This window comes from Mauremys mutica, chromosome 1 (assembly GCF_020497125.1).
Source record: "Mauremys mutica isolate MM-2020 ecotype Southern chromosome 1, ASM2049712v1, whole genome shotgun sequence".
NCBI lineage: Eukaryota > Metazoa > Chordata > Testudines > Geoemydidae > Mauremys > Mauremys mutica.
In genome coordinates this window covers 200,247,257-200,391,435 of record NC_059072.1, presented here as the reverse complement: position 1 = coordinate 200,391,435, position 144,179 = coordinate 200,247,257, and the positions used below count along the sequence as shown (strand labels likewise).

The window sequence follows — 144,179 nt, the reverse complement described above, 5'->3', positions numbered from 1 at the left end:
GAAACATTCCTTAAATAATTATGAACAGTAAACAAATTTCTAAAAAACAAAAAACAAACAAAAAAACCCCTCAAAGTCTGTTCATGAACAATTTGTGAATGGGGAAGAAGTGACAGTCGATGTGATAAATTTTGTCCTTGTTTGCCCAGCCCTGGTCTGTAGAATGTTTTAATTAGTTAGTAAATGAAAATCCTGTGAAAAGAAGCTTGTTTGTTTCTTAATGGGATAGTGTAAAGATCAGTTGGCCCAAAATGTAACATTGGGCCTGATACTGCTACCAATGAAGACAAATTCCTATTGAATTCAGTAAAATGGGACTGGCCCCCTTTGCAAAGTGCGTGCCATCATTCCACATGTCTATTTTCCTCAAGCCAAATACTTCATCTTCATCTTCTCCTCCCGCTCCTCCTCCCCACCCAATCAATGCCAGAAGCCTACCAGTCACGCATAACTCTGTAACAACAAATTGACACGTTCACAAAGTAAAGAATCAGATTCCATTTTCAAGCTTCCAGGAAGTCATTTAAGCAACCGTGCAAGAAACCAATGATTTCTAAAACTATGAAAGTATCACGCCTGAAAGTAGCACACAGCGGCTTGCAGAAAATGGTTTTAACATGGCAGAGAATTTGGTGGGGGGAAGGTATTATTTTTGCATTGTGGATTTTTTTTTTTTTAAGTAAAAGTTTTGGAAATTATTTGGACCAATTAATGCCTTCATATGGGTCTGACCAGCTTCCACTAAAGTCAATGGGAATCCTGGGGGAATGTCCCAGGGTGGAATTTGCCCCCCTGTAATTCAATGAGAATATCTTAAGTCATGGGACTTGCTTGACATGACACTGAGCTGGGCTTTTTCCTGCAATGTAACAGTCAGATGGATCCATTCTGGTTTTCTATGACAAAATGCTCTCTTCCTTTACTATACTCACTGGCTAATTTACGTGTTCCTCTTTAGTTTGCTCTTGTTTTTGGTGGCCCTGAGCACTAGACCGTGCCCAGACAAGCACTGGAGTTAGAAGAGGCCCCTTTACGGCTATACAGTGCTATGTTTTCTACAGCAAAGGAGGTTGGCAACTAACAGAAAAGGTCCTGAAGGGAAGACTGGGGAGAAAGGGGTCATAGATGGAGGAAATAGAGGTTCTTGTAATGCGGAGGGAAGGTTACCGGTCTGATATAAGAGGGGAGTGAAGAGACAATGGGAGGAGGACGCCTTGAGCGGTGGAGATTAAAATATGTGAAAAGAAGGAGTGGTGCAGGTGTAGGTTGGAGTGGGTTGGGGGTGAGAGAAGGAAAGAGACAGCCAGACATACAACAGTTCTGAGGAAATATTTTGGAAGCTTCAGACTAAAATCAGCGGTGCAACCTCTGGCCCCAATGAAGGGATAAGACACAACAAACTTTGAATCAACTTAAAATATTTGGTTTTTAAATCAGAATAATATTTCTTATGGTGGTTTCACAAGCCTTGACATTAACTAGAACAAAGGTATAATTCCAACCACACAGCACAAACGTGTTAATGCAATGCAAACCCACCTCACTTTGGCACAAAGAGACCTATACCTAAGGACAGCAGGGACAGCTTCCACTGAACTCACCTCTGATAAAAAGTGATGGTACCTACATGTCACATTATTTTCTGAAAATAACTTAATTACATTCTACATTGGGGTCAAATGGCTTTGATGTCTGTGAAATGAAGACAAAAAAATTCTACTTTACATGTCTTCCCCACTGCTAGTTTTAGGCATGTGTTCAATACCGATGGTTTTTAATAACCTGAGATACTGATTGCTGTTCAACTGGCCAGGAAAAGGGGATTCCCTGCTCCCCCCTCCAAAAAAAATAAAAATGAAAATTTTATTTATCAATAATTTTCATATTTCTGTAAAAAATAAAAAATTAAACCCCCCCAAAACAAACATTTTTCCATTTTCAGCAACCAAAATACAAATAAATTTAGCCAGTTGGTCAAAAATATTCAGTTTTACTGAAAAATTTTGCCAAGAAAGCCAAATTCTTTTAGGTTTTGGTTGTTGAAAAAACATAGTTCTCAAATTCAATTAGTTCTGAAAAATTCCATTGAGAACAGACATTTCTCATGGAAATTTCTATTTTGACCAAAAAAAAAAAAAAGAAATTTTTCACTGAAAAAACATTTTTAACAAAACACTTCAACCAGCTCTGATTGCTACATATATGTTGATATGTCATTCTGGTGTAATTTATGTTGTGGAAGCTCTGAAAGCTACCTCTTCGAAATTAACCTTGTAATTAGCATCACATACACTATCATAGGAACTCAGAAAACATAGGCATTGGTGCAGTATAAATACCTAGACTAGAGAGGATAGAAATAGAGACTTTGATTCAACAAAGTACATATGCATGTACATAACAAAGTATAGGAGTACTGTAGAACCTCAGAGTTACAAACACCTCAGTAATGGAGGTTGTTTTTTAAATGTCTGAAATGTTCGTAACTCTGAACAAAATGCTATGGTTGTTCTTTCAAAAGTTTACAACTGAGCCTTGACTTAATTCAGCTTTGAAACTTTACTATGCAGAAGAAAAATGCTGCTTTCAACCATCTTAATTTAAATGAAACAAGCACGGAAACAGTTTCCTTACCTTGTCAAATCTTTTTTTTTTAAACTTGCCTTTTCTTTTTTTAGTAGTTTATGTTCAACACAGTACTGTGCTGTATTTGCTTTTTTTATTTGGTCTCTGCAGCTGCCTGGTTGTGTACTTCCAGTTCCACAGGAGGTGTGTGGTTCACTGGTTAGTTCGTAACTCTGGTGTTCTACTGTAGTTCCATTAAGTCCATGGGACTACTCATATGCTTTTCGTAACCCATGTACTCAAGTTCCTTGCTTTTTCAGGGCTAGAGAAAAAAGTAAATATTTTTGTCACCTAACTGACACACTTTCTTCAGACACATAATTCTCCTTAGTTAATGGATAGGGTTGAATATATGTCAAGAGTGCAATATATAGAGACCTAATATTTTGGAATACAGTAAGAAGGTAGTTTCATTTGTTTACAATGACAGTTGATAGTTGCACTGTTTTTGAGAAAAGAATTATACTCCCAAGAGGACAAATATCAAACTCTACACATGAGAGTAACTCACTTGATCTTCATCAGAAATTATATTTTTTCCTCTAAGCAGAGATTTTCTGTAGCTAGTAGGAACATCGTGTGCACATGAGAACGCAAAGATCCAGCAGATGAGAAAGCAAAGTTCCAACAGATTCCAGTGTTTGTTCTGGAATAATAAAAGCTGATGTATTACTTGGTTGAAGGTATTTTTTTAAAACATCTGTTAGCACCATCATTCTGTGCTCTGCTGTATGTTACTTGCTCTACTGTATGCAAAAATAGTTTGCATTAATATATTGTACAATGACAATATAAAAGGGCTGAAAATATTTCAAAACTGGCCAAAGATGCTAAAGTCACCGCCACTTTCCAAATCTTATACAGATGGGGTGTACTGCAGTAATTGTTTGGTTGTTATGTTTTCTTTCATCCTACACGCACTGTAATCTATTTCTATTAGACATTAACATTATATTGGGAATTAAGATACAGTTAAAGCTGTGAACATATGACAATCAAGTTGGATATTTTAATGTAATTGATGTCTGCTTACAACCTTATACTTTATACAAATTCTGGTACCAGGAAATTCCCTAATTTGTTTTTTCTTAGATGTGATTTATTTACATTGAGTGCGGCAAACTTGTTGTAGATTGTTTTGTTTTGTTTTTGATAGAGATGATATGCAAAATTACCAAATTTGGGCCCCTAAAGTTTGGTTCCTAAGTAAGTGGCCTGATGTTGAGTCACTCAACACCCACAACTCTCACTGAAAATGCAGCATGTCTGAAAAATCAGGATACTGACTGTTGGCCACATTTTTAGAGGTAATTTAGGCACCTACCTTCCATTTATTTCAATGGGAGTTGGACACCTAAATACCTTTAATAATTTGTCCCCCTTTATTTCTCAATATGAACTGAAGTGCCTAGTTTTAGATATCCATATTTGAAAAGTTTGGTCTATAACTTACTATAATTATAGATGTGATCTAAAGAGAACATATGGGTTACGGTAAAACACAGACATCTAGTAATCAGTTCACAAATTCTGCCAGCAGAGTTTGCAACTTCCTTGAATTGGAGTAATTAAGCAAGATCAAGTAAGTAAGATCACCCTTGAATCCCAGTGGTTCATCCGGTGGGGAATAACACACTCTGCCAAACCTTGGACAAGTATATATATATTTGAAGTCAAATGTTCTAAGGTTCAAAACATCCACAAATGTTCACCCTGCCTTCTGAAAAATAGTTTTTATGTACGAAGGCCCATATTTAAAGATATTTAGGTGTTGTGGTGCTCAGTACTGCAACACCTAACTGGTTTAGGAGTCTAAACCTCATTTTCAAAAGGGGCTATAGGTACTTGGGAGCCTGAATCCTATTGACAGTCAATGGGATTTAGGCTTTTAAATGCCTAAATCCCATTTGAAAATGAAATTTAGGCTCCTAAATCAGCTAGGCATTACTCCTTGAACTGGAGCATTTAACCAATGAAAATCAGCCTTGAACCCAAGTGGTTCATCCAGTGGAGAATTACAAACTTGCCCAAAGCCAACTATATGGCAGAGACAAATCATCCAAACTCTTCCAGTAATAAAGATCGAAAATATCCCACCCTTCCCAAATGCTCCACCAAAAAGACAAGTTGAAGGACTGCAAATTTCAGACCAGTGGAGGAAGTTGATGACAAAGTTTAGGGGCCCTCCTGGAGAACATCCCACCAACAGCTCCCTCCCTTTCAGCATAAACCAAAGATTAAGATCCTTTTTCACTGACACCATAGCTGCTTGAAAGACAATTACAGGCAAAACCTGGAATTTAACATCTCAGCCCTTCATTTATGCCACTGATTTAAATTCTCCTTCTTTCAGCTCCTCTTACTCGCTATCACAAATATCAGGAGACACTCAAACCTTCACAATTGTATGTCTCCCTCAGGAATCTCTATATCTCCAGTATTTGTCAGTGTTGTTCTACTCTTTACGCCATCTTGGGCTGCAGAGAGGCTTAAGAAATGTGGTGATTTACTGCCGGGGAAATTCTGTCCCACTGCGCACACACAGAATTCATGTCTCCCCTAGAATTTTTTTTCTCTGCGGAAAATACATTCCGCTGGAGAGGTGCTGCAGTTATGACTTTCACCCACCAGGGGCTGCTGTGCCACCAGAACAGATGGCAGCCACTCCCAGTAAGGAGCCGCCAGCCACAGAGAGGGGAGAAGAGGTTGCATTCCTCACAGTGCCCTGCCTGTGAGGCCAGGTCAGGAGGCATGGGATATAAGGGGGGTGGAAAGCATGGGGCACTTGGAGCTGCTGAGAGGTCACAGACTGGGGTTCAGAAGGGCTAGTGGGGGGACAGACTGAATGGGAGTGGGGGTGCAGGGCTACATGGGGACAGGGGAGGGGGCTGAATGGGAGTGGGGGTGCAGGGACACATGAGGATGGGGGAAGGGGGTGATTGAAGGGGGGTGCAGGGACACATGGGCACTGGAGAAGATGTGCCAGACTGAATGAGGGAGGCTAAGGGTCAGCAAGGGCCTAGTAAGGAATCTATTTGTCAAAAAACATTTCCTGAATCTTTTTGGTTGTCTGTATTGTTACAGACACACTTGCTGACTGATATTTTGAAATAAATGACCAAAAATAATTGAAACTGACATGATTATATTGTGTTATTTTGACAAATAAAATATGCCAAATTTTAAAATATTGTGCACAGCATTCTTACTTTTTTGGTAGAGAATTCCCCTAGAAATAGTGACTGTGTCTGTGATTACTCCACCTTTTAAACCCAGAACATTCAGAGTTCAAAATCCTTGATCAGTTGGGAGCAGTTGCAGCCAAGAATGGCTGGTGGCCATTGGTTACAAGAGCCCACTCACTCACTGTGCTAAATTAATTCATTTTGTTGTTACATTATGTTTCTTGTTGACCCAATTCATGTCACTTTAGTTAATTAAAGAGGCATCATTGGCTTATTTGGGTCTTAGAACATAAAACCTTTCACAAACACAAAAATCCACTTTGTAAAAACACATCCCCTTCTTAACTATTTTGATGAAATGAAAACACACTGTTCATGTCCAATGATTTCAACTTGTCAATTACTATTCTTTAAAAAAAACAAACACTATGCTTCAGATATCATTTGATAAAAAATAGTTTGCTTGGGTTTGTTTTTTTATTCCCCTTCTGCAGAACTTGGAGCTTACGGGTTAACATACAATAGGAGGCTCTGAGATGAACCAGGATAACTGGATGTAAGAGTATTATGACATGAACATTTAGCTCTGGTTCTCATCTAAGAAGCTTTTAGAAGTTTTTGCAGATATTACTGCAGAGGGGAAGGAAAATGACTTCTAAATCTAATCAATAGAGAAGCATGATCATGCCCCATGACACTAGACAGATGAACAGAAAAGCCATAATTAGGTGTCCTTAGTCTCTTTGAACATCATGTAGCTTTTATAAGTTCTTTTTTTGATGGTGTGGACCCAACTCTGTACTTCCTCATTCTGAATTTCAGACAGTACAGGAGAAATTATCACTGATCTATAAGGTAAAAAATCATCAGGCCCTCCCAATTAAAGTACTAGTTTTTTCCATACTGCAGGCCCCGTGATAGCCATGCAAATTAGATTAACTATTGTATGTGCCTTTAGCAGCCAAGGAAGCTATGTCAAAAAAGGGAAATAAACAACAACAATCCCAGATTCCACACTTGAAAACAGTTTATCATCTAGTAGTTTAGTTCCTGCTCCTGCTCCCATTGAAGTCGATGGCAAATCTCTGATTTCTGTGGCATGGGATCATCAGACCCTTAGGATTCAGGACACATTAGTGTTCACCATATCTGATATTTGTGATGTAGACCAGAGCTCTGAAAGGGATAAGTTCAGAAGAATAAACTCATGTTCAGACATGACTTGTTCTGGATTGAATTCAGATGCCCTTCTTTTTATTTAAAGCAACATGATGCACAACACCTGAAGGAGTAGCCAATTAAGTGGTAAAACCTTCTCCGCCTTGCTCCCGCTGATGGCAGTGCAACTAGGGGAGAATTCTACTGTAGACACAACTGCAGTGTAAATAGATGTGCTGCTGCCCCCGGTCAACACAGCCTTGCAAAAAAACTGCCTCCAACCAAACAACAGCAACAAAAGTGGGGACTCATAGCTCCCTGACCCGCGCACATCAGTGATTTATGAACTGCAGGGCATAATTGAAACCATTTCAATACTAACTTCATTAAGTACAAACAATATCTCTTCTTTTAAAAAAAAAAAAGCAAAGCAAAAAAGCACATTAATAGAATATGAGTTGCACAGTTAAAATGACAAAAAAAAGTCAGGCACTATAGAAAATTCCAACAGCAGCATTAACTTGGCTGCATTGTGCAGAGAATACCTAATGTCTTCGATTGATACATTACTGCTTAGGTTATAATGTGCATTATAAGACACACAGACTATGCAACATGGCCTAGTTAATGTAGCTACTGGAGCCTTAGCTTTTTCCTTGAAATCTGTGGTTTTAACTGTGCAGCTTCACTGTGCACTAATACAGAGCTCAGTCTTACCTTTAAGACACCACCTCTTCTGGAGTTCCCAGATGAACATGGAAGGCACACAGATTGCAGCGTCAGGGTTGTGCAGCCACTTTCCCCACGTGCATCCATGCCATTCTCCCTCCTCCCTAACCCCTGTGATGCACAAGGCCAATCCTCAGCTTAAAGACTGCAATTGTGAGCCAGGCAGGTATGGGGGGAAGCTCCTTGCACCATCTTTCCACTCTGCCCATAAGCACAAAGATCAATCACAATGTAGCCTGAAGTTTTGGCATTTAATGCAATCAAAAGCATGTCATTAGTATACAATGTCGCCTCCTGCTATGCCATACTTCAAAACTACAGCATTTCTTTTCAATGTAGGACTCATGAAAGGTACCAGACTAATTGTCCTGCAGTCTTCCATGTAGCCCCAGAGCAGACCAAGAGCACAGCTGTGGTTAGTTCAAGCTTCTATGAAATTTCAGCCTGATCCCAAACTCCTTACTCTAGCGTCAAGGGGAGTTTTTCCTGAGACATGCCCTTTGATCCAGGTAAAAGTGCAGTGCTGTGAGAGGACTCCTCCTTACTTCATCTTTTCCTTACCATTGAAGAAACACTGTGTTTACAAGTGAGCTACAGAAGATGAATGACCTAGTTCTCATTTACACGAAAGCCCCTTTACCCTATTCTGGCAGCATAAAGGGGCTGTTAAATAGGCCTAAATTATATCATTGGAGATGTAATTTCTGCTCACTTTGAGGCCAGAGCAGGGTAAAAGGGATTTAATGTAAATAAGAGGCAGGCTCCAAAGACACTTTTTTTTTTCATTGCAAACTGTAAAACCAATATTCTAATGTTTGTTTCTAGGGCTATATTTTAAATAGATACGGCAGCAGTAAATGTAGTGATTGGAGATCTAGCAAATTCACTGTTTGTGGTTACTGACCAAGTTCAAAACCAGTCCTAGCAATTAATTTGCTCAGAATTATTGCTGTTCCATATATTTAATTAGGTACTAATCCACCTCCAAGAAATCAGAGAGCTATACTAGAGAACAATTACCTAAAAACATGGTTATAAATCAGGCAATTGAAATTCACTTATTGATACAAGCCACATGGCAGCCTTCCAGAACAAACAACCCCTTGGGTTTAATCTTAAAATCTATAATGAAAAATCTCTTCTCCTTAGCACTGAGACTTCCCTTTCTCTCCCCAGAAGAGAGAAATCTTCTTCAAAGATCCTCCTTTGTGGCACTTAATTGTCAAAGGGACCCTTTCTGTTACTGTTACATTGCAAAGCTAACAAATTTACTCTGCTCACTGAAGTCAAAATTGTTTTTGAGAAAGATGGACTAATAGGCCACTTCCACCTTAACTGAATTGGTTCGTTAGCACTGACCCCTCACTTGGTAAGGCAACTCCCATCTTTTCATATGTTGTGTATTTATACCTCCCTACTGTATGTTCCACTCCATGTATCTGATGAGGTGGGTTTTAGCCCACGAAAGCTTATGCCCAAATAAATATGTTAGTCTCTAAGGTGCCACAAGGACTCCTCGTTTTTGAACTACAGCGATAGACTGATGGTCCAGCAATATACTCCAGAAGACTCGCCTCCCATAAGAGCATGCATCACTGAGCAGTTATTGGTCATCTCCAGTGAAAGTACATCTTGTCATTAGTTAAAGAGAGACTGGCAATGTTATGAAAATGTTTATGGATAGAAAACCTGCTTCTGGCCCAGCACTGAATCCTGCCTGCCCCAGCACTCAGGCAGGAATGCTTTGGAGAAGTTCCCCTTTTGGTGGAGAAGGAGCTAATATTCCTCTGGCAAGTGGATTTTTTTCCCCTGTAGCTGCTCAGAGGTTTGAAATGTTAGAATAAGTCTTCAGAGCGGGCTAGCAAGCCCAGTAACTACCCAGGGCCCACCACCTGTGCTGAAGCCCATGCTGTACTGTCTTCACTGCTAACATTACCCACACTAGCTGAATTCCAGCTAGCTCAGGTAGACCAGCTTTTGCTCTGTGGACATACCCTGAGAAGTGCCAAAGGCAGCCCAGCCCTGTGCTGTTTTCCTCAGTCAGGAAGATGGTGGTCATGAGGTGGGGGCTTCACAGTAACAGAGGTGTAAAATGGGGGAGGGGCTAGACAGATCTTCTGTGCCTGAAAGAGGACTGGGGTGGGCAAGGGGAATTTCACAATTGATTGTATTTAGTTTTCAAATGAGGTGTTGAGCCATACAGCCTAGCTTATGGCTTATTTAAGTGTCCTGTAACCCACTGAAAAATAGGAACAGTCACGTGAATAAGGGTTTCAGGACTGAGTCTTTACCTTGTTTCTCAAAGAGGAGAAATTGAAGATTAACCAGAAAATCCGCCTTTCAGGTCCATGAAGGCCATTTCCTTCCCCGCTTTCCTTTCCACAACAGTAATAAATTAAAAACACTGAATAAGTACAGAAGAATAGTCTGGTTTGTTACTATATCTATAGCAAAGTGTGCATGAGCGGGGTAAATCAGATACAACATGTGTAGCAGTTCAAGGAGAGAAGAACCACATCGTTTTTGTATAATTGTCCCTCTTTAGCCAAGCTTTGCTATAGAAATATAAACAAAGCCGACCTTCAACCACTAACAAGATATAAAGATGCAACCCTGTGGGCCTGGGAACATTCACAACAGCTTCAGAATGTGGCTTATGATGCATTATCTCATTGGAACTGTAATTTAAGAGTACAGACTAAAACGGGGGTGGGGGGGGAATGTTTGAGGCACAATCTGAATATATTGAAAGTTAATGGACAGCATGATGTTGTCATTGCTAATCAAAGGCCACATTTTAGTCATGTGGTGAAAGGTTTCTTCCATACATGATTGTGTTCAATTTAAACAGGAAGCTCAGGCATTCATGTCTCATCTTATAGCAAGGTGTGTTTTCTGATGAGGAAATTTGTAATGCACTTCAAAGCAGTCAGGAGCCAGAGTACAGCTGTCTTAAATAAAAGGATTATTGCATGTGATGAGCCTTAAAAATGAGGATTGGTTGTGATTTCACACTGAAATAATTAAAAAGAAAAAAGCCTGTTTGGAACCACAGTTAATTGTACATAGTGAAATAGAAGAGATTCTTATGGAAATAATTTATGCCCTACTTCAGAAACTTTAACCAGAGAGCCAGCATGGTCTAAGGCACTGAGCTAGGAGCCAGGAACTCCCAAGTTCTCATTTAATTAGAGGCAAAGGTTGGTCTTGTGCGTGATTATTATTCGTTATTATTTCTATTGTGGTAGCACCTAGGAGCACTCGTCATCAGGGAGCAAAACTTCAGTATGCTTAAGTCTGCAAAATGGGAGTAGCAAAGTTCCATTGTCTGTCCATTCAGAGGATAAGCTCTTCGGGGAAGAACCTATCTCTTCCAATGGGGCCTGCTGGGCCTGGCACAGTGAGGCCCAGACCTCTAGGCACTACTGCAGTACAAATAATAATAATCAAATTGTTCCAGGGCTTTGCTGTGTGGCTTTGGGCTAGCCCCTGGTTAATTATCTGTGACTCAGTCTCCCCATCTCTACAAATACTTACTTCCCTACCTCAGGATCCAATATCCCTTCTGGAATAATTTAATTATGTTTGTATTTTAGAAAACTTCGGAAATGTACCATGCTATGACAGCCTGTTATCACTGTGGTTCTGGTGCTTCTCACACAGCTCATGAGCAGCTTGCCATTAACTTTAATGTGAGTGTGATCAGTCCCCAAATGTAAAAAAATGTACACAGATGTAAAAGGAAACCTTAAAGGACTGACCACTGTCTTCTTTTTAGTGCAGGTGGATACTACACAGTGGAAGTTATTTTCTGTTAACAGTAGAGAGCAAAGACGGTGCAGTGGGTTATACAGTAGCCCTGCACTTTGGACTTCCAAAGACCTGACATTAAATAAATGATGGTTTAGTTAATTTACAGGAGTTTTCTGCTATTAGCTAAGCTCCTTTTGAGTACCTTGCACAGCTGTTTTTACTTTTTGCATTACAGTAGCAGCTAGAGACCACAACTGAGATAAGGAACCCATTGAGCTAGGCACCATACATGCACATACTGAGAGACAGGTTTCAGAGTAGCAGCCATATTAGTCTGTATCCGCAAAAAGAACAGGAGTACTTGTGGCACCTTAGAGACTAACAAATGTATTTGAGCATAAGCTTTTGTGGGCTATAGCCCACTTCATCGGATGCATAGACTGGAACATATAGTGAGGAAATATATATACATACAGAGAGCATGAAAAGGTGGGAGTTGCCCTACCAACTCTAAGAGGCTAATTAATTAAGATGAGCTATTATCAGGAGGAGAAAAAAAAACTTTTGTAATGATAATCAAGATGGCCCATTTCAGACAGTTGACAAGGTGTGAGGATACTTAACCTGGGGAAATAGATTCAATCTGAGTAATGACTCAGCCCTTACCAGTCTCTATTCAAGCACAAGTTGATGGTATCTAGTTTGCAAATTAATTCAAGTTCAGCACTCTCACTCTCACAGACCTTGGGAGACAGGCCAGTCCTCACTTACAGACAGCCCCCCAACCTGAAGCAAATACTCACCAGCAACCGCACACCAAACAACATAAACACTAACCCAGGAACCTATCCTTACAACAAAGCCTGATGCCAACTCTGTCCACGTATCTATTCAAGTGACACCATCATAGGACCTAATCACATCAGCCACGCCATCAGGGGCTCATTCACGTGCACATCTACCCATGTGATATATGCCATCATGTGCCAGCAATGCCCCTCTGCCATGTACAGTGGCCAAATCGCACAGTCTCTACGCAAAAGAATAAATGGACACAAATCTGACATCAGAAATCATAACATTCAAAAACCAGTAGGAGAGAGAACACTTCAACCTCTCTGGTCACTCAGTAACAGACTTAAAGGTGGCAATTTTGCAACAGAAAACCTTCAAAAACAGATTCCAAGGAGAAACTGCTGAACTTGAATTAATTTGCAAACTACCATTAACTTGTGCTTGAATAGAGACTGGTAAGGGCTGAGCCATCACACACATGGAATCTATTTCCCCAGGTTAAGTATCCTCACACCTTCTTGTCAACTGTCTGAAATGGGCCATCTTGATTATCACTACAAAAGTTTTTTTTCTCCTGCTGATAATAGCTCATCTTAATTAATTAGCATCTTAGAGTTGGTAGGGCTACTTCCACTTTTTCATGTTCTCTGTATGTATATATATCTTCATACTATATGTTCCATTCTATGCATCTGATTAAATGGGCTGTAGCCCATGAAAGCTCATGCTGAAATAAATTTGTTAGTCTCTAAGGTGTCACAAGTACTCCTGTTCTTTATACTGAGAGACAGTCGCTGTCCTGAAGAGTTTACAGTCTAACTAGACAAGAAGCCAAGGGGAAAATGAAGCACAGAGAGGCAAAGTGGTTTACCCAAGGCCATGCAGCACCTTAATGGCAGAGACAGGAACAGACTCCAAGTTTTCTGATTCAGTATCTAGTGCCCTACCTACCAGGCAGTGCTTCTTCTTCCCTCTTCTGCCTCATACTTTTCATTGTTGTATGCGGTGTTGTTATAGCTATGTCGGTCCCAGGGTATTAGAGAGACAAGGTGGGTGAGGTAATATCTTTTCTTGGACCTTGTCTCTCTCACCAACAGAAGTTGGTCCAATAAAAGATATTAGCTCACCCAACTTTTCTCACTTTTCAGTCACTCTTTAAGAGCAGACCAAGAGGACGAAACTACCAGTGGGGAGAGGCTTAAACGTGAAGACTGAGGTACAGTGCATAGAGCTATGTGTAGGAAACATACACAGTGCCATGTATACCTACAGTATATCAAAAGTATTAATAACAATGCCTTGTTCTCACTGTGCCTGATTTTTTAAACCAATACCATTTGTCTCTTGCTTTCCTAAATTCTAAATTAAGTCACAAACTTCTTGGGGGTACAAAATATTTGAACCCTTTTAAAAAAAACAAAACAAAGGAGTAGATGTTTGATTAGCAGCAAGATACATTTCTAGTGATAAATAATTTAATACACACTCATGATTGGATTTGGGCTAACGTTATTACTCTCCTTCACTCTTCTCTCTGTTGCATTATTTACGAGCTACATTTTTTCAAGCATCTTAATAATAATAATAATTAATAATAACTAATAGTACCTAGCGCTTTGCATGTTCAAAGCACCAAAGTGGACTAATTTATCCCACAAAAGGCAGGTGATGTGAAGAAAGTGAAGCTATTTTCTGTTAACTGCGGACAACAGAAAAGGACAGACTGCACAGTGGGTCACACAGTAGCCTTTAGCATTGCACCACTGGAGACCTGACACCAAATGATGGTCATATGTCCATTGTACAATTGGAAAAACTGGGGCAGAAAAGGGAAGTGACTTATCCAAGACCACCTACCAAACAAGTGGGAAAGCCAGGTTGAGAAGTCAGTACTTCCAGATTCCCAATGCTATACTTAGTCCATGCTGCCTGGGTCTGGGCTGTGGGGGGTTGCTTGTAATCAGCCTGTGGATAAAGATCTCTTTATTCCATTGGAAAGGATAGTTACTTGTTATTTCTATAGTGCCATAGGTGAGGATGGTGATTTAGAAATATATAAATACAGTGGATACAGCTTAATAGCAACCCTGATATTAACAACTTCTGGTTAACAACAACATTTTGCCAGGAGCCAATCCCATCCCATTGACTTTATTGTTAATAGAATTTGGATATTAGCACGAACTAAAAGGAACCAGTTCATGTTAACGTGGTCCATTTCAAACTGGACTAGGCTAACACAAACTAGGTACCTTTTAGCTTGCACTACCACAGTCTACATGGGGCAACTACAGTGCAAAACTTCAGGGTGCACTACATATCACATCCCAGTAGTCCACATTGCAGGAACATATAGACAAGCTCTTGGGCTCATTGAAAGTCTATGGGAATTAGACTCCTAATGGACTTTTGAAAATGGCAGTTAGGCTTCTAAGTCTCTTAGGTGCTTTTGAAAATGTTGCCCAAAATCTTGGTTTGCTTACATTTTCAGGGGATTGGAAGTGCAAAGCTGTTTCCTGTGTTTAGAGCTGCTCAACAGCAGTGGGGAGGCTCAAGAGAGCAGAAGAAAACTCTCACCCCTACAGCAAGAGCTAATCAGACTGCAACTAGAGAGTTGGACAGGAGTTGGCAAATGTATTTTAGGTGACATTCTATTGCTTTGGAATTGGGATTTCAAAGCGTAATTTGGCTTTTTGTGAGTCTGCGTCTTATGGTAATCATTGCAAAGACAATAGTTAACATTGTCTCTGAACTATTTCTTTTTGGGGATAGCCTGGAGGTAGGAAAGAGAGGGATTAAATATCAATGGAATACAGAATTCCTACACACACACCCTCACACACATTTAGCATCAAGATCAGTGGGGTACTTCCAAGAATCCTTGTAGGAAGAACAAAAACAAGCTTTGCAATTGCTATTTTCAAAAACAAAAAGATTTGATGAGACTATTAGGAATAACATTAGAATGGGAAATGATTCAGTGGCAAGGAAAACATAACAAAAAACATTTCCATCTTTTCAAAATCACAAATAACTTCAAAAGCTGGCTAAGAACAATGGAAAACCCAAAATTATTCAGTTTATCAGCAGAGCTCACAAATAAACTAAATGAATCCTGCAGAGAGAGGATGTGGGAGAGCTAAGAAAATTACTGAATTCCACATAGGCTGAAGGAAAAAAACACACATACTCACAGAGTGTGGTGGTTGGTCAGTAACACTTGGTTCCACCAACGCAGAAATCCAAGCTATAAAACTTGTAAGTATATAAAGCATCTCATCCTCATAGTTGCAAGGAGAAAAGCTAGAATGTGTAACCACATGTAGCTAATTATAGGCAGGGCTGGTAGCACTTATTAAGGTTGCCTGATACATCCCATTTGAACATCCTGTTTGCAGTTGTTTATAACTTTGCTAACTGTTATAATTGTTTGGGCTGAAATTTTCCATACTGGGTGTCTGCCTCAGGCTGATTATATATATTATATATAAATTTAATTTCAGCCAAAATAGAAGATGTGCCAAAAGGGGTCAAGTTTCAGGGCAACAGGGTCTGTGACTAGCACAGCACTCTCCCCTCCAGAGCCTGGGATGGAACCCAAGATTCCTGAGTCTCGCCTTTCCTCTGCTGTTAGCAAATTTTTGTGAAACCCGCTGACAAAATGTATGTCTCATCCCCATCTAATGCTGGTCCATCTAAAGAGAGACAACCTACTATTGCTATCAGTTATTCCATTAGTTCAAGCGGTAGAGGTCTGTGTGATGGACCTAAAGTTTCCAGCCCTGCTGATGATTGATATGGGTATCATTCAATATGATGTCACGTGATGGAATTCCTTTTTCAAAACCTAGGGAATTACACACACAGCTACTACTCTAAAAGAACATTAAAGTTGCAAAGTCAAGCGCTCGAAAGTAAAGAAAGGCCAGAATTAAGGTAGCCTGTGCAACCTTAATTCATCCCTCTTTACGGGTCTGCATTACAATACAGTCTATAATTACATGATCACATACTATTTTTCCACAGGATCCCTGCCTCATTCAGCACCCTCCGAATATTTTGTTTTCTCCTTGTTATTCAATGTTTGGGCTTAAGTCTAATTTACCGCACACTATTCAAACCCTGCCCTAAAGACAGAGTTATTAATTTCCTCATTGAGTTTTCTATGGTGGACATCACTACAGTACCCAACGGCCAGATTTACAAAGATATTTAAGTGCCTAAAACACAGATAGGGATTTTCAAAAGTGATAAATCATGGCTAGATGCCTAACTCCGATTGACACCAATGGGAGTTAGGCGTCTAACCTTCTTAAGTGCTTTTGTAAACCTACTGGGCACCTATCTGCATTTTTAGATACCTAAATACATTTGAAAATTTGCCCCTCAGTGTTTCACAAACAAATTATTTTTTCATAACACCTTCATGAGATCATGGGGTAGTATTATCCTCCATTATACAGATGGGGAACTGAGGCACTCAGAGACTAAAGTCAACAGTATCTGCCAATAGACGATGCTCAATTTGAGATGCCTACAACCTGATTTTTCAGAGTACTTAGCATTATATAGGAATGTATTGACTTCAATTGCAGGTGTGAGTGCTCAGAACTTCTTCAAATCAGACCCCATGGTCTCAAGTCAGGCACTCAGAAAAAATGAGAAATATAAAATTAATCATCTGTGAAAAAGTTTGATATAAGTGACTTGCCCAGTATCACATAGGAATGGTGTGGCCAGGTTGGGGATAGAAGCCAACTCTGTCTTAACCATGAGAACTTCCTTTATCTTCCTGAAGTTCCTACTTCATTCACTGCACACCTTCCAACTCTGCAACAAATGAAGGACGGGTCCTACAGACAACAGTCTCCTTCACTCCACAACTCTCATCATCCCCAGAGCCTAGTCCATCTTGGGCATTGAATGAGGCAGCGGTACTGTGGAAAAAGTAGTAGGTCATCATGTAATTAAAGACTGCATCATAATGCATACACACAAGAGGGCCACATTAATGTTGCCTGGGCAACCTTAATTGTAGCATTTCGTAACTTTTGAATGCTTGGACTTTGCAACCTAAATAACATTTTTAATGTAGTTATATTTAGTATGAAATATATCTATGTATATATATCTATGTACATAGATAATGCCATCACCTGACGCCAGGACCTGGCATTCTACACACATCTAGTGTGCTTATACCTTAATCGAAACCTGGATGTAATTAACATGTCAGAGACAAAAGGGTGGGATTGGAGCAGGAAAAGCATCCAACAGCTGGGAATAAAAGGGTATAAGATAAGTCTGTGGTTCCTTAAATTACACCTACTCACACCCACTTACTGACCTGAAACTTAAAACATCACTTAAGTCACCTCAATATTTTATCTACAGCCAGTGGGGAAGTTATATGCACAAGTGTACTAAATTTCAAGAAATCTTTTCTACATAATTATTTTGTGAAGCATATCCAAGTCAACAAGTCTGGTGTAGGAGGGAGGCAGAGTGCATTATTTTAGCTGATAAAGAACTGGCTTGAAGACTAAACACACTGTAGACACATGACCCTTCAGATTTCCAACCATTAGCTGTGGTGCCCTTTGGATTCTGTGCTGTCTCCAATTAAATAAAAAAAAATAATAATTTTGCTTTGGGTCAGCTTACTGAATTGCAAAGCACCTGGGGACAGTTTGCCCATTGAGAACAACAGTTTTCACCGTGTTGTATTATTAGCGAGAACTCAAAAAGGGATTCACTGCCAGTTTAAAAATCAAATATAATTCAGTCACAGACTTCCATTGTAATATTTTGTTTGAAGATTGCAGCACAAGTATAAATAAATATGTACAATGACGCGACTACACTTTAGATGGTAAACTAATGTATTACTTTCTCTGCAGAAAACTAGATAAAAACTATATTATAAAAAAATCCTGGCTGATGAGGTTTAAGGGAAGGATTACAAAACATTAAAAAAGCCTCAATGCAATTGGAGAGAAAATAATTCACTACTACACAGATTTGTATTTTGCTACTGCCGAGAAGAATTAATATTAATACCCTTGTTACCCAGCTCCCATAATACTGGACGAGAACAAGCACACACTTGATGAAATTAAAGGGCAGTAAATTTGGAACCAGTAAAAGGAAATAGTTTTCAAAGCAGCACAGAATCAGTCTAAGGAATGTGCTGCCACCATGACAGATAATATGGCTGTCTTTTTTAAAAGTACAGGATCATTTTATTAACATAAAGCACATTTGCAGCTATGCTAGCTCAGATAAGGACAGTTAGGAAGGAATTCTGTTTCCACACTCCCCCATCTATAGCATTATTTCTTCAGCCTCTTCTCTGGTCTTTTATAGGAGGATGACATACTAGACTAAATGGACCAGTGACCAGTCTCATGATCTATTGGGTTGACTCATATGTTTGTGTCTTCAAATAGCCCCACTTCTAAGATCCCATTGCCATATCTTGCCACAGTTAGGCCGAGAGGAGGGTTTGGAATTCTAGCTTTAGGTCAGGAATGTTTGTGTAGTCTAAGCTGGATTCAGTGGTATCCAAATCTCATGACCTGTTCTTGGGAGATATCAGTTAAAATGATAGAAAGCTCATGAGATCACCTTTCTCATCAATCTGATGTTATCTTGGGCCAGATTCTTGTGACAATAGCTTTGAAACAGAACCAATTTGGATTTGATCCAAACCAAAAGGGGCAGGTTTGGATCCAGGAATGGTTATCTGAATCTACCAATACCACGGACATTTGAAGGGGTTCAGATCACAGGGTTTGCATTTGGCCTCTCTCTATTTGCATACTGAGAATAGAACCAACAAGCTCTGCCTGTTCCCTAAGTTCTAATGACTTCATTGGTTAGAACAGAAAGGAGAGGGAAAAGTGAAGACTAGTAAAGGGTCATTTGTGTAGATTTACCTCAGCACTATAAATGATTATTGTAACAAATCTCTGATCACCTAAGATTTGTCATCACTATACTATGCCTCACCCACTCAGACCTTCCCAGTTAATAGTAAGGATAGATTCAGCAATTCCTCCCCCCACAACACAGGCCCTCCCTCTAGTGCTAATGGAGAATCTTTTACCGCTATAGGATTTTGACACACAGCTGAACTGTTCTGATTCCATCCAGTAGAGGGATATCATACACACAGACACACAGTGGTCAATTTTACAGAGCATAGTTGCTAGTACCATAGCACTGATGTATACAGGAGTGAGTGCCAAGTAGACTCTGAGCCACCCTAGTAAATGCACTTCCATTCCAGAGAGAAGTTCAGTCATGTTGCAGATAGATAGATTCCAATAACCCTTTTATGGAAAAATTTTTTGCTTAATAGCATGTGGCTACCTACCCTCCTCATAACAGAATGTCTGCAGCCGTGCTTGACTATTTTTGACTAGAATGTTGTTTTGCATTTTGGGCTAGAATTGTTCATCTACTCCCAATTCCACCTTCTCTCTGCAGTGCTTTCCCTTTGCATAATCTTTCTTGTGTTTGCCATGAAGCAGACATGAGAAAAGAGGGAGAAGGTGGCTCAAACCCATAGAATTTCTACACTTCTCTGGAGAGTAGACCTCTTCCTCCATGCTCCCAGTAAAGGAATTTAAATGTTGAACATCAAATCTTAAAATAAGATTACACGTACACTGGCTGGCCTAGCCAAAAAATTCTCCCTGGCTTAGTAGCAGCACAGATAAACTGGCACAGATTGACAGCAATATGCTGGTTGATGCACAGAGCATAATAGATGTTTGTGTTGTCTGTGTGTTCCATCAGTAGTGAGCACCAGTATAAGGTACCATAAATGTACATGTCACTCTGTGAAAAAAGAACAGGTCCAATTCTCCACTGTGTTACATCAATTTTATGGCAGTGTAGCTCCACGGATATCAATGGAATTATGCCAGCATAGAACTGATAGAATACAATGGAGAATCAGACCCAGTGTCCATCTAAGGCCTCAACTCAAGGGCACCGGAACCTTTGTAGAAGTGGGAGACACCAGGCCAAAGTGGTGGGGGAATTCAAATATTAAATATCCCACAGAGTACAACTGTAACGTAAGTAACCAGAATACATAATGTAGCCATATCATAATATTTAAAGTATAGTTACAGTATGAACAAACAAACAAAAATTAGATAAATTGGAAGTATTCAAGTCAGCAGTGTCTGATTAAGTTCACCCTAGGGTACTTAAGGAACTAGCTGAAGCAATCTCAGAACCATTTGCAATTATCTTTGAGAACTCATGGAGGATGGGTGAGGTGCAAGAGGACTGGAGAAGATCAAATATAGTACCTATCTTCAATAGGGGGGGAAAAGGAAGACCTGGGAAATTACAGACAAGTCAAACTAACTTTGATACCTGGAAAGATGCCGGAAAAAAATTATTAAACAATCAATCTGTAAGCATCTACAGCAGGGCCGGGCAAACTTTTTGGCCTGAGGGACACATCGGGTTTCAGAAATTGTATGGAGGGCCGGTTAGGGGAGACTGTGAATCCCCAAACAGCAAGGTGTGGCCTGGCCCTGCCCCCTTTCTGACCCCCCCTGCTTCTCGCCCCCTGACAGCCCCCGCCCCCAGACTCCTGCCCCATGAACCCCCGCCCACTCCCTGACAATCCTCCCAACACCTCTGCCCCATCCAACCACCCCTTCTCCCTGTCCCCTGACTGCCCCCGGAACCTCTGCCTCTGACTGCCCCCCACCCCTTCATCCAATCCCCCCTCTCATTCCTGCCTGCCCCCCAGGACCCCTGCCGCCATTCAACTCCTGTTCCCCACCCTCTGACCACCCTGACCTCTATCCACACCCCTGCCCCCTGACCACCACCCCGAACTCCTCTGCCCTCTCTCTAACCCCCCTGCTCCCAGCCACACCACCACACAGCACAGAGCACTGGGTCAGGCTGGGCTCTGCAACTGCATTGCCCCAGGAGCTCGCAGCCCTGCTGCCCAGAGTATTGCGCCGGCGGCGCAGTGAACTGAGGCTGTGGGGAAGGGGGAATAGCGGGGGAGGGGCCGGGGGCAAGCCTCCTGGGCCAGGAGCTCAGGGGCTGGGCAGGAGGGTCCCGTGGGCCAGATATGGCCCGCGGGCCATAGTTTGCCCCCCTGTGATCTACAGGATAATCAGGTTATAAGTAACAGCCAGCATAGATTTGTCAAGAACTAATCATGCCAAATCAACCTAAATTCCTCCTTTGACAGGATTACTGGCCTAATAGGTGGTAGGAAGTTGTAGCTCTGATTTAGTAAGACTTTTGACACAGCTTCACATGACAATCTCATAAGCAAACTTGGGAAATGTGGTCTAGATGAAATTACTATACGGTGGGTGCAAAACTGGTTGAAAGACTGTATTCAATGAGTTATCAATGGCTTGCTGTCAAACTGGAGGGACATATCTACTGGGGTGCCTTAGGGGGGTCAGTCCTGGGAACAGTACTATTCATTATTTTCATTAATGACTTGGATAATGGATAGGAGAGTATGCTTATAAAATATGTGGCTGACACCAAGCTGGGAGGGGTTTCTAGCACTTCGGAGGACAGGCTTAGAATTCAAAACAATCTTGATGAATTGGAGAATTGGTCGGAAATCAACAGGATGAAATTCAGTAAAGAAAAGTGAGAAGTACTGCACTTTGGAAGGAAAAATCAAATGCACAAATACAAAGGGGGAATAAATGACTAGGCAACAGTACTGCTGAAAAGGAGCTGGGGGTGATAGTGGATCACAAATTGAATATAAGCCAACAACATGATGAAATTGCAAAAAAAGGGTAATATAATTCTGAGGTGTAATAACAGAAGTGTCTTATGTAAGACGAGGGAGGTTATTGTCCCACTCAGCATCGGTGAGGCCTCAGCTGGAGAAAAATTCTGGCACCACTGTGGAGGAAAGACAATTGGAGAACACACAAAGGAGAGCAACAAAAATGATCAAAGGTTTAGAAAACCTGACCTATGAGCAAAGGTTAAAAAACTGGGTATGTTTTTTTTTTGAGAAAAGAAGACAGAAAGGGGACCTTATAACAGTCTTCAAATATGTTCAGAGCTGTTATAAAGAGGATGGTGATCAATTGTTCTCCATGTCCACTTAAGGTAGGATAAGAAGTATCTGTTTAATCTGCCACAAGGGAGATCTGGGTTAGGTATTAGGAACAACTTTCTAACTATAAGGGTAGTTACGCTCTGGAACAGGCTTCCAAGGGAGGTTGTGGAATCCCTGTCACTGGAGAGTTTAAATAACAGGGTACACAAACACCTGTCAAGGATGGTCTAGATTTACTTGGTCCTGCCTCGGTACACGAGGTCCCTTCCAGCCCTACATTTCTATGATTTTATGAAAATGTTCCCAACAGAGGATCTAGGTCGGGGAAGCCAAAATGAACTGATCAAAATAATTATGTCCCCTTTAATAAGGCTTCAGGGAAGGAACAATTACAACAAACAGTTCATAATGTCTTTACTTCGGGACCTGGTTCAGGGACCCCAAACTTGAGGTCCTCAAACAAAGTCTCTGAACTTGGTGAGGCTCATCTTCTGGAGCTGGAAAGAGAGATCACCATCTCTTGTAAACTGGATGGTTTCTCATCCATTTTGCTATGCCTCTCTGACTTTGTAGGTTTCCCCAGCTTTTCCCAGATCTTTGAGGCTTCACTGGCCTTTCTTAGGCCTCTCTGGCTTTACAGGCTTTTCCCAGCTTCTTCCATGCCTTTCTGCCATACCTGTTTCTTTCTGAGCTCAGCTTCCTGTTTGTTTAAATACGCCAGCCCCAGGGGAGGGAGGGTCTCTTTGAGTACACTCAGACTGTTCCTGGCCTGGTTCCAGCCTGGCCCTTAAGGGGATAATACTCTCCTACGCAGGACCCAATATTTATAGTTGTGCCCACCCAATTATCATTCCTGTGGCCACAAAGTGGCAATTGCACATCCAAATGGCCAATTCTTTGTATAACTAACTATGCATTTGTGCATACAGTTGTCTATTTGGAGTATGCACATGTGCACATTTTAAAGATCAGGCCTTAAAAGTCTGATAAGCAATGTATGCCTCTTTTGTCCTTATCATACAAATAAATGATACTTGGCCAGAGAAATACCAACACTCCTGCAATTATGTGACTTTGACAGAACTTTCTCTGGCTACAGTAGTTCCCATTAACTGCCGTCTCTAAAGGCATCCTTCGTAAGACTGTGGGACTGTAGATAAAATACAGCTTCAATTTAGGTTCTTTCTATATTAAGGTATAAATACACCAGCCCTGTTTCATCTCCTTGAACGGTTCAGAAAGCCCACGTCACAAAGCCCCACTCATTTCAGCTTCGGAGCAGTGGACAGTAATTGCTCGCTCTCTGTCTTACTTCCAAGCAAATGAGAACGTGGACCTAAGGAACAATGCAGGGAAATATACAATAGAAAAGAAAGTTGTGAAACCAGCATGTTGTAAGTCCTGGCTAATCAGCTATGAAAAATGCATTCATAAACTTTTAATAGCTACATGATATAGTGATACATGATATAGCTACATGATTTGAGGAAATGGGGGAGATATCAGTTTCAGACTCACCAGTTATAGAAATTAGAGATGGAAAAGAAATATTAAGCCATACGGACCAACAGTACATTTACCAGTACACAGAGGGCCTGATAGGCAGGCAGTAAACCAATATAGATAGTGGCAAGGTTCAAGAGGCCTTCTGAGCCTCCAAATCCTTCAGAACTGGGAAATCTGACTTTAATTAAGCCAGTAAACAGGAGTATAAATTACATCAGGAAATAAATGAGAGGGAAATTAGGAAGGCCAATTTCAAAGAGCTAAGATTTACAAACAAACAAGAGTCTTTATGTTTAGCCAAAGCAGGAAGCCTGTGGGGGAGGGGAAAAATCAGTGTGTCCACTGGATTGCCATGAGTTAAAGAGAGCAATCAAGGAGAATAAGGTCATTGCTGAGAACCTAAAAAAATATCTCTTTGCATGACTCGTCAGTGGTGAAGATAATGGGCAGATTCCTACCCAGGACCTGCTCTTTCCTAGTACTAACAATGTGGTACTCTCAAAGACTGAGGTGTCAGAAGCAAAGGTGCCAGAGTAAATTTATAATTTTAAAAACAGTAAGTCGCCAGACTCAAAAGATATACATCCAAGAGTTCTGAAGGAGCTAAGTATGCAGTGGCTGAAATGCTAACAAAAATATGCATCTCTCTTTAAGAACAGCCACTGAGCCAGAGTATTAGAGGGTAGTAAATGTTGTACGCATATTTTAAAAAGGACCTAGGGTGACTTATAGTCTAGTAATCCTCATATCTGTACCTAGCAAATTGGTTAAAAAAATAATTTAAAACAAAATATCAAGATACATGGAAGATCATAATATGATGAAGTCTAACCCGCATGGTTTCTGCAAAGGAAAACCAAGACTCACTAATCTCTTGAATTCTTTGAATGTGTCAATAAAGCAGTGGATAAAGGAGAACCAGATGAAAAAAATGTATTTAGACATCCAAAAGGTCTTTGACCAGGTCCTGCCCAGGAGGCTACTAAAGCATTCATGGGGAGAGAGGCCAAGTATTGACATGGATCAAAAACTAGCTAGGAAACAAAAAGCAAAGAGAAGGAATAAATGGTCAGTTTTCATCGTGGCAAAGGATCAATAGCAGGTGCCTCAAGGTTCTCTACTAGGTCCCATGCTGTTTATTGTATTTATTAATGATCAGGAAAAGGGAGTGAGCAGTGAGGCAACAAAATCTGCAGATGACACAAATTTATTTAGGTTAGACAGGACCAAAGAAGGCTGTAAGGAACGTCGGAGAACTAAACAAGAGATGAACGGGCAACACAATGGCAAATAAAATTCAGTGTTGATAAATGCAAAGTAATGCACGTTAGAGGAAATAATTAAACTATTCAAACTCCTGACATGGGTTCTAAATGAACTGTATTAACTCAAGAAAGGGACAACCCAATGAGAAGCTGCTGTCTAAAAAGCAAACAAGATATTGGGTTGAATGGAATGGAAAACAATAAAGTTTACTGTTGTGTATATAACATATAACATCAACGTAGTGACCTCCTCCAGATATTTTGTGCAGTACTGGCCACCCCATCTCAAAAAAGATATTGCAAAATTATAGGAGGTTCAGAGAAGGGCAATCTAAATGATCAAGGAAGTAGATAAAAATGTGTCTGAAGAAAGTGTGATGGGCTAAATCAGAGACCCTCTTGGGACTATCACCTGACATGCTGAAGTTACCTCTGAGCCCATTTTCCCTGCCAGCTTGGGACTCCAGAACCCTGTCTTGTTGAGCCAGATATGCTAACCTGCTACAACACAGACCCAGGGTCTGGGCCACACCCCAAAGCTGCAGGCTTTAAGTGAAAACAGCTCTGCAGGTTATCTGACTCTAGCACTCCGACACCCAGCTCCCAATGGGATCCAAACCCCAGATAAATCCATTTTACTCTGTATAAAGCTTATTCAAAGTAAACTCATAAATTGTTCGCCCTCTATAATACTGATAGAGAGATATGCACAGCTGTTTGCTCCTCCAGGTATTAATCACTTAGTCTGGATTCATTAATAAACAAAAGTGATTTTATTAAGTATAAAAAGTAGGATTTAAGTGGTTTCAAGTAATAACAGACAGAACAAAGTAAGTCACCAAGCAAAATAAAACAAAACATGCAAGTCTAAGCCTAATACATTAAGAAACTGAACACAGGTAAATCTCACCCTCAGGTCTGGTCCACACTAAGAAGCGGGGTCGAACTAGGGTACGCAAATTCAGCTACGTGAATAGTGTAGCTGAATTTGAAGTACCCTAGTTCGAACTACTCACCCGTCCAGACGCCGCAGAATCGAAGTCCGCGGCTCCAAGGTCGACTCCGCCACCGCCTTTTGCAGTGGTGGAGTACCGGAGTTCGAACTCCGAGAAGTCGAACTCACCGTGTCGACCCGGCTCGTAAGTGTAGACTAGCCCTCAGAGATGTTCCAATAAGCTTCTTTCACAGACTAGACTCCTTCCTAGTCTGGGCCTAGTCCTTTCCCCTGATCCAGTTCTTGTTAGTTCCAGCAGCCATTTTAAGTGAAAAACAGGGGCTCTCTCATGTCTGGCAGCCCCCTTTGTTCTATTTCACCCCCTTTTATAGCTTTGGCACAAAGCAGGAATCTTTTGTCTCTCTGGGTCCTTCTAAATGGAAAAGTACCAGATTTAAGATGGATTTCATTACCAGGTGACATGGTCACATGTCACTGTAAGACCTCATTCTTCATTACCCACAGGCTGGCCCACACATACACAGGAACATCCACAACCAATTGTCCTAGTCAATGGGAGCCATCAAGATTCTAACCACCATTAATGGCCCACACTTTGCATAATTACAATAGGACCTCAGAGTTATACTTCATATTTCTAGCTTCAGATACAAGAATGATACATGCATACAAATAGGATGAACACAGTAGATTATAAGCTTTGTAATGATACCTTACAAGAGCCCTTTTGCATAAATATTCCAGTTATATTATATTCACATTCAAAGTATATTTTCATAAAGCATATGGAATGCAATATCACAGAAAGAATGAAAAGATTGAGATTGTTTAGCTTGGACAGGTACATGATACATAAAAGAATGAATGGTCTAGTGAAGGTCTATTGGGAATATTTGTTCTGCCTGTCTCATAACACAAATACAAGGGGGAATTAAATGAAACTGAAAGATGGGAAGATCAAAACTAATACTTTTTCACACAATGTGTACTTAAACAGTGGAATTTGCTGCCACAGGAAGCTGTTGAGGCCAAGAGCTTAAGAAGATTCACAAAGGGAATGTGCATATATATGGATACCAAAAATAACCAGCATTATTATATTTAACGTTTAAAAAATTGTGGAAGGAATATTCAGTGCTCTGTTTATGGGTTTAAGTCAGTCTCTATCAGAGAACAGGATGAGAACTAATGTGGAATGAAATGGGTAGCTTATCCCACATCTGCCTGCTGTGGGATTCTCACACCTGCCTGCTGTGGGATTCTCACACCTTCCTCTGAAGCATCTGGTGCTAGCTAGTGTCAGGGACAAGATACTGGATAGATGGATCTCGGGGCTGATCCAGTGTGACAATGTCTCTGTTCTTACTGTTTTTATGACACAAATACTGTGACAGATTTAACTGGATTTACTGTAGTGGCTAAGTTTTTATAGCACACATCTTGTGAAGTATGTAACAATTTTCACCAGTGGAAAACAACACCCCTAAAGGATTCAGAAGAGTGAATTGACAGTACACTGTTACAATCTAAAACTGGTTGGTTTTTGATCAGCTGTGCTGGAGTTGTTCCTACTGCTTGCACCCAAATATAATTTTCTGCAGTTAGCCACGGGAACAACAAAATACTGTTGTTGCAATAAGATTATTTTTACATTGATGTGCCCTCTTATTCTATCAAAGTAAAATGCAGGTGATTGGAATATACTGGCTTAAACACAGAGGAATGAAGCTAAGTTATATTTGTGATGCCTTTGACAATCTTAAGGGCCTTATACTCCTGTCTAATTGGCAGCTCGTATCCAGTGTATCTTAGCACACACAAAGAGAGGGGAAGAGATAGCTGTGTAAATCAACACTCTTACGTCAATTACACTACATGTGTCTCTGCCTGTCACACATTCACAAAGCAATTTAAGTTCCCTGGGCACTATGCAAGGAAGGGATGTAGAGATGGAAAGAGGAAAATAAAATAGATGGACCTTGGCCTGTACAGGTTACTCCCATTTTTCCATTCTCGAGGCTCAATGTTTTTGGCCACAAAAGGATTTATAAATTGTAGCCTTTTTTCCTGCCCTGCACATTAACTATCGCTCTCATTCTGAGTCTTATATTTCTTCCATTACCAAACACCAACATGCTTCTATGCCCAAACAATGTTTACGTTTATTTACTTAGGTCCCAAATTGGCAAAACATTTAAGCAGGTGCTTAAATCCATTCCTATTCAGCAAAGCACTCAGGTCCAGGTTTGTAAGGATAAATCTCATTTTCAAAAACAATGTCAATTAGTCTTAGGACCCTAAAACCCATCAACTGTCAATGATTTTTAGCCACCTGAACCAGTTAGGCATTACAACACAGAGCATAACAATGCCCAAATATCTTTTTAAAAATCTGAGTTTTAAGCAGACGCTTATCAGTATGTGTGTTTAAGTGCCACTGACTTTTCAATTGGGACTTAGACATAAGCTTAAAGTTCAGCTTGTGCTCTAGCTGAATAGGTTACTCTGCTGAATCAGGGCTTTAAATACCACCATAAATAAATTGCTACTGTATTAATAAAATCCACATAATTATTTTATGGGAAAACAACCCTCTGTATAAGGCGATTTTTTTTATGAGCATTATTATTTAAAATATTTATATAGTAGCATAACTGTGAATGGTGCTTAACAGAAAAATAAAATGTCATAGAACCAGATTTGAAGCTCAGTTACACCACAGGAGGTCCAGAGTACTACTGGTGTCAGAGTAACTATGGATTTATATCAGGATTCAGCCCACAGGTCCTGCCCCCCCACGACCTCGCAGTCTGAGCACCTGATCCCAAAATGTATTTTAGCATCTCCAGTTCATACCTGAGCACCTTCCACTTCAAGTAAGTTTAATTGGGCTTGAAGACACTTGGCATCTCACAGGATCGTGCTCCAAATGAGACAAATTCAGGAAATGATATCAGATAAAGGAAGGTATAGGGAAAGGAGAGAAGAGTGTTAGAACGAGGAGAGAGAATGTGGTTCAAATTCTGTTTTCTATGAAGCATGTAATTACAGGGCATGGCAAAAAAGGAGGTGCAGATAGCAAAGAGGCAGATAGCAAAGGGAAGAGGTCAATAGTGGAGAACTAGTTGAAAGAAGTATGTTCAGAAGCGAAATTCGAAGAAAGTGGCTGTTGCCCTGAAAGAGGAAGGTTTTTCAAGGTGTACGGATGGTGTGGGATAAATATTAGCATGCAAATGGGACAAGGAGACTGTAGAAGTAACAAAGAATCCTGTGGCACCTTATAGACTAACAGACGTTTTGCAGCATGAGCTTTCGTGGGTGAATACCCACTTCTTCGGATGCAAGCAGTGGAAATTTCCAGGGGCAGGTGTATATATAAGCAAGCAAGAAGCAAGCTAGAGATAACGAGGGTAGATCAATCAGGGAGGATGAGGCCCTGTTCCAGCAGCTGAGGTGTGAAAACCAAGGGAGGAGAAACTGGTTCTGTAATTGGCAAGCCATTCACAGTCTTTGTTTAGTCCTGAGCTGATGGTGTTAAATTTGCAGATGAACTGGAGCTCAGCAGTTTCTCTTTGAAGTCTGGTCCTAAAGTTTTTTTGCTGTAGGATGGCCACCTTAAAATCTGCTATTGTGTGGCCAGGGAGGTTGAAGTGTTCTCCTACAGGTTTTTGTATATTGCCATTCCTAATGTCTGATTTGTGTCCATTTATCCTTTTCCGTAGAGGCCGTCCAGTTTGGCCGATGTACATAGCAGAGGGGCATTGCTGGCATATGATGGCATATATTACATTGGTGGATGTGCAGGTGAATGAACTGGTGATGGTGTGGCTGATCTGGTTAGGTCCTGTGATGGTGTTGCTGGTGTAGATATGTGGGCAGAGTTGGCATCGAGGTTTGTTGCATGGGTTGGTTCCTGAGCTAGAGTTACTATGGTGCGGTGTGCAGTTGCTGGTGAGAATATGCTTCAGGTTGGCAGGTTGTCTGTGGGCGAGGACTGGCCTGCCACCCAAGGCCTGTGAAAGTGTGGGATCAATGTCCAGGATGGGTTGTAGATCCCTGATGATGCGTTGGAGGGGTTTGAGCTGGGGACTGTATGTGATGGCCAGTGGAGTCCTGTTGGTTTCTTTCTTGGGTTTGTCTTGCAGTAGGAGGCTTCTGGGTACACATCTGGCTCTGTTGATCTGTTTCCTTATTTCCTCGTGTGGGTACTGTAGTCTTGAGAATGCTTGGTGGAGATTTTCTAGGTGTTGGTCTCTGTCTGCGGGGTTACAGCAGATACGGTTGTACCTCAGTGCTTGGCTGTAGACAATGGATCTTGTGGTGTGCCCGGGATGGAAGCTGGAGGCATGAAGGTAGGCATAGCGGTCGGTAGGTTTTCGGTATAGGGTGGTGTTAATGTGACCACCACTTATTTGCAGGTCCAAGTCCAGATAACTTGCATCCAAGAGTTTTAAAGGAGCTGGCCGAGGAGCTCACTGAGCCATTAATGTTGATTTTTTTCAATAAGTCTTCAAACACTGGGGAAGTTCCAGAAGAAAGTTAATGTTGTGCCCATTGAAAAAAGGTAAATGAGACGAGCCAGGTAATGAGAGGCCTGTCAGCCTGACATCAATCCCTGGCAAAATAATAAAGCAGCTGATATGGACTTAATTAATAAAGAATTAAATGAATGCCAATCAAGATGGGCTTATGGAAAACAGAAGTTATCAATCTAACTATTTTTAGATTAAAAGTTTGGTTCATAATATAGAATAGAATAGAATATACATGGACCTCTGTAAATCATTTGATCTGGACCTTTTGATACGGTCTCCCACAGTATTCTTGCCAGCAAGTTAAAGAGGTATGGGCTGGATGAATGGACTATAAGGTGGATAGAAAGCTGGCTAGGTTGTCGGGCTCAACGGGTAATGATGAATGACTCCATGTCTAGTTGGCAGCCGGTATCAAGCAGAGTGCCCCAAGGGTCAGTCCTGGGGCCGGTTTTGTTCAATATCTTCATTAACGATATGGAGGATGGCGTGGATTGCACCTTCAGCAAGTTTGCAGATGACAGTAAACTGGGAGGAGTGGTAGATATGCTGGAGGGTAGGGATAGGATACAGAGGGACCTAGACAAATTAGAGGATTGGGCCAAAAGAAATCTAATGAGATTCAACAAGGACAAGTGCAGAGTCCTGCACTTAGGAAGGAAGAATCCCATGCATTGCTACAGACTAGGGACCAAGTGGCTAGGCAGGAGTTCTGCAGAAAAGGACCTAGGGGTTACAGTGGACGAGAAGCTGTATATGAGTCAACAGTGTGCCCTTGTTGCCAAGAAGGCTAATGGCATTTTGGGCTGTATAAGTAGGAGCATTGCCAGCAGATCAAGGGACGTGATGATTCCCCTCTATTCGGCATTGGTGAGGCCTCATCTGGAGTACTGTGTCCAATTTTGGGCCCCACACTACAAGAAAGACATGGAAAAATTGGAAAGAGTCCAGCGGAGGGCAACAAAAATGATTAGGGGGCTGGAGCACATGACTTATGAGGAGAGGCTGAGGGAACTGGGATTGTTTTGTCTGCAGAAGAGAAGAATGAGGGGGGATTTGATAGCTGCTTTCAACTACCTGAAAGGGGGTTCCAAAGAGAATGGATCTAGACTGTTCTCAGTGGTAGCAGATGATAGAACAAGGAGTAATGGCCTCAAGTTGCAGTGTGGGAGGTTTACGATGAATATCAGGAAAACTTTTTCACTAGGAGGGTGGTGAAGCACTGGAATGGGTTACCTAGGGAGGTGGTTGAATCTCCTTCCTTAGAGGTTTTTAAGGTCAGGCTTGACAAAGCCCTGGCTGGGATGATTTAGTTGGTGATTAGATCCTGCTTTGAGCAGGGGGTTGGGCTAGATGACCTCCTGAGGTCCCTTCCAACCCTATGATTCTATGATCTACACAATATTTAGATTAAGAAACTAGAACAACATAAAAATCAACATGACACACATTAAATGGATTTTAAAAACTGGGTAACTGATAGGTCTCAAAATGTAACTGCAAATGGAGAATCATTATCAAGTAAGTCTGTTTCTAGTGAGGTCTTGCAGGGATCAGTTCTCAGGTCTACGCTATTTAACATTTTTAATCAATGATCTCGGAAAAACATAAAATCATTACTGTTAAAGTTTGTAGATGACATACGATTGGGGGAGTGATAAATATTGAAAAGGACAGACCACTGATACAGAGCAGTCTGGATCATTTAGTCTGGATCATTTAGTCTGTAAACTGGGCACAAGCAAATAACGTGTTTTAATACAGCCAAATGTAAAGTCATACATTTAGTAACAAAGAATGCAGGCCATACTTATAAGTTCTGGGAAGCAGTGACTCTGAAAAGGACTTGGAAGTCGTGATGGATAATCAGCTGAACATGAGCTCCCAGTGCTACACTGTGGCCAACAAAGCTAATGTGATCCTTGTATGTGTAAACTGGCAAATACTGAGTAGAAGTAGAGAGGTTATTACCTCTGTATTTGGCACTGTTGTGAGCACTGCTGGAATACTGTGTCCAGTTTTAGTGCCCACAATTCAAGAAGGATGTTGATAAACTAGAGAGGGTTCAGAGAAGAGCAGTGAGAACAATTAAAGGATTAGAAAACATGCCTTATAGTGATAAACTCTAAGAGTTCAATCGTTTTAGCTTAACAGAGAGAAGATTAAGGAGTGACTTGATCACAGTCTATAAGTCCCCCTTACATGGGGAACAGAAATTTGTCTGCTAGACTGAAGAGTGTTCTATATTATCAAATGTATAACAAGATCCAATGGCTGGAAGTTGAAGCTAGACAAATTCAGACGGGAAATAGGGCACACATTTTTAACAGTGAGGGTAACTAACCTTTGGAAAACCTTACCAAGGCTTGTGGTGGATTCTCCATCACTGGACATTTTGAAAATGCAGTGTGGATGTATTTTTCTAAAAGAGATGGTCTAGTTCAAACAGGAATTAATTCAGGGACGTTCTATAGCCTCCGTTATACAGAAGGTCAGACTAGTGGATCGCAGCGGCCCCTTCTGGATTTATAATCTATGAGTCTTCACCATCAAATGAGTTTTACATGATCTGGGGTAAGAACTGTGATGTTGCACTCTATATGATTTTACGAAAATATGCTAATGAGTTTAAATATAATGTAACTGGAATATGCTTCATGCAAAAGGTCTCTTGTAAGGTATCATTACAAAGCTTATAATCTACTGAGTGTGGTCATCCTATTTGTATAAATGTAACACCCTTGTATCTGAAACTAGAAATATGAAATATAACTCAGAAGTTCTATTGTAATTATGCAAAGTGTGGGCCATTAATGGTGATTTGGAATCTTGATGACTCCCATTAACCAGGACAATTGACTGTAGATGGCTCTGTTTTACCTGTAAGTTTTCCTGTATACCTGTGTGCTGGCAAGTGGGCAATGAAGTCTTACAGTGACATGTGATCATGTCACCTGAACTGGAATCCATCTTTAACCTGGTGCTTTTCCATTGAGAAGGTGGGGGGTGGGAACCCAGAGAGGGACAAAGGATTCCCACCTTATGCAAAAGAGATATAAATGGGTGGAACAGAACAAAGGGGAGGAGCCATCATGAGGAATCCCCTAGCTACCACCTGAGCTGGAACAAGGGCAGTATCAGAGGAAAGGACTGTCCCCAGACTAGGAAGGCGTCCGGTCTGTGAAAGAAACTTATGGAAACATCTCTGAGGGTGAGATTTTATCTGTATTCAGTTGTATTACTGTATTAGGCTTAGATTTGCGTGTTTTATTTTATTTTACTTGGTAATTCAGTTTGTTCTGTCTGTTACTACTTGGAACCACTTAAATCCTACTTTCTGTATTTAATAAAATCTCTTTTTACTTATTAATTAACCCAGAGTATGTATTAATATTTGGAGGGGGGAACAGCTGTGCATACCTCTCTATCAGTGTTAGAGAGTGCGAACAATCTATGAGTTTATACAGGGTAAAACGGATTTATTTGGGGTTTAGACCCCATTGGGAGTTGGGCATATGAGTGTTAAAGACAGGAACACTTCTGTAAGCTGCTTTCAGGTTAAGTCGGCAGCTTTGTGGCACGGGTTCAGACCCTGGGTCTGTGTTGGAGCAGACTGGTGTGTCTGACTCAGCAAGACAGGGTGCTGTAGTCCTAAACTGCCAGGGCAGGAAAGCAAAGGCAGAAGTAGTCTTGACACATCACTTGGCAGTTCCCAAGGGGGTTTCTGTGACCCAACCCATCACAAGAACAAATTAAACTTGATTATTTTCATGCTGGCACTTCATATCCTTTCTAAGAATAATAATAGAGAGCTTTCAAGTTTTAACATGCTGATCTTTTTTCCCATTCAGGACTATGAAGTCAGTGATTAGAGTGGATAAATTGTCCATTTTACCTTCATGTTATTTTTACCATTCATATTACTCTGAAGTGGAGTTTTGCAAACACAGAAAGAGAAGAATAGCGTAATCTTACGAAGCTGAATCTGTTTTCACCTTACTGATGCAAGTAATTCTCTTGCAGTTAATGTGATTAGTTCTGCGACTAGAGCAAGCTGGTTTGGCTCTTTAAGTATACTTTTCTTATAAGAAAAGCAAGTGGTGGAACATCTACAGTGCTAATCTCTATCTATAATTCAGTGGTTTGATGGAAGTGGTTATACTTTGGGCCTGCTAAGATGCTTATTTGAAAGAATCTGTTTTTCTAGTGAATGAGCAAATGCTACTTTGGCTGTTACATGACTATGATGTTTTATTTATTTACTTCTTGTAATTTACGAATAAATTATAGACACAATTCAAGAGTAACAGCTACTTTGGGGCAGGGAGCATCTTTTTCTTCTGTGTTTGTACAGTGCCTAGCACAATGGGGTCCTGGTCCAAGAGTGGGACTCCTAGGCACTACAGCAACGCAAATCATATTCCTTCACTCTAAAGTCTTGTTCAATCAGATGCAGGGAAAAATAAAGTCTCCAGTATTCTTTTCTGCATAACTTGCTACACTGAATTTAAAATACAAAGCTAAACTAAATATGGTCATTGGGACCTTAGTGGTTCTTTGTTTTATACTGAAAAATATAGCAATACATATATTGATAAATATATTGTGTGGCAGAGCTCTGACCTTGTCCCCGTGGGTCCCGCGCTTCTAGGCAGTTTATGCCAGCCTCAGTGGCTCACTGCGACCCTCCACGTAGCCCTTCTCTCTCTAGGGCCAGGGATACAGTCTGCTGAGCCCTTTTCATCATAAGCCAGCAAGGAGGTTGGTGAGAGAACTCCCACAGTCTCTGTTGTCCCTGGGGCTTATCTCAGAACAGTTTAGCCTCCTGTCCTGACAGGGGCCTGACTTCCCCTCCCAGGAGATGTTCCTGTAGTGGCAGGCTGGGGGGGAACCCGGGCCCGCCCTCTATTCCAGGTTCCAGCCCAGGGACCCTAATGGTAGCAGCTATTGGAAGCCAACCTTTCACTGCCAGAGCTGCTACATTTCCCTGGGCCACTTCCCCACAGCTCTCCTGCTTCTCCCTTCTTCTCCCTTACCTTAGGGCTCCCTTAACGATGGTTTGAGGGTGTCTTCATTAACTAGCCCTTCAGCCGCACTTCCTCTTCTCTGGCTCCCTGGATCTCCCCTGCCTGACTGGAGTGAGCCCTTTTTATAGTATCAGCGGGGCCTTAATTAGAGTCAGGTGGTCACATTAGCTTAATGGCCTCACCTGACTCTTTGCAGGTTAATTAGAGACAGGTGTTCTCATTAGCCTGGAGCAGCCCCTGCTCTGGTCAGTCAGGGAACAGAAAACTGTTAATCCAGTGGCCATATATCTGCCTTCTGCTATTCTGCTGTACCCAACTGGCCTGGATCTATCACGATTGATATTAATAAATATGCTGATAAATATAGCAATTCTGGAGTGAAAGAAAAGGTTTTGAATGTCATACGTCAACTCCCAATCAAGAATGAAAAGTCATCAAATGCAAACCTATCTAAAAGCATAACAAAGATAAAACTAGAATTTGCCGGTGTGAGGTACAGATGAGCAGAGAGGTCATGGGCTTGAGCGGCATCAGACAGTCTGGACTGGTCTGAATTGGTGACCTCTGAGACTTGTTCCTGAACTGGAGAGGCTGGTGATCATCTATTGATCCGACGCAAGGCTGCCAAGCCAATTAATGCGTCTTCCTCATTGTCGTCCCTAGAATTTAACAAGGGGTTTTCTTCGTCCTTTTCCACAATGAGATGGGAGTATGACGGGGGTTGGGATCGATCTGAGTCTGCTCGGAGAACGGGGTAAAGGGGAGCGCTCAGTCTGGTGGTGGGAGAGGAGGTTTCCAGTAAAGCTTTTAACTTATCATTTGAATCTTTGAGAGAGGTGAGTTTCGATTCTGTCCACCTACGAGTTGCACTGAGGTTACAGAAGGTAAAGGCGCAGCTTCTACAGTTTCAGAGAGTGACACCACCGCCTATTCTGCAAGGAGACGACCTTGGTTGTCTCGAAAACAGGAACCATCAGTAAACAAAACAAGGTCAGAGTTAGGGAGAGGGACATCAGAAAGGTCAGAGTGCAGGACGGTGATAGCAGAGACAGTTGCAAGGCAGTCGTGGGGATCACCGTCATCAGACAAAGGAAGGAGAGTGGCAGGGTTTAACTGAGAACAACGCTTTATGGTGATATACAAAGCTGACAGCAGTAAAAGTTCGGACCTGGTAAGGCGGGCGGAGGAGAGGTGGCTTGTGTTACGTTGTAGCAGGAGAGTTTCCACAGAGTGAGGGACCATAAGGGTAAGAGGAGAGTGGAGGCCAAGGAATTCAGACATTTCGACTAGGCGCGCCACGGCAGCCACGATGCGCAGGCAACAGGGTAAGCCTTGGGCAACAGGGTCCAAAGTGGCAGAGAAATAAGCCACTGGGCGGTTCTTGTCTCCGTGTATCTGAGTGAGAACTCCAAGTGCACACCCAGGTTGTGCATGGCAGAAAAGGGTAAAAGGCATAGAATAGTCAGGCAGACTGGAGGGTTTCGGGGGAACAAGGGATTTTAAATTCCTGCTGTGCAGACACCAGGAAGCAGCTCAGGGCTTCGTTGGGCTGGTAGAAGCCCACAAGGAGAATCTTCTTCATGCTTGGAACCTTGGTGCAGGCCTCGATGTGGTGTTATCTTGTCAAGTTCGCGCCCTTTTATCTGTATAAAATAAGGTAGTGTGGGTCTTGCATGGCGCTCACATTATCTGGGTGTTATTAGCAGAGCGCTGTGCTAATAATCAGAGTGGTCTAACAAATTGTGAGTCCTGAGTCTGACTTTGACAAATGCAGGTTACAAGCTGGAAGCAAAGAGGAAAATGCCAGCATCATGTGGCCAGCAAGCTCTCCATGAGCCAGCTGCAAGTGCACCATGAACCAGCAGCAGCACACAGATTCCAGTCCAATCACTGCAACCCTTTATAATAGCATCAGTGCAATACTTCTTAGTTATCACCGAAGCATATTGTAGCAATTCATTTTTATTTATTTAAAGAAGGAACCAGAAACAGTGTTGGGTACTTTAGCAACCACCAAAAACATCTGATAATTTTCCTTTCTCAAAGATGCTAGAAACCAATTTACATAAACTTAAGGAACTCTGTTAATGAAGATAGGAAAACAGACAAAACTGTTTCATCATGAAAGGAGGTCTCCTGTTGTGCTCAAGATTGGATTTTGAGAACTTGCAGTGGATAACTTCTGCAGTAGCCTGTAAGTATGTAAAAGGGATTAGCTAATGTCAGATTGTGCAAATAAACCCACATCTCCACAGCAGACAAGAAAATTTTTTAAGCTGAAGGATGCAAGATCTGTATCTGAATATTTTATAATTGAACAAATCCATTTGATTAGCACTTGCCTATGCAATGGCATTACTGCAAAAGAATACATTGTTAATTTCATAGAATTTCATTACAGTGTAACAAGACTTACTCTAAGAATATTCCACCATAAACAGAGGAGAGAAGGGTGCATGGTGTTTCACCTATGGACTGACAATGCTTTATGTGAAGGGAATTTTTGACATCTGGTTTCAAAGTAAGTGGTTCTAAGACATGATGTTTCTATAAAGTTTATATTGATGTTAATGACACACATTTATATGGTGACTTTTATCCTAAGTGGATCTCAAAGAGCTTTATAAACTTCACTGGTTCTCCAAACTAATACATATATACACACACAATCTACTTTGCCCATAACTGATGTGTAGCTATCTCTGGGGTGAAATATCACATCTGCTCAGTAGTGTACACCAACACGATAAAACAGTGTAGGGCAAGATGTTATCCAAGGGAAATTACAGAAGAATTTAAGTAGGAAAATATTACTACTAGTCAGTTAAAGAGTAATGTCATTATAGCATTTATTTACCTCAGATACAAGGCCAAAATGAAACAGCACAGGAAATATGAAAGAAAAATTGAGTATATAGAAACTGCAGTGCAAACAGTGTCTAATAAGGCATTGTTCAGACTACTGGAAAACTTGGTTCCACAGGGAGATAACAGTAATCTTAATATGACTTACAAATAAGCATTCTTTTAAACATGGTTTGGCTTCTGCTTCAGAAACTGGCACGAATAATCCTCTAATGAGAGGAGCCTTAAACCTCACTTAGGCCATGTCTATACTTACCGTGATTGATGCAGCAGGGGGTCAATTTAGTGGGTATACACTAGACCGGCTAAAATCGATCATAGATTGCTCTCCCATCGACTCCGGTACTCCACCAGAATGAGAAGAGTTTCTCCCGTCAACGCAGTGCAGTGTAGACACCGCAGTAAGCCGACCTAGCTACGTTGACTCCAGCTACGTTATTCACACAGCTGGAGTAGCGTAACTTAGGTCAACTTACCCCAGTAGTGTAGACAAGGCCTTAGTTGGTAATTTATACCTACCTCCTCCACTTAGTCCACATTCCTGTCTCTGGAGGACATATAGAAAGGTTGAAATATACCACTCTGGAAGGAGTGAGGGGCAGGCTAACAATTAAAGGGAGCGTACCGTCTAGTCAGGTTTTGCATTTAAACATGACTACATTAATAAGATTTAATTTAAAAGACACCAATTGTTTCTATCGTGTCAGCGAGTGGGTAGATTATCAAAAATCTGATTTTTTTTAAAGGCTCATATAATCAAGAAAAGATGCAAGAAACTGGATGTTTTAAAAATTAAATCATCAATATCCATGGCACAAATGCTGTCTCAAACTTACGAATGGGAACAAGTCTCTCAGAAACACATGGAAGATCTATGGGAGCTGGGCAGAAGCAGCATTGTTTATAATTAATGGTGAAGTTGATTAACCATTAGAACAAACTACCAAGGGAAATGGTAGATCCTCCAGCTCTTGATGTCGTCAGATAAAGACTAGATGCCTTTCTGGAAGTGATGCTTTAGTCTTACAAAAGTCATTGGGCTCAGTACAGGAGTAATGGGATGAAATTTTATGGCCTGTGATATACAGGTGATGAGACTAGATGACACTAATGGTCCCTTCTAGCCTTAAACTCTATCAATCTATGAAACCTAAGAAGAATCCAATCTTTAAACAATGTTACAAGAATTTTTCACCACATCTCATCTCCTCCATGTCCTCTATCAAGGAAATTTCGAAAATTTTGGCAACTTTAACATAGTAAGCGGCAACAGCACCGGGACCATAACCCCCCCACACACACACTTTTTAACATGGGTGTAATTTGGGAGGGGGCATTGCCCCCCCTAAACTGCAAGGTCAACGAGCTTGTTGCCCTGCATGCTGTTTAAAACACAGCACCTAAGTTCCCTCTAAGCTGCATGGCCGTGCAGCAGGCTATTAAGGACCATGCAGATGCACAGCCAGGGAGAGGCACCTCTCCCCTGACCGTGGCTACAGTGAAGCTGCCGCAGCCAAGGAGAAGGGCCTCTACCTCAACTCCGGCCCCGCTGGAGCTGCCATGATGGGGAGAGGCACGCTATCCCAGCCCCAAGCTGCTGTGTCAAGAGAGAGCTGGGGGGAATTCTCCCTCCCCGCAGCAGCCCCACAACAGCCTGCACCCCAAGCCCCTCATCCCTGGCTGCACCCCAGAGCCTACATCCCCAGCCAGAGCCCTCACACATACCTCCACACCCCAACCCTCTGCCGTAGCCTGGACCCCCCCCCTCCTGCACCCCAAACCTCTCATCCCTAACCCCACCCCAGAGCCTGCATCCCCAGCCAGAGCTCTCACCCCCCCAGCATCCCAACCCTCTGTCCCAGCTCTGAGCCCCCTCCTGCACCCCAAGCCCCTCAGCCCCACCCCCACCACACATCACCTCCATATTGGTGCACATAACAAAATTCATTTGCACATGGATGTAAAAAATTAGAAGAAACAATGCACAGCACCAAGAGGGGGCATGTTTCCAGTCAAATTACTTCTATAGCCAAAAAAAGAAAATTATTTTTCATAGGACACTTAGTCAGCGGAACTTAATCTGCTTGACATGATGTAGGAGAAGCAAATTTATGGGCCTTCTCTATGTTTAAAAAAAGAGTGATATTTTTAATTTTTTCCTACTGTAGATTAGGCCTGAGGAAGAATCTAATGCCTGAACCAGGAAGGAACTGAGCCCATGAGACATTTTGGTGACATTTTGGGATTTTTTTTTCTTTGTCATTTTTTATTTCCAGTGTTTTTGAAAAAAAAATCAATTACTTTTTATAAAACTTTGGTTAAAACTCATTTATTTAGCAAGAACTTTGTGGCAAAGTCTGATTTCTGAAGCAGGAGAACACCAATTAAGTTGCTGATCCTGCAAATGCTTATATACATGCTTAACTTTATGCAGGAGATCATAAATCAATGGCCAAATCAAATCAAATGCCCTGCTCCCCTAGATCCTAGGAGATCTCAGTGAGTAAAGTTAAATATGTGCATAGATGTTTTCAGGATTGGGATATCTCATGGAATTTTTGGACTTTTTACTTTCTGGCTTCATGAAAATGCCTTAATGCATGTTTACAATACAAATATTTTTGGTAAAACCATTTACCAAAGGCTCCCATTGGTTTCATTGTGAGCAGGATAGTGTCTACCACATTTGCCATGAAAAACGTACAAAGTTTCTGCAGTCTGATCACACAATAGGATGGTCACCATTATAAGTTTAAAAAAATTGCAGTACTTAAGGGCCATGCACTTTAAATCTATGGATTTCATAATATCAAATGATAGAACTCTTGCTCTTCCTCAGCTATTTATTTTCACAGGCCAACTAACTAGGAATTTTGGTCCACAGCCTTTTTTACAATTCTCAGAGGTCATCGGAATGTTGTGTGCAAGGGTGATTATTACACTGTGATTGGGTTTGTGTAGTCTGGAGAAGAGAAGACTGAGGGGGAACATTATATGTAAACCAATATGTAAAAGGTTGTTATAAAGAGGAGGATGACAAATTCTTCTTCCTAACTACTGAGGATAGGACAAGAAGCAATGTGCTTCAATTTCAGCAAGGGAGGTCTAGGTTGGACATTAGGAAGAACTTCCTAACTGTCAGGGTGCTTAAACACTGGAATAAATTGCCTAGAGAGATTGTGGAATCTCATCATTGAAAGTTTTTAAGAGCAGGTTAGACAAACACCTGTCAGAGACAGTCTAGACAAAACTTAGTCCTGCAGGGGTCTGGACTAGATGACTATCAAACTCCCTTCCAGTCCTACATTTCTATGATTTAAGATAATATACAGTCAAAGGCATTACTCTTCTAAGGCTCTAGGGTCAGGGACAGGGAGGAGGGGCCATTTCTAATAAGAGTATTCTTGGCACGCACACGCCATCCACTCAACTTCTCCCTAACAATAAGTCACTAATACTATCTTACCAACTTTTCTTCCCACTGCCCTGCTGATTTACCTTGACTCCAACCTGGAATGACAACCTCTGAAATGAATGGGTAGCTCTACGGCTATGCTCATGAAATCCCTGGCTTTTTGCTGAGGCTTACCGAGGGTGCTAGCCAGCGCCAATAGTACTTTTGACACTCGCCTGCCAGGAACCACACTGCGAGCATAACCCTGCTGCACACAGAATACCAAAGAGCCACACGATCATAGCAGCTCTCAGTTACTACTGATTTGGGCTAGATTCAAACCAGTGACCTCAGAGTGAAAGTCACTATGACCGTGCCCCTGAATTTGACCCATTATGTCAAATTCTGTTCTCCTTACTCAGCCTGTATTGTAAATAATAAACAATGACTTGGGCCTACTGTACTACTGGCCCAGCCTAAGATCTGGCCGTTTCCTTGCCGATGGTCCTTTTTTTGGCAGAAACCTAAACCCTCCTAATGCAGCTAAGATGAGTCTGACCAAGATCAAAATTACACTGGTTGATTTTTGTTCCATTGATTTTTTTCACCTTGTGGCCTGGCATGTCTCAGGTAATTTTTTCATCAATATATGAGCAGGTTTTGCTTATACAGGATTACAGCCATTACTAAAGAAAATTGCTTGCACTTTCTAGCAGCTGGCGTGACTTGCAATGCCCTGCACTAGTAAATAGTTAATGAGTTGGGGGATTAAATAATTTTGGTTTGATTCCCATCCAGCATGCTGACACAGCATCAGTCTTGTGTCTAAACTCTGAACAAGTTGGGCGCAGTCCCATACCCACCAGCAGCTTCCAATACTCCTCTGTGTAAACACACAGATTGCTCCAGGGGAAAAGGGAGGGTGGTGTTTGTTTTTCCCAGAGTTCCTACACTTCTCTTTGGCCAGCGTGAGGTGCAGCTCTCTCTCATTTCTCCACACACACCCTTTACTCCATTGCTACCTTTCATCATCCTTCTCTCCAGGGAGCCCATTATTACCACGCCTCTACTAGCTGAGAGTTAACTATTGATCAAGGAGACACCTCTTTCCACTCACCCACCTCCTCTCCAGTGTGACCTATCACTGGTATTTCTAAGGTGCCTGTCACCTTGGCATTTAAAGGGTGAATGTGTTGCCCCCGTAGCACTTGCAGCCTATGGATTGAGAGAATGGGACAAATGCCCATGTTAATCCCAGATAATGACCATTACGTTTTCCTCAGTCATACATATTGTAAGTTGCACATGTGAATAGACAGCACGGGTTAATATACGACATTTTCCTTCTGCCTCTCAAGTCCAAAAACAGGGCTCTGAACAACCTTCAATATAGGTTGTAGGTTTGCAGCTGAACCCTCTCCACCCTACCTCATCCCTCAGAAATTCAGCTGCTGCCTTAAAGGTGACTTGAAAAGGAAACTCAAAATTGAGTTAAAGCCTTTAACCCCCAGTTTATAGTCTAAATGCCCCCCCCTCCCCCCCAGTATGCCAGCGTGGGAAAGCTTTCACCACAGAACTCAAGTTAAATTTACCTCTCTAAATTGTTTTAGGCTCTGAGTCCACTGCTTTTCCCAAGAAATGCTAGAAATGTTCCAAAATGCATCATGTACCAGTGTTGCTCAACCCTTTTTGATACCAGGGACTGACTGGCTGCCTTCCTAAACTGTCTCAAGGAGCTCTCCGGGACTGGAGCCACTCCACAAACAGGTCATTCAGAAACACTGCTCTACCACATCTAAGTTACTAGAAGTGCCTGCAGTTGCTAGATTCTCATATCAATAACAATCCAGAAGGACTCTTTTGACCTAGTAAGGTATCTATAGGTACATTCTTTAAACAAAGGTAAATTGCAACCTGCACCTCTTCAGCACATATCTGACTATTGACATCAATGAAAGTTTTGCCATTGACTTCAGTGAGGCCAGGATTTCACCTTTGAAGACTTTAATAAGCAAGAGGATGCTCCATAGAATTTATCTTCCTGTAAGCAAGCTTCATTTGGGAGCCTGAGCAGGTTGATGGTGACCCTTTCCAAATAGCCCTCAAAAGAAACCAAATAAATTATACAGCTTAAAAAGAAAAACTCATCCACAATATTTCTTTAAGCCAGAGAGTGGGCAAACATACATGTTTTGGCTTCAGAGTCAATTTTCACTTCTAAAGCATCTAAACAGGGTAAGCCGTAGGATTCTGGGAAAGGCCAGCAAAAGGATTCTTCCCCCCTTGATGTCCCCCCACTTCAGCAGAGAGAGAGAGGGGCAGTGCTGCCAACCTCCATGATTGTATGATGAGCCTAATTCATTATGTTTGGTGTTTTTCTTAAAACTCCACCTCTTGGAGTCAGATGATTATGTGAGAATCTCAACTTTCCTTTTAAAATGATGTTTGCAGCCACCCTGGATGCAGAAAGAAGCCTGAAAAGGGGACTGCTCAAGACTGAAAAGCAGAAGGCAAATGAAAAGAACTGCACTGAAAAAAAAAAAACTGACAAGAAAGCTCAGCTGTCACTGGGCCGGTTGGGGGGCTCTAGCTAGAGCCTCATGGCCCCCTGGGCTCCCTGCTCCGAGCTGGGCTGCGCCCACCCCACTCCCCTGTCATAGCATGTCTGCCCCCTGGCTCCCCGCTCTCAGTCCAGCTGCTGCCCAGGCTCCCCACTGCCAGCTCGGCAGCCCCCCGGAGGTTCCTGGCTCCCCACTGCCGAAAGTCCAGCTGCTCTCCCTGGCTCTTGGCTCCCTGCCACAGCTGGGCTCCTGGCAAAGCGCTCCGCGCCTGGAGTCCAAGCAGAGCCTTGGGCAGCTGCTGGGCTCCCCACAGGGAACGGAGAGCCCAGCCTGGCTCAGAGCTGGGAGCAGGGAGCTGGTCAGGCACAGCCTAGCGGCTGCCCAAAGACTCCCACCAGCTGCCCAGAGGCTCTCCACTCCCCACTTCCTGCCAGGAGCCCAATGGTGGGAAGCAGGGAGCCCAGGGGGACAGCCGAGCTCCTGGCAGCAGGGAGCTGACAGCCCGGGGCAGGGGGGGCAGCTAGGCTCCTGGTGGGGAGCTGCCAGCGGAGCTGAGACCCAGGCTGTCAGCCCCACACACTGCCCCCTCTTAAGTCAGTGGAAGCGCTCCTTGTGAGGATGCGAACCACTGACCCAAGGAGGGTAGAGTGGACATGAACCACCACAGAAAAGTTGCCCTAACATAGGTTGACTTATGTTTCTAGTGTAGACATGCCCTTACACAGAGCCCTTCTTCAGGTCTGGAAAACATGCACCACAGCTAAATACAAGGTGGAACAGATTGTCTAGCATAAGTAGTTAACACATATTTCAAGGGACCATTCACAGTAAAGTGGTTCTTTAACACCCCTTCACTAACCTGGGACTACTGCATCACTTTGTATCACCAATGACAGATGATACCTAAGACTCTGGGCTACACAGGCTCCAGCAGCAAGCTGTACATTTATACGTAGTAAAATGTATGAAAGCTGTCATTTTAATTATTCCTTGGAAGACTTTTGAAAGAATACAAAGTTTTTGTATCCACGTGCTTTTGTCACAACCAACTCAGGCAACAGCTTTGACACTTGACATTTTGTTCCTCTTAAGCAGAAGAGTGATTAGGAGCATGATAATCCCTTTAAAATGCTTAATTAATCTCCAAAATAATGGTGTTCTGCTGGCACTGAGGATCAAAGGCCTTTAAGTTCACACCGCCACCAAATAGAATTGGTACAGGCTAGTCTGATGCTAGGAAGATGCATGAGTCTGGCTCTACAGAACTAAATCACTGCATGCACAAATGTACGGATGCAAAAACGGAGGCTGTGGTGAGGCCCCTTTGAAAACTTGGCCTTAAGTACTATTATAGTACAGTACCCTGAGTCCGTGGTGCTGAAGGAACTCCCGGAGATGCCAGATGCAGTGAGTGGGTGGATGTGAGAGTGAACAGGAATGTCAGCAAAGAAGCAAGGGAGCAATTTAAGACAGAACAAAGGGACCTAGGGTCTGCTTGCTGAAACCATATGTGCACACTTGTTATCTGACTTTAAGATAGCCAATGGGAACCGCTGCCGAGCTGATGGAAGAGCTGTCAATCAGATTTTAATACTTAGCCACCTCAGTGTAGTGCTCCAAGATTCTCAAATAACAGGGACTATGTAAGTAAATTATTATTTCTAGGAGTATAAAACTACTTCCTTTTCAGCCTTGAGAGCACAAGCTGAGGAAGGCTATAAATAATTTCAACATCTGTTTCTCTAGTTAATAAAGTTTAATTTTTTTTAACATGCCAATGATTTTTGACATTTTAATGATTTGGAAGTGGTTTGGCAGTACTGATTCTGTCAGCTATCCAGCTGACTCTACACTCGTGAAATTGTATTCCTGAAGATCAAGAGTCTCTCACAGCTCATTGAGATGAATAAACATTCAACTATCACAAAAGGCAACTGACACTGTACCCAAACTTATTACTGGAAGGCTAAGATTTCCCTGACACAACAAGTGGACATTTATGTTCACTCAGGGTAGAGTTACTATCCAAGTTTCTCATATGGCAGACTCTTTGGTCAACTTGCTGAAAACCATAATTACCTGAGTGTAAGCGAGTTTTTTGGTGTACGTGAACGTCCACTCCAAAGGTTCCAGTTACATACTAGCTTCCCAGAATAGCTAACTACAGGTCTGGATCCCAGGCTATATTTGTAACCCAAAAAAACCATAATGTTCACATTGGAAAGCATCAATTATGAAGAAATGGGTACATACTGTTGTGAACCAGCTTTTTAATTAGTTGACTGTTTACACACAAAGCCGGTGATTAATAAAGCACAAACACTTATTTAGGCATGTATGGGTCCAGAAAACGTTTGCCTTTGCTTGGTAGTGTATCAATCCTGCAGGGACTAGCGGTAGCTGAAAGGAGCACATTGGACAGTAATATCTTGAACATCTCCTTAAACTTTATTTTGTGGCATACTGGCCACCTTTCCCCTTAATACTGGGATTTCTACATACTGTCTACAATGCTGTCTCTCAAAGAGCCTTGTGATATTTCCGCTATCCAGTCGCTTTGGACTTTGGGCCCCAATCCTGTTCTTCTTGGAATCCCTAAGAGTTCTGCCATTGATTTTCTGAGTGGGCTCAGGCTTTCCAAAAGAAGAGGGACAAAAGTCTGTGACCTTTTTGAGGCCCCAACCCTACAATGGCTTATGCATGGATTTAATATTAAGCACCTCTCCAGTAAACACATGGTTTCTTCGCTTTGAGGCCAAAACTAGTAAGAAATCAGATTTTACATTTCTACACTATACTCTCAAAAGGCATTAGGATAAAAGCAGCCTTACAACATTTATACACATCCAGGCTCTATTGGCAGTCTCCTCTCCCCCATTTCACAAGCTTGGAAACTTGCAATTGCCTTTTTTGTTACAACGAAACACAAGATCTCAGCCTAAGGCAAAGCTTTCTTAAACCAGATCCGAACAGTCGCATTGTTTCACTATATCTCTCTCTCTCTCTACAGCAAGCAACATTTGATAATGACCTGCCAAAGAAAGTTGTGTGTGTTCACACCCTAGTGTAGTGTAGTGGGGACAAAAAAGCTACCTAGTTTTAAGATGGAACTCAAATTTATAAATGGGTTTACATGAAAGGGTTGCCTGCGATAACAGGGACTGGACATGATAAATAAGGAGATCCCTTCCTGTCCTGTGTTCTCTTTTTTGTTTCTTGGATGTGCAAAGGGTTAAATAGTTTGAAAAGGTGGCTATATGAATGAGATTCTGCCTTATTTCAGACTAGACATCCTTGTCGTTGTTGTAGGACTCGGTGGTTGTGGGGAAAATAGCGGGATTATGACTTTTTCTCCCCTTTTGCTGGTCACTTTTTTTTTTTTTTTTAAATAAAAGGAGAATTTGTTCTTATCTTTCACCTCATTTTTAATCAAACTTCTTATGGCTACAGCATCACCTTTGAAAAAGTGAAACTCTGCAGACTCCAGGAGCAAGATAACAAATTCATTCTTTCCTTAGAGCATTTGCAGAGCAATATCACTAGCAAACCCCTCCAAAGTCCTGTGGGAATCAAAGTTCAGTTCCTGGGTTGGTCTCTTGATCTCCAGTTCAGCAAAGGTTGCGGGAGGAGGGTTTCCAGATGCAGCATGCCTAGCTGGGGAGCGTCCTTTTTAGCTAATTATGCAACAGTGTTTATGGACTTTTGAAGGAAACCACAGCTCGTTGCCTTGATGGGAAAGATGGTGGATACAATGAGAGGACAGGGTAAACAGGGGGAGGGAGAAATGGGGATTTCCTCAGGGATCTAACAGTCATAGAGGGCCTCCAGCAGGTAATACTCTAGTGGTAATACCTACCATGTCTCCCCTTGTTTTCTCCATCAGAACAGGAATAGGGAAAAGCCAAAAAATTAGTCCATTTTGTTTGAAATGTTTCTAAATGTAAAGTGTCAGGTGGCTCCAGCTTATAGTAAAACAAAGGACAATAACTTGCATTTTTCTGCTCACACTAGTCCTGTCATTCTCGGAACCGCCATCTGGAAGTATCTAACCTCTCCCATAGAGAGTGTTTATTTGTACTTAGACCAATCCTCTGTGATTATATTCAGAACAGTAGGTTAGAATGCCTGATGGCAGGGCATATGTGTAACATTTCCCCGCACTTTTTATAGTCTTCAACAATAAACAAAGCTTATTTCAATCACCTTTATTATCTTGCTAAAAAAAAAAATCATACTGCTATACAGTATACATTGTCGAACAGAGCTTTCTTAATCTACTGTGTACATGTACAAAGTCTGAAGTAATCTTACTGAAAAAAATGCTATTTTTAGTCTCCTGATGGGTAGACAGAACTTCATCAGATGTAATGCTTTCCAAGGAAAGCAAATCAATGTTCAGACTAGTCATCAACTTAACAAAAGCATACAAATTAACTATTTAATTTACAACAAAAAAGAAAGCTAAACTCCAGATGCCATATGACTACAATAGATTACTCTGCACATAGACAAAAATTATGACCACAATTGTATCCAAAAGCTGGGCTAAAATAAAAAGTTTCAGGTATGATCTTTTGGATACTCATTTTTTCTTGGTATATAGTTTATCTTCGTAGTTGACTGGGATTATGCCACTGCATTCTTCTGTCTTTGATACTGGATGCTTTAAAAAAGTTGGTCTAATTACATCAATATCACGTCCTAAATGGTCCATCATCGTTGAAACAATCGTGGGTGGGCCATCAAAGTCTACCAAAAAATACCTGTAATGGAAAACACACACACACAAACTCAGTAAAATAAGATATACGCACTGCAAAAGCTTTTATTCATACCATCATTCTGTTGAAATTGTAAAATCAAACTCCCAATTATCTACAAGGTATACCCTTATATTTTGGTTTTTTAACTGATTTTAAAACAAAGCCCAGGAACATTATGGATTTAAAACACAGGTAAGTCTATTTATACGGAGCTACGCAACTGAAAACAATATAAGTAAGCATCTTTCCTATTCATAGGGCACCATTTCTTGTCTGTGCACTCATACTGGAATTAGGAGTCTGCCTCTACTTACTCCAGACATTTACATACTTAGTATTTTTCACACCATTTAGAAGTTGCATATTTATTTCAGTTAAACAAAATGTATACTTTCTCTCCTTGAATTCAATGCGTTTTTCCTCAGGGATCCTTGCCATGTGGAGAATGGACTCACAAACAGATCAGTGTCAAACATCTAAAGTTTATGTATTATATGGGCAATATTTCGTCCATCCCAATACTACTTTATAACTGAGTGGACGTTTAAAATAGCAGCAGGAAGTGGGGGGGGGGAGAGGAGCTGGAGCTAGCCCAAATGAGCATATATTCATTAGTGACATGTTTGAACTTCTGAGATGTATGTTGAAATTGTGCACAGGCAGCCCTAACTTGCACAATTGGCACTCATTCAGCAGCGCTGCATACTGTAATGTAGGTCTTGCTGGCCCTGGCAGAACTGCAGAGGTCTTATTTTCACACATGTACAATATGTCTGATATTTTCAGCATCAGGCAAGCATTTCTTGTCAGCCATCTATTTATCTGTGACAGATGTACAGGAGCTTACCTATTGCAAGGAGAATCCCACTCTCCATTTCTATTTCAGGTCCCCTATGTCACTTCTGCAGTCACTCATTAGGTCAAGTAACTCACGTGTTGGATCTTGTTCCATCAGTTGATTTTTAATTTGGAAGTAATCTTTTAAAACTCCAGTGGGATAGAGCAAGTGGTAAGGTCTATTGCTCTTCACAAACATAGGCTAGTTCCACTTTGGAGAAAAGACTCAACTGGATATTGTGTTTGTGTGTTCGAAAATAAATCCTCATACAATTCCCATATCCTCAAATGTCCCAAATTTGTTCAGAGCACGAGGCCCACGGCTCTTGCATATTTTGAGTGATCTTACTGCAGCCATCATACTCATGTCAAAAGTTAAAAATAGATGGCAATTTGGCATTGTAAATAAAATTGTAGTTACGGGGACTTTTAATCCATCAGCTTGTTTTTTGGTAAGGCTTTAACTACAGTACAGTATAAAGGAAGTCTCAGTTGTCTCTCAGAATTCCTATTAAAGATTAGACAATTACAGCAAATAGCCAGTTTCCAACTGCAGCATTCATTAAAGATACAGTAGACAGCACAATAATTCCCACTTAGATTTCTGTTTTTGAACTTCTGTACAGTTGCATACAATGCATCACAGCACACTCACAAAAGTGTTGAGCTATGCAACAAGTGCCAGGCACCCAAGATGAGAAACTGAGCCTACATATACATCAGAATACAGAGTGCAGAGAATGTGTCAACAACAAAAAGTTCATTATGTTTTCCAAATTATGACATATGAAGAAAACAAACTCCTCCAATCTAAATGCCTGCAATATGAAGTCCCATTAGCATTAACAGGTATTAGACACACACAGAGAACAAAATTCCCCCACTGCAGAGGAGCAGCACAAAGCCTCTGGGTCTGCCTACACGGCAGCTGGGAGTGAGCCTCCCAGCCCAGGTAGACAGAGACGCGTTAGCTTTGCTCAAGCTAGTGCACTAAAATAGCGGTTTGGAGGTTGCAGTGCAGGTAAGTGGCTTAGGGTACCCACCAGAGCTTGGACCTTGGGGGTCAGGCAGCCTTGGACGAGTGGCTGCATGTTGCATCATCCACACTGCTATGGCTAGCATGCTAGCTCGAGCAGAGCTAACATAAGTCTGTCTATGTGAGCTGGGATGTTCACTCCCCGCTGCAGTGTAGACATATCCTATATGCCACTTATGGGTAAAGGAGGGACATAAGTGGTGCAGAGGTGAATGCTACACACAAGGAGAAAACAATAAAGGAGGATTTCCTTAACTGAGCATTCCCAGCCCCTAAATGAATGTGCAGCAATGGACACTAATAACCTTTTGTAGCAGAAGTGCTGCAATTTGGAAAACCAAATTAAAGTATTGAATTTCCCTGTATTAGGCTTGGAAGGCAAAATCTCCCATGATACTAATTAAGGGACCAGTCCTGTAGTCTGTACTGAGGCAACTAGTCCCCTTGGGGCAGATCCTCAGCAGATGTAAATTGTCATTGCTCCATTGAAGTCGGGTGGAACTATGACAATTTACACTCCATGGATTCAATAGGACTAGTTATGTGAAGAAACTCCTCTCATGAATGCTATAATAAGGCCTAATTGCAAAGTCTCAGGGACTTCAATGGGGAGCAGGATTGGGCCCAATACATTTGGAAAACCTGAAATGCCTTAATACTTTCTTATCTCCAGTAAGTAACAAAGAGAAGTCACATACTTTAGACTTTATTTAAAAAAAATGGGTAAAGCCTAACAATAGTGGAATACATTACAAATCTAACATTTCCCAAAGGATGTGCATGGCCAAGGAAGGAAAATCCTATTTTCAGTTAAAATATTGACCACCACAGCAAAGATACAGGGCCCTGAAATCCTTGCATAGTTACAACCAAAAAGGAAAGGAAATTCCAAGCAAATTCTAAGAGATCGTACTACATCAAAGTCTGCATGCTCTTTAGCAACAACATTCATTCATGAACCGCCCCCCTTTTCCATACTATTTTGGCTTTGCTGTTACAGAATTTCATTCCATTTCTAAATGCAAGTTGTGTGCTGCTTTTTACTGTGCTAAACTGCAATAGCTTTTCTCCCAAAGGCAGGTTTACTACTTTGTGGTTTCTCACACACAAGCAGACAGTGGAAATTTCCACTGACGCACTGTTGATAAATGAAGGAGAGTGGGGGATGGGAGGGATGAGCTACTCCAGCACATCTGTGTGTCTTTTTCACAGAGTAGATATTTTATCTGAAGATACAAAAATGCAGCAGTTGGGAGAATGCAATTTATAAACCATACTAACCATCCTTCCTTCAGGGTAGTAAAGCAGTAAACGCTCTGATCTATAAACGGTGAGGGGGGGAGGGGAAGAGAAGGAAATATGTCTTTTTGCCTTTTGTTTCCATTAATTTAATTGTGCTTAAACAAAAAACGAAACAAAACAAAAACCCTGCTGTGATTCATGAGCTGATCTGGAACCCTGCCCATAAAGACAAATGTATTTAGTCAGTGATATATATCTAGATATAGATATAGGTATTTAAACCTACAGTTCAATAGTGCACACAGCAGGCTAACATTTTTCTTAGTTTAAAGCAGACAGCTGTGAACAGACACACAAATATTGCAGCTACTGTTTGTCAGGTGACCAAAATAAAACCCCAGCAAAGCTGAGAAGAGGATAGAAAGGAATATAGGAGATAAACAGTCTCTTTTTGCAAGCACAGCTGGAAAATGGAGTTTCAACTCTCTGGGAGTTAGCAAAGTCATTGGGGAGAAATACAGGAAAATTCCACTCTGATTCACTGTGAGACCACAGTTATTTTTGTAACCCTGTTCTATGGTAAATCGAAGGGTAATTTAAATACAGGACAGCAGAACCTTTATCTGCTGAAATATCCGTGCTAACAAAGGAAGGGGGGCTACCTTTGCATCTTAAAATAGCCAAATTTCATTTCTTATATATCCAGGCCAAGAACTATTTCAACCTTTAGCCCCCAAATTACCCACATCTCTGTTTTCAAATGGGTACTTTGACTTAGAAGACACATGAGAAGCTCCTTGATCAAAGCTTGCTTTTAAATCCCCTTGGGACATGGCTCTCAGCCTACATGTACAGTGTAGTGTGACTGAGAGCCGAGAGGAAGGCAAGAATTGAAAGAGGTTGAGTGGTCGGCAATCTGGTTAGCTACCCAAAGAAGTTTCCTGATCAGCCCTCATGCTTTAGAACTCCTCTTTTCCTTAGGAGCTTTAAATCTAGGGGCTTGTCTACACTAGCACTTTACAGCGCTGCAACTTTCTCGCTCAGGGATGTGAAAAAACACCCCCCTGAGCACAGCAAGTTTCAGCACTGCAAAGTGCCAGTGTAGACAAGCCCCAGTGCACCAGCGCTGGGAGCCGTGCTCCCAGTGCTAGTAGCTACTCCTCTCATGGAGGTGGGTTTTTTACAGCGCTGGGAGAGTGCGTTTCCGTAATGGAGAGGTTGAGGGGGTTGGAGAGAGTGAAGGCTCTAATCTACAGGTAGGATGGGAGTGTCCAGCAGGATTCAGGTTGGAGGACAAGAGAGGTGAAGTTATAATGAGAGTTATTAGATGTTTCTGCCAAAACTAACCTAAGTGAAATAGTTAATTTTGACATTTGAAATACCATTGTTAGACATTAGCATTAGCACCCCATTGAGGCCTGAGGTCACATTATAGGTTTGTTTTTTGTCACTCCGGATTTTAAACATTGTAAAGGCTCCCAGAGAATTCTGATGGACACTCACTATTTTTACTCTTATAAATCAGAAGAAATAAAATTACATCCAGATGGTATGGGTTTGTGAATAAGGATTCAACCCCTCTTGCTCAAATGGAAATACTGTTCTGTAACAAGCTGCCTGTTTCAAAATAAGTTGTACAAGAACAGCACCTAGCCTCAAAATACGTAGTACTAAGAAGCAGGAAAGCCTGAACAACACACTACCTGGCACTTGCACAATAATGCTTCTAATATCCGAGCCACTTTATGAACACTAAAATTGTTAAAACACCCCTCTGAGGAATTATCTCCATTTTACACATTGAGAAACTGAGGAACAGAAACATGAAAGGAGCAAATCCTATTCCCCAAGGAGGGGACAGAGCCACCCACTGCTGTGTGTATCCTGCAATCCTGCCTCCACAGAGGAGGGGATGCTAGGGAGTAGAGAGGCTAGTCAAACTACTCCAGGAGGCTGGAGTAACAGCTATGGAGCAGATCCACTATAAGAAGCTCCCCAAAGCTCAGGTGAGCTACTGAAGCTGAAATCCTCTTCCTAGAAGGCAGCTCATATGATAGTCCCAGTATCACACAGTGAATCAACAGCAGAACAAGATATACAGCCTAAGTTTCCTGATTTCTAGTCCTGGGTTCTATCAGGTGTTCTATTCCATTTCTTGTACCCTACCCGTAACAGTGATATCTGAGCGCCAATATAGCAAGAAAAGAAAGCTCTGAATTTGCTGTGTCAGAAAACAAATAGGCTGATGAGACACGTAGGAATAAACATCAAAACAAAAAAAAGATTGAGTGGCATGTGGGCAAATAAATGATGGCTGCTGCCTTTTCAAAATTAAACCTGAAAAGGAGGAAAACAACAAGAAGGTGAAAAAAGCTGGCAAATAGCACATGGTATTTATTATGAATAACCAAAATTATGCATAGTTTGCTGTGGAACTCACAAATAAATGAAATGAATTTTACAGAGTGTGTGTGGACAGAGCTAAGGAAGTTACTGACAGGGGCAGCTCCAGGCACCAGTGCACCAAGCGCGTGCCTGGGATGGCAAGCCGCGGGGGGGCGGCCTGCCGGTCGCCATGAGGGCAGCAGTCAGGCTGCCTTCGGCTGCATGCCTGCGGGAGGTCTGCTGGTCCTGCGGTTTCGGCAACAATTCGGCAGCGGGTACGTTACCAGCGGACCTCCCGCAGGTGCACCGCCGAAAGCCGCCTGACTGCCGTGCTTGGGGCAGCAAAATACATAGAGACGCCCCTGGTTACTGAATTCCAAATAGATTATAGAAAAAAATAAACAGATAAGGTGGGTGAAGCAATATCTTTTATTGGACCCAATCTTTCTGTTACACAGAGATAAACTGAATTTAAAATGTTCAGTGCTATTTCACAAAAAACACCTCTACTAACAAATCTGACCTTCTCTAGGGCACAAAGAGATACAGGGTCAGAGGCAGCGTTCTAAAACTTTGGATTCCTGGCTCCTATTCCTGTGCTCAGATCAACACGTACTAGCTCTCGCTAGGTTATCAGATCATTCATTACTGAATAGCAGGTGAACCTCATTTCAAAGTTCTCCTTTGCAGACTATATTGTGACAGATCCCCCCAAATGAACCAAAAATCTAGCAAAACATCAACCTGCCTTACCCAGTGCCTTCAGCTGTAGATGTCATGAACTTAAGAGCCCTCCTGCTTTAGGCTATATAAAGTACCCGCCATGCTAAAGAAAACCCACAAAGTGTTCCACCATATCCAGCACGATCCACAAGTTACATTGCAGAGATCCAACATTTTAAAAACAATGGCAACATACCTCCACTCAAGTACTGGCAAAATCTGTAACCCACGTCCGGTACTATAACTTCATTAGACACTCTAATTTGAGCACTTTATTTAAAAAAGTTACTTTGAGAGCGCCAAGGCATATAACATTTTATGCAGTACCTATAAAGTCTCAAGCCTAACATCATTTGGATTTAAACACTAATTTGCTCCTTCTTAAAGCAGTTTATGTTAATTTATTTCACAAGCTAGCAAACACCAACACACATGTTCAGAACAGTATAATTTTGCATTAAATAAAAATTGAATTAGTGTATTAGTGTAAATATAGCTCATGTAAAAATTAGATGCACATAAAAGCCAGATAAGACAATATACAGAGAGTGAGGACTATTGTTCGGAGGAGGGGACAAAGTCCCCTGGTTTATATTCTTCCAGCATTTCTTCTGATGCACTGTGACCTTAGGCAAGTCACTTAGCCTCTCTGTGCCTCAGTTTATCCAACTACAAGATGAAATTATTACTGCTCCAAGGTGCTGTGGGGTATATTTGACCCAAGGTTCTAAAAATGTTTTGCAAATGTTAACTTTTGCAAAGTGTTATTACTAGTCCTAAACTGAGCTACCATGAACAATACCACAGGTTTTTATATTAAATATTAAACATCCTCCAGTTTTACATTAAAACTCCAATACAGCAATAATGTAGTCGAATTTTTTTCCTAAATTTACCCCAACACACACGCACACAAATTTATAGTTTTTGTATTGTTTAAAGCATACTAAGAGCTCACATGCTCCTAGCAGCTCAGAGCTGATGTTTATCCTTCGGACAAGCAAATTTTAATTTCTTTTTTTAAAAGCCATAATTTGCCTCTCCCCCCTGCCCCTAACATTAGGGGGAAAACATACAGTACCAGAAATTCCAGGTATTAAAGGTGAAATTTTGGTCCTATTGAAGTCAATGCAGAAGTCCCATGGTCTTCAATGAAGCCAGGATTCCACCTTATGTATTATTTTGGCCTTCAATGACATATCTATATCATACAGGTCACATACTGTAAGTGATTAGCAAGTTATATGCTTAAAAACAAAAAGGAATACAGCAAGCTACAGCTATTCCTAAATTTAAGAAATGGTATTTAGGAAAGGTAAGCAATATTTCACCCACCACAAAAGGCTATAAAAGAGCTGTTTTTCTGTTCAGGGCACATTTTATATGCCTAGCTCTCAAAATATACACTAATATGAATTGCTAGCCATCTTCTCACCATTACTTAAATTTAAAGGCTCAGGTATACACTGAAACATGAATGTATACACCGGCCAAGTCCCTGGAAAAACTATTACTGCTACTGTTTGCACAAGAGTTGTTTGTCAAGGACACAGCAGATTGCACAGAGGTAAATTTAAGAGGAAGACTCAGCCCTGAACTTGTACCAGTTAAACTGCTGCCTCCACCGTCAACATACACATTCTCCTTCACAGTAAATACAGTTTGCTTACTAAGATCTAGGGAACTTTACACTTCGGCTGAGATCTTCAAAGCTGCCTAGGGGGTTTAGACACTCAACTTCCATTAATTTTAATGGCAATTGTGGGTCTAAAAATCTCTTACGGGCTTTGAAAAATCAAAACATTAAAATAAGTAGAAATCAGTTGGCTGTAAAATTCCCATTATCTGACCATGCCCCTGGGCAGGACTGGATTTACCATGAAACAAACCGTGTGGTGGCACGGGATCCCCAACAACAGGGGGCTCCCCCAAAAAGCAGAACAAATATCTGACAACCTGCCCCTGAGTCCCAGCCAGCAGCGCAGCAGGGCTCAGGCAGGCTGCCTGCATAGCATGGCCAGTGGCCCCACACCGTTCCCGGAAGTGGCCGGCTGCTGGTACGTCTCTGCACACCCCTGGCAGGGGGATGGGGGGAGCACGCAGCAGCACACGGAGACCCGCTGCCCCCCTCCCCCAAAGGGGCACGCAGAGACATGCCAGCACCATGGCTAAGGCAGCTCCCTGCCCACTCTGCCTCCCTCCCTTCGCGCCGCTTTGCTCCCGGAAGCAGCCAGCATTTCCCTGTGGCCCCTGGGGGAGGTGGGGCATCTCCATGTGCTGCCCCCACCCCGAGTGCCAACTCCGCAGCTCCCATTGGCCGGGGATGGCGCCTGTGGGCAACGATGCAGGGAGACCCCCTGGTCCCCTGCCCCCCCCCCCGCCTAGGAGCTACTGCTGGGGAGGGGGGGGGTGCCAGTCGCTTTGGGAGCCGCATCACCCGAGGTAAGCACCACCCCCGTGCCCCAGCCCAGAACCTGCACCCCGCACCCTAACTTCCTCCCAGAGCCCACCCCCTGCACCTCTCCTGCACCCCTGCCCCAATCAAGGTACCTCACTTTATTTTCATTTACTTCCCATTACTTATAAAATAGGAGGAGGATGAAGAAGAAAAGAATGAAAAATGGGAGGGAGATCAGAGAGAATGTTCTTTTTCTTGGCTGCGTCCCTAGGGGCGGTCCAAAAAATGAAGCTGCGCTCAGGGCTCCACTAACTCTAAATCCGCCACTGCCCGGGGTATTCCTAAAATACTCGTTTTCCCCTCATATAGCAACAGCATTCTCTGAAGAGTGGCATGGTAGCACTACAGATCCACACAACAAAAAACTGCCCCTACAACTGACCTCTGAATAAACATTTTCCTGTTTGACTCGTCTCCGTTTAGCAAAGGCATTACATTAACCTGGCTAAGTACTGTGGCGGCTTACTATGTATATTATACTGTATGATTTTGTGCCATGTTTCTCAGTCAAACCCAGCTTTATTATATATTGCACATGAAGATTCTACCTGTATTTTAAAATGCAATTAACTAGATGGAAAAAATATTCAGTAAAAAGGAGGGCTCTAACTATGGTCTGTGGACCACAGACCACTTTTTGGTGGGATTGTTAAGAGCTGGCAGGGTCACCCAGTGCTGGTTCTCTATCTTATTTCCAACGGAGAAAAACAAAATGGGTAGAAGCGGGAGCTTAAACAAAGAGCAAAAGCAGACAGCATAATTACTGTTTTATCCTTCTTAAAAAAATAAATAATCACACTAAAGACAATTGAAAACCCATTATATAATTTCCTAATGTTACTTTTTCATGTAAACAATCCCCGTAGCTGGCACAGGGACGTTATGCCTCTCTAAGTGGAAGGCAGGTGGTTTATGTGATGGTCACTGGGAGGAGACTGTCTCCCACGGACAATCTCTGTTAAAATGTGGCCTACGCTATGAATGTTTTACTGTAGGAGTTCTCACACTGTTTACCAGCCAGGAGGCCAAAGGCTAGTGGATTCCGCATACATCACAAGCCCACAAGCATCTGGAAACAAAGGGAAGCAATCAGTTGAACAGTTAGCTGTACTAAGAGTCACATAAAACCACCATGCAAGACTTCAAAAGATTCAGAATTGTGTCCTATCCGTCTCTTCTTATTAGACATAATACCACCTACACTACTCATAGTGGCCTTTTTAGTTTCTTTCATAAACAGCTTTGGCAGAATGGGAGATGGTGCTGTGACACTTAAAAGCAAGTTAATGAGAATGAAGAGTTAAACAGCATTCAAAAATTGCCTATTACAGGGATGATTAATTTAAGATTTTTTAATAAAAGCCAGGCTGCTGGATGCAGATTTAGCTCACTGTAATATTTTGATAAACTACTGTGCTTTTCACAGTGTGTACCATTTTAAATAAAACAAATACCCTTACAAGTGTTGTAGGGAGGGAACAAAGTGATTTTAAAAGGTGAATAAAGAACTAGCTTGTATTTCCTATTCCTAGAATTTGCTTAATTACCTGAGTGACCTAAGGTCTTAAACACAGAAAATATCCAATGGCACATCAATAATCCACCACAAATGAGTACTGCAGTACAGCTCTATCTGATACATAAGAGCAATCACAGCACACGGGGACCTCCAGGGACACACTCCCAATTATTATAGCCACAGCTTGAATAGCACTGCCTGTTATTAAGGTTGCCTAACACTTCCCACTGTACAGACCCTGTTTTAACTTGCTCACAACCTTGCCAAACTTAAACCGTTTGGGTTGAAATTTTACATGCTGGGTGTCTGCCTCAAGTTGAGCGTTGTTTTTATTTATTTCATTTCAGCAAAAACAGTTCAGGCACTTCTACCAAGGCCAAGAAAAAAATATGTTGTTTTGTCCATGTTTAAAAATTCTTGAAACCTCTCTCTGAACAGCTCTATCGTCCCATGCTTTGGAGCAGGGACTTGAATTTGGCAGGGATGTGCTTTTTGCCATGAAAATCCACCCAAACGTGGCCAAGTTCTAAATCTGAAAAACTGTAGTTTGCACTGGCTCAGTAGAGACTTCAACAGCTAAAATCTCTGATGATTCCATCCTCACTGAGCATGCTTGAGCCTCTCACAGCTCCTGCATGTCACTGGACTGCACATGCACTGGCCCCACTGAGCATGCTCCAGTTCAGGACCACATGGGCGAAGAGCTGGGTACTCGAATTGAGAGCAGGGAGCCTGTCTCTCCCTGTGTGCTCAATATCCACACTGCTGGCATCCAAGCAGCATGGAGGAGTAAACCGTCTGACTAATGCAGAGGAGACAAAAGCCAGACACGGAAGAGGGAAAGGAGTAGATTGGGACAAGACGACTGGGACTAGAGGGTGGGCAAGACAGGGAGAAACTGAGACTGGGAATAGCTGGGCAAGGCGACTGGGACTTGGAGCTGGGAGGGAAGAGAGGCTGGGATTGGGAGCTGGTGACACAAGTGAGAAGGATGAGCAGGTTCGCTCATGGTGGGGGGAGAGAGACAGAGTTGGTTAGACAAGGAGACTGGGGCTAGGAACCGGGGGGAGGGGGGACAACATGAGCAAAGGAGAGGGGGAAGACAGATCTAGCAAACAGCTTGGGTGAGGAGGCATAACTGAGCAAGGAGACTGGGACAAGCAACCAGGAAGGGGCCAGACTGGGGTAAGGAGCAAATCGCACTATGGAACTTAATAGTGCACGGTAGCAAGGCCCATGTGGACAGCTAGAATGTGGCACGTTAGTGCACCACAGGTTCACATCCTGGCCTGCAGCACACTATCTCATCATGTAGATAACTTCTATGGTTGCTGTGCATCCTTAATTTGTCCCTCCTTGTACTTATATGCCTATGCATTATGATAGTCTTTAATTACATGATCACATATTTTCCCACAGGACCCCTGCCTCATTCAGTGCACAGAATGGACCTGCTCAAGGGATGAATCTGGGTTGTGCAATAAAGGAGGCTTCTGTTTATTAGGACCCCTGACTCATTTGTTGCAGAAGTTGGAAGATGTGTAATGAATGAGGCAGAGGACTGGAGGAAGAGAACGGGAAATTTCATGCTTAAGACAACTGAACAGTGCCCCGGAGAGTTGGATTCTATCCCTACCTCTGCCACAGAATTCCTGTGTTATGCTGGGCTTGTCACTTGAACCAAACTTTTTTACAGATGGTCCCTAATTGTGTGTTCCTCATTTTCTGGAAGCCTGACTTGACCCTGGGGCCTGATCTGCAGAAGTGTTGAGCACTCACAGCTGCAACTGAGGTCAATAGGAGCTGTGCTTGAATATATAATCCAAATACCCTGACAAGTCAGGTCCTAGGCATCTCAAATTGGACACCCAAAGTTAGTAGATACTTTTGACCTTAATCTATCTGTGCTTCAGTTCCCCATTTGTAAAATGGGGATAATGCCACCCACAACATCCTGTTAGATGAGTAAAGATAAATGGATATTTGTGAAACATTCAAATACTACAGTGTTGAGTGCCATAGGAAAACCCACATGGAAATTAGTAATTCTGCATTCAGAGAACGGTTTGAACAGTGTGCAGTAAATAAAGTCTACTGCCGTATATTGAACAATGGGATAAAACTTAAAACAGTGAATAGTTGCTCATTCAGTGTGCACTGTCCATCCTGTGCACTGAATGAGGCAGGAGACAAATTAAGGTTGTGCAGGCAAACTTAATTCTGTCATTTCCTTACTTCTGAGGGCTTGACTTTGCAATTTTAATGTTCTTTTAACATAGCTGTTTGTGTGCAATTGTATGTAGCACCAGAAACATGCATGGCAAGTGACAGAAAATGCAGCCCCAGAGCTGAAGGGGCCACAATTTATTTGTTAGATCCTGTGAACAGTTACTTTCATGTTTAGACAATGAGACTAAACACTGGACTAATGGCTTGCAGGATTAAGCAATGCCCCAGTGCAAGATAATTACAAACACCACGAAGGAAGGTGATGGTCACACAGTGCTGTTGCTTTGGTTAGCAATATGCACGTCATGGAGGTTTCAAGGTTTTGTTTGAGTGAGGGAGAGGGGGAATTGTTTGTTGGTTTTGTTTCTCCCCCTCAAACTGGCAGAGATCACCTCTCTGACTTTACACAGGAGAATAAAAAGGTCTTCTCAAGTGGGACTGAATTTGTGAGTCAACCGTGAGGAGAGAAGTTGTATGTGTAAGCTGCATAGCCTTTCTCATCTTTCAAAGAGTACATGATTTTCCCTTTGCATGTACCCAACCTATCCAAAGGTTAGTTTGCATATTGGCTGGACATCAAATTTCACATATTTACGTTAAAAATATTAAGAAAAATATATCTAATTGTTATTTTGAGTATTGTATGCAGCCACTATGTAATACTCGTTGCCTAGCAACATTTCTCAATCCTTGAAGAGAGGCAGCATATCAGAGGTAGTCTCAAAGAGTTTAACAGCAGCAAAGCACATGGTTAAGCAATCAAAAGGATGAAATCTTCATTACATTCTCACTGCATCCAGGAAGAGGGTTTATATTGAACATAATAATGCAGTATATCACATAAACCCATTCTGCAAAAATTATCCGCAAAATAATAAAGTCATTATTATACTTCCCTCAAATTATGCAGACAGATAGTCCTCTTTAATTAAAAACAGCATCATGGAAACAAGTATGTCTTACAGGGCACATACGGCAGCCAATAGTTCAGACATGTTGGAATTAAAAAAAAAAAAAATCACTACTGCCAATTAGTATTGACATTTCATTTAAGGTCAATAGAGCCTGCTGTTGTTGCTGAAGTCCTGTCACTGGTTTCTGGAAAAAAAAATTACGCATCCAGGAGGAAGCAGTGTCTTTATTGTGGAAAGTATCTCTCAGGGTGTGTCTACAGGGCAGTCAGACGTCCGCAGCTGTCCCATGCCAGTTGACTTGGGTTCACGGGGCTCGAACTAAGGGCGTGTTTAACAGCAGTGTAGACGCTGCAGCCCGAGCTCCGGGACCCTCCCACCTACCATGGTCCTAGAGCCTGGGCTCCAGCATGAGCCCAGACATCTACATTGCAGTTAAACAGCCCGAGCCCCACAAGTCCAAATCAGCTGGCACGGGTCAGCAGAGGGTTTTTAACTGCAGCGTAGACACACGATCAGAATACAGCTTGTTTAGACACTTGAAACAAGACTATTTGCAGCACTATGGTTTATGGACTTACAATAAAAACTAACTCGCACAAGATAAAAATACTTAGAACTCATAGTGCTTTACAAGTTATATGCCAGTAGTCATAGGATACTTACTTGGGTTACCCATCTCCTACACATTTAATCTGATACCCACAGAAAAGACCAAACCAGCCACCATAAATGTTTACATTTTAAGAGATCAAAGGGATTTTAAGGGATCTTATATAGACCATACCCTCCTCTTCTGTGATCTTGATTATGCTTGGAGATTCTATATGGCAGTGATCTTTCTCCCAGGTTTTCCAAGTTCCTCACAACTGCTCCTCTCTCCATCAAAGCCTCTATTGTGCGCTTCAGTGCAGAAGCCATCTCAGGCTTAAAAAAAAAAAAGAAAGAAAGAAAGAAAGAAAAGAAAAGAAAAAAACATTCAGATAGGGTTCTAAGTTAATTAGAATCAATTAATATAGTTGCCTGGTTAAACTGTTAGAGGCGGCAAATTAACAACACAACAAGCCAATGAGGAAACATGAATTGACAACTTGCTCATATGTAAAAACAGAAATTTTGAAACTGCAGCCCTGACTCTGCTACAATTGAGTTCAATGATGCAAAATTAGGCTCTATCGATGGGGAAAAAGCCGAAACAGCCGATGGGCCTGATTTACCTCTGCCCTGAACCTTATATAGCCATTTATACCAGTCCACTCTGATTTGGAATCATTATGCGTGCTATTTGTACTTGTATAAATAAAGATATGAGGTTCAGGGGAATAGTGAATCAGCCCCAGTGGTTTTAAGGCTCTAATCAGATTTCCATGGACCATTAACACAATAAATAAATCAGTGCATTAACAACAATTTCTCAGTCCAATAAACTGGTATAATTTATGGTGTTGCTCAACATAATAACCAAATCAATTAAAAAGTACACAAAGGGAATCAGTCAAAGGCGGATTGCAGATACCACTGATTAGCAAGAGACTTATTTTACGTGGTCATTTCAATTATGTATGTGTAAAAAGAACATGGAGCCTTGTTTAGATTCATGGTGAAATATTTCACTGACTTTATAAATGTTTGGCATTTGAGCAAAAGTTTGGCTTTATTTATGAAATAAGGAATTGAAAAGGACAACGTATAAATGAATTCTGCTCCTAACAAGTGATTGTTATCTGAGGAATGGACACACTGCCAAAGACTAAACTTTCCTTCTGAGTACATATCGAGACTAGTTTATAGTTTTAGACCAGTTAGTTCAACACTTACCTTTCACCATTACTTTATTTCATCTTTATTTACAGAACAGGTAAAATAAATGTTTCAGTTGTGCATCTTCAAGATTGTTGGAACTTGGTAAGGAGGATTATCAACATTCGGAGGGAACAACACATTCATCCTACTGTTTATGACACACTAAGTGATATTGACAGGCAATCTCAAGAACCACAACCACGTTGTTAATACAGTGTTTCTAGATGCTGATGTGAGAAGAAAGAGGAAGTACTTTGGGGTAACAAATCCCATATGGAGAAGGGAAAACGGAGACTGTAAGTAGTTCTAATGTCCAACAGAATTATAAAAAATATGCTGTACAGATACTTATAAGATAACATCTCGCAACAAAACATATTCCTGTGCTCACTTGCTTGATGTAATGGCAATAGCTGGAAATAAGAAAGTTATGAAATATAGTTAGCAAAGTTTTTAAATGGTTAGCATTTAAGTAAACATACCACCGTGAGTCTCAGCATTCCCTCTCAGCCTGAAGTGACCTTGTGTAATTCCTCACTTACCTTATCTGTAAAATGAGTGAATATTAGTTACCTCCCTCTAAGGTAGGAATATGAAGCCTGGGTTAACAACAAGAAGGTAACCAGAAATATTAACAGCAGCCACTGAAAGAGCTGTTACTAGAATTCATGGTCTCCTGGCTTGCAACTCAGTGCACATTGCCCTAGGCCAGGGGTTTTCAAACTGGGGGTCAGGACCCCTCAAGGGGTCGCGAGGTTATTACATGGGAAGTCATGAGCTATCAGTCTCCACCCCAAAGCCCGCTTTGCCTCAAGCATTTATAATGGTGTTTAATATATAAAAAAGTGTTTTTAATTTATAAGGTGGGGAGGGGTCCACCCTCAGAGGCTTGTTTTGTGAAAGGGGTCATCAGTACAAAAGTGTGAGAACCACTGCCCTAGGCTATAGGACATCTTATAGGAGAGAGTTTCCCCTCTCGTTTTACCAGACATGCAAATGCAGCATAGACATGCAACATAGGTACAGAGCTTGCTTGGACTAGCGGTGCCAAAAGCCTGGGAACTAAACAAAGGAACTCTGGCTGCGTTAGAAGGACTCATTCTCCAGAGAGAGGGAAGTTGCCGGGGAAGTGTTTGGCAAAAGCAGAATGACACATAGGTGCTGCAACTAGGATTGCAGGGGTGCTGCAGCAGCCCCTGGCTTGAAGTGGTTTCCATTACATACAGGGTTTTACAGTTTGGTTCAATGGCTCTCAGCACCCCCACTATAAAAACTGTTCCAGCACCCCTGGAATGACACCCAGGACCTGCTGGAGTGTTTGAAGAAACTAGGCCTGCCGCCCATGCTACTGTCAAGATGGTAAGCCTTTAGGTAAGAAGACATGCGTGTAGACTGTTTCAAAATCCTTTTTTCAAAATGCTTTGTTCCTATTGTTAAAAAACAATTACCCAACAGTAACCCTTCAAGATGTGGCGGTGAAGGTGGATCTCACAGTAGGTGCCCATGTGCCCCACGCATGTGAGCTCAGCATCTTTTGGATAGCAGCATATGACAGGGCAGCAAACGCACTCTGTGCCTCCTTGTGCCCCCATACGAGGGCATAAAGAGCAGTGCAACCATGACCCTTCCTTCGTTCCCTTACAACACAAAGCCTTTGTTAGCTGAGGACTCCAAAGTGGGAATGATGGGCAGATCACGGGATCCACACAGAGTTAGTGGGAAATCTATGGGCATAGCTGACAGGAGAGGAAGTGACTAACAGAGTCAAGAAGTACCCATGTTATATGGCATGTTCCACTTTATATAGTGCCACAATGGTAATCTCATCAGCATAAGCTCCCCTCCTTCAGCTATAACATCTGCTCCCCCCAAAAATTTAACAGGGACAACATTAAGGGTGTCTATAGCAGCATGACATGTGAGCCAGCTATGCTGCCGGTGCTAAGGAAGGAGAGGGGCACTCACTGAAGGATATCAGCCCTGTGGGTATGACTGGGACTGAGGGATAATGTCTTGTGGCTCAGTGACCTAAGCAGGAGCTGTAGGGACCACTTACCAAGTTCATTCCCATCCATCTATGCCTCACTGTGGTATATTTGCAATTGAGAGAGCTGCACCAGCTTCCCTGAATACAACCTGGTCTACACTAGAAAATAAGGTTTGTTAAACTATGTTGGTCACATAAGCCACACCCAGGAGTGACGTAGTTAGCCAACCTAAGTCCCCATGTAGATCGTACTAAGTTCTTCCGTTGACCTAACTACCGTCTTTCAGGGAGGTGGATTAACTCCATCAAACAGGAGAACCCCTCCCATAGGCATAGGCAGTGTCTACACTGAAACGCTACAGTGGAGCAGCTGTGCTGCTGTAGCATTACCAATGTAAACATATCCTTAGACTCTTTTCTGTGGGATTTTATTTGAAAGGGAAAGGGGTTACAGAGGACAATTGTTTAATGTTTTGTGAATATTGGATCAGTTTATTGTAAAAGTAAATAAAAAGTGTTTGACAGGTCATTATAGGAGTTTACATAGAAAAGTAAAGCTACGTACTTCAATATAATTCTACATGACATGTGAGTACCTTAGATCTGTTAAAACTAGTTCTATTTTGCAAACAAGACAACGTATTACAAGAATAACTTTTAAACTGTAAGTATGTAAAAATCGATACACTACAAGTACAATTTCTCAGATCAATAATAAATATATCCTATGTTAGCTATTAGAAAAGGAAGAGTTCAAGATATTTAAGCAAGTTATTGGGGCTGGAGAGATTACAGGTTATTATACAGGTAAATCTTTATTCCTCCATGACAAATGTTAATCCAATCACTGTCATTTTACAATCATTCACCTACACTTCAGCCAAGCAAATTAATATCATGCAGCTTTTTTTTTTTAAATGGAGAAAAGTCTTTAAAGCTTCTCAAAATACATATTTAAAATGGTCATCAAGTGCATTATTTGACATAACTGCCTTGTTTAAACTGTGGAAATATATGCCACAAGGTGGTCTTTGTAACCCTTATGGAAAAGTCCATCTAGCACTGGGATTCCTGGAGAAGTGCATACACAGAGAGCGCTATCACCTGATAGCAGAGATGGGCAAAACTTTGCAAGAAATGTCAATATTTCAAAATTTTGTTTCAGTCTGATTTGGACCTCGTGGCATAGTTGTCCAAGTAGCTACGGACCTACCAGATAGGTCTAGGTATCTGCACTGAACTGGGTATAATTGCCTGAAATGGCCCTTTCAGCAATTATGCCATTTCTTAGCAAGTTAGACTTTCCAAACTTCATTGTACAACACTGTGCACTCACCATATTTAACTTATTGGTGCTAGGAAATCCAGTATTCTGAACTTCAAAGTAGCTATGGTGCACTTACTAACATTTGTATAGCACCTATCACTGTGGTGTTTAACACCCCAAATCTACTGTCAGCCCCCTCCAGATGTCAACTGACATGAACAGTGCTCCAAGCTGAAGCCACTAAGGCTGTGCACATGTGTAATGGTCTGCCTGTGCAGATCATTTTGCAGGATTAGGTCTGAAGTGAGGTTTTGTCCAGGGGGATTTTTCTACTTTACTGCATTAATGGTCTGAGTGTAGTATTCTTGGTAGGTTAATTTTGTAAGTATTTTATTAATTAAGAACAAAACCCCATTAGACAGCAGTTTTTTGTTTGGGAATCATAGAAATATCTCATATGTATTACTTTTCATCTGCAGATTTCAAAGGCCTTCATCCACCTTTTACAGCTGGGGAAACAGAGACAAAGTAGTTAGTTGACATGTGCAAGGTCACCGTGGGAGAACTGGGAATGGAACCCTGCTCTCCTGACTCACAATACAGTACACTGACCACCCACCATCTCCTCTCTGTTAAAGGACTTTTACAGTAGAGTTAAACAATAAGTGAGTCCTACATTGTGTATGAGTCATTCAAGTAAGGGTTTTTTGTTTTTTTTTAAACAATCTACATGACATGCATTGCAGATTTTGAGCCAAATACAAGCCACTTGAGGGTTGAATTTGGCACATTGAGTTGAGTTAGCTCCACTGAATTTCAGTCTTCCTTAATACTGATGAATCAAGCCAGATATTTCTGTACTATTATATTGGCAAATGAGCCTATTGTTTCTAAAATATTGGACTTCCCCACCAAAACAATGATCTCTAGAAGAAATCTGGAGCTAGAATAGAGCCCCTCGCAATAATTCCAGGGACTAGGTAAAAGTAAAAACAAAAACAAGTTCTGCTTGACCACAGTGCAGAGCTGCATCCTCAGGGAGCCTATTCAAACTTCCATCATTGGAGTAAGGTTCATAATAGCAGTGAAAGATCAACCCTAGAAAAGCTCTGCTCCTCCACACCCTTCCGTAACACACCCCTTCACGTCCATAAGGTCAGGAGGGCCACTGCCACAGAAGGGGACAGAGCTGCCTCCACTAGTGGAAAGTTTCCATTTGCAAGGAGAATTCTCCATCACCTCTCTCTAGCCATTTTACATTACTAATATAGCATAAAGTGGCCTTAGTAGACCAGAGAATCTGGCCCAAACTCTGTGTAAGTTCTTATATGACCCCTATCGCTGTAGTATCTGAGCACCCAAGTTCATCTGAATCAGGATGCCTTTTAAAACAATTATAAAAGCAACCCTGCATAGATACTTTATGTAGTACCTACTCTTATAATCTTTATTCATAATATTCTCACCAGAGCCAATGGGGACTTCTTATAGGAATGAAGAATGCAAAAATCCAATCCAAAGTTTGCGATGGCAGAAATTTTACAGATTGCACTCAAAAACAAAACAATGTAAAACTCTAGAGCCTACAAGTCCACTCAGTCCTACTTCTTGGTCAGCCAATCATAAGACAAGTTCGTTTACATTTATGGGAGATAATGCTGCCCGCTTCTTGTTTACAATGTCACCTGAAAGTGAGAATAGGGATTTGCATGGCACTTTTATAGCCAGCATTGCAAGATCTTTACGTGCCAGATATGCTAAACATTCGTATGCCCTTCATGCTTCGGCCACCATTCCAGAGAACATGCTTCCATGCTGATGATGCTCATTAAAAAATAATGTGTTAATTAAATATGTGTCTAAACTCCTTATGGGAGAATTGTACGTCTCCTACTCTGTGTTTTACCCACATTTCATGTTATAGCAGTCTCAGATGATGACCCAGCACATGTTGTTGGTTTCAAGAACACTTTCACTGCAGATCTGACAAAACACAAAGAAGGTACCAATGTGAGATTTCTAAAGATAGCTACATCACTTGACCCAAGTTTTAAGAATCTGAAGTGCCTTCCAAAATCTGAGAGGGATGAGGTGTGGAGCATGCTCTCAGAAGTCTTAAAAGAGCAACACTCTGATGCAGAAACTACAGAACCCGAACCACCAAAAAAGAAAATCAACCTTCTGCCAGTGGCATCTGACTGACTCAGATGATGAAAATTAACATGCATCAGTCCACACAGCTTTGGATGGTTATCAAGCAGAACCCATCAACAGCATGTCCTCTCGAATGGTGATTGAAGCATAAAGGGACATACGAATCTTTAGTGCATCTAGCACATAAATACCTTGCAACACCGGCTACAATAGTGCCAAGCAAAAATGCCTGTTCTCACTTTCCGGTGATATTGAAAACAAGAAGTGGGCAGCATTATCTCCCGCAAATGTAAACTAACTTGTTTATCTGAGCAATCTCAAGAAGTAGGACTGAGTGGATATGTAGGCTCTAAAATTTTACATTGTTTTGTTTTTGAGTGCAGTTGTTGTGTTGCTCATAATTCCACATTTGTAAGTTGCATTTTCATGATACAGATTGCACTACTGTACTTGTATTAGGTTAAATAGTATTTTTCAATTCTTTTGGTTTTTACAGTGCAAATATTTGTAATAAAAAGAAATAAAGTCAGCACTGTACACTTTGTATTCTGTGTTGTAAGTGAAATCAATATATTTGAAAATGTAGAAAACATCCAAACTATTTAAATAAATGGTATCCTATTGTTTAACAGTGTGATTAATCACAATTATTTTTTTTAATTGCTTGACAGACCTAAAAATAATCATTTAAATTTGAGGTTGTTCAGGAGAATCGGTTTGCCCCAAATCCTCATGCCAACCCTGTGCATAAGTGTGATCACGGTAAACATGAGTTGATTACATTTGGAAGGGTGGAGACAGGGGCATTAAAGACATCACAGGTGCATGCAACTATGGAAGATGTTATGGACACATCTGTGGAGAGAATAGTAAAGGGCATAGTCCTTCTGCCCATGTAATAATTCTGCAGATAGAGGTCTCTAGAGTTGTCAATTGGCACCATTCACAAATACTGAAGCCACAAAGTTTATTTAAAGGCTTCACTACACCCATGTACCCAGAAATTATAAATAGTCTGACATTTCACTTATAACCACAGTCAAATACTAGTCCAGAAGCACATCACCCACATTGACCTTGCTTTCCCTTTCTCTTCACCAACCTCTCAGCAGTCTCCTCTTAGAGGATCTTTGTATATGGAACAAATGTCATCTGAGTGAGCTGAAAGCCATTCCATGCACAGCCTTCTTTGGGTCATCAGCTAGGGCTCTAAAAAGGGAGAGGGCTAGGGAGTCAAGTCCTCTTGGGTCAATATTTACTCCATGTAGGAGAGCCACACAATTGTAGTTATATCTAGCAAGTTGTAGAGCATTCCTCCAAGAACATGATCATTTGGGAGGATATTTAATATTCCGAACATGAAAGAAGTCCACAGAACAGTCTTTTATCAATCATGTAAAATTAGAACAGGGACAAGCAAACATAAAAAGAAGTGAGAGGAAGGGACAGAGGGGTCGGGGACATGGGGCAGGCATGTTTCTTATGCTAGTTACAGGACCACCCAATAGTCAAAAATCTGAGAGAGGACACTGAACATGAACCTGCTAGTCATTTTCAGTGCTTAATAATTCTGAAGCACAGAAACTGGCAGTAAAAGTCATTTAGTTCCAAAAAGATCCAATGTGCTCTGGCTCTGCGATAAGCTGGACCTAAATTCTGGGGCAAGGGCCCATGGTTTCTAACCACTCTGGCAACATATACTGCGGCCGTCTGGAAATTCTGCAGCAACTTCAAATAAAGCCTTTGCAAGACTGGTGTTTCATAAAAACTGATCATGTAAATTTTGCATGCATGTTAAGACCAGAAACTTATTTCTAATAATAGAAATTTGGATACTCGAGCTTTTTTTTTTTTTTTTTTTTTTACACAATACAGTAACTTGTGTTATTTTTTTATATTAAATTCAATATATGTTATGCTGCTCCTAAGTTTTCAGTGTACTGAATTTTTTATACTGACATTAACCTGCAGCAGGGTGAGTCAATTCAACAGGAACAATGTTATAACAACACAAGAGCTTTTAACTCACTGTGCAGTCCTAGGGAGTTAGGGGGGAGGAAGCATGCCGCCATCCATACAGCTAACTCTTCCCAGGTAGGAAAGATCAACCCTGCAGTTGGTATCAGAGCAGAGTGGGAGGAACTATACTCCATTTAGGCAACTAAAAGGTAAAGAGAGGAGCACAGGGAATAACAGGGGGCAGGGAAGTGATAGGAAAGGAAAAGCACAGGTGGCCAAGAGAGGCCTCCTCAAGCCCCGACCCCTTCCCAAGAGGATGGAGAGAAAATATGCACAGAATACTTAGGGCAAATCAACTTAAGTTATGTCGACGTACAGCCACCGCAGTAATTAAATTGGTTTGGCACGTCCACACTAGCTCCCTCTGTCTGTGGTGCACATCCTCACCAGGAGCACTTGCACTAATTTAACTGTCACCAGGGGCTCACAGCCAGAACAGTCAATGCAGCGTCTACATTAACACTGCGTCGCCCTAACTACATCGACCTAAGCGCTAAGCCTCTTGCAGAGGTGGAGCATTAGGTCAGTGTAGTGGACGACTTACATCGGTGGGAGCAACATTGTATCGTAGACACCTACAGAGTCAGATGGACATAAGCTGCCTCACATCGATGTAGATCAGGCCTTAGTTTTAGAGTGAGGATTGTATCTGAGTTTCTTTCAGCTAATGATGCAATTAATACAAGACATTTAAATTCAATGGGCATTCCTGATTAAATTATAAACAAAGTTTCCACCATAAATAGCATTACAGTTCTCAAGTTGTTAAAAATGATGCTGGTGGTGGCAAACCACATTTTCTTTAAGTTGTGAAATACTGGCCAAAAGTTCTTGTGAGTTTACACTTCCAAGGAGGTCTAGATGGGTGGTGTCAAATAATGCAAAAATTAGAAGCAAGTTGCAAGAGAATGTAGCAGGGTGCTGGTGCAGAAGCACCTAATTAGCCCCTGCCCAGTCAGCTCCAATCAAGGGAAGCAGTTTGAGGATGATGGAAAATGCCTGATGCTGGCCTGAGGATTGGCAACACCTGCTGGCCTGACAAGCCAAGGGCTATAAAGACTGGGAAGGAGCAAGAAGGAAGGTCACAGCAAGGGAGAAGTCAGGTGCGAAGGGAGCTAGCTGAAGGTTGACTCTGCCTATAAGGGTGGTAACCAAACCTGTAAAGCTTGTATATATATATGGACACTGGTGGTGGGCCAATGATAAGTAAGTAAAGATACAGGTGTTGCACAACCCTGAAGCCTCTCTGAGCTTTATTGGGGAGGGCAAGCGGGCTGCAGGAAGAGGGGTTGGTCTTTTCCAATTCCAATATAAATGTGCTTGACTTATGACAAATTCACAGTACCCTTCCTGTTTTGGAGCTAGGCTATAGGTCAAACAACACTCTCCTGAACCCTTCACTTTGATAGAAAAGTTACTTTAAAGTCTATCAGTATTAAGATTGTTTACAAATATACAATTTTCAACTTTTTATATAGGGACAGCATTTTCATATAGGCTATTTCTTGAGGTGCCTTCCTGCTCTACCTGTGATGTCTCAGATTTCAATGTCCATATCCATTCTCTCCGTGTCACCCTCCCATGCTCTAAACCGTAATTATTTCACTATGCTGCTCACTTCCCCCTTCCCCCCGCCCCCATGCTCTCTCTCAGCTACTCTCATCCCCCCACCCTCTCGTCCCTATTCACCTACCCATTCAGACACTGATTTGACTGACCTAAGTAGGCTTGGCAGAATTTGATTTTTTTATAATTGACATTACACCAATTTTAAGCATTTTTTAAATTTAAATTCTCCACAGTTATGGGAAATTATGAGCAGGAGAGGTCAGTTATTTAATGACAAGCATTGAGATTAAAGTTATTGCTTTGTAACTGTTAAAAACAAGTTGTCAACACCATATGTCAAAAACATGCAAAGTAAATACTAAGAACGTAACGGCCATACTGGGTCAGACCAAAGGTCCATCTAGCCTAGTATCCTGTCTACTGACAGTGGCCAATGCCAGGTGCCCCAGAGGGACTGAACCTAACAGGTAATGATCAAGTGATCTCTCTCTCCTGCCATCCATCTCCACCCTCTGACAAACAGAGGCTAGGAACACCATTCCTTACCCCATCCTGGCTAATAGACATTAATGGACTTAACCTCCATGAATTTATCCAGTTCTCTTTTAAAAGTTATAGTCCTAACCTTCACAACTTCCTCAGGCAAGGAGTTCCACAACTTGACTGTGCGCTGTGTGAAGAACTTCCTTTTATTTGTTTTAAACCTGCTGCCTATTAATTTCATTTGGTGACCCCTAGTTCTTGTATTATGGGAATCAGTAAATAACTTTTCCTTATCTACTTTCTCCACATCACTCATGATTTTATATACCTCTATCATATCCCCCCGCTTAGTCTCCTCTTTTCCAAGCTGAAAATTAATCTCTCCTCATATGGGACCTGTTCCAAACCCCTAATCATTTTAGTTGCCCTTCTCTGAACCTTTTCTAGTGCCAGTACATCTTTTTTTGAGATGAGACCACATCTGTATGCAATATTAAAGATGTGGGCGTACCATCGCTTTATATAAGGGCAATAATATATTCTCCTTCTTATTCCTTTTTAATGATTCCTAACATCCTGTTTGCTTTTTTGACCGCCTCTGCACACTGCGTGGACATCTTCAGATAACTATCCATGATAACTCCAAGATCTTTTTCCTGATTTGTTATAGCTAAATTAGCCCCCATCCTATTGTATGTATAGTTGGGATTTTTTCCAGTGTGCATTACTTTACATTTATCCACATTAAATTTAATTTGCCATTTTGTTGCCCAATCACTTAGTTTTGTGAGATCTTTTTGAAGTTCTTCACAGTCTGCTTTGGTCTTAACTATCTTGAGCAGTTTAGTATCATTTGCAAACTTTGCCACCTCACTTTTTACTCCTTTCTCTAGATCATTTATGAATAAGTTGAATAGGATTGGTCCTAGGCCTGACCCTTGGGGAACACCACTAGTTACCCTTCTCTATTCTGAGAATTTATCATTAATTTCTACCCTTTGTTCCCTGACTTTTAACCAGTTCTCAATTCATGAAAGGACCTTCCCTCTTCTCTCATGACAACTTAATTTACATAAGAGCCTTTGGTGAGAGACCTTGTCAAAGGCTTTCTAGAAATCTAAGTACACTATGTCCACTGGATCCCCCTTGTCCACATTCTTTGACCCCTACAAAGAACTCTAATAGATTAGTAAGACACGATTTCCTTTTACAGAAACCATGTTGACTTTTGCCCAACAATTTATGTTCTTCTATGTGTCTGACAATTTTATTCTTTACTATTGTTTCGACTAATTTGCCCAGTACTGACAGACTTACCTGTCTGTAATTGCCAGGATCACCTCTAGAGCCCTTTTTAAGTATTGGCGTTTACATTAGTTATCTTCCAGTTGTTGGATACAGAGGCTGATTTAAAGGACAGGTTACAAACCCTATTCAATAGTTCTGCAACTTGACATAAGAGTTCTTTCAGAACTCTTGGGTGAATAACAAGTCACCGGGACTAGATGGCAATGTTAAGTTTATCAATTAATTCCAAAACCTCCTCTAGTGACACTTCAATCTGTGACAGTTCCTCAGATTTGTCACGTACAAAAGCCGGCTCAGGTTTGGGAATCTCCCTAACATCCTCAGCCGTGAAGACTGAAGAAAAGAATCCATTTAGTCTCTCCGCAATGGCTTTATCGTCTTTAAGCGCTCCTTTTGCATCTCAATCATCCAGGGGCCCCAATGGTTGTTTAGCAGGCTTCCTGCTTCTGATGTACTTAAACATTTTGTTGTTACCTTTTGAGTTTTTGGCTAGCTGTTCTTCAAACTCCTCTTTGGCTTTTCTTATTAGATTTTTACACTTAAGTTGGCAGTGTTTATGCTCCTTTCTATTTACCTCACTAGGATTTGACTTCTACTTTTTAAAAGATGCCTTTTTATATCTCACTGCTTCTTTTACATGGTTGTTAAGCCACAGTGGCTCTTTTTTAGTTTTTACTGTGTTTCTTAATTTAGGGTATACATTTAAGTTGGGCCTCTATTATACTGTCTTTGAAAAGCACTCATGCAGCTTGCAGGGATTTCACTTTAGTCACTGTACCTTTTAATTTCTGTTTAACTAACCCCTGCATTTTTGCATAGTTCCCCTTTTTGAAATTAAATGCCACAGTGTTGGGCTGTTGAGATGTTCTTCCCACCACAGGGATGTTAAATATTATTATATTATGGTCACTATTTCCAAGCCATCCTGTTATAGTTACCTCTTGGACCAGCTCCTGCGCTCCACTCAGGACTAAATCGAGAGTTGCTTCTCCCCAGGTGGGTTCCCGTACCACCTGCTCCAAGCAGTCATGTAAAATATCAAGAAATTTTGTGTCTCTGCATTTCATCCTGAAGTGACATGTTCCCAGTCAATATGGGGATAATTGAACCCCCACTATTGAGTTCTTAATTTTGATAACCTCTAATTTCCCTTAGCATTTCATCATCACTATCACTGTCCTGGTCAGATAGTCAATAATAGATCCCTAATGTTTTATTCTTATTAGAGCATGAAATTACTATCCATAGAGATTTTATGGAACATGTGGATTCACTTAAGATTTTTACTTCATTTGATTCTACATTTTCTTTCACAGTGCCACTCCCCTTCTCCCCCCCCCCCCCCAGTCCCACATGACCTGTTCTGTCCTTCCGATATATTTTGTACCCCGGAATAATTGTGTCCCATTGATTGTCCTCAGTCCACCAGGTTTCTGTGATGCCTATTATATCAATATCCTCCTTTATCACGAGGCGCTCTAGTTCACCTATCTTATTATTCAGACTTCTAGCACTTGTGTACAAGCACTTTAAAAACATGTCACTGTTTATTTGTCTGCCCTTTTCTGATGTGTCCAATTCTTTATATGAATGTTTCTTGTCTGATCTGGCCCTTACATTATCCTCTTCCATCCTCTGCTCCTGACTATAACCTAGAGAATCTCTACTAATAGACTCTCCTCTAAGAGAAGTCTGTCCAATCCATATGCTCTTTTGCAGCAGTCAGCTTCCCCTCCCCCCCATCTCCTAGTTTAATTTAAAGATAGTTTTTAAACTAAAAAGTTACTGCATCTTTAAATCAAACTAAAGTTCTCAAGCCAACACTTCTTACTTTGCTTATTAGTAAATTGTTACTGACACCAATAGATATTTAATTCTTCCAAGCCTAGACTCAAGACACCTGATGGGCAGAGGACAAAATTGACTGCTGCTGTTCAGGAACAGGGAGAAGCTAATCAGCTCCCCCCTCACACCAGCTGCTGGAAAAGAGGAGGGTGCTGGAATTGCTTAGATTAGGATTTGTTTCCAGGCCCAGCATGGAAGCCCTATCTTTTATAGCTTCTGTCTAGTAGAAGTTTGATAAATATGAAAACCTAACCCCACTTCCAGGCCCTCTGGCTGCTGGCATAGAGCAGCACAATCTTCTTTCCCCTCGTGCTGCTGCACAATTGAGAGTGGTGGTATTATTTACATCACAGTGCCACCTAGGAACCCCTGATCATAGACCAGAGCCCCAGTGTGCTAATCAGTATACACACTACACAACGAAAACCTGGCCTCAACTTACAATTAAGGCTAAGATTTTGTCACGGTTATCTTTAGTAAAAGTCAGGGACAGGTCACGGGCTTCCTGAATTTTTGTTTATTGCCCATGACCTGTCCCTGACTTTTACTAAAGATAACAGTGACAAAAATGGGGTGGGGGCGTCCAGCACCCACCACTGCTGCAGCTCTGGGGTCTCCCTGCCACCCACAGCAGCTGGGAGTTGAGGCCCACCCCCCGGCTGACAGCTCCAGCCCCACCGCCCTAGGGCTGAAGTATAAAATGTCACCAAGGTCTCTGGAAGTCATGGATTCAGTGACCTAATCTTAACCTCATTTATGATCCAAGTAGTAATTCTACCCCTCACCACTCCATTCCTTCGCTGGGGCTTGCCTATGCTGCTGCTCACAGCTTTGTCAAGCAGCAGCTGCAGCTCAAAACTAGCCTGACTCTTTCACTTTAAATTATTTGCTTTTGGTTGCATCTGCAGGATGCTAGGTATTTTCAAATCAGTTTCCACACTTCTGCAATTTAGAAAAGCTCTGAACAGGACAGTACCATAGGTCTGGAAGGGTCAGAATGCAGTCCCCTGCTACTGCAGGCAATCCCATCACAAAATGTCTTTCATAAACTTATCAAACTCTGTCTTAAAGCTACTTAGGTTAGGCCTGCCACAGAGGCACGGGTACTGCATGGCCTCCAGAAGATGAGGCTGCTTTGCTTTATATTCACAGCCATAAAGGGCAGGAAGTTAAACTTTAAAACCTTAATTCTGCAGAAAATTATGGTAAGGAGCCTCACACTCTAGTAATGATTAGATATTAGGAGCCAGATGCCATGGTCTCAATGATCTTATTTGAATCACCTTTACAGCTCCCCCATTCCTGGGGCATGACCATTCTCCAGCATCAATTAGGGCTTGGCTACACTTGCAAGTTGCAGCGCTGGTAGAGGCTTTCCAGCGCTGCAATTAGTAACCGTCCACACCTGCAAGGCACATCCAGCGCTGCAACTCCCTGGCTGCAGCGCTGGCTGTACACCTGGTCAGGTTGGGGTGTAGCGATTGCAGCGCTGGTGATCCAGCGCTGCTCATCAAGTGTGGACACACACCAGCGCTTTTATTGGCCTCCAGGGAATAAGAAGATATCCCAGAATGCTTTTAACTAAATTACTCTCTTTGTTTTGTTATGCAGCCTCTCTTTGTTTTGTTGTGAACTCCGATGGGAGCTCCGTTGAACTGCTTATCTAAAAAAACAAACACTGATCACATCTGTACCTGGCTGTGAACGATCAAATGAGAGGCAGGGAGTGAATGTTTGCTTGACAGAGAAACAGTGTTGGAGGCAGGCTGTTTGCAATTAAGACTAAGAGTTCGCGAACATTGTGATTTTTCAATCCAGGAAGCTAACACACAGTGTTGGCTCCAAAAATCCACTCTCTCTATCTTCCCCGCTCCCTGTCACAGTACACCACCCTCCACCCCCCCTCTTTTGAAAAGCACGTTGTTGCCACTTGAATGCTGGGATAGCTGCCCATAATGCAGCACTCCCAACAGTGCTGCAAATGTGGCCACACACCAGCGCTGGTAGCTGTGAGTGTGGCCACATACCAGCGCTGTTCCTGCACAGCTGCATGACCAGCGCTGTAACTCCCAGCGCTGCAACTTTCAAGTGTAGCCAAGCCCTTAGATAAGCTTTCAGCCTAATGAATTATGCAAGAATGCCTACAGCCCAAGGTGTCCTTTAACTGTTGAATGCTGGGACACTCCAAGGATGTCCCATACAGAGGCCAGAATGTACCATGAGAGCCATTATAGCGGCTACTGAAAGATTTCTCTACATAGGAAAGAGTCATCTTGGAGGGTAGTTACACCAGGCTTACATTTGCAACACCAGATTGCACAAGTGAAACTGAGCCCAATTTTCATCTTCTCAACCTTGAGAACCCCTAGATTTAATTGCTGCCCCTCCATTCCACCGATTGGGGGCAATGTACCAAAAAAAAAAAAAGTTTATGAAACTAGTTTATGGTTAGTATCGAGAATGGTTGCTGTCCATTTTTAGTATTATGAACATGACTGTTATAATGCAAATGTATCCCTCATTCCTATCTTCTGCAGGGACAACATCCTCCAAGAAACATTTCAGTAAGACTCAGAGGGGTAGCCATGTCAGTCAGTAAGAGTGTGCTTTTTTGATGAAACAGAAAAATATCCTGGGATGCTCACTCTCTCAGGCACAGGCTGTGCAAGCTAAGAACAGCCACATCACTAGCGAGAGAATAAAAGCTAAACAGTTTGCCACCACTGTCCTCCCCTAGAGTTTTTCTAAAAACTCATGGAGATAAATATGGCAAGTTGGACAGAACGTGCACACCAGCTGCCACCTCCTCTCCCGGGCCTGCACTATTCATTTAGGGCTGCATTGCTATGGGCACACCAACGTAACAGATTCTGCAGTGATTTGCTGCACTGCAAGCAGCTTTCTGCCAGTGCCCTGGACTTCAAGTTATGGAGGTAGCAGTGTTGAATCAAACCCTGCCCCCATGGCTTTTTATTTTGTTGGCACATGCCATACTAAGTGTATTAGCTCTTGTTTTCTGGCCAAGTTCTACAACTATGTTCTGCCTACCTAAATTCTTCTTATAGTTTTAAGTAGACTGGGATATTCTTAGTTTCTTTGGGCAGATTAGTATTTAAATGGTCACTAAAGTTCCACGCCAGAAAAGGCTGCATTTTAGTGGTGGCTGAAGAGTGAGGGACTGCAAGATTTATTACAAGTAACCAAAAGTCAATTAAGTTAAAACATAAGACAGCATACAGTATCTACAGTTTCTCCCAAATAATTTCAGAAATACATGGGTTTGGGTTTTTTCCTCCCATTTTTATTGAAACTTTTTACAGAATACTTTGTAACAAGACAAAATGCCACAGTAAAGGAATGTAAACTGCAAGAAACAGTTTGAAGTATCCAGATACTCTCTAATAAGAGTTTTCGTTTGAAGACAAATGCAGTAGGCAAGATAATATGCAAATGGTATACACAGGGTCAGCAGCGAGAACTAGGAGTTTTGCATCAGGTTTACTTCAAAGTTTTTATAACAATATAATACTCTATTCACTAGACCAAAATTACATCATCATACATCATTGCTATGACAAGAACTTCTAGATATGGACACTAACAATTTACAAGTATAATTAAGCTATATTAATCTCATTAACAATGCTAAATCTATATTCCTACTACAAGAACTTTTAAAGTCTTCTGTCTAATAAGATCTTGCTAGACCCTTAAACAAACACTTGACCAAAGAGAGACCTGGACCCAACTAGATTTGCCTGATCTGCATGTCCATTTGGTTCATTCCATATCCATCTGAGGCTGGGGAAAAAGCAGAATTCAAATGCTATATAATATCGTTTGGTTTTGGTCAGCAATGTACTTTAGTTGAATAGTTAAAAATAAGGCAGTTCATTAACTGGTATTTTATATAAAAACTGCAGAAAATACAACAGCAACAAAAACAGAAAAGTATTTCACAGAAATCTAAGAAAAAAGATATCAATATACAAAGGTAAAAGCAGCATCACTTTGACACTGTGCTTTTAAAAAAGATAAATGAAAAGATTTCTGTAATGATATTAAAAAGAATTTGCTTTCTTCTTGAAGAAGACTACTAACATTTTGCACAGCAACTATTTTTTTAATAATCACCTCATTTACAAACGTGTATTCGTAGACATAGAATTGTCATATAACATCACCATCTTTGCTCAGAGTGTCTGACTTTATACAGTGAAGCTGATAATTTAAGAAGTGTCACAAGATATCGCTACATATTGTATTTGACAGAACTAAAATAAAGCAAATGCTTTTTAAACCAACACCATAAAGAAAAACCCCAAAGTGTTTTGTAGACAAAAACAAAACCATTTTTCAAACATGAGCATTTTGAGATTTCACCAGTAAAATCAGAAATCCTAATTATATATTTATTTATATTCTACAACTATTCTTTACTAGCCTAATTAAAGCACATAAACCACTGAATTACACACAAACTTTTTTTTTTTTAAAAGAAAACCCTTAAAAACAGTGCACATAAGTTTTTTTTTTTTTTTTTACTTTAAAACATCACATGTAACAAGGTTAGTATTAATTTCAAAACAATCACGTTTAAGGGCATAAAACATACAGTTACTGAATAAATACGAGTATTTTTGCTTTATTATACACTACTGAATCCAGAGTGTCTCTCTCAAAGAAAGAGAGAGTGACTCCAAAGATTTTTCAAACCTCTTCCACACAGTCCTCTCTCTGAAAGAAAGATTTTCCCAACAACTCTGTTATCTTAGGATAAGAATAATAAAAAAAAAAAGCTGCATGTTTTAGACACGCAAGAATCTTTCACTTCGGGTGCTCAAGCAGAGCCCTGTGATGGCTATTCCCCACATCCTGGCCTTTATAGGTGGGCAGGGAGGGGAGGAGAGAAGAGAGAATGTGGAGGAGAGGCAGGAGAGAGAAGTAGAGCGGTGGAAGGCATACAAAGGGTAAACTGAACCATCACATTTCCTTTTGGATATCAATGAAAGCTAAAGGAAAAAACTTTGGCAGAGAATGGCATCAACAGAAGTTCTCCAAAACGGAGGGGAAGTTTTCCAGAATGACGTGCACAAAAAGCTTTCCAAGAAGCTGCCTCTCTTTAAAAGAAGACGCTTTTACTATATCAGTGGGAGAAAATTAAGAAAAGTAAGTTAAGGTGAACAAAAGGGTGTCATTTAAAATTAAGCTATAAAAGTGGCAAAATAGGCATTATCAAGTTCAAAAGTTAAAGGCAATAAATACCCAGTTATGTCCGGATGGGTAGGAAAATCATTCTGGATCTCTGTGGCAACTGGTCCAAGTCCAAAGCAACAGGCATTGGCCCCGAAGAGAGGCCAAATACTGAAATTTGAGGGACCAGAGTCAGTTATAAAAGATCCTAAATTTGCAGTTTTGCAAGCCCCAAGAGTTAATGGTAAACCAACATTACATCTAATCTGGGTTCACATCTCTTGATTAGATCATGACTCACAAGACTGGTAGAGGCATGTTTAAGCCTGAAGCAATCTCTTACACACTGTAGTCCCTGGCATGGTCAAATCAGAGTGTTCTTGCCCATCAAAGTGGTATGTGCATAAAGTAGCAAAAGGAATGTAATAAAGTTGTTACAGTGGTTAGCAGTTTAATGCAAACTCATTATTAATACAGGTCTTCACTTTCACCTGAATGCTAAAAGCTCCTGAGCCACTGTTTTAACATTCCAAGGATTAGGCATTGGATTTTGCTTTCTATGAAAACAATCCTGATAAATGTCAAAATGAAGAGAGAAAACCTTATCAAGTTACCCTCTTTCATACAACTATGAGACATTACATAGCAGAAGGCTATGCACAGCTTCTCAGTACAAGAATACACACAAAAGTTTGAGATCATGCAGAAGATATTCTTGGGTGCAGTTGTATTAATATGAATGATTCTACAGTAGACAGCATTAAAACCATCAGTATTTGTAAAGCAAAATAAAACATCTCTACTCATTAACAGCCATTAGACATCCATGAATGAAATTCTAGCCCCATTTGACATTGACTTCAGTGGAGCCAATATTTCACCCCATAATTGAGACTGCAATATAAGAACCCGGTGATTATCCAGTTTACAGTCCCTTTAAAATGGAGAGAAATATACCTAATAAGCATATTTTAAAGAAAAAAAAATCTATACCATAGGGAGGGAATGTTTAAGCAATCTCAGAGATTAAACATGGTCTTCACAGCTGACTTCCATTAACTTGCAATTGGCCTTTTCATAGCTGACTATGCCCATGTGAAAACGATCCCATTTGACTTTCTTACATTACAGAAGCATTACAAGATATATTCTGGAAGGATGTTAGTAAGAAGAGAGATCAGGAACAATGGAGAGGAAAAGCAGGATGATTCAGTTTCCATATAAAACTTGGTAATATTGACACTTGCACATGGACTAGTGTGGTCATACACTTTACCTCTCTTACTCCTATGACACAAGACTGAACTAGTGTTTTCAGTTACAGATCAAACAAGCTATGTAAAAAACACAACTGGTAAGTGTACTTTATCATCTATTAAATGTATCAAGTAAGGCTAGAGGATGTTTAATAAATTATGTGCAGTGAAGAACATTAGCAAGTTCTACAGTGACAGCTCAGATGCAGAAATTGAGCTTGCTTGGATATGAAGAAATCACACAGAGGTTAGTGGGGAAACAAGTTTCTTTAAAAAAAAAAAATGAAGATAGTTTCTTTTAAAAAGCCCAACAGTAAGGGCATATCTACACCATCACCACACACACACACACACACACACACACCCATCAAGTCAACATGCAGCCACCACAGTAGTCAGGAGCATCCACACGACACTCATTGTGTTGGTGGAGTGGGTCCTCACTAGCAGCGCTTGCATTGATGCACAGAGCAATGCGCTGTGAGTAGCTAACCCACAATGCAACTAGCCGCAGCGGGGTTTGGGAAGGGCTTGCAATACCTCATGGGAACAAAACATTGCAGGAGGGAATGGGAACATGGCTTTGGCCTCCCATGATGGTTTCCTCCCTCTGTTCCTTCCTCCTCTGATATCAACAGCAAACCACCCATACTTTCTTGCATCTTTTTTCTGAAAGCCTGGTTTAGCCACACATGCCATAGCTTGAGAAGCATGGACCCTGCTCAGCTCTGCACTCTTGTTGTGAGCATTACATACGTCAGGATAAGGCATGTGGTATTTCCAGAGCCAAGACAGGAGCCACCACACGGAACACTCTGATATCACTCAACCAAGCCATAGAGCAAAACAATGCAGTTGCACAGCAGTTGAACACGGTGGAGTGCAGTTTCTGATCCCAGGAAACAAGCACTGACTGGTGGGACCTGATCGTTATGCAGCTATGGGATGATGAGCAGTGGCTGCAGAACTTTTGAATGCGGAAGGCCACCTTCCAGGAACTTTGTGCAGAGCTTTCGCCAGCGCTGAAGTGCAGCAACACAAAAATGAGACCTGCTCTGACAGTGGAGAAGAGTTGTGATCACACTGTGGAAGCGTGCAACGCCAGACTTCTACTGGTCAGTAGGGAATCAATTTGGAGTTTGTAAATCCACTGTGGGAGCTGCTGTGATCCAAGTTTGCAGGGCCATTAATAGACTTCTGCTAAGAAGGGTAGTGACTTTGGGAAACGTGCAGGACATAGTGGATGGTTTTGCCGCAGACAGACTGCATATCCCAATCTTGGCACAAACCACGTTGCCAAAGACTACATAAACTGAAAGGGGTACTTCTCAATGGCGTTGCAAGTGCTGGTGGATCACAGGGGCATTTCACCGACATCAACGTGGGATGGCCAGGAAAGATGCGTGACACACACATCTTTAGGAACACAGGTCTGTTCAAAAAGCTGCAAGCAGGGACTTGCTTTCCAGATTGCAAAATAGCCATTGGTGACGTTGAAATGCCAATCGTGAGGCTGGGAGACCCAGCCTATCTCTTGCTCCCATGGCTCATAAAGCCATACACTGGCTCCCTGGACAGCAGTAAGGAGCGGTTCAACCATAGGCTGATCAAGTGCAGACTGGTGGTGCAGTGTGTCTTTGGACATTTAAAGGGTCGCTGGCGCAGTTTGCTTACTAGATTAGACCTCAGTGAAAACAATATCCCCATTGTTATCGCTGCCTGCTGTGTGCCCCATAATATCTGTGAGGTAAAGGGAGAGAAGTTTCTGCAGGGGTGGGGTGCGGAGGCAGATGGGCTGGCAGCTAATTTTGAGCTGACAGCTACCAGGGCAAGAAGAGGTGCCGAGCAAGGAGCTCTGTTTCTCTGGGAGGCTTTGGAAAAGAGTTTCACTAATGAGCTAGAGTAATGTGCACCGCTTATCTGCATTGTGCCTTCCTCCACTATCCCCTCCATTGCATCAGTTCCCCTGTACCTCCTCTCCCCCAAGTCCCCATGCCTGGAATAAATTTAAAAAAAAAGTGTTTAATTCTCTAAACATTGTCTTATTGCACAAAAATAATAAGGAAAATAATTTAACCTTGGGCAAACCGTGCACTAAAATTGGAGGGGAGAAACCAAGCGTGCTTGTGTCTGAAAGCACAGAAGTCTTGCCCATTAAAGGTCTTTGAATGGCTGCCTTTTGTTTTTAGCACCCTCCCCCCGGTGTTGAGTGGAAGGGATACTGCACCTTCCCTTGCCACTTCCTGGAACATTTGGGAAGTAGTATTGGGAACAGGGCGATGCTTTCAGGCCATTCTACAGGGGCTATAGAGGGAATCTAGCTGCAAGTTGTTTTTCTTGACTCAGACACCTCAATGTGTCCGATTGGTCCTTCATAATCCACAGCATCTCATCCTGCATGGTACACTCATGCTCCTGGTATACTTTTCATCTGTCCATATCCACGTCCAGTTTTTCAAACAAACAATGAAATCCTCCAGGCTCTTAGCTCCATGTCAGCTGTCCCAGAGGCATTCATTATCTCATTGAACAGGCCATCATGCGTTCTTCCCCCCCGTCCACCTTCTAATCCGCAAAAGCCCCTCCGCCAGCATGGAGGATGTGCTGAAGGCCAAAACTTTCCACTATAAGGCATGCAAAGCACAAGGCAACCATTGTCAGTGCATACCCTGGGTCTAGTGCAAGGTTGCCATTTAAATATCACTTCCCTTATTACACTGAAGTGCAAGCCAGAAAATAATCAGAATCCCTGGCTGTTCAATGAACCAGTTTGCTGTTCCAGCCATGGTGAGTATGGCCCAGCAGCCTGCATAACAGGCCTTGTGCTGCAACTTGTAGGAAATCCACGTTGGGACCGCAGGTGGGTAGTGGACAATGCCCCCTCCCCTTAGGAATACAGACATTGCTTTGAGACCAAGGACCAGTGTTAAGCTTCCCAAATTGTGGTCTTTGTCCAGAGCGGCTTGGGGGATTTTGGGGGGGGGGAGAAAGAGGGTTGCAGCCACAAGGGAACACAGGAATCCCATCCACTCCCTTCCTTTAACATTGCTGGTAGTAATCACCTTGGGCTTGCAGACTGAGGTCAACACCAATCCCTGCCAACCAAACCACCAGCATGTTTGGGAAACAATGGTCAAGGGACCAGAAACCACCGTGTGTGTGGGGAGGGAGTGGGGGGGGGGGGGGGGAGGGCGAGGTGATCACATACTCTATTGTTTGCAGTATGAGCACTTGTAATGAAAAAAACTTCCACTCCTAGGTGGACTCTATGCGATATCAGTGTGCTGAGGGAAACTAACAGAGGCAACACAGGAACAGATACTGCAAACATCTGGGTACAGACCAGGTCCGCATGCTGCTGCCGCAATGATGCCAGCACAGTTGATACTGGAGTGGCGTGGGAAAGTGTCCTACCGTGGAGGAAGAAATAAGGTAGCCCTCCCTAGAAGCCTTCTGCAAAGGATTGCAGTGTACCTCCATGAAAAAGTTTCCTAGATATCTCTATTGAGGATTCCCAGGCCATCCCTGTGCACATAACAGTCTTTTCTGGAGGGCACCCTCTATATAACTGGAAGACGCTCACTGCACCTCACTTTTTCTTCATATTAAACAAAAATTTTATATATATATATATATATATATATATAAAAATAAATAAAAATAAAAGCATGTAACCCCTTACAGGTTGATTAGAATTGCATATGATCACCAGAGATGCCTTCTGAGGCATCATGCTTGGAAACCATGCGGTCCTGCAACCAGCTGGACTGCTCTGAGGTTAAAAACAGCTCCTGGCTCTTGAGGAGAATGGATCCCCCACTCACCTGCCTCCAATTCTCCTCATCATCATCATCCAGAATGTCCTCCTCATTTTTGCCTGAGATGGCCCTGAACTCAGACTCCTGGGAGGTATCCATGCTATGGCAGGGGGGTAGTGGTGGGGTTGCCACTGAGAATCGCATGCAGCTCATTGTAGAAACAGCACATCTGTGGGGCAGAATCAGAATGACTGTTCATCTCCCTTGTCTTCTGGTACGCCTGCCAAAGTTCTTTGATTTTCACGTGGCACTGCTACATGTCCCTGGTGTAGCCCTTCTCCCTCATGTCCCATACAATCTTTTTGTAGATGTCTACGTTTCTTCAGCTGGATTAGAGCTGTGCTTGTACAGACTCTCTTCTACCCAGACCAGTAAGATCCACCACCTCCTGTGTACTTCAGGCTGGAGCACATTTGGGGTTTTGACTCTCCATGGTCAGCTGTGCTGGCGAGCTCTCCACATTGATCAAACAGGAAAATGGGAATTCAAAAGGTCCTGGGTCTTTAGTAGGGGAGAGGCTGTTTCCTGTGTACTTGGGCTGCTGAGCAGGGAGTTGAAAACCATCTCCAGAGCAGTCACAGTGGAGAACTGTGGGACTCCTCTTGGAGGTCAATTCAGTCAACTTACACAATACTGCGTTTACACTGCCTCTCTGACCCATCAACAACAATGTAAGCGCTATGCCTCTCGCGAAGGTGAATTAAGTTGACGTTACAGGTGAGTTAGGTCAGTGGAAGGGACCTGGTACAGTAGAACCTCAGAGTTACGAACACCTTGGGAATGGAGGTTGTTTGTAACTCTAAACAAAATGTGATGGTTGTTCTTTCAAAAGTTTACAAGCAAACATTGACTTAATACAGCTTTGAAACTACTATGCAGAAGAAAAATGCTGCTTTTAACCATCTTAATTCAAATGAAACAAGCACAGAAACAGTTTCTTTACCTTGTCATCAACTTGTGTGTGTGTGTGGTTTACATTTAAACACAGTACTGTACTGGGTGGTTCCCCCCTGCATCTCTGCTGCTGCCTGAATGTGTAGTTCTGGTTCCAAATGAGATATGTGGTTAACCAGTCAGTTCATAACTCTGAGGTTCTACTGTAGTATAGACACATGGATTAAGTCTACGAAAGGTGGCTTTCATCAACTTAAGTTTATAGTGTAGACCAGGCCTCAGTTATGAAGACACGGAGAGAATACAGCCATTTTATCAACTGAGTTTCCAACTATGACTACAACACTTTACCATAATTAATCCAACAATAGGTTGTTTTACTTCTGTGAAGCTACATAGTGACAGGACTAGATTGATCCCCATTGGAAATAAACTTTTAGAACTAGTGTAATATAGACTTTTAGTATGAAAAAAATTTGAATTTAAGATAGAGCTAAGTAAACTGTGTATTTTAGTATCCAAAGTATGATCAAACACATGCCAATAAGCTGAAACTACTTGTCTTTACAAGTGTAGACCTAATACAGTCATAATTCTTTGGGAATATTACATGTTGTTACAGGGTTAAAATTTTATCACAGATCATAAGTGTGAGTGTACGTGGCACTGGGCATTATGCAGGAAATATGTAAAGTGGGCTTGGTAGAAAAGAACTCATCTGGGGCAAAAGAACTAGAGAAGAGACGGTACTAGGCAGGCTGCTGTTTATCTAGGTGGAGGCAAGATATATGCTTCTGGCACTACCACTGTGTGAGGCATTCTAGGGAAAGAGTAAGAAGGACTGAAGCAGTGACAGTAAAGCAAAGGGTCCCTGAGCCAGCCTACCTGTGAGAGGCAGGTGGTAATACATTCATTAAAACTAGATCAAGGGCCAGTAAGCAAACCCTATAATGCCAGTTGTTGATGGAAATGTATGCGGAGTTAGTATGGGATAGTGCCTGTTAACATCCCAAAGATGGCAGACTACACACCCCAAGTGTGCCACTAAGCCCAACTGAGCATTTTAAGCCAGGCCCTGAAAACACATATAGAAGCTCTTGGTCCACAGCCACTCTGTCCCTACAGAAAGGGGAAAAGGCTTCCTGAGTTCTTTATCCCCCTCCTCTTCCTAGTGTATCCACCTAGATATAGGGCAAACCCATCTAAGCTTTTTACTGTTTACCCTCATAGACTTTAACGTCAGAAAGTCCTGCATATAAAGAGTTTTGTTCATTTTTGTATACCGTGTTATTTCCCCTCCATTACACCTCCAATAACTTATGAACTTGAGTTTCCATTTTTACAGACTCGTTCATGTACTAAGAATTTATCATTTAAAAAAAGAATGTTTTTCTGTATGAAGTACCCTATTGAAACAATAACTGTTACACACATTGACACAACACTACCAAAACCAAGCCTCAGCCACATACAGTAATGGCCATCATCCACACTTAGGGTGACCAGACAGCAAGTGTGAAAAATCAGGCGGGGGGGGGGGGGGAAATAGGAGCCTATATAAGAAAAGGACCCAAAAATCAGGACTGTCCCTATAAAAATCGGGACATCTGGATACCTTATCTACACTATTCAAACATGGCTCATAGGCTCATCTCTCTATTGTGATCCACAGTGTTCTACCCTCAAGTAGAAGATCTAAAAGCTGATAATGAACAGTAGTTGCTGTAAAACATCTCAGCATCTATTCAAATCCACAGACCTACCAGTCTCAATTGCTATTTCAAGAGTATGGTAAATTACCAGTTCCATCTGATAATCTAGTTATTGTTGGTTTACCAAGAGCTGTTCAGTGACCCACCGAAGTTCTTTGGAGCAAGATGCTTTTCCTCCAACAGTCAATAATTAGATTCAACCCAGATCCCATTAACCTACCATTTTTACTCTCACCAAGTAGCACACTATTCTGCTAGCAGTCCCATTAAAATCAAACAGGCTACTCTGGGTAATTAAATTGGGTATTAAACTGTGTCCAATTCTGCAAACCCTTAATACAGTTGACAGTAACAGCCCCTAGGGGAAAAAACTTCAAACAAAGTCTCATCTTTTGTGCATTCCTGTAATTTGAGGTTTCTTTGCTAAAGCACAAAAAGTTGTTTTGCTTTTCCACATACGTATCAAAAAAAGCCCAGCTGAAGATAATTAAGCTGCCCACTACATTCACTTACTTCCCCATGTTGAATCCTTCATACTATTCTTTTCCTAACAGATGAAGTTAGAAAGAAAGAGTTCTGTGCTAAATACAGACTCTTATTTGTTGCTTCCACTTCCCTCTTCCAAAATAGCAATTTAAAACAAATAGCCCTAGTACACGTTTGTTAACATTTAACAGACTGCATTGCATCTAGCTTGGCGATAGGGTTGCTAGATGTTTCCTTCAGGGGTATTTAATTTTTTTTTTAAATCCAGTTGAGGCATATTCAAGTTTCACTTTGCTAATTCTTGGGCAGATCTCTTTTCCAAGCGATAGCATCCATCTGGAGCTTGCTCCTTAAGGAGAAGCTAACCCTACTCATGTACACAGCAAAAACGTTAAGAGAAATTTGGAATAGGGTGGGAGTGAATTTGTTTTGGTCCACATTTACTAGAAAATTCAGGAAGAGTATCCATCCCTTTTCCCCCCCTCCCTCAGTAGGATCATAAACTAAAGTTTGCAAAGTTAAACAGAATAACATCTCAGGCTTGCTTGCACCTATCCCTCAAAAATAAAATATCAATCTTCCACCATACCAGTGTTTAAATTGGATAGAAAAAAGTAGTTAAAATCTGTGACTAAGTAGGTTTGGTTTCTAATCTTATGGAGAAGAGTAGAAGGTGGCTGCAGAGTGACAGCATGTTCCAAAATAATACATGAGGAGTTAAGTGCATTCAAAATGCTGTCTTTTTGTTGAGTATAAATGAAGTGTGGAATTTAAGCACCACACTTTTTTTTTTATACATAGTTTAAAAAAAGTGAAAAGCTGCAAGCAAAATTAAGCAGCAACATGTTGCTCAAGTTAGTATGAGTATGATACAGAGGGTACCCATATACATTTTATCTTTAAATTTAGATTGACAGCCTTGATAATGCCAATTCTACACTTAATTTTTTTTTCCATTTTAGTATTGGACTGAGCACCTTAATGTTCTTCCTTAAAAACAGCCACCTCCTTTTTCTTTGGTGTATACACACACACACACACACACACACACCCCTTACAGCACTGCACTAAAAACCACATTCTTCCTTATTTAAACAGAGATAATATAATACACATCTCAAATGGTCTTTAAATTAGCTGACAAGTTGATTTTACAATATAGCGTAAACAATGCCTGAGATGCAAGTTGGGTATATTTTTTAAAAATTCTCCAGAGAGAGTTGTATCAGCTTCTGTATGTTTAGCCATACCCTTAAAGCTTCACCATTCACAAAGAGAAATAGACAAACATGAATATTCCAAGTGAACAGACACAGAACAGTCCAATATTTAGTAATAGTTTAACTTTTGGAGTCTCTTCCAACATTTGTAAACAGAGAGTCTCTTCCTCTGTATCTTGGATGGCTCTTTCATTCATGTTTCTACTTCTAAAGCCACAGAACCAATCTATGAATTTCCAATGTTTATCTCTATCATCAGTCTCTTCCTCACGCTTTTTCTCACCCATGAGAGCCACCTGTCCATTGGAATAACAATCAACTGGTGTCTCAACTTCAGAGTGACTTACAGAAATCACTGGGTTGCAGTCTTCTCTGCAAGTAACTAGAAGATTTATATCCTCAGGCTTAATATTTTTAATATTTTCTTCAGATTTGCCATTTGGCAGGATATGATTGGCATTTTCATTACATTTCAAGATGGTTTTTTCTTGTACCTTATATGGATCCCCTTTTGAAGCATTTTCTTTTACAGACCTGATTTTTAGAGACCAGAAAGTGGTTGTTCGAATCTGTTCCTTTGTTGGTGGTGGTGTAAAGAGGCTTACTGTAATAGTCACAATTCCAGTGATCCAAAACAGAGCAGTAGCAATATACATATAGTGGATATTTTTTATGAAGCCTGGCCTAGTATCAGGCTGGTTACACTCAGGGACACGATAAATAAATGCCAATATCAGCCTTGTAGATCCAAGAACAAACCCAACCATTGCACCATAGAATGCCCCTTGTTCGTTGCAACGCTTCCAAAATATACCCAACAGAAACACAGCAGCCACTGGTGGAGTCAAATAATCTGCTACCTCTTGTATATAGAGATACATCTGGCCTCCTTGCATTTCCACGATTATTGGAACCCAAGCAATGCTTATAATTACCATGAAAGCAACAAACACTCTTCCTACAATCATTAGTTCTCTAGATGGGGCACTCTTGCGTATGAGTTTGTAGACATCAAGTGTAAATATAGTGCTGGCACTGTTAAATATAGAGTCCAAGTCACTCATCAGTGCAGCAATCATTACAGCCATCATGAGTCCCCGCAGACCAACTGGTACAAGTTTCATCACCAGACGTGGATAGGCAATGTTAGAGCATCCAGCTCTGCTTCCGCAGACTTGCATGCAGTGTTCGGGATTGATACAGGCAATGTCATCTGCAAACAGGATACGTGAAATCATCCCTGGGATAACTATAATAAACATAGGCAACAGCTTTAAAAAACCTGCCATTAGCGTGGATCCTTTGGCATGAGCAATATTTTTTGCAGCTAAAACCCTCTGAACTATGACTTGGTCTGCACACCAGTACCATACAGAAGCTGGGGTCTGCCCAAACAGAAATCCAGGCCAGGGAACATCTTCGTCAGTTGGCTCACGCAACATTTTAAGAGCATCAGGCTTTGGCTGGACATGACAAGAGTTGGTATTGGAAAGATTGTAGGTCAGCAAGATTGACGTAATATTTGGTGTTGCCAACATATACCTTCTTTTAACTTCTTCAAACCCACCAACCTCCATCATACTTATGATCATGAGTGTGAGGGCACCAATAATCATAAGCAGAGCTTGAAGAGTGTCCGTGTAGATGACAGCCACAAGACCTCCAGTCACAGTCAACAAAGCAGTCATTCCAATAAGCAAGATAACTGACAAATAAAGGTTCCAACCTAGAGATTCTTGAATAAAGAGTGCACCTGAATACAAGTCAACAGAAAGTTTGGTGAAGATATAAAGAATCAAAGACAACGCCGCAAAATATATTTGAATTCTATGTCCTCCAAAACGTTTGGACAAGTATTCAGGCATAGTATATACTGCTGACCGTATGTAGACTGGGATGAAGACCCATCCTAAAAGCTGTAAAAGCATTAAGGCGTTGAACTCCCACGCACCTACTGCAAATCCACTTGCTGCTCCAGATCCTGCGAGCCCAATGAAATGTTCGCTCCCAATATTGCTCACAAATAAGGATGCACCAATAGCTACCCATGTCATAGAACGGCCTGCCAAGAAGTAGCCACTTACGGTGCTTCGATTGTATTTCCACATGGCAAAAAAGCCTATGCACAGTACAAGTACAAAGTACAGTGTCACAATGGCAATGTCTGCTGTTTCCAAAGAAGCCCTCATTTTTATAAACAAAATGACTTGAGACTGCCGATGTCCAATTTTCACCCCCCCAAGAAGTCTTTAGAGTAATATGTGAACCAGTTTACATTTATCAATACTGCAGATCAAATTCTTTGTCCCTTGGTTTGCTGTCTTGATGGTGGTGGTTGTAGTACACTTTGAGAAGACAGATTTATTTTCTCCGCTTCTTAAATGGAAATTTGAGAACTTAGCACCCACTTTTAATCGACTTTCCACAAGAGCATCAGCATTAACTCTGTTGATGTAGGAGAAATTCTTAGCTGCAGCTAAGTCTAGTGAGGCCTACTGTACCAACCCTGCAAGGCAGCAAAGACAAAAGACAAAGGTTGAATTAGAGAAGGATTTCACTCAAATTTATGAGAAAGATTTGACGTCTATCAAAACAAGTGGTTCAACACAAGTCTTTTCCTCCTTTAAATTGTATTTGTGCAAGATAGAACACAGAATTCATTACTTAAACTCAGTAGTGCCCTTTATAATTAAGCTGAAAATCTGGACACGGTACATGTGTCTCAGTGAATACAGCAAATACCAGAGCATAAAGATTAAATGACCCCAAAACAAAACAAACAAACAAACAAAGTCAAATATCCCCAACACAACAAAATGCATTTTTCATTAGGGATTTCCATTTCCCCGCCCTCCACGCGCCCCAAATCCTCAAAGGATTAAAGTCTATTTTAAAAGACATTAAAATAAGCCCTTCCACTTTTGCATGAGCATAGAAAGACATTTTACATTATGAAAAAGTTTACTTGGATAGTCCTTTTTTGAATTTCCCCAGGATTCCACCTTAAACAGCCTAGGTTCTCTTGCTAGATCCTGAAGTGATGTCACAATTCTGTGTTTGAGACACCATCCTGTTGCCATGACTAATAAGAATGAAGTCATAACACTGCCACAAATATCAAATAATGCTAAGTTTATGACTAACTATAAAACTGACATTATTCTACAAGTTTTAGATCAACTTCATGTGATGTGCACGGCACACCACTGTGCTCTTTTTAAGTGGAAAAGGTATCGGGAAATTACACTGTGGCGGGGGGTGGGGGTGCCACATATGGATGGCATTTTTGTGTGTCTGTCTGTAACATGGTAACTTTTGAAGACCACGTCCAATGATTTCTAAAATTTCAGGTAACATTCTACGTATCAATGGGAAGATACCTATTGATTTTTATGACTATCAGAAAACTGGAAAAAGCCTGATGTCTACAGTGTCCATTTGGGGCTGCAAGCAGAAAGCATTAGGAGGTCAGAGGTAATTCAGTCATTGCTCAATATTGCCAGTTCATTTGCATACATCAATCCTATTGGACGAAGTGAGTCAGCAAATGAAGCTGCAGATCAGGACTGAGGTGCTTTAACAGAGTTGGGAGGAACAGGACTAGAACAGCAGGGGCTGCTTCAGATCAGAAGCTAGAGCAACTGAACAGGGATGAGGCTAGAGATTTGCACCATTACTCCCTCCAAACTATGCCTGGCTCAAATAGGATCACTTACCTTTGCCTAGTCCAGTGTTTCCCAAACTTGGGACGCCGCTCGTGTGGGGAAAGCCCCTAGTGGGCCAGGCCAGTTTGTTTACCTGCCCCCTCCGCAGGTTTGGCCAAACGCGGCTCCCACTGGCCGCGGTTCGCTGCTCCAGGCCAATGGGAGCCGCTGGAAGCAGTGCGGGCTGAGGGGCTTTCCCTCCATGAGCGGCGTCCCAAGTTTGGGAAACACTGGCCTAGGCAAAACTGTTTTACTTCATCTAAACCAGGGGAGAGGTGACCAGGGCAAACAGCATGGTTAGGGTCAATGGAGAGAGTCCTACTAGTTCAGGGATAGAGACCAAGTTCCTGCCCTGCCCTCCACCTGCCAGTTCAGCTTACAAACACAATGAAGTGTGTAGCCCTCTAGTTGTTTTTGTGATTCAGTGCACACTACTACTTGTAATTTTGTGGTTTAATTGGAATGAGTTGACTTCAGTTGGAGGGGGGGGGGGAAATGCATCTTGTTTACATTAATAATTTTGGTAATTAAAAAACCCAACAGAAACTACAGAAAAATCACCTCAAAATATGCCAAATTTACTTTCAGAATTTGCTATTTGATGGTTTCCACCAGCCAGAGAAGTTCCAATTTACTCTTCATCTCCCGCCCCCCCTTTTTTTTTTAAATTCAAATAAATAAAGTTGGTTTTGGTAGTTCCAAATTAAAAAATGTTTTTGTATATCAACTCTCCTTCTGTTCCACAGGATAGCTCAGTGGCTTGCACATTGGCCTGCTAAACCCAGGGTTGTAAATTCAATCCTTGAAGGGGCCATTTAGGGATCTGGGGAGAAAAAAAATCTGCCTGGGATTGGTCCTGCTTTGAGCAGAGGGTTGGACTAGATGACCTCCTGAGGTCCCTTCTAACCCTGATATTCTACGATTCTATGTAGCTTGACAACAAGCACGTCACTACTTCTACCATCAGCACTGGTTTTCATAATTCATTTTTGTCCACCACCACTTTTTAGTTATTTAAAATTAAATTAGCATTGTTGTTTTATAAAGACACAGGAGGCCATAGGAATACAGCTAAAAATAAAAACTATTTTCAAGTCAAAATTGTTTCCATAGTTGCAGATTAATCACTAAAGGCTGTTCTCTTTTACTAGTGTTCACTCTATGTAGGAGAGGGAGAAATGAATATTCCTGATTTAGGTTTTTGGTGAAAAGGAAGCTCCATGTAAGGTTGTAGTTGACACCTGTAGAAGTCACACCAATCTGGACTAAAAATAGTGTCTCATTGGTGTTTGCATCCCTATCACAAATGCTTTAAAATAAACAGATGCTGGACAACGCTAATATATAGAGCTAGACAGCTGAGATATAGTTCTACATGGTTGTCCTAAACTGATCTTTTGTTTCTAGGAGCCAGTAGGCCTGTGATCTACTCTGACCCTTTGAACTCTGGCGATTCTTTCTGCCATGGAAGGAGATACATTAATGAAAATCAGCTCTACAGTTAAGATAAGGATGTGTTTTGTGCCTAATGCTGGGATTCAGCCTATGTTTATTGTTAAGATTGGAAGGATTAGATTTATCTGTAAATGTCAATTTCACTACATACATGCAAACCAACTAAGTATTGCCATCACTAATTGCTTATCTGTAACTTTCAGTTAAGTCAGGAAAATGCTGCTTGAGAAGTTAGAGTTTGATTTAAAGATATTTACTTTGTATATTTTGACAGGTGATGTTCACAATTTGTGTTTTAGCAGTTATAAAACTAACTTTTTGAATCTCAACATCTACGATCATTAAATAATTACTGTCCAAACCTGTCCCTATCTATTTTCTGCATATTTACTGTGTGACTAGCAAGTCCTTCCTCCCTACCAAACAAAGCATTTGCTGAGTGCAGAATGAGTTTTCTGAGAATTTACAAGTGAGTTGACTGAGTTAAAAGCAAACTAAGAAATTTACTACTCAAACCTGTTTTGTCCCAAATGATTTTACCACCACAAGAATTCAAGTTTTACCTAGGATTAAAAATTCATTGTGATCTTCAAATTTAGCACACGTAGAAGAAGTTAGGTTGCAATTAAGTTTATTAATTACTGTTTTAGCCAATTATAAAATAGAGGGGGCCAGGTATACAACTCAGGTTACTCTTAAGTATGGCCATCTGATTTAGTTACCTTTGATGTCAATCACCTTCCCTCTCTAGTTAATTTGGATCTTTCAATTCTGTGGGCTGAAGAGAGTCAATGGCACAAAGGAGCTGTACGTGTCAAGAGTTCTCACTGACAGATTATTTGGCCTTCAACTATCATTGCATTAGCCCAACTGTCATTACACTAAAAAAATCTTATAGTTGCATTCTGTGGAAATTATGGGCCGGATTCACTAGTATTCCCTGAATGTTTTGTGCTGCTTCACTGATACAGAGAGTCGCTGTAAAAATCATTTAACTGGCCAATGTGCTTCAGAAGCTTTACACTGCTCTGAAATGACAAAGCTGCCAGAGCATACCAACAAATCTAGCCTTAAAACAAAAATGGTTTTAAAAGGTTCATATTACATATTTACAACTCAAACTATCACAGGGTAGCAGCATTCTTTGGGTTTCTTGTTTAGCATTCATGTGTGAAATTAATTTAAAAACAAAAAACAAGATTCCCATATAAAACTATGTTAAGATGGAGTTAAGGCTGAGAGTATGGATGAGTACCTTAAATGGTTAAAAAGATGTAAACTCTTTTGCTGTTTCAGGAAATTATTACAGGTAACCATGCCTCTTATTACTGTGAGAACGTGCACTTCTCACTAACGCAGATGTGTTAAGAAAAAAAAAAAAGGTTCCACTTCAGTCTCAACCATTTTTGCATATTTGTATGAATTGGCCCTTTTATAAGCAGAACGCTGCACAAAAAATAAAGTATTTCAGAACCAACGAAGATACTCAGTTTTTACATGAGAATATTTATATTCTCATTCTGATAAAGTTATATCCAAGAATGATAAGAGACTATGGAAGTGTGATACAAAACAGACTGAGCACTCGACTGTAATCAATTTATCAAGATCATGAGTCTCAGACCACAGATCTGTTTTTGAATTTAAAATTTACACTCATCCACAAAAGGCACTGCAGATTAACTTGTCTATTTTGTGGTTTAATTTATTCCTAAACAAAACAGTACACTGTAAATGTTTCCAAACTGCATGAAGCTTCTGGGTATGAATGTAATACACTACTTAGCTGCAAGTGCTTCTTTCAGCATTTTTAGATGTCAAAAGGTAATTACATTACAACATTAAAACCAAGATTTCATATTTTAAGAAAAAAGTATACAAAAGCAATTGCTTCCAGATGCATAATTTCTCTTAACCCAATGTAAGTAATAACTATAAAAAGGTGAGCCAAGAGAAGAGTAAAGTTTTAGTTCCTTGTCCTCCTATCTTATTGAAAAAAAGATTTGGACCTAAACTGGTGACACCTACACTAAGTGATCGACAGCAGTAATCAGATACCAGTAGCGAAATCAGATGAGCTGTAACAGTAAACAAAAAGGCAGCTAGCGTATATATTGTAGTGAACAGTCCAACCAGGATTATAATCCTTATAAAAAGAGTATTTGCCCTTTAATAAATGGTCATGTCACAATTGAGACACTATCACTGGACATGTACCGGTAGTATTTATTTTGATTATAATGTTAAGAACTTCTTGAGAACTTGCCACCTATAGACAGGGCCAAATCACGCTTTAAATAGCTACTTTTCAAAAGCATCACTTTTGCAACTTTCAGACCTGGTTTGCGGTGTTCAGCCTGGCAAAGCTTTGAGGGAAATTTGCTGGGCAAAGATCAGAGGAACAAAGAAAGGAAAAAGGGAAGAATTTCCAGGGTTATGCTGGAATTAAGTTCAATAAGAAACTGGTATAAGAAGTTACTCTGAACTGCTATAGTGACGTATGTCTACATAGCAAAGAAAAACCTGCAGTTGGTTCATTGTAGTGTAGACTTCTGGGCTCAGGCTGGAGCCCTGGCTCTGGGATCAGGAAGTCTACACAGCAGTGAAACAGCCCTGCAGTCCAAGCCACATGAGTCCAAGTCGGCTGGTACGAGTCAGCTGCAGCCTTTTCTTTGCTGTGTAGACATACCTTCAATACAGATTTGTTGCATTTTCACTGACTACTGAAACTTTTCCACCTTCCTGATTAAAAGAGGACTCAAACAGCTGCATGGGGAGACTATCAAGTCATGGGAATAGTGTTTGTGGCACTGACAAAACCAACAGCAAGTCAAAACTGGTGCCCAGAACAGTGAATTTCAGCCCTGGCTACTTTCTGATTGGGCCATATCACAAGTACAAGAAAGTTTTTCCTTTGTGTCATATAACAGTTTGAGATTTCTGTGCAAATATTAGTACGACTCAAACTGCCTTTTTTTTTTTTTTAAAATATATTAGCTAAAGGCAAATTCTCAAAAAAGATACAAGGTAGGATTTATACGGCACACAGAGGAAGAAAAATTATAAGGCAGGAATCAGCAACCTTAGGCACGCGGCCCACCAGGGTTAAAACCCCTGGCGGGCCGGTTTGTGTACCGGCCGCGTCCGTGTGTTCGGCCGATCGCAGCTCCCACTGGCCACGGTTTGCCACTCCTGGCCAATGGGGGTTGCAGGAAGTGGCAGCCAGCACATTCCCTCGGCCTGTGCCGCTTCTCGCAGCCCCCATTGACCTGGAGCAGCAAACCACGGTAAGTGGGAGCCGTGATCAGCCGAACCTGTGAATACGGCAGGTAAACAAACCGGCCTGGCCCACCAGGGGGCTTACCCTGGTGGGCGGTGTGCCAAAGGTTGCCAATCCCTGTTATAAGAACATACATTTGTTATTAGAATGGGAAAATGGCTCATACATCTAAGACCTATGTTTCTCAGATGTTCATATGGATGATCCAGCCACCATTTAACACTTTAAAGTCTGGAATGTTACTGGTAAGACAACTATAGTTTATGGCACAACTTATGTAGGATTCATGTAAGACTCTGATGTTGTGTTGGTATATTAAATACAGTTACCAGTTGACACCAAGATCACATCTAAAAAATTCTTATTACAGAAAAAAACAGCTATTTTGAAGTTTTAATCGGGTCCCTCAAAAAAAAAAAAAAAAAAAAAACCACCACATAAGAAATTCAGGCCTTACTCACACTTCTTTAAAAGTGCTCGATCACAACTGAAATTCAGAACTGTTGGGTCACTCTTTTAAAAGGAAGCCTTTCCAGCATAATTATCTGACAGATGGCCCTGTACATAATCCAGACAGGGGAAAGAGACCCACAGCTGCAGCCTTAAATGCTGCTTCCCCATCTCCTTTCCTTCCAGCTGGTAAGCATTCTTGCTATGTTTTCCTTGTCTCTTATCACAAATGATATAGTCTATCCCGGCAACTCTCATTAAGAGGAAGAGACCATGTCCAAAATATTCTCTTCAACCCCCACCTCCCTCCAAAATGATCTCTTTTCAAAATAAAAATTATTTCAGGGGCAGATAAGTCACAGGTTACTAAAATTATGCATTCATTAGCAAGTTAGTGGACACATCTGTGCATAGCCTTGCGGGGTTAAGAAGTATTTATCTGGAAATGACATTTAACCTTTGCCCACCCCTTAGGCAGTCTCACAAAGGTCTGCCTTAACTGCCTCCTATACATCTGCAACCCCAGAGAAATGGATCATTAACACCAAGTTCAATAGCTACATGGCTGAAAACCTTGCCGAAGTATTAATGCTCCCAATTCCAGGAAAAGGAGATGCCAAACCTAGTAGTTAGAATCTGAGTACATATTAGCAGTTAATCCACTTTTTGTCTATTGAAGTGACCCTGATAACTTTATTATACTAGAACCTTCCTATGCTATTCAAGTTATGCAGCAAGTTCTTCTGATGCTGCAGTAATACATACTTTTTTTCTTTCAGAGTATTTTTGAATGAGAATCTGGACAAGTGAAACACCTCTATGAATCAGACTGCTTTTCTGATAAGCTACACACAACTGTCTTTATGGGGTAATTATACTGCATTTTGTCCAGATCCAGTACAGCATAGCAATTTTAAGTATACATTGTTGTAGACAAACTTATGAGTTCTGTCTATGCAACAGAAGCAAATGTAGTAAGTGGAGCTATATGGCCCAATGAAACTGAAGGATGAAGTGACTCAAAGCATTGTTGCTGGGTCTAACATGTGTCTCCCTTAACATTTAAAACAAAAATGCAGTTTACAATAAAGACTTTTTCCTACCCATCAGGTCTGCAAATATCAGCGTAGTCCTAAGAGAATCAAGTTGTGTTTTTTCCCCTAGCTCGTTCATCAGCTCTGTTGATGCACAAACCAGAATAGAATCTGCTCACTCTCTCATAACTGTGTTGGCTCTGCAATGCAGGAGTAAAAATAAGATATGGTGTAATAAATACAGGACGCAGAACTGTTGAGTAAAAGTGCTTTAATTGTCACTTTTCTGAACATAACTACATTTCAAACCCCCAAATTGCAATTATATTTTACCATAGCAGCATGTAACCTGAATGGTCTGCTATACCGATATGTTTGCCTAATTAACATTAGGAGTTCAACAAGCATATCAGAGGATAATAGGCCTGACAGGTGTAAGCTATGGGGAGAGTGGAACACCCCGTAAATATACCACAAGTGTCAGGCTTTAGCAGGTTTGGGGGAAAAGAGGGGGCCACAGCCAGGGACTTGCCACTCTTTCCAAACACAGCTCTCTGCTGACCACACAGATATTTTATGGTATGCAACCATGGCTGGCACAAGACAACTATGAAGAACTAAGACAACAGCAGTGCAGCTCCTGCTGGATCTGTGCTACAGGCAAGAGCCAAGAAAGTACAGAAGAGCAACCCTATTATGTAACTGCCTCCACTTTCCTTCCCCATGAGTTCCCAGGATTAGATGCTGCATCTTCACCACTCTCCATGTTCCCCAAACACCTCACATCTGAGGAAACAGGTTCGGGCCCCCATTTGTTCATTAAAACAAGAGATATTTGCTTAAGAACAAAAAGCTTTTATAAGTTACATATAAACATGAGAACCTAGACCTACTATAGTAATGTCAGTTACCAAACAACATGAAGAGTCTGTTCACATGATTTAATAAAAATAAGATTAAAGTTTTTATACTTTGTTGCCTGAAGTTAAAGTACCCAAACAAGAGTGACTTAGTTTTCATAGGTACTGAGCATCCTCTGCATTCCCTGAAAGTGCTCAGCACCTCTGAAAATTAAACCACTTTTTTGGCAACCAAATTTTGAAAAATGTTGCCCCGGTCACTAGCAGAATTAATGATGCCCAAAGTGGACACTGACCAGGTAGAATCTTATGGCGATCAAGTGACTGGAAGGAAAAGAAGAAGAAGAAGAAGAAGAAGAAGAAGAAAAAAGTCAGTTGTGTACAGCTAATTACTGACAGCTAAGTGTCCGTATTATTAGTGATCCCTCCACAGCTGCAAAAGCCAGGGCCTACATAAGCTCAAGTACTAAGAAAAAGCAAGTTTTCACTGCACTGCTGGAAAAAACTAGAAGGAATATGGGCAAAGTGAGGTGCCTGATCTGTGGGATCTGAGGAGACCCAGACAAGAGCCTCCAAAGTAGTAGAAACAGAGGGTTGACAAGGAAAGGGAGCAACATATTTTAACAAGTTTTCAGGTTAATATGGTAAAACTCAGGGAGCCGTGACTGGCTGAAACCACCCTGCCAACTAAGCCAGTAGAACCATCAACTGACATCTTTGTCGGCAGTTGTAGCAGAGAGGCAGAGTGAATGAGCTGTCCCCTGACTCCTAGAGGTTGCCTCTCCACATCAAGGCTGAGCTATGCTGGCAAGCAGATTGAAGCAGCTTCCACTGCCTGCAACACATGTATAGAGAAGTTTTAAAAAATTAACTGGGGGAGGGGGTTAAGAAAAAAATAGAACACACACACACAGGGGAAGTATAGCAGCAGGTACTACACCAAACTACTTATTTACTAGATAGAATCCCTGAACTACATGATCTTAGTGCATGCAAGACTGAGCCCATGATAATATTAGAGAGTCCGTGGATGCAGACAGACATTATTGCTCCACAGTAATACCACTATCATTTAAATTCATTGTTTTCTTAGGAGACATACTTAATGTGCACTGCATTGCAAAGGTCTTCTGCTGATGAATCAGAGCAATAGCTAGAGTTACAAATAGAGCAGATATTTGGTGTTATGTGGATTTCTCCATAGAGCTCTACCAATACCAGCAAGTTCTATTCTGGGGCTTCTCTTGTACAAGGGACAGATTATGACAGCCTCTGTAGACTTTTTCTAACGTCCAATGAGAATTAGTATGAAGTCAAACTTTCATTTGTAACCCAAGCCAAAATTTGAAGCCAGGACTCCAGCAATGAAAGGCCAGCGTATTAATTAAGTGTTCCAACTAGTATCCCATTTTCCTATAATCAAAAACTGATTCCAACACTTCTATTTTTCAACCCATTTTCCATGCCTTTAGAACTCCATCACTACTCTAGGTCATAGTACTCTCACCCTTTTGTGATAAGACTGTAGGGCAAGAGCTTAAAAAATTGTACCAAAAGACAGTCCCCTAAATCCATACTTAGATGCCTAAATATGTAGAGCAGATTTCAAAAAAGCTTGGCGGGGGCAGATGGGGGAGGACAGAGGGAGAAAGATGTTTGAGATCCAGTATTGTTTGTTCAAAAACGTTTCTCTGGGTTCATAATCAGGGCTGCAATAATTTCTGAACATTAATAAGTTCAAACCATGTGGGCAATCAGAAATGAAGGGAGGCATAAAGCAACTCTAAATGTGGTGCCCTTTCTGCAGGTTTGAGCTGTGCTCATCTTACCAAGCCCTCTCAAGCAACAGCTTATGAAACTCACATGAGGCCACAAATATTGCACTGAAAAATGTACGGTCCCTTTAAAGTGACATTTCAGTAATGTTGCAGACTTCATCAACTTTTATGTAGGGATATTAAGCAAGTATATATATCATGGTCTGAGTACATAACTTGAAATTGTTGTGGAGTTGAACTCCACAACAGTGAGAAACCATGAAAACTCAAGAGTCAAGGCTATTCATGTAAACTCTGCCCCATAAAGATGCCATCATGCAACCTTACCTTCTTTCAACAAAGGGTATTGAAGATGAGCATGAAACATTGGTTTTATAATTTGCCTCATACATATCGCCAGCACTAAGTGAGCTGCTGGGTCACATCACAAGTTATTTTCACATACATCCTCTAATTTCATGCAGATTTATAGATGACACATTAGGGCCATTTAAAACTACATTAGGTGCAATGCTAAGGTCTGCTGGAGACATGTTCTGTGTACCGTGCCCCTCCCCCCACCCCCCTTGTAACCCTTCCAATCTGGCAGGCCATAGGAAGTTGCGGAGAAGGAGCTGGGGGGCGGAGCAGAAAACAAACCAAAAAACCCGCACAAGATTCTGCTAGCCACCCATCACCCCATGGAGGAGAGTCCTGATGCTGCTGGCCTTCTATGGCTCACAGAGACCAAGTCCCATTCCTAAAAATCCTTGTAGATCCTCAGGATCCAGCTCTTCTCCCTGATGAATGGACAACTTCCTAATGTCCAAAGGACTGGAGCTCTTTTACTTTTGTTTGCAGGAAAGGAGAACTACAGGTGGCATGAGGCTTGGAACCGGACAGAAAAACTCCCCCCACCCAAAGCCCTTTGGGAAGGGAGAAGGGTGAGTGACAAGGAGCAATTAACTCTTTTGCTACTCCCCAAGCACCATGCAGTGGGGGAAGGGATGGCAGAAGGACCCCAGAGAGTAAAGGATCCCTTCTCTTACTCACCTTCCTCAAGCCCATTCAGGAGCTCCCCCGTGAGTGAAGACCCCCTTCCCTTAACTGCTTATGAGTTCCAGCCAGCCTGTGGTCTCTCTTTTTTCAGGTCAACAGGGCAAGGACAGCACACCCTGAAGAGCATGAAAAGCCCCTTTGGCCTCAGGAGATAAGGCAGCAGGGGTGTACCCGAAGAACCTAGGCTTGAGAGTGGGCTAATTGGCTTTACATGGTTTACTGAGTGCTTTCTTTGAAAGCCTTAAGGTCCACCTCTTGTGGATTTTAGAAGGGGCCCAAAATGAAAACTTACCTTAAATATGGCGCAGCAGTCACGCCCCAGTAAATACCACAATTTAACTGAAAGGTCATTATATAGGAATTTATTGTACACAGTGTTGTCGTAGCCATGTCCATCCAGGATATCAGAGAGACAGGGTGGGGATGGGGCAAATCTTTTTTATTGGACCAATTTCTGTTGGTGAGAGAGACAAGCTTTCACGCTACAGAGTTCTTGACCTGAAGGAGAGCTTTGTGTAGCTCTAAAGCTTGCCTCTCTCACCAACAGAAGTTGGTCCAATAAAAAATTTACTCCACCCTGACCTTGTCTCTTGGATTTATTGTACGTTTACCATTAAAACTCTTTAAAAGAGTAATTGTGTTTAAGTCCATTGAATATGTTCTCATCCCTTGTCCTAGAATGAGAACTACTATGGGTTTATGGAAAAATAGAGTCTGTAAAGTTAATTTGATATTTTTTGATGAGATTATAAAATTGGTTACTAACCACTAATAGTGGATACATAACATACTTTGAAGTGCTTTACAGTAATCTCTCAGAGCTGCACCATTTTGATTAAAAATACTAGAAAGATATAAAATTAACATAGCACAGTGTGTTTACCTGCCCCGTCCGCAGGTCCGGCCGATCACAGCTCCGGGCCAATGGGAGCTGCTGTAAGTGGGACTTACTGGCTGCCGCTTCCAGCAGCTCCCATTGGCCCGGGGCAGCGATCTGCGGCCAGTGGGAGCTGCGATCGGCTGGACCTGCGGACGGGGCAGGTAAACACACCGGCCCTGTCCGCCAGGGGCTTTCCCTACACAAGCGGCGACGCCTGTTTGAGAAACCCTGCCTTACAAGATCGGGAATTTCCACAACACTTTAAATATGAGGTACTGTACCTTAGTGAAGGGTTAATAAGCATCATCAACTCATGTCCTACTGTATACAGTATGCTAGTGTCTGTAACTTGAAGAAAGTTTATTTAACCAATACATCAAAGGCACTTGTCCTTAGTTAGGATTAAGCCGATAGTAAATTTTAATTGTTAAATCCTGACTACTTAATTTAAGTAGACTGGCTATTCAAATTGAAGAGAGCTAAACTATTTTCTGAAACAATAAAATCCTCTGCATCCACCCCTCCAACGCATAACCCACACTTTGGTAAGTCAACTTTTAAAAAGAAAATGGATTATTTTTATATGGGCCTGAGAAACATTAGATATTTCAGTCCAGAAGGTAGTACTCATAGAAAGTTTATTTACATACAAGGCTTGCAAAAGAAAGTGCTTCCACAGAATAGTTACAGCAGGAGACAGAGCTCTCACAGGGAGCTGGACCCAGACTCTTCTCTTGCAGGCATGAGTACTTAATGACTACACATCTCACATGTTAAGTCAAAGAAGTGCATCATGTATTTAGTGCCTAATTTTTTTCACGGTAAACTCTTCATGCAGTCTATGAGCCTAGTGAGAGACAGGACAGGAAGAACAATCTACCTGTAAATTACTCCAGCAGGCAAAAGGAAGAAAGGAGAGAATTGTGTCTGATCTTACTAAACTGTGAGGTGCTGATATAATCACTAAGGTCTCTCAAACATTTATAGATCGAAAAATAAATACAAGCAATGCTAACCAGTAGGAAAGAAAAAGATGATTTAAAAAAAAATCTGCTTCTTAACCTCTTCCTTTTTGTTTTTCTTCCCAGGAAGAAGTATCAAAAGCTCAGTTGTATAAAGATCAAGTTGTCAGGCAGCACTTTTGTCCATAGCCTGGGCTTCCCTAAGGTAGCTGAATGTTCTCCACAGCAGGCAGAGAATTTATTGAAACATGGCAACCTGCTTGGATGGCAAACAATACATGTTGAAAAAAAGTTAGCAGGCGAACAAAGTCAAACTCAGAAGCAAGGGCAGCCTTAGAGAATCACAAGATATTTGTGAAATTATTTGCTGAAACAGGAGAATTATATATGAAAAAAGTTAATTGATATTGCATGATTCATGCAATTGGTTACAAAACTGAGTTCATCCCAAAACCCCTGAATATATTCTTCTCTTGAAGGGAACTAATAAAATATTTAACGTGAAAATAGACTGCTGATTCAGTTAGAAGAAAACTAACTGTAGGATTTATTGAAGAGAGGTATACCAAGGCACAAGTCAAGCTGCAGCAAGAGGCAATGCCACACAAGGGATCAGAGTATAGGTCCCATGTCTGTCCTAGGCTTCCAGGCTGGCAGCATTTCCTGAAGGAATGTCTCATTGCCCCCCTTCAGGTCAATCTGAGGAACAGCATTAGAGCAAGACAAAAACATTTCCAAGCCCTCACTGACTAGAAGGTTCATCATCACAACTGGGAGAACAGGCAGGAAGTTTCCTGAAGAGTTCCCTTTTCCCCATACATTCCCTTGGAACTGACTTAAAATGTCACTACCCTCTCCTTCTGAAGGCTCGCCTTTGCTACAATGCCTATAATGCGGGCTGGGCTGACGGGGGGGGGGAGGGAAGGAGGTGGTCAGATTAACTGCTAATTCTTTCTATTTACAATAAAAAAAAATCTGAGGTTTATTGTGTACCACTACCTTCACCTTTCATGTCACTTGTACTTTCTGCCTTGAAGAGTTTAGAGCCCCAGGATTACATCTCCATACATTTGTGCTGCAGCTTTTACAGGGAGCCCTCTATCCTTATTGTGGCCTCTCATTAAGGTAGAGGAAGATTTTCAAAAGCAGAAGTGGCAGTTAAGCACCATACTCCCATTCAAAGCCTCTGTGTCTTTGAAAGATCTCTTCCATACATATTAAATAATTGGACAAAATGAGTACCCCAGCTAGAGACAGTGACGGAACCAAAGTCTCACATGCTATTTCTTGGACTGCAGTTGCAAAGATGTCTCAAATATAGAAATAATATTTAAATTTTTTCTAGAAAGTCATCACTAGGGTTCTGTGTTTTATCAAGAAATACTAAATAGTGTGAAATTCAAACCTAGTTTATTCAGGACCCAGTTGTGTGTATTAAATCATTCAAGTCCATAAATATATTGGTTAATGCAATTCATTACAGGATTTCAGACTATTAGCCCAAACTGAATTTTCTTGCTTTGGTGTGTTTATGTCTCAGCCTTAGTAATAGTTTTTGCACTTTAGAATCTTTAAAATTCAAAAAGGTTTTAAACCAGCATGCTGTGCAGGGAGAGATCTTATGGGGCTCATTAAAACAATCCACTTCTTGAGATTCAGCACCACCACTTTAGGGAAGCTCCACAGTCAGCACAGAATTGCCCTTTAAAGGTTTTAACTGCACAGAAAGTCAAACTGCAGCAAGATATTTGTAGACAGCAAGTTAGTTTACCAATTAAAATGAGACTTAAGATGAACTCCAGATTTTAGAATTATGATACAAGGAGTAGGTTAGAAAAACGTGAGTTTCTATACCTAGCTTAATTTCACCAGAACTACAGAGCAGTTAACTCAAATCATTTTAGTCTGCGGAAATGCCTTAAAGAAAGAACATTTGTTAAGAAAGTACATACTGGAGAGTCAAACTTTTTAAAGAGAGTATTTTAATTGTTACCATAATGTTTTACTGTAAGTGTATAAATGCAGATAGGAGGCATTCTGTCACTATAAGCACATCTCTGCTTCACGATGTTCTAACCCCAGGAATGTTTGTGAGGCTCTTCGAAGCCACAGTACTCCTAGTCATGCTTGCATTATAATTTGTTTGTAAGTCACTGTGTTGTCAGATCTGTGATACCTTCCCTCCCAATTCAAATACATTATACATTGCAAGCTTTCTGTAACTGCCACACCTCACTTTTTTTAAAAAAAGTCTAGCACAGAAGTTACATGTAAAACGAATGGAAATGTACTAGTGTTTAGCACAAGATTACATGCTCCAACAGAAAGAAAGATGGAATTAAATTAACAGAAGAAAATTAAACATTTCAGCACTATTACAAATATATAAAAATAGTTAAAGATGAAAGTTAGCAAGAACACATTAACAGCATGTAATTTGTAAGATTAAGACTTAAAAGGGTACGTACACTAATAGAAAAGCTGCTGCATTTAGACACTAGCATTCGGCAAGGACCCTAAGCAGTAAGCTTTATAGCAGTGGATAAAGATGGGTTGTGTAGGTCTAGCTTAGCATGAGGGGCAGGAAAAAGGAATACCAAATATTCACCTTACACCAAGTGTGTTTCAAAGTCCTGCCTACATTAAGGAAATTAAGAGAAATTTAAAAAAAAAAAAAAAAAGGCCATACATACATAGCTACCAATGCTGGTTTGGCTCCCTGTGCAGACGTGTGAGCAATTTATTTTTTTTAAAACACAAGTCATCTAACCCCGTTTCTAGGCACTCAAATCCGTGGCAGGATCGGGCAAGCCATAACACCAGTGACACTTGGAGACCTCTTATCATTATCAAAGGAGCTCAACTGGCATTAGCAACAGTGGAAACCACCTGAAAGATTTCCCTAGCATGGACAGGGTCAGAAGGTCACAATGCTGGCTCTCTCTCCCTTGCACAAAAAGGTAATGCTGTAATTTACAAGGCCTGTAGGCCTTTGTAAGGAGAGAGAGCACCTAGCAGCAACTGCTGTAACTATCCTAGCACTTACTACTGTGCTTAATTTGTGCCAGGGCTAGGCTTGACATCAGTTATGAAAGTAAAATAAACGGCTTGAACCCTGGCACCTCTCTCATTACAAATTAAGCACTGACCTGTTATAAGCCACCATACCTGTGGAGAGGAACCACAGTGGAACCAGTGCTGAGCCTAGGGTTGCTAACCCTCCAGGACTGTCCTGGAGTGTCCAGGAATTAAAGATCAATCTTTCATTAATGATAATGTCATGTGATGAAACCTCCAGGAATTCATCAACCAAAGTTGGCAACCCTAGCGGGAGCCGGATCACAGGGCAAGGGCAGGAAAGGGCGCAGGGCAGAGAGGAAGTTCTTTCACAGGCCAGTTGGGCACATCACACTCCCCCCTACGCTTGCCCAGCTGAGCAGCCCAAGCCCGAGGCCTTCAGGCACCGGCACAACTGGTTTTCCCCTTGCAGCCCTGGGCAGGCGACGATACCTGCGAGCCCGGCCCCACGGCACGCACGTGTGCGCTCAGCCCGCGGGGCAGCGGCACTGCCCGGAGGCGGGAGGCCGCAGGGACGAGCCGGGGCGCGGGACAGGGGCCCCGGGCGCTAAGGCGCCGGCGGGCGGGCCGGGCCGGGCCCACGCGCCCAGCACCGGGCTGGCGGGAGAGCCACGCGGGGCAGGGGCCGGGGCCGGGGCCGGGGCCGGGGCCGGGTCTCCCCCGCCCCCCCCCGCACTCACCCTCTGCATGGCTTTCAGGATCAAAGCCAGCTCATAGCGGGGCATCCTGCCGGCGGCGCAGAGACGGGGGCAGAAAGGGGGGCGCGGCCCGCGGCTGCTGGAGGGCGGCGGGGCTGGGGCTGGGGCTGCTCCGGCGCGGCGCGGCGCGGCGCTGCTGGGTCCCAGGCTGCACAGGCGGAAGGCGGGCGAGTGTCGCTGCTTAAAGGGGCCGCCCCCCGCCGGCCTCGGAGCCAGGCACCGCCCCCCAAGTCCGCCCCCCGCCCCCGGCCGGGCTAGACGCGCGCCCACGCGCGCCCCCTCCGACCCGCAGCCCCGCTCTGTCCGCGGCTGCCCGGGGCTGGCGCCCGGCGGGGGTCGCAGGTCCGAAGCGTGCGGGGGGCTCCGAGTCGCGTGTGTGAGGCGCCAGCCCCGCCCCCTCCTGCGGCGGCTTCCGCGCTGCTGCTCCTGCTGCTGCTGCTGCAGGGAGTGGAAGTTTCCACTGCGCCGGCCCCCACCAGGCAGGCCCAGCTACACCCCCGGCTCGGGGAGCCCGCGGGGCGGCCGAGCCAACACGTGACACACGAGCACAGAGCCCCCCCCCCCCCTTTCCCGTCAGTGACACCCGGCCTCACAGATATCCCCGGGGGGTGGGGGCAGCTGGCCTGGCAGGATGTTCCAGAAACATCGGCATAGACACACCCCTGTGCCAGAGACACCGAGCCACCCTGCCCCACACCAGGCAACCAGCATCAGAGATCCCACATACGTACACTAGGGCCAATGACTCCCTGCCCCACAGAGACCCGGTGCCACTGGTACACACCCACACGTCTCTCAGTGTTCCAAACCCCTCGGCCCCTACACACACACACACACACACACACACCTACCTCATGGAAAGGGGAAACACCAGTGCCAGAGAGCCCTGACACAGTTCAAGGCAACTGCATCTGTATTCCCCCCTCCATGGTCCACCAAGCACATCCACTCTAGGCTCCTGGCTTCTTATCATTACTTGGAGGGAGAGACCTGCATCTCTCCACCTCCTGACCAGGGTTTTTCTAGGCTACACAGTTTGCTGCAAGCCAGACTGCCTAAACAGGCCAGTGTCTGCAGAGTTGTTTTCTCCAAACGTTGTGAACAGCGTAATTGCCCATCGTTATAATTTACCACTGAGCATTTTAAATGCCATGAACCCACAGCTGGGTTTTCCCTAAGGTTACACGTTCATAGCTCTCTCCGATTCAGAGCCAGAACCCAAACTGGGCAGATTACCCTGTTTCCTTATACAGATCAAGCCTTTGTCCTCCAGCCTCCAGGAACAGGAGACAATTACCTTCTCAGAGCTGACAATTACCTTCTCAGAGCAGAGCTTCAAAAGGCTGGGTTTTTGCATAACCAGAGGTGGGGAATTTGCATTACCTTCCCTCCCCCCCCAGGTATTTCCCAGGAACTCCATTTCACCTCAACTGCTAGAAGAGGGCCTCATCCTCCCTGATTGAACTAAGCTCCTTATTGCCAGACTGATTCTGGCCTGCATATTTATACCTGCCTCTGGAAATTTCCATTACATGCATCTGATGAAGTGGGTATTCACCCACAAAAACTTATGCTCCAATACATCTGTTAGTCTATAAGGTGCCACAGGACTCTTTGTTGCTTTTTACAGATCCAGACTAACACGGCTACCCCTCTGATATTTCACACTTAGTGTCCAAAAAAATCCATTCTTGTCTAGCACAATTTCAGTATAGTCCTTTGAACTCCCAGCCCTCACATCACATCTCTGCCACTAGAGAGGTAACAATCCTAGCCCACAACAATACATAAACTTTGCATTTAATACAATAAGATTTTCCAAGGATATTTCAGGAAATTGCTATATCTGTCACATGCCCCTCCCCCCCATACACATCAGGGCAGTGATACATTCTGCCAATGGCACCATTGCCACACATACATGCCAGTAGTTAAAAACATCAATACACATCCCTGTGCCCCACCAAAAAGAGACTCTTACACACACAACTACCCATGCAAGATAGATGCACAACTTGCCCTGTGATCCAGAGAAGCATTCACCCATTCCTAGGCTAGGACTATAACAGCATTTAAAAGAGAACTGGATAAATTCATGGTGGTTAAGTCCATAAATGGCTATTAGCCAGGATTGGTAAGGAATGGTGTCCCTAGGCTCTGTTTGTCAGAGGATGGAGATGGATGGCAGGAGAGTGATCACTTGATCATTGCCTGTTAGGTTCATTCCCTCTGGGGCACCTGGCATTGGCCACTGTCGGTAGACAGATACTGGGCTGGATGGACCTTTTTTTGGTCTGACCCGGTACGGCCGTTCTTATGTTCTTATTCCTGAAGTCACTCCCACATATATGCATACATTTTGTGAGGTCATTCATCTACATACATACAGTCTTTATTGAGACCTCCAGCACCATGCTCAAACACCAATGCCTGATACTCCTCAACACACACACACACACCTTTAGAACCCCCATGCAAACACACCGATGTTTGAGGTCCCAACGTGCGCAAACACAAATACATACACGAGCTTCCTAATCATACGCCTTTATGAGGCATCCTATATACATTTGTGTGGGAAGCCCCTATTCCATATGCAACTCCCCTTCAGTTCCCCTGCCCCCACATTACCACACACACACACACACACACACACACACACAAAAGGATCTCACAAAACTGGGTGACTAGGCAACAAAATGACAGATGAAATTCAGTGTTGATACGTGCAAAGTAGGGCTGTCGATTAATCGCAGTTAACTCACGCGATTAACTCAAAAAATTAATCACATTTAAAAAATTAATCACGATTAATCGCAGTTTTAATCACACTGTTAAATAATAGAATACCAATTGAAATTTATTAAATATTTAGATGTTTTTCAACATTTTCATATATATTGTATTCTGTATTGTAACTGAAATCAAAGTGTATATTATTTTTTATTACAAATATTTGCAAAATATCATTGTAAAAATGATAAACAAAAGAAATAGTATTTTTCAATTCACCTCATACAAGTACTGTAGTGCAATCACTTTGTTGTGAAAGTGCAACTTACAAGTATAGATTTTTTTTGTTACATAACTGCACTCAAAACTTTAGAACCTACAAGTCCACTCAGTCCTACTTCTTGATCAGCCAAGAAATTAGGTTGATTTAATATGTCATTTTTTTAGAAATCGATTTGATACAGTTGACTGTGTGTGTCCCCACTTAAGACCATTAAGACCATTAAGTCAGCGGAGTGTGTCCACAGTACCAAGGCTAGCATCGACTTTCGGAGCGTTGCACTGTGGGTAGCTATCCCACAGTTCCTGCAGTCTCTGCCACCCATTGGAATTCTGGGTTGAGTTCACAATGCCTGATGGGGCAAAAACATTGTTGCAGGTGGTTCTGGGTACATGTCGTCAGGGTCTCCCCTCCATGAAAGCAACAGCAAAAAATCATTTCTCACCTTTTTTCCTGGGTTACCTGTGCAGACGTTATACCACGGCAAGCATGGAGCCCGCTCAGCTCACTGTCACTGTACATCTCCTGGGTTCTGCTGTCAGACGCGGTACTGCAGTGCTACACAGCAGCAGCACCTTGCCTTTGCAAATTAGCAAAGACTGTTAGCAGCCATATTGTACCGTCTGCTGCTGTCTCCTGGTTCCTCCTGGCCAGCCTCGGTGAGGTCAGTCGGGGGCTCCGGGGCAGACATGGATGCTCCTGGCCGGCCTCGGTGAGGTTGGTCAGGGGCGCCTAGGCAGACATGGGTGCTCCTGGCCAGCCTCGGTGAGGTTGGTCGGGGGTGCCTGGATATAATGGGAGTGACGCCAGGTCATTCCCTTCTTTAAGTTTTGTCTAATGGAGATTCAGTCCTGCCTGGAATATCAGGCAAGCCTACCAAAGAACCAGAGAGGCAAACGACCATTGTGGGTCAGAGCCCCAAACATCCCACTTCCATGATGAGCTGCATGCCATTCTAGGGGGTGCCCCTACAACTACCCCATCCCTGTGCTTCCCTCTTCCCCCACCCCTCCCGGGCTACCTTGGCAGTTATCCCCCCCATTTATGTGATGAATTAATAAAGAATGCATGAAATTGAAACGACTTTATTGCCTCTGCAAGCGAATCAAAGCGGGGAGGGGAGGGTGGTTCAGGTTGGCTTACAGGGAAGTAGAGTGTACGAAGGGGATGGGTTTTCATCAAGGAGAAACAAACAGAGCTTTCACACTGTAGCCTGGCCAGTCATGAAATTGGTTTTCAAAGCTTCTCTCATGCGCAGCACGCCCTGCTGCGCTCTTTTAACCGCCCTGGTGTGTGGCTGCACTTAATCATTTTGTCTTTTAGAACAGCATTCGGATAGCACAGATTTATCTCCCCATACAGAGATCAGATCCAGTACCTCCCGTTTGGTCCATGCTGGAGCTCTTTTGTGATTCTGGGACTCCATGGTCACCTGTGCTGATCAGCTCGCCACGGTGGCCAAACAGGAAATGAAATTCAAAAGTTCGTGGGGCTTTTCCTGTCTACCTGGCCAGTGCATCTGAGTTGAAAGTGCTGTCCAGAGTGGTCACAATGGAGCACTCTGGGATAGCTCCCGGAGGCCAATGCCGTCGAATTGCGTCCACACTACCCCAAATTCAACCCAGCAGGGTCGATTTCAGCGCTAATCTCCTTGTCGGGGAGGAGTACAGAAATAAATTTTAAGAGCCCTTTAAGTTGACAAAATGGCTTCGTGATGTGGACGGGTGCAGGGTTAAATTGCTCTAATGCTGCTAAATTCGACCTAAATTAATAGTGTAGACCAGGGCTAAGAGAAACAAGTTTGTTTACATTTACAGGAGATAATGCTGCCCACTTCTTATTTACAATGTCACCAGGAAGTGAGAACAGGCATTTGCATGGCATATTTGTAGCCAGCATTGCAAGGTATTTATGTGCCAGATATGCTAAACATTCATATGCCCCTTCATGCTTCGGCCACCATTCCAGAGGACATGCTTCCATGCTGATGATGCTCATTAAAAAAATAATGTGTTAATTAAATTTATGACTGAACTCCTTGGGGGAGAATTGTATGTCCCCTGCTCTGTTTTACCCGCATTTTGCCATATATTTCATGTTATAGCAGTCTCAGATGATGACCCAGCACATGTTGTCCATTTTAAGAACACTTTCACTGTAGATTTCACAAAACGCAAAGAAGGTACCAGTGTGAGACTTCTAAAGATAGCTACAGCACTCGACAGAAGGTTTAGGAATCTGAAGTGCCTTCCAAAGTCTGAGAGGGACGAGGTGTGGAGCATGCTTTCAGAAGTCTTAAAAGAGCAACACTCCGATGTGGAAACTACAGAACCCAAACCACCAAAAAGGAAAATCAACCTTCTGCTGGTGGCATCTGAATCAGATAATGAAAATGAACATACATCTGTCTGCAGTGCTTTGGATTGTTATCGAGCACAACCCGTCATCAGCATGGACGCATGTCCCCTGGAATGGTGGTTGAAGCATGTAGGGACATATAAATCTTTAGCGGATCTGGCACGTAAATATCTTGTTATGCCTACTGCAACAGTGCCACGATGATGCCTGTTCTCACTTTCAGGTGACACTGTAAACAGGAAGCGGGCAGCATTATCTCCTGCAAATGTAAATAAACTTGTTTGTCTGAGCGATTGGGTGAACAAGAAGCAGGATTGAGTGGATTTGCAAGTGCTAAAATTGTATGAGATGGAGAAAGTGACTATTCACATACCATAGGAATCAGGGCTCACTCAATGAAATTAATAGTCAGCAGATTCAAAAAAAGTGTAAGGAAGTATTTCTTCACGCAATGCACAGTCAACCTGGTGGAACTCATTGCCAGGATGTTGTGACGGCCAAAAGTATAACTAGGTTAAAAAAAGAATTAGATACATTCCATCAGTGGATAGGTCCATCAATGGCTATTAGCCAAGCTCTGACACCCATGCTCTGAGTGTCCCTAAGTATCTGATTGCCAGAAGCTAGGACTGGACAAGAAGGGATGCATCACTCGATATTTGCCCTATTCTGTTTATTCCCTCTGAAGCATCTGGCACTGGCCACTGTCAGAAGACAGGATACTGAGCTAGATGGACCCTTGGTCTGACCCAGTATGGCCATTCTTATGTTCTTAATACTTATGCCTGAGGTTCTCACATACACAATCGCGCATGTGTCTGAGGTTCCATCCATTTTCCAAAAAGTCCTGTGCCAGAGGTCGTCTCGCCTCCCCCACACACACTCTGCCCTTAAGGCCATCCCATAGAAGCCTGTGCCTGAGGACCCTTCCCCATCAACACCCTCTCCCCACTGCTATGCCTAAGGCCCACAAGGGCACACCTCTGCCTGTGGTCCACACACTCCCTACCCATAAGCATCAGGCCCACCTGCACATTTACCCCTGTCTCTATACTGCTATACTCTCCTCTCTAAGTCACACACACACCCTTCCACTATGCCTGAGTGCCACACACACATTCTATTGCAGGTCAGCCCCATGCAGACACATCCATCCCTCTACATCAGGCTCCTGCGTATGTGTCGCCCCTCTTTATCTGAGGCCCAGGTACACACCTCATTTTCCCCTACACACCCTTCTGCTTGGTGGCTACATAGATGCAGTGTTGCCAACTCTCATGATTTTACTTCACATCTCACAATATTTCATATTTTTCTTAAAACTGCAAGTGAAGGAAGTTTCTAGCTTTCATGGTTGCAGAGAAAAGCTTGAAAACAAGAAGCAACCATTCTGTAAAGGCTCAAAAACCAGAGGCAAATAAAAAGTGTTCCCCATTTATTATTTTTAAAAAGTAATGATTTTTAAGCCAAACTCATGATTTTGGGGGCCTGCCTGACTCTCAATTTTTGAATGCTTAGAGTTGGCATAATACTGTGACATGCTCCACCCCACACCTGAAGGATAGACACACACACACACACCTCTCTGCTTGAGGGCAGCACAGACACCACAAGTGATGCCACTCTTTCTAAAAGAGCGCCAATAAATACCACACCCTCTTATTCTCTATAGGCCACATTTTTCAGAAAAAAGCTTTTAGAAATGTTTTAGAGAGTTTTAAACATTTGGTACTATTTTTTCACATCTCTATATGGCCAGTCTAACTGTACAGGACTCAGAGGGAGAAAAACATTAAAAAGCATGTAGTATAGAAACCTCTAGAAATTATCTATTTTCTACATATAATTCTGTTACATTTTTATGGCCTGTCATCTTGGAATCTCCCAGCTCTAGAAGCAAGTGTTCTCTGTCCTGTGGAAAAGCAGGGAATCTCCTTTTTTCCAACAATATAAAGCCTCTATTTCTAACCATTGTGGGTTGAAAAATATCAAACTTTAAATTTGTCACAGGATTAGGCTGAATATTTTCTGTTCTGCTTCTCAAATTGAGGTAGATATTCTGTGAGGGGAGTTGGGGGATAACAGAAATTCCATGTTGAGGGACGGAGGGAGGAAGGAATAATTTTGCTGCCAAGCGTATTATTGTTTGTTTGCTTGCTTAACTGGAAGTGGCTCCGAACTTTGGAATGTTAGAGTGGTCTGGTCCCAGTGAAACAGATTATTGGGCAGAGTGCAGGCAAGGCAGTGTTAGAGCTGCTAGTCTGGCCAAGTTTTAAACTTTTGAAAAATATGTTCAGATATGATCTGTCAAGACTTCTTAGCTTTTAGCAGTTCTCCCAAGCGTCTATCCTCACTGGGCACACTCCATCCCCTCCCAGCTCCAATCAGGCAATGCATGCACCATCCTGATCCCCACCCGCCAACCCTCACCGAGCAACTGACCAAGCCCCAGCCACAGACTACAGGTGAAGCTGGACTTTCCCTGCAATTGTCACTCTCTGCCACTCTCTGGGGTTGGGGCCAAGCACCAGAATTTAGAGCAGGGAGCCTGTCCCTCCTGGCCTCTCAATAATCCCCTGGCTGGCACCCCAGCAGTGTGAAGGAAGACGTTTTCTGATTAAATGCAGAGTGAACAAATGCTAAATCGAAAAGGAAGGAAGTAGATTGGGACAAGAAGTCTGGAGAGACTGGGACTGGAGGGTAATTGAGAAACTGGGATTGGGAGTTAGGGAGGAGACTGGGAGATGGAGAGGTGAAAACTGGAATTGACTGGGCAAGGGGACTAGAAGCCAAGGGGAAAGGGGGCTGGGACTGGAAGCCAGGAAGAAGAAAGGCTCAGACTGGGAGCCAGGGACAGAGAAGGGTGGACTGGAACTGTTTGGGCAAGGAGTATAGGACTGGGAGCAGAAGGCTGGGACTGGTTGTATAAGGAGAATGAGAGCTCTGAGGAGGGATTCTAGTAATGGTTTGGCAAGGAGTCTGGGACTTGGCTGGGATGGGGGGGGGAGGAAGGTGGACATTGAGATCAGACAAAGAAGTGGAGGGAGGGGAGTAGACTGGGACTGGCTGGACGAAGGGACCCAGACTAGGAACCAGTGTGGGATGGGAAGGAGATGAGCGGAGACAGATCTGAGAAGGAGCTGGGGTGTGGAGGGAGAACTGGGACAGGCTGAATCAAAAGACGGAGACAAAGAGCCAAGGATGGGGGAGACAGGGACAAGGAGCCAGGTAGAGGGGGTGAGGGAGATTGAGACTGGATGAGAAACCCAGAGCGGGAGACTGGGACTGCAAATCAGTGAGTGGGGGCAAGAGATTTGGGAGGGGAAGAACTGGGACTGGCTGGGCAAGGAGACTGGGACTGCAATGAGAAGCCTATGTAGCAAAGAATAGGACAGGGACAAGGAGCCAGGAGTGGGGAAGAGACAGGACTAGATCTGGGACAAGTTGGAAGGTATGGAAAATAAAGGATCAAGCTTTAGGGGAAACATGCATAAGTGTCTGTACCCAGCAGAGCACACCCCACTCCAGAGCTCGGAATAGAACCCAAGATTCTCACCATTCACCTGTTGTCAGCAAATATCTGTGAGCCCCTTGGCAAAGTTTGTGTTTCATCTGCTTTTAGTGCTAGTCCACACAGAACATAACCCACTACAGCTATCCATTATTCCATTAACTCTACATGGCAGAAAGATGCCTGTTTGGTGGAGCTAAAGATTTTAACTCTGCTGATGATTTGTTTTGGCCAATATGATACCACAGGACAGATTTTTTTCTTCAGTTTGCTTGTTTAAAAACCTAGGAAATTACACACCAAAAACTACATGAAAAAGAATGTTAAGGTTGCAAAATCAAGCATTTAAAAGTTAGAAAATACCAGAATTTTAGGTTGTCTGTGCATGACATGTGAGTACAAGATCAATATTTTTTCTTTATTATGTAAAAGATAGACAAGCAAATATATTGAGCACATGTTTGTAAATTCTCTTGATTATGTTATATAGATTCATTGTGTATATGTTTGGGGAGCAAAGGAGGCTTTCAGAAGCCGGGACTGAATCAGGGAATCCCGTGTCCTGGGAGACAATTGCATAGTGGCAATTGTCACTTGTGAGGCAGTAGTGAAGAATTTTTTATTAAACTGAAAGGGGTTGAGGATTATTATGTATTGTGACAGTGCCTAGAGGCCTCATTCTGCTAGACACTATTCAAAGACATTGGGGGAGAGATTCTAAATAGACAAGGGAAGGGGAAATAGAGGCACAGAGATTTAACTGAAATCACAAAGAAGGGCAGTAGCAGAGCTGGGAATAGAACTGAGATTTCCTGAGTCCTATTCTAGTGCCTCATCCAATAGGCCATGCTGGCTCTGTGATGGAGCATATTGTATTTCAGCACTTAACTTTTGTTTACACAGACCTCATGTAAATGTTGTGTTGTGTGTTGACAACAGCTGCAGATTGTGCACTCTGTAAAGAAGTGCCACCAGTACTATGAAAGCTATAAAATAATTGTGAATAATAAAATGAGGTCTCCCACCACCTCTGTCTGCACAATGAAACTTCCTAGTTTTACAGATGTTTGTCTTAGTCTGTGGGTACTAGCAGTGGGTTTTGCTGATTATAAACTGCATCACGGGGTGTAATAATCTGAATATGTAAACCTAAAATAATCCAAATAGTTTATCCCAGTAGTTTAAATCAACATTGGGTGCATTTACACAGAAACAAAAAAAAGACCCACAGTAGCAAGTCTCAGATTCCAGGTCAACTGACTTGGGCATGTGCTGCTGGGCTAAAAATAGCAGTGTAGACATTTGGGCTCAAGCTGGAGCCCAGGCTCTGAAACCCAGTGAGGGAGAAGGTCTTGGAGCCCGGGCTCCAGCCCAGGCCTGAATATCTACACTTCTCTTTTTAGCTTTACAGTAATTTGACTCAGATTCTGACACTCACTGCCACAGGGTTGGGTTTTTTTGCTGTGTAGACTTGCCCAGAGCAATCCTCAAACCCAGGTTAATTCAGAAAAACGTTTAATTCCAACATGCACACATGTTAATTATATTATTAATTATACCAAAATATAACCTTGCAAACAGATGAACAAAACAACAACAAAAATCAAAGAAATACAAATCGCTACTGATGGAACAGAGTCCATTTCTGACTAACCCATTGGGGGAAATGTTCTAACTTCACTAAGTGGAATGTCAAGGCTTCCGGGGTCGCTTTTTCTCCCTCCAAATGTTCTTTTCAATAGGACTTGAGATCATCTTTCTCTTCCCCCCACCCCCCATACCCACCACCTCCATAGTTTCATTTAAAGCAAGAGCTCCTCAGCCACTTCTTGTCGCTGAGCCCCTTTAGATGACAAATATCTACACAGAGGTCTCTCATCCCACTATAGACATCTAGGGATACAGCCTACTTTAAACTGTAATTGTGCCAAAGGAGCAGGAAGGATGGCAAAGGGAGCAGGTCAGGATCTGTTAGGAAGAGAGAGTATTTGGAAAAATTGTCAGATTGTGCCAGGGAATGTGGTCATTAGGTTAGGGGGTATGTCTATGCCCTTCTCCTTACAGATTGGCTGGTGAGTAAGCCACAGGCAGCAGCAAGTGCCAGCTGGGGACATGTTTTGCTGCAGCTCAGAGAAGCAGCATTATGCATCCCACATTGTGCATTCCACAGGCTTCAGGAATCCTGTCCTGGCATGACATATGAGTATTCACCCAGCAGCTTGTCTGTACCCTCTCACTGGGCCAGCCAGGGCAGGATTTAGTCCTTGATTGTCATGGGAAAAAATCGCACCACTCTTTATTTCTTTATTAAATACATAAATTTATAAATGTTCACATTATAAACTCACTTAGCCAAATTCTACCCTGCAGTAACTTCATTGACTACAGCAGAGTTATGCTATGCAGGAATAGGGTCCACGGAGTCATATCAATGTAATCTGAATAGATGTAAGATTATGAATATTCTAAATATTTTCAAATTGTTTATGCACATGTAACCCACAGTATGCGCTAATGCTTTCAGAGCAAGTCGTCCTGGGTTCAGTCCTCACAGATGACATGACATTATTACACACATTCATTTACATATTTAGAAACATCTTTTTATCCTTCAAAGAAGTTATCTTTCTTATAGATGTTTCACAAGATGGTACTGAAAACAGATGGCTAGGAAGCTGTGCTATACTGGTCTTCCAGAACTATTGTGAAATTTTTGGTAACTACTGCTTCTTGCTTGGATTGGAAATTCATCAAGAAAGCCTTTCTAGTGTTATTTCAGAGCTTGGAAGTGCCACACGGGCACTTCAAAACAGAAAGAATGAAAAATTTTGGAGTTTTGGATAAAATGACACTCATATCTGGACAAGCCCTTATTCTGCAAAACAAAAATCACTTGCACAAATAGTAAGATACTTGTGGTCTCTATTACCCACATATTCAGAAGACACTACGCTGTATCTCTTCTCCTCAACAAACACAATCAATGGTCTCACAAAAATGTCACAATGCCTTCGAGAGACTAGCACATGGATAAAGAAGAGCTGAACAGCTCAAACTGCAATTAGGCAAGACTGAAGTGATGCTGGTGGGAAGGGGAAAACCTTCTCCGTCCACTGAAGGCACCAGCCCACCATTTACTGAGGTAATATGAAGTCTCATTGTCTTACTGCAATCATTTCTAATCCTGGATGATCTGGTAGCAAGCAACTAATGACGAAAGCAGGAGATACAGATCAGATCCTAAACCAGAGTCTGGGCCCTTTGCAATGCTTCAGTAGTACAAAGGAGCCAAAAAGCTGGCTTGAACAGTCAGCTGAGAAAGCTCCTGGTGTGGGGGAATCCACTAGATGATATAGCACTGACATAAATAAAGCTGGTATGCTGTGCTTAAATACTATAGTGATGGGTACCCTATAAATACCTTGGATGGCTGGATAGACAGAGAGGCAGTGCGCAAGATGGACCACAAAGATACGACTTTGGGATGAACCAAAACAATCCAGCTTATCCCTGAACTTTTGGAATTTGAATTAAATGGAACCCTGATCCAAAAGCCATCCCTGGTTTTGGTTTTGCAAATACAAAAACTGACCTAGATTTTGGAAAACCAAGATCACCTCGATGTTTGTTTCATGTCTAACATGAGCACAGAAGAGAAAATGAAGAAAGTGTTGCAGTGAATAAGTGTGCAGGTAGAAAAAAAATAATCACCAAAAATAAAAACATTCCAGATATAAATCATTGCAATGACTACAGGGGAAAAAACCACAGCATGATATTTCCACAAATACAAAAATACAAAGATGGAAAGCAACATAAGCCAGTGTTCTCTAGGTACATGGCTTAAGTAAGTTTAGAACAACCTGCCAGTCAGTGCCCACCAAACTCCCTCCCTTTCCTCCTTTTAAAAAAACACTTTAAACCCCACCAGTTCTGCACCCAAGAAGTTTCCAGCCAAAAATGAATATACACCACACTGTGCTTCCTCTGTGCTTTGTTCTGTTTTGTACCTGCTCTGTTAAACTGTAAGCTCCTTAAGACAAGTTGCTGTTATTTGTTTGCCAAACTTCTCAGAGGGTGCAGTATAATGTACACTCATGCTAAATAAATGATTATTATACTTTAATGTCTTGATTTTTGTTATGCTTTTAAAATATCAAGGCAGGTAAAAAATACAATTCTGTGATACAGTTTATGGTAATATGACATGTATCTACAAAAGTCCAAGCATGTACTGCATTTTCACAAGCCATGACTATATATTCAAACAGATCTTACAATGAACACAGACTGACTTACTAAAGGCAACTGAATTTTTTAATGATTCTACGGTGCAGTATATTTCATCATCCTCATTGGATGAAGATAAGAATATATCTACCGATTCTTTTGGGTAAATTTTGAAGAATCAAGGGGTTAAAACTATGGATAAGAGCCTTAACTTTTAAGTGAGATTTTACTCTAAAAAGCGCATCTCAAAATGGCATTGTGGGTTTCCATGTTTATTGTGTCTTGATGATTTTCCTAATCAATGAGCTCTGTTTACAAGTAAAAACATGTTTCTTCAAACCTCCGGTCCTGCAAAAAGTCTGGGCTCTGAGAATCAAACTGGATTCTTTTCAGCTTATATGCATCATTACCTGTATAAAGCTGGTGCAGGGCTTACTATGCCCCTAGCAAGGTCTGAGCATTGCATTCAGTGAGCTTGCACAGAGTTAACAGGTATGAACCTGGTCAAAAACTCCTTGTGATGCACAAGATGAAATAGACACCATTCAGCCTTCCTTTTCATTTATGTTAGTTCTGCAGAGCTAGGGCTAGCAGGAGTAAAAAAAAAATTATGACTGAATAGTCAACACATCTCCTCTTTTGATATAAGCGCTATTTTTGCATAGTCCCTTTGAAGAGTCCAACTGCACTCTAAGGGATTTAATCCGATACAAACCCAAATTCCAAACTAGTTGTGGTCCACCCTTCAGTACATTATTCTGCACATCACTTCAACAGGATTATTTAACGTCTTCACACACACTTCTTGAACTCTACTGAACAAAGCAGATATCTTCCTAGTTTTCATGAAGTAGCAGAACTTCCTTAAAGTCTTTTTTATTATAGCATTTATATGGCAATATTACCGTTAGTATTTGGATGCATTGTATATAGCAGTGGCATAAAAAAACATTTCCTGTGTGTAGAGAAATGGTGTATATCCCATGACTAGTCTCAGGACTACAAACATAAAAAGTAGAAGCAGCAAAGAATCCTGTGGCACCTTATAGACTAACAGACGTTTTGCAGCATGAGCTTTCGTGGGTGAATACCCACTTCTTCGGATGCAAGTGCTTGCATCCGAAGAAGTGGGTATTCACCCACGAAAGCTCATGCTGCAAAACGTCTGTTAGTCTATAAGGTGCCACAGGATTCTTTGCTGCTTCTACAGAACCAGACTAACACGGCTACCCCTCTGATACTTGATAAAAAGTAGAGAGATCCGAAAACATAACATGTGTTGAAACCTTTTTTTTAGCTTTTCTTACAGATACAGTTCTTCTGTGACAAACATCTCAAACTTTTTTCTTGGCTTTATAGGAAATCAATAGGATTTGCTCTTTTTTTTCAGCCCTGCTTGTTGTTCTCTGTAATTTGACAGTCTTTCTTTAAGCAACAATGGAGCCAGATGATGGAAAAAGTGGAATTTTCCATCATCTGTTGTGTGTATACTGTGTACAGAAGAAGTATTGTAAGTGAGTAATAGTATGCTAAACCTGAGCTATTAAGATCAGGGAGTCAGAGCAAGTATGAATTTTGTCAGTAGCATTCGTAGCTTTGAGTGTGTTATCTGATCACATTATCCTGCAAAATGAGGATGAGGGAGTATATCTCTCCTCCCTCTGCACCGCAGATACCATCAACACCATAGTCACATTGGTTTGAGGCATTTCAGATTTGCTTCTTTTGCTAAGTCACCAGCTACATGTGGGTGAAAAAAAATTACACATCTTTTGAGTGGAAGATGATCCAACGGTCACTTCTATTGAAACATTTAATGCTGGTGCGGAGCAATTACAGTTTTGACAATGCTGACAAATGCTGGATGAGTCAGTACAGAACTTTATTTGCCTTGAGAGACCTGTATCTGTAAATGTGAGGGTCTAGCCAAAGAGGCCATTATTAAGTAAATCAGCAACAATTTTGCATGCGTGTGTGTGTGTGCATGAAAATACAGGTAAATAGCAACGCATGTGGTAGCTGTAATGCAGAAAACAAGGAAGTTAAAACAGCTTGAAGATTTATGTACACTGCAGTACAAAAGATCATTATAGCAATTCACCTTGAGAATGCTGAAATTAGATACAAAAATGGACACTGTGGAACAGTGAACTGCATCACTGCTTTGCAGGATGTGTAACTGTCTGTGTTGTGCACTAGGATTTTACAAGAGTGGGAGGCAGAACAACTTGTGCTATTCCACTCAATAGGATAATTCATGCCAACCACAGGGAATTTCTTTCCCTGTCTGCAAGATCTCAAGCACATATAGTTCCCCTCCTCCTGTGCAAAAATGTGCAGAAGAGAAGGTGCTACCAGTACCACTCAATATAAATGGCTTGTTCCTTTCACACTGCGCCACCTCCCCATCCTTCCAGTTTTCATGGAAAGTCAATATTCACAGGGAGGAATTAAAAAAACACCCCAGGTCATTTTAATATGGGCATAATGTGTGCAATTATACACTTTCCCCTCTAGTACTGGCAGCACAGCACTATGATACTGTTGGTATGCTGCCATTGGCTCTGCAATTACCTATGCTCAGTACAGTACTTGCCTCTGTTTCCTAAATGTAAAATGGGGATGATAATACCTCCTTTCTTCTACCCTTTGTCTGTCTTGTCTGTTTAGACTACACGGTCTTTGGGGTAGGGAGTGTCTCTTACTATGTGTACTACAGTGTCTAGTAGAATGGGACCCCAATCTCTGCATGGGCCTCCAGTCGCTACCATAATACAAGTAATTAATAAAAGTAAAATAAAGAATAATTTGACTTCTCCATTGATGGTCACATGCCCCATGTGTGCCAGCCAGGTGCTTTACAGATGGATAGTAAGACAAGTCCGTGTCCCAAAAAGCTTACAATCTAAGGACCTGAATCTGCTGTCTTTGATCACTATAAACAGCCCTCGTTCACACCTGGACTCCTACTGGAGTAACATCTGTGGGAATTAGGGTTGCCAGCTTTCTAATTGCACAAAACCGAACACCCAAGCCCTGCCCCTTCCCTGAAGCCCCACCCCCTGCTCACTACATTCCCCATCCCTCAATGGCTCTCTCTCTCCCACCCTCCCTCACTTTCACTGGGCTGGGGGAGAGGGTTGTGGTGTGGGAGGGGTGAGGGCTCTAAATGGGGGTGCAGGCTCTGGGGTGGGGCCAGAGATGAGGGGTTCAGGGTGTGGGAGGGGGCTCTAGGCTGGGGCCCAGAATTGGGGTGCAGGCTCTGGCTGGGGGTGCAGGCTCTGGGGCAGAGCTAGGGATAAGGGGGTTGGGGTACAGGAGGGGGCTCCAGGCTGGGGGATGGGGCAGAGGGATTTGGAATGTGGTAGGGGTGTGTGGGTTGAGGCAGGGGGTTGAGGTGCCAGAGGGGGCTCTGGATTTGGGGGGTGGCTCAGGGCTGGGGCAGGGGGTTGGGGTGCCAGAGGGGGCTCTGGGTTTGGGGGGTGGCTCAGGGTTAGGGCAGGGGGTTGGGGCAGGGGGTTGGGGTGTGGGCTTACCTTGGGCAGCTCCCATTCAGCAGTGCAGCGGGGCTAAGGCAGGCTCCCTGCCTGTCCTGGCTCCACGATGTGTCCCAGAAGCGGCCAGCAGGGAGTTCCTGGCTAGGTTGACCAGATAGCAAGTGTGAAAAATCAGGATGGGGGTGGGGGGTAATAGGTGCCTAAGTAAGAAAAAGCTCCAAAAATCGGGACTGTCCCTATAAAATTGGGATATCTGGTCATCCTATTCCTGGCCAATGGGAGTGCAGAGCCAGTGCTCAGGTCAGGGGTAGTGTGCGTAGCCCCCTGCCCCCCCTGCCTAGGAGCCAGACCTTGTGGCCAATTCCAAGGCACAGCGCGGTGCCAGGACAGGTAGGGAGCCTGCCTTAGACCCGCAGCACCGCCGACCGGACTTTTAACAGCCCAGTCGGCGGTGCTGACTGGAGCTGCCAGGGTCCCTTTTCAACCAGGCGTTCCAGTCAAAAACCGGACACCTGGCAACCCTGATGGGAATACTGGCATAAGTTCTATGCAGGGGTGAAAGTAACTTAAAGGACTTACTGGTACACCAAAGTCCTGAGCAGGGGGCGGGGTCTCAACCAGAAGGGTCAGTACCTGAAGAGCCCCAGGCCCTTTAAATTGAGATTTAAAAAGCCACGGACTCTGGCTCCAGTAGTGGCGGCTGGGAGCCCCGGGCCCTTTAAATCACTGCCGGAGCTACCAGCTACAGAGGCGGCTGGGAGCCCCAGGGCTCAGAGGCCATTTAAAGGGCTCAGGGCTCTGTCCGCCGCTACCGCAGTGGAGCCCTGGGCCCTTTAAATCGCCACCGGAGCCCTGCCGCCGGAGCCCCGGGGTAGCAGCGGCAGCCAGGGCTCAGGCAGTGATTTAAAGGGGCCAGGGGCTCCCAGCCACCGCTACCACAGTGGGGCCCTGGGCCCTTTAAATCGCCGCCAGAGCCCTGGGGTTCCTGGCCACCTCTGCTACCCGGGGGCTCCAGCAGTGGGGTTCTGGCAGCAATTTAAGGTCCCGGGGCTCCTGCTGCTGCTGGGAGCCCCAGACCCTTTAAATTGCTGCCTGGGGAAGCTGGTCCGGCCGGTACGCCATACCGGGGTGTCCCGGCTTACTTTCACCTCTGGTTCTATGTAATGTGAATAGGGGCTGCGGAAACATTGCAAACGAGTTATGTGGGAATGAATGCAATATAAACAAAGTGAATTTACCATTAACCTACAAAGAGTCAGCAGTTTTACAGAGTGCATTACTGAGTTTTTGTAACTAGACAAATAACACTAGAAAATGTACTCTAGGGAACCATCCTGTTTTGGCAGAGGGGTTGACTAAATGAAATAACAGGTCTTTACCAGCTTTAATTTCTATAATCCATGCTGTCTTGATGCTGAGCTAGCCCATTATCTATCCACAGATGCCAATGACTCTTAAACTTGGGTTTACAGCGTTCCAAAACCCAAGGGCTTTCATCTGTTTGTGGTCATGCCATCGGTCAAATTACTATTGAAATCAATGGTGTTACAAGGGTGTCAGCTGGCAAGGGGGCAAATGGCAGTGTCTGATACTAAATATATACCCTTGTCAAGTTAAAGTGTTTGTGGAAGAATGAAATGTTCTTTACTGGAATGTTCCAACTGATACTCTTTGACTTACCACCTCGATGTGCCAAAAAGGCTGCATGTTGACAGGATTCACATGACAAGTTAGACTTTTTCTCAGGCTGCGTTACCTCCACAGGTCACTCCTTAGCTAGAGGACTGCTAAATAACATGCCTCTCCAGGAAACTATTCTATTACTGGGCCTTTGTCAACTGACCACTTTACCTGAACTGGATCTGAAAGAATGATCTCTTTGTTTCTCTTTCTGAATTCCGTTTTAGAACTGAGAAACAAGTTTCCATACTTGAATCTTGGGGCAGAAAGAGAAGGGATTCATATTTAATCTACAGTTTGACACTATGTTCTTCGACGGTAGGGTTCTGAGACAACGAGGAAATAAAAACAAAATGGTCAGTGGAATTTTCCTTTATGATCTATGTTTTATCTGTAGCTATAATGTGCTGAGCCCAAATTATTAGAGATGATCTGGAAACAGAAGCAATAAAATGCCATTAACTTTAGCACCACAGAAGTTAGGAATAGAAATGACCCATTAGGTCCCTGCTGGAGAAAGATTATTCTTTACAATAGTATGGCAAATGCACCAAATAGCAAGGGTAAGAGAGAGATTCAGAATAATGGAAAAGCACAGAAAGGAAATTTTAAAGTTCCCCCCCATTTCAGACTTACCGATGCCCAACATGCTGGTGTTAATCTTTTTTACCTTCTCCTTAGTTTATACTTTTCTAAGTACATTAGGTATTTGAAGAGTATTTGAGAGGAATGCATTATCATATCTAATACACTTACCAGGTACAAAAGGCACATTCATGCATCTGTTCCTGCATGGGGGCAGAGAGAGATGCTATAGGAAAACTACTAGGGGGGATAATGAGCCGTTTAGCAATGCTGTGCTACTCACCATCCTGTGAGGTTGGAGGTGGAACCATGTCTCAGCAGCTGTACAACTTTCTTTATTTCTGTCACATGGATGAAGGCTTAGCACTATTGTCCCAATGATATCTATTTCCCACCCTCAGTATGCCCCTCCAGCACACTCATAGGGGAAGGGGTGCAGACACAAGAGGTTGTCATCTTTGTTAAGCATGTTGCAAATGTTCCACATCATAGGTTTATTGCCTATGCACCTGGAGCCTCATCCAATGCCCATTAAAGTCATTTGAAAGACTCATTGACTTCAGCATAGGTTGGATCAGACCCCAGCTTGAGCATGCCTGCCCAGCTCAGCAAGTACATATCTCTCCTCTGCAGTAGAGAGCGACCTTAACTTTAAGGGCCAATTTTTGGTTGCATATAAATATATATATTCCAGATGTACACACAACCAGAAGATTTGCAGGAAGCATTGGGAAGGCAAAACAGAAGTTAGCCACCCTCTTTCTGCCTTCCCCAGATTGTCAGGGTAATGCCTCTCTACAGGGCCTGTATGACTGCTATTGCACATGGTCATAACTGAACATGACCGCTGGGGGAGTGGGAGTAGTGAGCATGCGGACATGTGCACAAATGTCACCACCACAGTCCTCATTCCCTCCAAAATAATTCCTGCTCTGAGTACAAATAACCCAACACATTCTATTCTATGTGGGACAGCACAGGCCTGCAGCTGGTCTGAAAATAATTACATGTTAATTCTGCCTATTTGTGGGAAAGGTTATGCCATTTTGATCCTAACCATCTTATCCTGTGGGGAAATCAAACATGTAACAACATTTTCAATACAGCAATACTCATAGTATCCTTTCTGTCTTTGCTGTACTATGGAAACATTAACCCCGTGGCTCTCTGTCACTAATGTTCAAAAAAACACCCACAGCAATGAACAACAAGTCTTGCTCATGTCACCACTAGTCAAATGGTATGCAGTGATTAAGGTTAGAAGGTCACAGATTCCTTCCCTTTGTTCCTCCTGCCCCTTTCTGTATCACAGAAGGGCATTCCATTGCTTACACTGCTTTGAGTGGAAAATGCACCCCTGTAAATAGTGACAGGAATGAATTCACCAGTTTATGAAATTACACTGCAAACTCTTCTCACCGTGATCATTTATTACTATTGAAGAAACTCGCATTTTAGTCTAATATAGCATCATTTGAAAACAATTATTTGTTGTCATTAAAATTCGAGGGTTCAAATCCTGCCCATGTGCCCAGCAGACTGTTCAGCAGGGGACGGCAGAGATGTTGGTACTTGGTAGGTATCTCCAGTTCATAAGAATCACAGCCACTGTAGGGCGAGATTTTACATGGCAGCTTAGCTCCATGCTCAGTGGGACATTGTTTGCTGCTCTTTCCAGCAGGCATCAACTGCTCACACCTCTTGTCAGTGGCTGCCTTTGCTGCTGAGGCATAGGCACCAACTCCATGGGTGCACCCACGGAAAAAAAATAGTGGGTTCTCAGCACCCACCGGTGGGCCCCACCGATTAGCTCCTCCCTCTCCCCCCAGCGCCTCCTGCCTGCCTCTGATCAGCTGTTCAGCAGCAGGTAGGAGGCGCTGGGGGGGAGAGGCAGGAGTGGGGGCAGAAAGAGGTGGAGCAAGGGCAGGGCAGGAAGGGGGGGGGGCTGAGCAAGGGGGGGAGGGGTGAACTGGGGGCTGGCCTGGGGCAGAGGACATGTCAAGCACTCCCAGGAAAATCCGAAAGTTGGAACCTGTGTGCTGAGGATAGTATTTGTGTATGTTAGCCCCTCAGCTGTTTTCCAATAAGTCACAGCTCTTCAGTCCACGATCCAGTGCATCAGAAAAGTGTATCCCCTAGTGCACTCCTGTGCACAATGGAAGAATTATGGCTGGGCAGTCATATTGCACACAAGGCTACTTATGTTCAGTTTTGTGGCTCTACCTGCTTGCACACCAATGCAGCCGAAGGCAGACACAAAAATGTTAATGATTTTTATTATAATGTGCCCTTGTTTTAAATTTTGGCATCTCTGTTTTAAGATAAATGAGTTATTAATCACAGAAAGAGTCGGATGTATGTAAACAATCCTAAAAGTCACCATTAGAAAAGCCTTGTTACAAACTCACTTTTATAGCAAATTATGGAGCAAAGCTTCCATTTTATGGACCCTTATTTTTAAAGGCTTTCTCACTTCACAAATGAGGGGCATACTTAACATGCCAAAAGAGCTGTCCTACATTAAATAAACCATTTACATTACCAAGGAAGGAAATGCAGCGCTTGTTGGTTTTAATTTTAAGATATTATCATTTTGACATTTTCCATATCAAACAATCAATCCAAAGAAAGAAGAATCAGTTACCTACAGCACCCCTTTGAAGTATGTAAATATTAACCCCACTTTACAGATGGAGAGAGTGAGGCATAGAAATGTGAAGGTCAACATTTTCCAAAGCATCCCCTAATTTTGTATGCCTAACTTGAGATGCATTGAGCCTGGTGTTCTGCTGAGCAGATGAAACTTTCATTGATTCAAATGGAGCTGTGAGTACTCAGCACTTCTGAAACCCATGCCCCAACTGTATCAGGTTGGATCCCCACAGAAAGAAGCACCCAGAATTAGTGGACATTCTTGAAAATGTGGGTCTTGTTCATTTGTCAGACATCACACAGGAAGTCTGAGGCAGAGCTAGAAATACAACTCTCATTTCCCCATCCTGTTCTTTAAGTACAATACGATTTGTCCTTCTGTTTGCAGAAAGTTGTGAAGTGTGTGACATTTGCAGTAACCCTTTCATGATAGCTTCCTAAAACCAAAAGAATACATTTCAACTCCTAGGCACCCATGGGTGGAAACCTCTGAGCACAAAAGAATATAACTTAGAAATAATTTACCACAAATTAGTTCTACACTTGTATAAGAAAGAGAGAACATGGGAGCAAAGGAAAGCCCCAGTTCTCCAATCCAACAACAAATCAGATACCATTAGACTCAAAAAGGGATTTCAAATAGAATGGTCTCAATGACAAAAAAATAAATCAACACTTGGCCAAAGCTGTAACACTGAGGCACCAGAAATCCTGCAGTTATTTCACATTCTAAATAAAAGGAAATACTGGGATTTCACAGACACAACTGTGTGGTGACTGTAGATAAATGTTGGCTTTTTAATGATGACGCATTTATCTGGAATTATCTGATTAATTTGAACTATAATCAGAGGTGAAAGTAAGCCGGTATGGTCCGGTACAGTGTACCGGCAAGAACCAGTACGCCGGCCCATGCCAGACTGGACTGGCTTCCCCAGGCTGGCGATTTAAAGGGCCTAGGGCTCCCTGCAGAGGCCGGAGCCTCGGGCCCTTTAAATTGTCTCTCGAGCCCCGCTGCCAGAGCTCCGGGGTAGTGGCGGCAGGGCTTCAGCGGTGATTTAAAGGGCCCGGGGCTCCGGCCACTGCAGGGAGCCCCGGGCCCTTTAAATCACCAGCCTGGGAAAGCCGGTCTGGTCTGGCATGGTGTACTGGCTGCGGCTGGGAGGCCCTTGCCCTTTAAATCACCGCCGGAGCACTGCTGCCATTATCCCAGGGTGGCAGGGCTCAGGTGGCGATTTAAAGGGCCCAGAGCTCCACTGCGGTAGCGGCGGCCAGAGCCCCAGTCCCTTTAAATCGCCTCTGAGCCCCGGGGCTCCCCGCCGCCTCTGCAGCTGGTAGCTCCGGGGGTGATTTAAAGGCCCCGGGGCTGTCAGCTGCAGCCGGAGCCCCTGGGCCTTTAAATCTTGATTTAAAGGGCCTGGGTATTTAAAGGTCCTGCCTCTTCCGGTTGAGGCCATGCCCCCTGCTCAGGACTCCGGCGTACCGGTAAGTCCTTTAAGTTACTTTCACCCCTGACTATAATAAAGATGCCTGAAAAACAATGCCAGGGCTATAACACACATTAACAAAAGTAAATGCAATATAATTAAGTTGGAAGACCACTGTTAGTCTTGCAATACCTAAGCATAATGGGCTGCTACTTTAATGAGCCTCCTTATGCATTGGTATTGCAGGAATTATGGGGCTTTTCTCCTTTAACTATGTTGCCCTGCTTTTGCCAATTTTGGCTGATATATAAACATTCCTCTCATTTGGTTGCTGTGTGAATTCTTTTAAGAGGCTCATTTCCCTGACATTTATTTAGTTAAGTATCATAGGTCCATCTCTACAGTGAAGTTACTGTACAGCACTAACTATGGAAAATTCACCTTTTGAATGCATACAAACAACATAGGTATTAAGTAAACATGGGTGAAATGTTGGCCCCATTTAAGTCAATGGGAGTTTTGCCATCCACTTCAGTACAGCCAGGATTTTATCACATGTGCATTCACACCAGAGTGAGAGATTGTGAAAAGTGAGGAGTATGGACCCAAGCCTGCTCTAGTGACATCAATGGCAAAACTCCCAACAGCTTCAATGGGAGCAGGACCTGGTCTATTATTCTGCATTTTATACCAACCAAACCTGCCACATAAGTAGAAATAATTGAGTAAAACACTCTGATGGTGTGCACAGGCTCCCTGAGCTCAGAAAGCACCAGAAAGGATCAGAAGCACTTCATCCTGTTTTCTCCATTGATGCATTCCCCCATCATCAGGACCAGGTCACACAAACTGCTTTTAACCTCCAGTGACAGGGGACCCAGGTTGGAAATGGTCCCCCCGGAAAAGGACATTGATGGGAGAGGGCAGAAGGGGGCAAGAATGGCTGGTCCTTTAGCAGTCAGAGAAGGAGCTGTTTTTATGGGAGGGGGAGTAAGAAGTAGAGGACTCAGGTGCAGCAGCCGGAGCTGGAGGGCCAATGGTCTTCTGTGCATGCAGAGTGCAAAGGGGTGCCAGGCAAGCAATGGAAGAGAGAAGAGCCCTACCCTGCAAATGGGCACAGACAGAAGTAAACTGACCAAAGGAAGGATGTATTGATCAGGGGAAGAGTTAGTTTATTGGGTAGTTGGAGTGAAAAATCACCAATTGAAATGAAATATGCATGGACATGGGGCACACGGCAGCACAGGATTCCCACACACACGCTAGTAGCATAATCCTTCAACAAGTTGGTATTGGGGGCAATTTTTCATGTTCTGCTCCTTACTCTTCTTCCAGCCCCTATGAGAAGTGCAACCCAACATACTGGCCTTATAAGGCAACAACAGAAAGTCTCAGGGCCCAGGCTACCACAGTCCAGGAGCTCTGCAGGAGGCTGAGGAACAACAGCATAGATGTTGAGAAAGAAAAGAAAACGAGGAGTCCTTGTGGCACCTTAGAGACTAACAAATTTATTTGGGCATAAGCTTTCGTGGGCTAGAACCCACTTCATCAGATATAAGAAAAGGTGGCCAAGGTAAACCCGAGGCTTATATTCTTTCTAAGGACCAGGATCCTCTCTTAGCCAACTAGAACTAGTTCTGGGAAGGAAGGCAGCTATAATCTGCTTCTTGTCTCATAATGGGGATAGACACTGGTAGGAAGAGGACAGCCTTCTCTCAGGCCAGGAAGAATGAGACTGAATTGTTTGGCCTCTGCCCCTGCAATAGGGTGACCAGACGTCCCGATAAAATAAGGACTGTCCTGATTTTTAGGCATTTGTCCCACGTCCCAATCGATGTTTGATCGGGACGCAATGTGTCCCGATATTTCGCACTCCTGGGTTTTTTGTTTGTTTGTTTTGTTTTGTTCCGCTGCTTCCCGCCCCGGCCGGCAGAAGTCCGGGACTCTCGGTTTTTTTCTTTTTTTCCTCTCTCCTTCTCTCTCTGCCAGTGGGACGCCATTTCCCGCCCCCCCCCCCTTACCGACGGGACTCCGGGGGTTTTTTGTTTGTTTTTTCTCTCTCTGCTGGTGGGACTCCAGGACTCCGTTTTTGGGGGGGTTTTTTGCTCCGCCGGCGGGACTCCTCCTCTCCCCCCCAAAAAAGTGTCCCAATATTTTCTTCATCCCATCTGGTCACCCTACCCTGCAGTGGCTTCAATGCTGCTGCCTACAGCCTTGTCACTCTCACTGCCTGTTTGTGATTTTGCTTCCACGCTCACAATTACAGCTATTACATGATTAATAACATAGCAAGGGTACCCCCAATCAAATGGATCCTGAACGTGCCTGCCTACTGGCCACACAAGTGGCCTAGGGATACATTCAGGCCCCTCATCCATCTTCCAGAAAGCCATAAACTGCTGGCAGGGGTCTGTGGGGAATGGGTTTGCTTCCCGTTCCAGAACTTTGCAAGCCCTTTATATCACAGTGGAACTCCATGCAGTAGAGACATATCTACGCTCAAACTCAGTACCCATAACTCACCACCAGTGCAATTGTGATGGTAGCAGTGTGGCAACTGTAGCAGAAGCTGGAAGCATAAACAGGATGTGGGATTTTAATACAACTATGTCCACACCAACAGTTTCCTTGCTGCCACCTCTGAGCTACACTGCTAGTAAATTAAGACTATTAAGTATAAAGGCAGCGTAGGAAGGCAGGATTCCTCCTTCTCTAGCTGACTCAGACTGAGGGAAAGCAGCTGTGCTTCTGCTTGACCTATCTAATCAAGCAAGTGGGTTTTGTTTTCTGGGTAGCTTATCAAGGGATATAAAAGGCTGGTTTCCTCTCAGAAGGAGGAAGGAGAAAAAGTATCATGGGCCAGCCCCTCAAGGATAGCTGGCTGTGGAGGGAGAGTGTAAATATTGCTAGGTTAGCTTACATTTAAATAGTTTATTTATCTGTTTTACTCATGTGACATGCTTGTCAGTCAGAGGAGGAAGAGTCTGATTCTGTAACTCTGGACATTTATATTTCTGAGTCAATACAAAGCTCAATCAACACAAATCCTAGGAAGGTGTATTTTACAAAAGGAAAAAAAGATGTTTCAGGACTTGCAGCTGTTTGGTGCTGACCCTGGGCCTTCCACATGGTCTGTGTGTATGTTTTAACTTTCATCAGTAGCTTGGAATCACATCCAGTACAAGTGAAGGTCAGATTCTTCCCAGCAGACTAATTAGGCGAAAATATTTAGAAATACTGTAATTCCATTCATGCTTTTGCCATAACATTTAGGAAAAACAACATTCACTGTTGCCGCTTAAGTATCTAAGAGCTTGTCAACACTTGAAAATCGGGTACTCATTTTTCACTAATGGTACATGCACTAGTGTACACAGGGCTCTGCAATTGTTCATGACATTGTGATAAAAATTCCTGAATCCTCTCTCCATTAGTATTTACACCTTTCCCAGCACTAATGCAGCTACACCATTGATGGAAGATGAATACAGAATTTGCCGGTGTGGACACACCATAAAATGTCCTCAGTTTTGATTTAGAAGGCTCTGTAAGTATTTATTCACTAAAAGAGGACATGATTAAGAGAGCAATATTGTTTACCAACAAAATGAGACAGGTTTATTCTGTGCCAAAATTTGCAATGTATATTTACAAAGCTTTTCTAATTCTTTTGTTGTACAGTCTTTCTGCATCCCAGCACAGAAAGGTCATGTTAACAGCAGTAGCTGATGTGTGTCATTGTCTTGTCTTTTTTTATTTTTCCAAATCAATTTAAAAAATGAAAAATAGCCTTGTAAATCTTAGAGTTAAAATGAACTATTCCATTTTCATTAGATTGTAACAAAACCACTAAATACGCCACTCGGGCTATTTTTGTCAATATAAATACTCCATTCTTCTTCTCTGTCAATGTGTTTCATGATGTAGTGACTTTTTCATCATGAGAGTCATGTTCAAGAGTCGAGCCATATGGTTCCAAAAGGGTATTCAAGCCAAGGCCCAAGGGTTTATAGAGTGACAGTGCCAATTCCAGTACTGATTTATTGAAACTCAAATTGGAGCACACGATTTTGTTTCTGACAAATGATGTAGTTGGAATGTCTAGTTATTTTCCCATGTGAATAACTGGAATACAAAAAATAGCCCTGAACACTTAAAATTAAAGACATTGTCCTTTTTCTATTAGGCTGTAACAAACCAGCATATACCCCAGCATTTATTTTTCATTCAATACTTTTTAATATTACCTGTGGTTATTTAATATAAATACTGAACTAAATTCTTTGATACAGTTAATTACACAACAACATACAGGGATGAGTCTTCCCCTTCCTCACTGTCCTCCACCCTCATTTTTTTGTGTGTTTGCCTAATACTGTAAACACCTCAAACAAGAGCTTTGGACTTCACTATGTGCGCTATCAAGTGGGAGGGCATTTATTTTTCTGAAATGAAAGAGCCAATTTATACCCTTTTATGGACCATTTTATAACTAGCTGAAGTGGAAACATTTTCTTCAATAAAGGCTCTTTTGTCTATGAGCCCTTCATGTTGCAACTTGCAATACCACTTGTTATACTTAGGGAGTGTCCTACAAGTTCTGTTAAAGAAATCAGACTTCTTTATTCCTTTCCCACAAGATTAGAGACATATTTAAAAGCATTTGTGTTGTTTCACTTGATTCATTATCAAGCTGATGAAAAACATGCAATACAATGGTAGTGTTCCATACTTGGGATGAGATAGTCTCAAGATGGATATGTGAAAAATGTATAAAGTTCAAAATAACATGGGATCAAATACAATAAAATATTCTTTATTCAAATCTGCAACTCCTTGTTACCCAAATCATGGTTATGTTCCCTTATGAATCATTTACCCAGGTCCTAACCTCATTATCCAATCCCCCTTTTTTTCCCTGAAAAATGTAGGATAAACAATGTTGTGCTACACTACAATTAGTGGGACTAATTCTGCTCTCAGTTAAAACCAGTGCAGGCAGCTTCAATGCTAAAATAAAAAGCAGCCTGAATGCATAAACTGGTCCTGCTAGTGTTGTTGTAGCTTTACAATCACATTTGCCTTTTAATATTTAAAAAAGTGTCCCTCATTGCTGAAAGACATACCCTCCAGCTGCTATTTTCCCCCTCCCTATAACTCAGGGGTGGGCAAACTATGGGGGCTTCGGCCGGGGCACTGGGTCAGGGGCCACACTACACAGCTCGGCCATGCTCCGGCTCCTATGTGCTCCAATGGAAGCTGCAGGGGCAGTGCCTACAGATGGGGCAGCATGCAGAGCTGCCTGGCTGTGCCTCCACATAGGAGCCGGAGTCATTGCTTCCAGAAGCCACTTGAGGTAAGCACCGCTCAGACTCTGCACCCCCTGACCCCCTACCCCAGCCCTGATCCCCCTCCCGCCCTTCAAACCCCTTGATCCCAGCCCAGAGCACCCTTTTGCACCCCAAACCTCTCATCCCCAGCCCCACCCCAGAGTCTGCACCCGCAGCCGGAACCTGCATCCCTTCCCCAGCCCTGATCCCCCTCCTGCCCTCCAAACCCCTTGGTCCCAGCCCAGAGCACTTCCTACACTCCAAACTCCTCATCCCCAGCCCCACCACTGATCCCGCACCCCCACCCCAATTTTGTGAGCATTCATGGCCCACCATACAATTTCTATTCCCCGATGTGGCCCTCGGGCCAAAAAGTTTGCCCACCCCTGCTATAACTGGAGGGGTGCTAACTAGCCACCACCTAGAATAGTCACTTGAAATGTGTTTAACCACTTATGCTAAACAATCTGTTCCACCTTCTATTTAGCTTAGCTGTGACACTGAGTACATTTCCCAGACCTGAAGAAGAGCTCTGTGTCTCTCTCACCAACAGAAGTTGGTCCAATAAAATATATTACCTCACCCACCTTGTCTCTCTAACAGGGAAAACTAAGGGCAGGTCTACAAATAAAATGCTGCATCGACGCAGCATAGCACTTAAGTAAAGACACTCCTATACTGATGGGGGAGCTTCTCCCGTTAGTGTAGTTAATCCATCTCCCCGAGAGGCAGTAGCTATGTCAATGGGAGAAGCTCTCTTGTCAACATAGCACTATGTACACGGGAGGGGTAGGTTGACATAACTATGTCGCTCAGGGGGGTGGATTTTTCACATCCCTGAGCATCGTCATTAGACTGATTTAGGTCTGTAGTGTAGACCTGGCCTAACTGACTGAGTATACCAGGACGCAGTGAAAGTGTCTGTACACAAAATGCAGTCAAATGCACAAAGTAAACCAACTCGGGGCGAGGGGAAGACAAATATTTCTCAGGTGTTATTTCAGATAATAGTATTAATATTTTTTTCAGACAGAAGTATAACTTTTCAATTGATGATCTCTGAGAATATTTAACCATTAATGACAGTTAACGATCAACTGGAGGAGTTGAAGGTCTGAGGTTATTACTGTTAAACTATGATATTATAGAAATAAAGAGAAAATAATTACCATTTTATATGTTTAATCACAAGAAGTTGAGCTTCATGTTGCCATGGATATGGTTTTCAGTTTACAGTCCTGGTCTGTTCCTATTAAAGATCCATACTGTGCCCAGTAGGAAAGCAGGATGCAAATCAACATTCCATTAGGTTTATAAAATATCAACATTCCAAACTACAGTGTGTTCTTATCACTGGTATATACACTAGGCTACATCCTGGCCCACACTGGCTGTTTGCCAGTGCAAAGCAGTTGGAAAGCCAGCTTAGTTGGTCGGTGGAAAATTTCACTTGTGTAACAACAGTGAATCCCCATTTGGTGCATCTCAGCACCTCTCCTGACAGCACCTGAGATAGGGGTATTGGCTACGGTCTCTTCACGTCACTGATCTCTGGCTGCCAGAAAGGCCCTACCGGGACATGGGCAGTCAGACATAACATAGAACTGTTTGAAGGTTGCAGTAATTTACCCCAGGGATCGATCTGATCTCCTGTCAGCCCCAGAATCAGGGAATGGAGGCATAAGAGGGTCTGAAGACCACCTTCTTCTCACTGCCCATCCTGCACTGCACAACTGGCTCACAGTATGTAGCTCAGGTTTTAGACAAACAAGAACAAGTCACTAATGGTGTGTCCATTTCAAATTTTTAAAAATCAAAATAAGCCAATATTTGTCTATTAATATAGTTCAGCATTGTCAGCAAAATTCTGCCCTTTGACATGTATGTGCAACTCCCACTGAAGTCAACAGCAGCTGTATTCATGTCTGAGAGCACTGCAAATGTAAACAGTACTTTACAACAAAAAGATATATCCACTCTAAAGAGCTTACCATACCACAGACAGGACACAACACTTGTCAAACAGGTCAGCAGATAGGGAACAAAGTATGAAATCATCACTGGAAAAGACCAACATAGGGGAGGCCTTATGGAAGAAGTGGGTTCAAAATATGTGAGATGGCACTAGACAGATAAGATACGAGAGACTCGCAAACATAGGTCATATCTAGTCTAGGAAAATAGCTAGCATGGTTTTAACATGACCTAACACATTGTAGGTAATGTGAATTTAAACACCAATTAAAAGGGAGTTTAATGCCTTTACAAATGTTTGAGTTGGTTGTGCTCAACACTGCTGGAAGCCTAGGGTCAAGTGTGGCCAACTAACACTTAACACTTAAATGCTGTCTACACTGGAGTTCAAAACCATGTTGAAAACTTTTTCGTATCAATATCTGTCTGCCTAAGATTTGCTCACAGTTCTTGGGCCTGATTCTCCCCTCACTCTTGTGTATATCAACAATAACAACTCCATGGAGGCAAGTGGAGTTACATGGTTTGTAAAACCAGTAGAAGAAGAGATTGAGGCCCCTCATCTCTAGCTTCTGAGTGGAGTACAGCAGCCCTCGGGTATAGCAACTATTTTAATTAAGGTTGCAAAACAGTTTCCATTAAAATCCCATTTGCACACCTTTCAGGCTAAAATTTCCTTGTGAGGCCTCTGTGTCAGGATGAATTTTAATGGACACCGTCACCCATTTTTCAGTTTTGTAAGAGTGAAAAAAATCTATCTGAAGATGTGCAGTACGTCACTCTCCTCCCTGTTTTGTCATCACTACAGACAGACTAGATCTTAGTGGCCTTAAGAAGGACTGAGCTGCCATAATTTCCATTCATGTCAGCAAGATCTGTGGGTGCTCAGCAACTCTGAAAAATCAGGCTACTAAACCCAAGTTAGTTCATCTCTCGGCAAATCCTGCTCTGTGCTGGTCAGAAGAGCCTCTTCTCCCTGGTTATGCAACTCAGCAGGATTTCTCTACAGCACTCAAGAAAGTTCTAGCACAGAGGATTGGCTAACATGCTGATTTATGGACCAAGTTATCATGGGCTGTGGTGTGGTGTGTGGATTGGGGGGTATGGCAAGCCCCAGTCAATTAGCACATATGCCTTGATCAGCATCAAGAGCTAGCTGTCCATTCAACGTTAAGTGTGTTCTAGAGCACATTGCTCCACCCCTTCCTGAGGAATTCAGTAGGATTTCTGTAGAACAGGATAGTCCAGCCACATTTCCTTTTCCTTTTCCTTCCCTCTTTGGGAAGGCTTTGGTTCTGTAAGAGCAGCTATTGCTGAACCTCAACCATATGTTTTTTTAAATAAAAAAATGTATAATGTGCATAGCATACAGACTCACCTCTCATTCAGACCATGTTTCGACAAGTATAGTGTTGAGTGTGTGATCTGTCCAAGGTGATCACATTATTTTTCCATGGTTTCCTTTTTAATAGGAAAACTGCCATCTGCCCTCTATTTTTTTCTTATTTAAACAACTACTGTTAAAAGAACAAAAGGTAATAACATTATCATTTCCCCAGACTGTTCAGTCATTTAACATATTTTTTGTTAGATCACAAAGTGGTTTCCTTGCTCCCTTTCTCCCCTGATATAAACCTTCTGGTTCTTTCTTTTCTTTCTTCTTTTTTGTTTTCAGTACCAATCTGCATATACTGTTCTGCTTTGAAAAAGACTAAAGACTGTGTTGAAAGAGCCTTTTGTGGAAGAATAGAAGACTGTACTATTCTTTATGCCAACAAAATGCTTGACCATTGTGAGACAGTGGGCACGCTGACAATTCTATTTCTTAAGGCTAGTCAGGATTGTTTCACTGGTCACCTTGTCCTCCCATATCTGTAAGTTGTGAGCTTCTTGGGTCAGAAACTGTCTTGTTATTATATGTAAATTCAGTGCCTAGCACAATGGAGCTCTGAGCCCTGATTGAGGCCATTAGGTGCTATTGTAATATAAGTAATAAATAATATGAGTTTATCTGTGCCTATGAGAAGTTTTGAGTGTTAAGAACATAAGAACATAATAACGGCCATACTGGGTCAGACTGAAGTCCCATCTAGCCCAGTATCCTGTCTTCCAAGAGTGGCCAATGCCAGGTGCCCCAGAGGGAATGATCAGAACAGATAATCATCAAGTGATCCATCCCCTGTCGCCCATTTCTAGCTTCTAGCAAACAGAGGCTAGGGACACCATCCCTGTTCATCCTGGCTAATAGCCATTGATGGACCTATCCTCTATGAACTTACCTAGTTCTTTTTTGAACCCTGTTATAATCTTGGCCTTTACAACATCCTCTGACAAAGGCTGACTGTGCGTTGTGTGAAGAAATACTTCCTTTTGTTTGTTTTAAACCTACTGCCTATTGATTTCATTTGGTGACGCTTAGTTCTTGTGTTATGAGAAGGAGTAAATAACACTTCCTTATTTACTTTCTCCACACCAGTCATGTTTTTAGAGACCTCTATTGTATCCCCCCCATAGTCATCTCTTTTCCAAGCTGCAAAGTCCTGGTCTTATTAATCTCTCCTGCTGTGGAAGCCGTTCCATACCCCTAATAATTTTTGTTGCCCTTTTCTGAACCTTTTCCAATTCCAATATATCTTTTTTGAAATGAGGCGACCACATCTATATGCAATATTCAAGATGTGGGTTTACCATGGATTTATATAGAGGCAATATGATATGATATTGGTGTTGGTTCTCTACATTTTATACATTGTGAGTATTCACCCCTTCTTGGTGGAATTTTGCCATCTCCTGTTTTGATGTACAGTGTGGTTCTGTGTGCTATAATTGTTTTATGACCTTCATAATTTAAAAAAATCAAAATGCTTTTAAAAGATTTTATGAGAATACCAATAAAATCTGCAAGCTACTGGCTACTCTCAAAACTAAAACTGCTATCAGTAACCACAAATATCAAAAAATCAGGTGGCAGAAGACTAAGTAAAACTGAAGAGACAATACTGAATTTGAACAATCTGATGGTGACCTTTATTGCTCCTTGATGCAATAAAGATAATCCTGAGAATATGCACAATAACATTGTGCTGTATCTAAAACCAAACAAAACAAAACAAACACACATGCCCTAAACAGAAAGAATGGATTCCTTGAAATCTGT

General features: G+C 42.3%; 2 protein-coding genes and 1 long non-coding RNA gene across 5 annotated transcripts; 1 reads left to right on the top strand and 2 right to left on the bottom strand.

Annotated features, from left to right (window-relative positions):
* Positions 1 to 48,621: 48,621 nt before the first annotated feature.
* MRPS6 (mitochondrial ribosomal protein S6) lies at positions 48,622 to 110,876 on the bottom strand. Of its 2 annotated transcripts, none has more exons than XM_045002391.1 (3): positions 110,748 to 110,876; positions 63,322 to 63,461; positions 48,622 to 49,194 (listed from the first exon to the last, which is right to left on the bottom strand). In XM_045002391.1, exons 1-3 carry the CDS (start codon positions 110,790 to 110,792, stop codon positions 49,014 to 49,016), a joined length of 366 nt encoding a protein of 121 aa, XP_044858326.1. In that variant the 5' UTR covers positions 110,793 to 110,876; the 3' UTR covers positions 48,622 to 49,013. The 2 variants fall into 2 exon arrangements, with proteins under 2 accessions (XP_044858326.1, XP_044858325.1); XM_045002390.1 differs by lacking the exon at positions 110,748 to 110,876 and adding an exon at positions 87,243 to 87,914.
* SLC5A3 (solute carrier family 5 member 3) lies at positions 91,531 to 110,885 on the bottom strand. The gene is made up of 3 exons (XM_045002387.1): positions 110,748 to 110,885; positions 101,541 to 101,671; positions 91,531 to 94,054 (listed from the first exon to the last, which is right to left on the bottom strand). The coding sequence occupies exon 3, from the start codon at positions 93,735 to 93,737 to the stop codon at positions 91,596 to 91,598; it is 2,142 nt and encodes a 713-aa protein (XP_044858322.1). The 5' UTR covers positions 93,738 to 94,054; positions 101,541 to 101,671; positions 110,748 to 110,885; the 3' UTR covers positions 91,531 to 91,595.
* LOC123362091 lies at positions 94,629 to 107,830 on the top strand. 2 transcript variants are annotated; one of them, XR_006576339.1, is made up of 6 exons: positions 94,629 to 94,778; positions 94,899 to 95,022; positions 96,660 to 96,752; positions 101,217 to 101,305; positions 104,950 to 105,032; positions 107,116 to 107,829. It is a non-coding gene; the product is annotated as an uncharacterized LOC123362091 (long non-coding RNA). The 2 variants fall into 2 exon arrangements; XR_006576340.1 differs by lacking the exon at positions 94,899 to 95,022 and having other exon boundaries at positions 94,638 to 94,778; positions 107,116 to 107,830.
* Positions 110,886 to 144,179: the final 33,294 nt, after the last annotated feature.

Bases quoted from the DNA above. Each gene is read 5' to 3' on its own strand.
- MRPS6 (XM_045002390.1), bottom strand. From the start codon at position 87,389: ATGAGCTGCATGCGATTCTCAGTGGCAACCCCACCACTACCCCCCTGC. The intron at 63,462-87,242 runs GTGAGTGGGGGA...TTTTTTTTTAAG, and splicing joins ATGAGGAGAATTGGAGGCAG to CCTGAGATGGCTTCTGCACT. The intron at 49,195-63,321 runs GTATGGTCTATA...TTTCCATTACAG, and splicing joins CAAGATCACAGAAGAGGAGG to GTATTTTTTGGTAGACTTTG.
- SLC5A3 (XM_045002387.1), bottom strand. From the start codon at position 93,737: ATGAGGGCTTCTTTGGAAACAGCAGACATTGCCATTGTGACACTGTAC.